Below are 144,179 nucleotides of genomic sequence, written 5' to 3'. Positions count from 1 at the left end.
GCCTCTGCCAAACACCAGTTTCTGAAATCCAGACCAGGTCCTGGGCTTTGGGTGGCTTTAGGTGGTTACACAGACAGCAGCATCATGATGCTCCTGCCATGCAAAAGGTTGTGCAACTGAGAGATTGGAGATGCAGTTGATCACTTAAGAACTTTTCTGAGTCCTGTTTTATTGCTGTTTTAATCTGAAAACAGTGAACAGATTAGGTTTTGATAGAGAAACACCCCACCACTAAGCAAGGAATTCCTTGCCTGCTGCAGTGCAGGTACCAGTCACTGCTGCTCAGCCCCAGCCAGCTGCAGTAGTTATGGCCCATCCCTGAGCCAGGGCATTGCTGCAGTGAGTGCTCCTACCCTGACCCTTTCATGGGGCAAAATATGCTTGCTTATTCTTGGTTTAAGCTGTATATAACTGGCCATACTCCAACTCAACTAAAAAGTGTATGCCGTAAGATTTAGGGTGACTGAGCTAATCAACATCACTCAGCAAGACACTGAATTTGCTCATGGACTCATGCTTTATTTCTGTTTTTTATATTGGTTTCTGCATTCACAAAATTTCCACCAGGCATTCTGTAGATTGGTGGGTAGGAGCACTTGTGTTTACTGTGGTTTAAGAGTTAGACACCAGAATACAAAGAAAGAGCCTAAGTCCAGCTAAGGCTGGACCCTTCAGAAGCTGTTTTTCATGCAGATCTAGAAAGGATAAGACACCAGGGCATGGGCTGAATTATTTATAAACATTGACATAATATTCAGCATATAAAATTCCCAAGTCAGATTTTCTATTTCAGACATTTTATTTCCTGACCATTATCAGAATGAATTTGTCTCTTTAGGTACTTATTCACATTTTTGGTCTTTTATAATGTTAAAGTACACAAAAAGGTATTTCCATTTTCATAAATATAACTTACAGATGTTGCCATATAGTAGCACTAAGTGTACTTCTTCTGTGTAATATCAAAATCATGGGGTTTCACACTCAGAGAATCAAGCATTCCTTGTGAACATAACTTCCTAGTCCTTTCATGAAAATGAAATAGTGAAAATGGTGATTGAGGAGAACAGATTCAAGATCACGTTACAAACTGTCACGTTGTATTTCCTGAACTATGTTTCATTGGATGACCTTCAGGACTATTAGCAAAGTGATTTCAAAAGTTTTCAGATTGCTTTAGTGGATATGCCATTCAACTGATGTTAACGTTTTAATATATTGAATTTATTGTGATGTAAACACCCTAGAGTTTTTCTCTCATGAAAAAAACTAAAGAACAGATAATCAAATTATGTTGGCCTGCTGCCACTTTCAGTACCATGACCATGTTATGTCAAGGCATTTGGATGATGGTAGATCTTTTTATGGAAGGTAGCTTTCTGTTTATAGTTACAGTAAAAAATGTGCATTGAGGGAGGAAGGAACAAAGTTCTGTAGCAGAATTTTAGCAGAAGCCATAGACCACTGACATTAGTGTGCCTTTGGGTATGCTGTGGCTTATCCTTGGCCAAGGGCCAAACACCCATACAGCCTTTCCCTCACTCCCCTTCCTTAGCAGAACAGGAACAAAAATAGAATGAAAAAGCCTGTGGTTTGAAATAGTCAGGGAGACCCCTTACCCATTATTTTGGTGGACAAAACAAAGTCTTCTATGAGAAATTTATTTTATTTATTGCTAATTACAGGTAAATCAGGTAGTAAATAACAAACCCTCAAAATTTAGAAAACCACCTTTCCTCCCCCTTTTTCTAGGCTCATCTCTACTTCACTAGTATTTTAATTCCCTTAAATTTTTTTCTATTTTTTATCCTTTCCTTCTGCTTTATTTTTAAGTTACATATTTTTCTTTCTTCTTACCCTACAGTTATTATATTTTTAAATAGACAGCAGTGCAAACTTACTTCAGCAATCGCTTTAGACGAAATTATTTTTTACCATTCTTATTTTCCCTCGGGCATCAAAAATACCAAAACAGAGAGAAAAGAAAAGTGTTTGTTCTGTGGAACTTTTTGTTGTTATTTCTAGAGCTGCTCTAAAAATAGAAATAATTTTAAGTGAAAAAGTATTTCTGAACAGTATTCTGCTTTTTAAATATTCAAACCCTTTTCCAAAACACCATAAAAGTGATAAAAATAGCAAATAAATTCAATGCAAAATGTAACAGATTAGTGCTGTTAAAATTCAGTGAAACCTCTCTGACATGCAGAAGTAATCTCTGTGAAACACCGCTGTGAAATACTGCTTCCAAAACTATTCTGAATGCATTTGATATCTACTGCAGAATTTAATTTGTATCCCCAAAACATTGCTAAGTTCAGCAGGATTGTTCTTATTCCACAGCAATTTCAGTTTCAATCAAGAATAGATATTTTTTAGTTTGATGAACTTATCTATGTGAGCTTGCATCACTTGATAATTGATGATATTTAAAAGGAACTTTGTAACACTATGGACAATTATCCATAGAAATGGGTTAATTTACTTCTGGAGTATCCTATCAATGGTATATTACAGTGAAAGTTTTATTATCTATAACTTTGCTTTCAAAGTTATGCCAGCTACTTCATTTTTTCCATTGCTACCCTATATCTAGAATTATTTTCTTATATTTAATGTCAAATGCTTCTTTGTTAACCAGTTTTGGGAAATATTTTGAGGTTTTTCTATCACTGCAGTGACACCTGGTGTTGAAAGCAAAGTTGTTAATAGCTCAGAGGTATAGGAGAATCCATTTCATAGCATGCATTGTTTTAAACCCACCAAAAAGTCTCCGACTTTTCAGCACCTTCTAACTTGAAAGAGAAGGAAAGGGAGAAGGGGTAGGAAAAGAAAATCAAGGGGGAAGGAAGGAAGGAAGGAAGGAAGGAAGGAAGGAAGGAAGGAAGGAAGGAAGGAAGGAAGGAAGGAAGGAAGGAAGGAAGGGAAGGAAGGAAGAGGAAGAAGGAAGAAGGAAGGAAGGAAGAAAGGAAGGAAGGAAGGAAGGAAGGAAGGAAGGAAGGAAGAAGGAAGGAAGGAAGGAAGGAAGGAAGGAAGGAAGAAGGAAGGAAGAGGAAGGAAGGAAGGAAGGAAGGAAGGAAGGAAGGAAGGAAGGAAGGAAAGGAAGGAAGGAAGGAAGGAAGGAAGGAAGGAAAAAGAAGGAAGGAAAAGGAAGGAAGGAAAAGGAAGGAAGGAAAAGGAAGGAAGGAAGGAAGGAAGGAAGGAAGGAAGGAAGGAAGGAAGGAAGGAAGGAAGGAAGGAAGGAAGGAAGGAAGATAACATTTTCACAAGTATTAAAATATATTTATCAGTTGCTGCATGGATAAGATTTCTCCCCAAGAAATGATAAAAAGAATTTGGTTTAACTTTGGCATCCCTTGGTCATGGTCCAGTATAGAAAAATAACTCTACTGCACTGAAGACTGATTCAGACATTAGCACACTTGCCAGGGTTAATTTTTCAACTTCACCATAGTAACTTCTCAAATTCACTGGATTTAGAAAAGCCCGAGGTGTCTGTGACAATAAATCAAACAGAGAAGTGGAATATTCCTGTATACATTTTTTTTCTCCTGAGAAGAAACACTGACTTAAAAAAAAAAAAAAAAAAAGGGAAATTAAAGCACTCCTTTATATGCCTGTGTATGTTGTATATACGTATGTTTCTGTTTCAGCTGAAGAAATGTAGTTCTGCAATTGAATATAGAGAAATGCTTCAATAAAGTCTAAGTGCAATATACAATCAATGGATTTAAATCCATATATACAGTTTTCTCTGTAACAGAATTCCTGTGTGCTAGCATACATAAAATATGAGCATCTCTAATAAACAGCAGCTGGAGTATATAGCAAGCTGGATCTTTGTGCGGAATATCTTTAAGGTGTTTTTGGCACAACTTCCAGGACTGTCTTGACCAACACTTTCCCAGATGTGTAGGATTATGGGATATATCTTCTGGAATCTCTCAGGAAAGCACTTTAATTCACAGCCACACCTGGGCTGGATATTGCAATCAGCTCCCATTTTCCACTTACAATTTTCCTTCCTCGTTCATTTTAATTTCTCTGTTTTCTCCCTTATCACTTAATATATTTTCCTCATTATTGGCATCTGGGCTGTGTGTTCTAACACAAACACTGAAAGACCAAATCAAGATTAAAAAAAAAAGAGCAAAAATATTCCCATTTCAGATGGAAGAGCAGATGGAGCTCTTGGCACTTCAGAGGATTCAAATTGACCCTCTGCACCAAGCTCAGGGAAGACAGACTGTCACTGCTGACTGGAAAACACTAAAGAGACCTGTTTTCCCATTGAATATACAGTAGCATTTTCTAATTCTTTAGCTCTAAGCTGTGCATGGCCATGAAAGAGCAGCTGAGGGTTTTTTGGGTTTTTTGTTAGAATAAACTCTTTCATATCTAAGGAATGCTCTTCTCTTACTCTTATGTTGAAATTATTGTCCTGAAATTTGAGATAAAAATTTGATTCTACATCTTTTTATCAAGTGCCTGAGAGAGGCTGTGATTTGATTCTACATATTTTTATCAAGTGCCTGAGAGAGATGTGTTGACACCCTGTTCTTCCCCATCCAAGGATTAAAACACTCTGAACAGAAAGGGCTAAAAACTCAGGTGGTGCAAAAGAATTCAGATCTGCACAGAGCAGTTCACAATCTGCCTGAATTCTCAAAGCTGGCCTATGAACATTCAGGGAATAATTGTTTTTCCCAGGTACTACGTACTGTGATGGTTGCCTATTGTCAGTATTAACACCCTGAGCCTTTAATGAATTTTTTGAATACTTTATGCTATTACATTGTTTATAGCAATGTTTCATTAGACTGATGCAAAATACTCAGTATAAAATATAATCATTTATTTCTAAATTATATAACTGCAATTTGAACTTTTTTTTTCCCTTGAAGAGGAGAACAGAGTTATACTTTGGTTAAATTTTTTCTGACGAAATAGGGCAGACACAAGCAGTATAAATCTTAATGTAATATATATCCACTTGAAAGGCATCAAAGTCTCAGCTAAATTTAGAAGCTGAAAAACAGATACAAATCAGATCCTTGAAAAATGCTCAGGTAACTCACATTATGACAGAGCCTGAGACTTAGAGATATCTGCTACTTTGGTGTCTTTACCTTATTTTGATCAAATTGGGTCCATTATATCAAATATGCCTGTACCTGAAGGAAACTTGCAGGAAAGATGGAGCAAGACTGTTTACAAGGGCATCTAGTGACAAGACAGGGGAGGATGGCATCAAACTGAAAGAGAATAGGTTTAGATGAGATACTAGGAAAAAATTCTTTACTGTGAGGATGTAAGACACTGGAAGAGGTTCCCCAGGGATGCCCCATCCCTTGAGGTGTTCAAGGCCATGTTGGATGGGGCTCTGAGCAACCTGGTCTAGTGGAAGATGTCCCAGACCATGGCAAGGGAGTTGGAACTAGATATCTCCATGGTTCCCTTCCAACCCAAGCCATTCTATGATTCTATGATTATTTTTGTGCAGTCGCATTCAGGAAAAAATCTGTCCAAGAAGTAAACAGGTGATTTGAAATTATTTTTTATGTGAACAGAATGGTATCTTTGGTGCTTGACCAGCCTGCCTTTGTTTCCCTAAACCAGAGGAATGAGCAGGAGAGTAAGCATTTCTACAGGTTCAGAAAAAGTAACATGTTGTCAATATTTTAGAAAGGATATTCCATAATTTGAGTTAGATCCTGAACTCGATGCAAGTTGCTGTACACAAGATATATACTTTTCTGAGGAATTTTTTTGAACAATTCTAAGGAGAAGGTAGGCTCAGAAAGATATAATAAGGCTCCTCTCCTCTATCCATGGAAGAGAGCTCTACCCAGGAGATGCCAAGAATTCTCTTTCCAGACACAGATCACAGAACTTTTCATTTTGTCCACTTTCTTTGTTTTCTGCAATGAAAGTCTAAATAATCACTGAGTTAATTTTAAACAGAACTCTGAGAAAAAGCCACCACCTCCACCCTCTCTGCCATTTTTCATTATGCCATTGTGGATGTATTGCAAAGGGGACTTAGATGTGATGGCAGAGCTTCATTTGGCAGGAGCTGCAGAGCCACATCACACAGAGCCTCCACCATGAAAGATGCAGATATAACCTAAAATGTGCTGAGATCTCTCATGATTTATTTAAATCCAAAATTAAAAGTCAGAACTGTGCAGAAATATTTCTCATCATATTTTTCTGAAACTAGGATAATAAAGAAAAATCCTTCGCTCCACAGTTTGAGCTGTCCCACTCTACCTCAATTTTTAAGTTAATTCATTTTTTTTCATGTACCCTTATTTTCTCTATAAAACTGGCAAAAACAGATTAGCTTCAAAAAACATTTCCCTTTTAAATAGTTATTTTTCATTTTTAAGGGAAAATAGAAGCATCCAAAATTATGAACATCATTCGCCACTCAAATACAGTTTTGTGCCAAGTTTTGGTAGAAAGAAAATTTTCAGCTGAGTGACAAACCAATAAATATGTAGGCTTAGAGTAGCTCTTCTGAGAAACTGAACTTCAAATAGTAACTTTATAATACTAACAAAAATGTGCTAATTTTTATGCTTATTTTTCTTACTTAGTTTGTTCCTGATGGTTAGGAAGTTGATTGTTCATTTTTCTGCTGCCATTCACACCAGCTGCTATAAAGCAGCTATAAAAATACTCCCAGTGCAGATCTTGACCGTAGATCACTGTACCTAGACCCAGCTGCAGATGGATGGAGCAGCTGGTCCAGAGAGGTGCTGTTCCTGACTCCCACACACACTTGGTCATGATGCATGAACAGCACAGTTGCTCCCCAGCCACAATTCCCATTCAGTCACAGATTTATGAAGTAATGAGCCGCCTACCAGAAAAAAACAAAACCAGCAGCTCTCCAGCACACTTTAAACAAACACCCAAGAATATTCCATAATTATAAATAACTGCAACTCAGCCATCAGATGAATTGCTGAAACTTTTTTACAAAACTTGTTAAATGGGAAGCAAATAGAGTAGAGCAAGGAAAGAAGGAAATATGCCTATGTTGTGAGATAGCAGCAGACAAATTGGTAGTTATTTTTCAGGATATTTTATCTTTTTTTTAACATCATCGTGATGGTTGATGGGGCTGTTTTGCAATGATTTAATAATATTTCATGTAGCCTGGCTATTTACTAAATAAAATGTGAACATGCCAGCTTACCCTGACTTCAGCTATAAGAGAAGAACAAAGAATGGTGTGAGATAAGATATGGATTCTGTAGTAAATGCCAATTTACTGCAAAGAGACAATAGGCAGGCTACATCTTGTGAGGGTGCAAAGCCTAGGTTTCAAAGCAATTACATTGTTTTTCACTAGCTTGGGTATAAGGGGCCATCCAGATGGAAACAGTCTCTCCAGAAAGGAGGTGGGAATTTCTTGTGAGGCGTTCCAACACAGTCCCTTTTTGTGGCATGTATGCAAAACAGACCTGTGCAATCCACAGTTTGAGATGATGGGGGTTTTGGTAAGGAGGGCATGGAGGGGGCTTGCTGTTCTAAAATTGTTTTCCTCTTGCTGTTTTGCTTCCAGTTTTAAACTATTAATTCAAGAAAAATAGTTACTGCAGCTGCCAAAGCTGTGAAGTTTTTAAGTTCTTGGGCAGAGTGTCTCCCAGATGTGTACTGATACTGCATACAGAAATCATGCTGGTGGAGGACACACTTCTCTCCCCGTGTCTAATTCTAGGGTTTCCATGTAAAAACAACCCAGGAACAGACAGAAGAAACCCAGTGCACAATCTGAGCACCAGTGCTCAGCCTTGATGTGGGCACTGCTCTTCCCAGAGGTGTGCTGTGTGCAGACACTGCTGCTTCCATCAGCCACCAAAGCCTCCAGCAGACAAGAACTACACTTGCCCATTTACTTTGATCTGATGGATGAGTGCAGAGAATCTACAGAAAATAACTGTATATTACACATTAGACAAAGACCAGAAATAAGGGCCTGAGAGTTAAAGTTTTAAATCACATGATTTGTAAAAAGATTGGTATGACAATTATGTAGCCTGCAGTACACTTTTCAGAAACCTAATATTACTTGACTTTGCTTAGTATTATTTAGTGCTGCTAAGAAATATACTCACAGCTCTAAAGAAGCCCACCTCCTGTATACTATTTGTTCCTGCAGAAGCAATACTGAGTTGTATTATTTATTTTGTTTTCTACCAATTTTTCTTGAAAAAACCACCACTGATCTTAAGGCTTAAAACCAGCACATTTGATTTTATTTGATTACCTTTGAAAGGGCAGGTTCAATCCTTTAGGTCTCTCTTCTTCAATGAGCATAAGTAATTCAATGACTGGTCCTGTATCAGCAGGGAAATGGCTACATTATCTAATAGCCCTCTTCCATCTCTAACTTGTAAGATCCTATCAATGTCAATAGTTGAAGTGTGTAACAAGGCTAATGTTTTTACAGAAAACCAATATATAATAATGGAAATAATAAAATCTAGACGGAGGAACTCTCCTATCTTAATAAGATAATATGTTGATTTTTTTTTACCAGGCAAAGATTTTCCTTTTTCTTCTCAATAGCTCTCCTCTTTGACTTTGTCCTTTTTTTTTTTTTTTTTTTTGGAGACCTCTTATATGAATGGAATCCCAGAAGAAATTAACCATAGCCATATATAAAATGATTTGCTAAGCAATGCATGACAGCAAGGGCTTGTATGCACAGAGACTGAAGGGAATTTGGGACAGAAGTCCAAACTGTGACCTTCCCAGGTACTAACATTTAGGAAATGAGAGTATGCACTACCCTAGAGAAACCTGGAATGAAGTTCTTCTCTGACCTTTGCCTTCTCACACAGAATTAATTGTCCTTGCCCCTTTCATTAACAATTTATTTCACTGAGGGCCAGCCAATGCAGTAGCAGAGGAAACATAAGGGTTTTAAAACTGGGGCTTATGGGCAGCCTGGGTTACCTGTACCTAGGCAGAAGACAGCTAATTTCATAATTAGACAGCTAATTTCATAAGGTGATTCCATTCTCCAATTTCTCACAATAGAGTTGTAACCAGCACGTTCATTTTAGAAGTAACAGTTGGAAAAGTCTGCTTCTTGTAGCACTCATGTAAAGTGCAGTCTTTGATATAAAGGAAGTCCCATCAATAATTTAACATGGTCATACAGAACTGTAAAACACAAACAAATACAGAGATCCCTTCTTTGCTTGCTGGGAAGTTTAATTTTATTTCTAACAAGCATGGTTGCTGAGCAAAAAGTCCATTTCTGAAGTCTACTTCCAATATCAAGATATGAATGAAATCTAAAATATGATCCAAAATTCCATTTGCTATCCTATGGCCTCTCTGTCTCAAGCACAGTGAAACATATCTGTCCACAAACACAACATACTTCATTTGTTTGTTTTCTGAAGTGTTAGCTCAAACTTTGTGACTTTTTCAGTAGTTTTGCAGGTTGCTCTGAGTGTTAAAATGAACCTCAGCATAATTTTCTGTGAAGTTCTTTTGGAGTTTATTTTAGAGGCATGAATTTCAGAGCCATCTATTGTAGAGGCATTTGCTCTGGAGCCATTTGCTCCACAGCTCCCACAGCGCCTGAGAAGTGTGTGTGCTGTGCTTTTTGGGGTGCAGTGTCATTTTCCACTGCCTCTGAAGAATGCCTTTTTGTGCTGTAGTGGCTCACCTGCATAATAATAGGAAATTGCTATATAATCATTAACCGATCAATATCTGGTAAAGTAAACCTGAAATAAGGAAAAACAGATGTTGTTTTCTGTGTTTAATGAAAAAGGCTTATGCATCCTCATGCTGTATTGTCTGATCTTTCTTGGGTTTGGACCTTATGTACCAGACAGAGGTATTTGCCACATAATCCATGTATTTGAATGCTGTTTACAGATTACCCAGAATACCTCTGGAAAAGCAAAACAGCAGCCCCTGGCAAATGTGCTGATGAGCATAACCTTTGAGGAAAGGGAAGCAGGACACCTGAGAGCTGCAGGTCCTAGAATGAGACTGCTCACATGCCCTGTCATCCCCTGGAGGCATGTGAAACCTTCCACCCTTAACGAGAAGCCAGAACATTTCACTTTTTCAAAATTTCACAACTAGGAGAAGAGGAATAAATATCACCCCATCACCCATGCACTTTAATTATTTCATTCTGCTGTGGGAACAAAAATGCATCATTAAAAGTTTTCCAGACAGAAACAGTTTCTGACACATCCAGAGTGAATGGCAGCTCTTCGTGGTTGAATACAATAAGTACTCAACCCGAAGTGCTGATAGTAAATGTGAAATTGTGGGATGATTTCTGCATAAATGGGGAGCACAAGCTAAAACTTCTTTCACAGAGGGCAAATCACCTTAGAGATAGCATTGACATGGCCATAAATCAAGATGCAAATATATATTTAAAGGTATTTGACCCCATTTTACAGGTATAACTCAGGTGATTTTCCTCTTAAGGTAGATTTTATAGCCTCATTGAAATAATTCTCCTATGGCAATCAAGGCTTCAACAGACCCAGTCACCTCTGGAGAGAGGGTATTGCCCCAAAGAGGCAGGAATAGCAGCAAGGATAGAGGCCGCCACACCCTGACTTCAGCACTGAGAGCGTTACTCCAGCGCAGGAGGGCACGAGGGATTCAATCCACTGCTGTGATTTCCAGCATTAAGCTGCAAAGTCATATAGATATGCTAAAATTAGTGCCTTTGCTATCAGAGCTGTATCGAAAACCACACGTCCATCCTCTCCCTTATTGTCCTATAGGAAACCAACACCTTTCCTCTCAAGGGAAGTGTATCTACATGACTTTGACCCTCCTTATGTTGAGTCAGATCAAAGGTTCATCCAGTTTAGTAACTTGACTTGCAGCGAGGAGCCATGGACACTCAGGAAAGAATAAAAGGAAGTCCCGTGTAGAGGGATCCCTGCCCTGCTATGCCCCTCTAGTTTCTGATAATCTAGATGTACTGACTTTCTTTGAATGACATACACAACTTTTTTCTGTTGTAATGCAAAGTCATAGTTTTATTTTCAGCTTTTTGTTCACTGGCTTGTTTTTAATCTGCTGACAGTCAATTTCACTCTTTTCCTTCATTGTTCTTTGTCTTACCATGGTCCACAAGTACAAGTGTGACAATTTTCCAACTATGCCAGTTGCTCTAATTAAAGATACAGCATCTCTTCCTGCAGAATTTGTTTTGCCAGTGGCTGCTTTCTAGTTCTTGTATTCTAAGATATAATTATTCAATGTATTATGAATATATATTATTAAAAAATCCATGGTTTTATACAACTTATCATATTTTCTTCCAACTGCTCTTCTGTAGATGAAGAGTCCAGGTCTAGCCTCAATTGTAATGGAAATAAGAAGGATTTACTGGTATAGCAGCTGAGACTCTTTGTCAAGCTAGTCAAGAACACTTCAACAAAATACTTATTCCTGGAAAATGTCAGTTTGTAGAAACTTAGTATTTTTCCAGGAACATTCCAGTATTGAAAAATCTTTACAAAGAGTTTTCTCTAGTCAGGTAGGTTTTCTGGCCAAACTGAAAGCAAAAAATGAGGGAATAACTGCACAACCATTAGCTGCTGAGATGTAACAAGATGGAAATGTAAATGTCATTCAATCTATCTTCAGAACCACAGTGTTTATACAAAGTTAAAGAAATGATCGGTGGATTAAGTAATTTGTAATTAATCCGGGTCAAAGAAGGAACCAGTAGGATGGTATAATGAACCAATAAATTTTCACACTTCTGGTATTACTCTAAGCGCTCTGACACAATGCACTCCATTCTCCTTCACCCCACAGCTCTTTTACCAAAACTGGCAACATAAAGAGCCCTCAAATTGCAAAGTAAAAATAAATTATTATCCATTTTCATGTAGTTCTACACAAACTGTGTTGCTGCCCAAGAAACACAAAATTGCTCTGAAATTATAGCAGAAAGGAAAATCATTCACCAGATCTGAGGAACTTGCCTTTGCCACTGAATAGTGGCTTAAGCTGCATATGGACACCAGGCTCCATCTTTGGTGAAACTTGCTCCAATATTTTGCTTTTAAAGAGAGAGGGGTAAGAACAAATCCATCATTTCTCATTTGGGAAGCTAAAGATGGAGGCATCTAAGGGTCATTTCTGGTGAAAGGCAGTTTTTGGATTGTTCTCAGATACTCAGCATGTTGCTGCTTGTTTTGCATGAAGTCAACTGCAGTGCTAGTGAGCATCAAGAATGTCATAGCCAGCATTTCATTTCTTGGCTCAGTTAACAATTGCAGAGTAGATGCTGCTGACTGTGAAAAGTAGGGAGTGAAGTATTTGTGCATGGAACACAGTCCTGAGTAGATGTTTTACTTAATTTAAAAAATCTTCAAGATTTTCCTCTTTTGCCAACTTTAATGTTGATATTATTTCCAAAGTAACAACCAAGGCTGATCCTTCCAAGTGCTCAATTTCCTCAGCAGCAGCTGAATTCCACATTAAGCTGGTGTGTGCATATAGTGCCAACCAGAGCGATGCAAAGATACTACCTAGAGTTGTACAGCAATATTAGCAGTGCTGCAGTTCCTAACAGCAAGGCAGGCTGGTAAATCTCTTTCAGCCCTGCATGTGATGTGGGAAACGCCAGAGCAATAGGTAATTTCTTTAACCCATGAGTCTGAAGGTATAGTGAAAAGGAAGTATGTTTTGAAAAAGCACACTTCTTTTCCTTTTTGGCTCCATGTAATTCTCTTTCAGATTGGAATAGCTTTCTTACCCATTCTTCTGCTAGAAAGCAAGTGAGCTTTCAGTGAGGCTGAACAAAAGTGTAAAAAAATCAGTGAAGAATCAGTGTTCTTTACTATTTAAGCACCATGTATGAATACAGCTCAGAACAAATGTACCTCTGCTGACAGGTGGAAGAGATAGACTTACTTGTGCTGATATAGCTGTATGAGAAAGGAGCTAAATTATCACTTTTCCCTACCATTCAGTATCCATGCTGGGAAGAGAGCTTATTATCTCTATGACAATTACTCTCCTGTGCATTGCAATATGGAGAGTAGTTCAGCTAAAGCATGTTGTCGCTGCTGAACTAAAAATGAAAAATTTCACAAACTCATATTCAATGTCAGCTTCTCCTTTGTTCTTCAGTTTTTGTGATCCACAAGATTAATCTCCTGGTTAAATCACTTAACAGCTACGGTACTTACAGCTTTATTGTTTTCACATTATCCAGCACATCAAAACCCAAGCCAAAACACAACCACCCAGGCCAAATCTTTGAATGGGTGTGTCTAGGAACAAGTTTTTCTTTGTTAATAAGGAAGCATTTATATAAGGTTTTGATTAGGAGTGAATACTGTATAAGCAGTGACAAAAATACAATTTTTGTAGTGATTCTTTGAGCAAAATGTTTCCTGTTCTGTGCTGTATTGTTGACTATAGCGGGGAAACGTTGTTTTTACTCTTATTTTATCTACACCATGTTTTGGTGTCCATAGTTTTTCATGTTGCAATGAGTCCACAAAAATCCAGGGTCAGGGGAAGAAAGCTCCAGAATAATGGATGTTAAAAATACACCCTGAAGAAACTTATCTTGTCAAAGATAAAAAATAAATAATACATACAATAAAAAATCCTAAACCCCTCCATAAAACAAATGAGAGAAGAAACAAACAAAAAAATGTAAGGAAAGAACTGTGTAAAACTATTTTTTATCAGAACTTTGTAAAATGTACTTATATCACTAAAAATATTTCTTCAACCTGCTGAAAAGACCCAGTTCTTCAAGACCCAGAGATTTAAGGGTTTTTTTGACGCTAATACAACTGATTTTCACTATGGCATACATAAACCACTTATAATTCCAGTCTTAATTCAATTTTCTCAATCTAATTAAAAAAAAATTGTATCTGTGTTCTGAAATCAGATGTTTCCATAGAATTAGAGGATTTGCAGAAGGCCAGGTAAATTCGACTCCCCAGATTTTCTTTGTCTCAAAAATCAGATATCTTCTCAAAGCAAGTGAACAAGCTAGTACATAAAAATTACCTTAAAGTGACTTTTTTGTTCAGTTTTTAGTTGCATTTTTCTGCCTTTTCTTTTGAATTTTGTCCTACAATCTGACTTGCATTTAAGAGATCGGCAGCCCCAGCGCTGCCTGCAGCTGCCAGAGGGAGGGAAGTCCTGGCCCAAGCCCTCTCTCTGCCCCAGACTTCTGCAGAGATCTTGCACTATTTTATGTCTGTGACTCCAGTGGTTATCTCTGAAGTGGAGCTGCCCTTCCTTTAAACAAGCTGTGAGGAGATTTACAGCGGTGGTCAGTGGCACCCTCGAGTTCTCCCCAAGGAATTGCTGCGTGCTGACATTGGCACACCCAGCCTCCTCCTCATGGGCACCTCATGGGCACCCTGCAGCTTTCCAACACCAGAGCACCAGGCAGCCTTCCTTCCCAGCCACACAGCTTTGTGTGAGTGCTCATGAGGCGCCTGCACACACCCAATGGGGACCAACCCATCTGATAAAGGTTCTGGGTGGCCCCTTGGGAAGGAAACATGGCTGGCAAGAGGTTTCTCCCAGTTCTGCAGAAGAGCGCGCTGATGCCTCCTTGCATTGCTTTTGTAAAAGAAGGTAAAACATGAAATTCGAGGCATTTCTGTGTTAGGAGAGACACAAAAGAAGCAGAAGGAATAAATGTAGCAAATGTAGCTGTAGGGGATAAAGCCATCCTCCTTCCACTAAACATGTCTGCAGAAAAACACTTGAGATAAGCTTCATTATCTTTCTATAGACACCTTGCTAACACAGGTGGGAGGCACTTGGGTAACTAGCAGATGAAGGGTTTGCTCAAGGTCAAGCAGAGTCTGTCAAAGTCACTGTCTAACCCAGTGAAAGAACATATACTGAAAGCCTCTCACAGATAAAAAAGCTCTTTTTCTCTTTTCAAAATGCAAATTTTCTCAGAGAGTGTTTTTTTCTTTTTTGTTCAGTTTTTTACCATACAAGTCACCAACAAATGTTTGATTTTTTAAATGTGATTTTTAAGACCCTGCATTTTTCATGTCTTTCCAGTGTTTTGTGTGGACAATATTGCATCCCTCTTAGCTGTAGTCGGTGCCAGTTGTGGAATCTGGAAGTACTGATTTCCAGACCCTTGCACTTAAATGTTCCATTTTATATTTCAACATTTCAGAAATACTATGGCTAAAAAAATAAAAGAAACAAATAAAGAAAGGAAAAGAAAAATAAAGAAAAGAAGAGAAAGAAAACTCCCAAAATATAGCTCCAAGTGATCTGCATAAAGCAAACAGAAATGTAGATGCTGGATTGTGTCCAGAACTCCTGGTTTCCTGCGACACTTAAAGACAAAAGTTAGGGCAGCATGCTGCAAAAAGATACCACGCTTTTCCAGCACTGATAGGCTTTCCACATCTGCAATGCCACAGCTATAGAATTCATTTTCAGGCCAAAATTATCTCTTTTGCAGGGCTGTACTGCCTGGGTTTGCAGGGCCATAAATCAAGGCTGTAGTCTGGCAATCGGGAGAGGAAAGAGATTTTAAATAAATATTTTTTAAAATAGATTTTTTTTAAAAGTAATTCCAATTAACTTTTTAATCTTTCTGATATTTTATTTGGTAGTTTGGGGTTTTTTTTCCCCCTTCCCCTATTACTTTTTTGTAGCAAGCACAGAGTTCATTCTATGAGAGCTGCTGGAGTAGGGATTATAGGGGAAGGCAAGCATGCCTTCAGAGATATTTTTAATTAATAGTTGAGGATAGTCTAGGAGCAAAGATAAACTAGAATGAAAATCTGGATTTAAATATTGCTGAACTGAGACCAGGTCGTGCAAAAAGTTCAGGTACAGAACCTTCAGAACGAAGTCAATCAAAACAGCAGAACTGAATTCAAACCTTTAACCTGGTTTAAGACAGGTCTAAAATAAGCAGGTTGATCTTACATCTCATTCTTTGATCCTTGTCTTTCTTATCCCCATATTAATGGCCAGACAATATTTCTGCTCTTTTTCCTTGATTTTAAATGTTTCTTGTGTAAAAAATTTCTCAGGAGGAGAATAAAATATGTTCCTTTTAGGTTGGGGCTCCTGCTTTTCTGAGGAATCACAGTGAAAAAGAAAATTTTTGTCAGAGTTGGAAACCTGCACATGAATGCCAGCAGGAATGCAGCTGAAGTGCTACAGCACCATCTCCTGGAAGTCAGACATCTCTGAATTTCTAGACCCGATTTAATGTACAGTCACGCAGAAAGATGAAATTTACCTTGGGGTTAATTTAATACATTTCTCTTCACAAAAATGTTTTAACAAAATATGGAGCTAATAAAAATGATTCCCATGACCTATAATATTTTTAGGTAATTTTTTATGTATAGGAGTTTGCTGCCATCAGGCAGTACTTAGTCCATAAATTCAAACATTTGAGGCAAAATCATGACAAAAGGGAGTCATTAAATTTCACAGTAAATTTGGTTAGAGATCAACTAAAAATTAATAGGTTAGAGTCTAGTAATTTATTGAGAGAAAATAAAAAAAAAAAAGTCAACCTAATTCTGCAAAAAATAGTAGAAGTATCTAATTCTGAGAAAAACCACAGAAGTAGTATTTAAAATGTTGAGAATTTACATTATCAATTTCTGCTGTCCTAGAATCAGCTTTATAACTCAGTAGTATAGTCTTCAAAAAAAAGTGATAGTCAATATTAAAGTATGTATTTTTAAAAAAATACAAATGTTATATTCTTTTGCCCTGAGGATTCCTGATGATTTTCTCCTAAATATCTACTGAAATTTTTTAGCTGATCATAGACTGTCTGGGCAAGTTTTTTCCCAAACCCAGAGGTTTTCCTCCATGTTAGGAGAGCAATTTCCCTGTCCTGCTGGGGATATGACTCCTGCTGATCCCCTGTTCTGGCCTGGAAATGTTCCCGGTGTGAATGGCCCAGAGCTGCTCCCAGTTTCTGGTCAGCGCCTCCCTGAGCTCCTGCTGGCTCTCAGGGCCAGGGCTGGTGCAGAGCAGAAGCTGCAGCCTAAGGAGCCCTGACTGAGGCAATTCACAAACAGGGTTTGCCAGGTCAGCTCTGTTTTCCAGTTCAGGTGTTTTGTGTTGGGGCTAAACCTTCTGTTACCCTGTTTTTGTCCCATATGTATTTTATCTGCAGAGGGGAGACCCCACTTTTAGAAAAGTGATGTCCAGCAATAATAACTCAGAGAGCCCTGGAAAGTGGTTTCCTTTGCTACAACTCAGTTCAGCAATACTGATAAGCACAACAGGCACTCAACAGAGCTCAGTGGGCTTCAAGACAATTTGCACCACTCATGCACCACTGCTGAGACATAGTTTGGCTTTTTTTACACTGAATTCTTCCCTCTTTTCTGCCTGCTCTCTGCAAGAAGCCGTGTCTTGTTGAGACACATCCAGAAACAGCTTATGTTTCTGCCATATTCACATTTCTGTTTTAAATTTACAGTGCGAAAAGTCTCAGCTGAGTTTGGCAGCCGGGGCAGCTCCTCCATCCCGCGGAGCTCAGCTCCTGGCAGCGGCGCCTCCGGGCTCCGCGGGGCGGCCCAGCCTCAGTGCCGGGCACCGCACATGGCACACAGCCCGGGGCCGGGTACCGCACAGGGCACAGACCCCGCAGCACCGCCGGGCACCAAGCATGGCACGGAGCCCAGTGCCAGGCACCGCACTTGGCACAGAGCATCAGAGCCGGGCACCCCACACGGCACAGAGCCCCCAGGGCCGGGCACCGCAGAGGGCACAGAGCCCGGTGCCAGGCACCACACATGGCACAAACTCACATGGCCAGGCACCGCACATGGCACAGAGCCCCAGCGCCACTGAGCACCGCACATGGCACAAAACCCAGCGCCGGGCACCGCACATGGCACAGAGCCCCCAGCACTGCCGGGCACCGCACATGGCACAGAGAACCAGAGCCGGGCACCGCACATGGCACAAACCCCGCAGCACTGCCGGGCACCGCACATGGCACAGAGAACCAGAGCTGGGCACCGCACATGGCACAGAGCCTGGTGCCAGGCACCGCACATGGCACAAAACCCCAGCGCCACTGGGCACTGCACATGGCACAGAGCCCCCAGCGCCGGGCACCGCACATGGCACAGAGAACCAGAGCCGGGCACCACACATGGCACAGACCCGCACCACTGGGCACCGCACATGGCACAGTGCCTGGTGCCAGGCACCGCACATGGCACAAACTCACATGGCCGGGCACCACACATGGCACAGAGCCCCCAGTGCTGGGCACCACACATGGCACAGAGCCCAGCTCTGGGCACTGCACATGGCACAGACCCGCACCACTGGGCACCGCACATGGCACAGACCAGCACAACGGGGCACCGCACATGGCACAAACCCGCACAACCGGGCACCACACATGGCACAGAGCCCCCAGTGCCGGGCACCACACATGGCACAAACCCGCACCACTGGGCACCGCACATGGCACAAACTCACATGGCCGGGCACCGCACATGGCACAGAGCCCCCAGCACCGGGCACCGCACATGGCACAAACCCGCAGCGGCTGCCGGAGCTGGCACAACCCGCCGGCTCCTCGGTGCCAGCGGCAGCTCGTCGGCACGGCCGCCCGTCCCCGCAGCAGAGCGAGGAACGCGGCCCCTTCCCTCTCGGAGCGCGTCCTCGCTGCCCTGGCTCGCTTCCCTGTGCCAAATGGCAACATGGCCTGGATGCATCCCCTCGGGAGCCGGGAACAGTGCCCTCAATGACGTGAGAGAGACCTCCTCAGAGTGTCTCAGGAGGAAGGGCTTCAAATTCTGCTCCTCTGGGCATCGCTGATCCCATCTACTGTCACCAAGGGAGGAGCTCAAATGGGGAACACAAAAGGGTACTGCAACAGTGCCTTCAACATGGCAAAGTAAACTCCTGTATGCACAAATCATGAAAAAAAATCACGTTTAAAGATAGCATGTAGCATTGGGCTTTTCCAAAATTATTCCTGTCATGAGTGAATCATGGCTAAACACTGAACTGATTCAGATTAAAATTAACCAAAACTATAAAAAAATAGGATTTGAAGGAATTTCAAAACCCTACTGCTGTTAGATCAGTTATACTTTCTAATTATACCATAACAATGCCTTGAAAGTATAAATATATAATACATACATATATATATATATATATATATATATATATACATATATACTAAATCTCCTAATCATCATCAACAGGTTCACTAACTTCTACTTTTCTTTCTTTTTTTTTAATTTCAGTAAGCTTCCACAGTGTCTGAACTGAATGTCTTCTGTATTGCTTCAATTCCCTTTTTGTTCAGGGTATTTTTCACTGGATGTGAAAAACAGATTGTCCTTTTGCTCTCTGCATTAGCTCTTTACATTCTTGAAGCTTTTCTTGTTCTGTCTTTCAGGTTTTTCTTCTTCAGGTTGCCCTGCCCTCCCCTCTCCTTTAGCTATATATGACAAAATTTCCTCATTACTCATACTCTTCAGACCTCTAATTCAGCTTCCAGACCCTCCAGAAGGTGCACTTAATTCTTGCAGTACAGTACTCAGAGCTGTGCTACTCAGCAACAGTTGTAGTGGTCCAAATAAGCCCTTAGCAGCAAGCAGGACACTATGGTTAGCAGTAGTTCTGCCTTGATTTTTGTAGTTTTGGTTAGGTTTTCTTTTTGGATAAAAAGATATCTCCTTCCTTTTATGTTCTTGTGGTATTTTGTCATCAAGTGTAAATTGTATTTTATTACATTGTTCAAAATTCCAAAATGGATAAAAGCACACCCTCCACTTGGAAGTCCAGTCTGTTTTGCATGTAAGCTCTTCAAAGTCAAAATGCTCTCATCCTTGAAACACAGACGGGGGTCATGTCAAATGTATTCAAGATTGACTTTGCCGTGAATGTTACGGTCCAACAACAAGACAGAAACCAAATGGGCTGAGAATTTGGTTCCATTTGGAACAATGGTAAAACACAGTTGGCCTGAGCTTCAATACATCACACCTGGCTGGGAGGACTTCTAAGCTAAAGAGTCATGCCAGCATCAGCTGTAGATTACATTTCTTTTATTATTTTTGTGAAATTCCAGGAGAAAGAATGTTGAAACACTGCATATGTTACATATCAAAACCACCTGGACATATGTTGCTTCAACTGACATTACATCATGACAACTGAAAGAGCATTGTATAAATCTCTCTAATACCCTTCACGAAGGCCATCAATAATTTTTAAGTGTTCACAACCCTGAAGTGTAAGATGGAAAAATAGTGTTGTTCCTTTGGATGTAGGTATGCATTGCACTTAACCACAGTATTTTTAATAAACTCTCCATAATGAGAAAGTACATAGTGACACCGTGATGGTCTTGATTTATACCTCAGTTACCTCTGACAATTTAAATATCTTATCTTTAAGCAACTTTACTTGCACTGCTTCTCATTCTCTACTTTCTCCCAGCTGTAAAATGGACTTACTTCAAGATACAGTTTGAAAATTGCTTCCGGATCAGAAATATATGAGAAACATGGAAACATATTGCTTTTATTTTCACATCTGTGTAATCAAGATTGCAAAGATTAAAGTCTTCTTTTAAACAAATAGTTTTATGAACTTTACAGCCCACTATTTGCCTGTTTCTGAAATAACAGAAAAGTTATTACAATGTAAATGTAAAAATCTTGCAATTTGAAACAGACTGGTAAAGGGCTTTGGGCTATTTAATAGAAGATACCAGGAAGAATATATCTGTTAGACATGTAGTGAGGAACAATATTAAAATAAAAATTACATATCATTATATTTGTAACTTATTTCCCCTTTCTTCTTTGCCTTGAAATTTAGTCTGGGAACTTGTTCCCTCACCATGCTAACCATGGGCAGACCCAAGAGCACCAACAGATCCAAAAGTCCAGGTGCCACATGTAGGCCACCACTGTGTCATCTGATCCAGGGTGGGAGAGGTTGGCCCTGCTTTATTCTGTGTGCTGCTGCAGGCTGCTGTGCCAAGCAGCAGGGACAGGTATTTCTCCTCAACAACCTAGTCTCTCTTATGGATTTAAGGGATCAGGAGATGGGAGAAAAGCAAAAGGGATGCTGGAAACAGAGCACTGCAGCTAATGAGAGGAAAGGTGATGAAAGTCATTGTGAGAGCTGAAAGAAAACATTATATAGGAGGTAGTGATAGAGTTTGGAAAGAGCCTAAATATCTCAGCTTCCATAAGGCTCCCAAGGGAGCAGAGATTTTGTAAAACCCTGATATCACCCCACCTCACTCCACTCCCAACCAGGTAACCCACACCTCCACACCTCTGTGAATGGGAAGTGTATGAGATCTGTCCCCAGAGAAATGAAGCAGCAGAATTAGATTGAGGAGGAGGAGGGCAAAGAGCCTGTTAGTCACCTTGTGGTGAAGGTGACAGTGAGGAACAGGAGTTTTTATTTATATAGGCACTAAATCCAGGTTGAATTCACAGGAAGGTCAGCTTTGAGTTACTAGCCCTGCAAATGTACTGGCTTGACCACTTAGGAAGAAAAAGTAAAACAAGGAAAGGTAAATGGGGAAACTTCACACAACCAGATGATGGGAAAAGTGGAGGAAAAAAACAACTTGCCTAAATAAATTACAAATTAGGGGTTACAGTAAATGAAGAAAAACCAGAGGAGGATAAAATTGTAAAATTCAAAGGAAGGACAACGCACACCTTCATTGGGACTGGTGAGGGTTTCAGGGAACCTGAAGAGTGTAATGACACAAAGATAACACATTATGTCAAATTAAAGATACATTAAAAATTGCATTAAGCATAGAAGAAAAACAGAAATTTGAAAAAATACAGCCACTGAAACAAGACAGAGAGCGGGTAAGGAGCAGTTGCTTTTAAAAGCTGAGATAATGCTGCCATTTTATCAGATTCAGAGAAATCCAGGGAAATCCCTATTCCTTACCTCCTCCGGATTAGAAAGCCAGAAATCTGATAGCCAGGCACAAGAAAAGTGAGGTTGTATCAGAAATTGTACTTAGATTGCACATGTATATGAGAGGAGGAACCAGATTGAGGGTGTGGTAACACTCTAAAGTTAAAGAAAATCAAAACAGCAACGATTTCTGGAGTTAAAATTCCACTTTTCCCCCTGCTCCCTATGAATAACATTTAGTAACAGCTATTCTGATCCTTTAACCAATTTTATTCTGAGATCATTAATAGCTCTGTGATGACCAAAGATTTTAAAACCCCTGTGAAACTCAAGCAAAAGAAAATATACTAATTCTCATCACAAAGGAAAACATGTCAGCAGGAGAAAAACCAGGAGAGTGAACTGCATGTTGTTCTGGAAAATCTATCATACCATGGGCATAACTCTGTGTTGCTACAGAAAAATAGTCACACAGCAAGCTGGAAAATAAAGTTTGCCATTTTTCTACCCTTTTGTTTGCAATTTCTCCACATCTTTCTCTATCATCGCATCTCCAGCATTTAGATGATGGATGAAAGACCCATGAGGACTTTTTAGAAACTGAGATTTTAAGAACCTTTTAAAGTACTCTGCTGAGTTTACTGACTGAAATAAATTTTATACCATATTTTTAGGAATAGTTCTCAGAAAATTTTCTTTAATAGATCTGTTCATTATTTTTCTATCAACAATTAAGTTACACCTGATTCACAGGTGGCTCTTCTTTAAAGGACTTTCCTTTTAAAGTATTATATATATTGAGATAATATGAAAATACAAGAGCAGCTGACTGACTATGCATTTGCTCTGAATGTAATTGAAATTAGTATAAAATATCCCATTAACTGCAATGGCTTATGTCAGACTCAGCTGCAGATTTCTTTTAGATCCCTTTTCATGTCCCCTGCCAAAAGCTATTGACCTTGATTTGTTTAGTTTGTGTCAAAAAAGGTGTCAGCATGGGGGAGTTGTGGTGTTCCCCTGGAGATGCTGGAGGGTGGAGTGCTGCTGAGCTCAGTGGAGAAGTCTGTACCAGAAATAAATGGGGCACTGATCAGCCCATTGTCCTTAAGCACAGAGGTTTAATCCAGACTGTTGGTCTGGTCTTAACTTGTGGCTCAGAGGCAGCAGCTGTAAGGGTTAGCTACCATGGAGAAATGCTGATTAGTAAAATGTGGCTAAAAACCTCTTCAGAACATCAGCTGACATTTCGACTCAAATTTCAGTTTCATCTTTGAAGTATTAAATCAGGGACCTAATTAGAAGCCCACTTTCCCATAGAAAGGTTGAGATCACTTAAACAGCAACAGATGGCAGCTAGAGAGAACTTCATTGGGAGATTGTAGATGTTTTTATCTGGGTCACAGTCTGGATTTTCAGGGAATGTGGTTTATAGCAGAATCCAGAAAGCCAGGAAGTACAATTTCCTAGAAATCAAATGGAAGAACTACAGGAAGAGAGGGTGGGCTGAGAAGTATGAGAGAAAGCAAAAACTTCATAGATATACTAGACATGGAGACTCCAAGAACAAAGAAGCTGAGGTCTGCAGAAGCCCCAGCAAAAGAAAAGGAACACATTTCTCCACAGGGAGAAAGTTGGCTGTGACCTGCTATTGCTGGCAGATGGAGCTTCAGCCTCAGCTGGCAATCTATTAGGCTTTAAAAAAAGTAGTAAACTGTCTTGGCAATGAGAGGGAAACCAACTGCATTGCTGAAGGAAGAAAAACCACATGCTCTGACAGCTTAGCAGTTCATGACCCGTGCTCACAAAAGAAACTGAATGGTGGCAGTGGTTGGTGACTCACTCCTCTGCGCAGCAGAGACATCAGTTTGTCGGTATGACCTAATGCTTATGGAGAGGCTTTGCCCAAACCAGAGCTATTGCACAAGTTTGCCAAGGCTCATTCAGCCCTCTGACACCTCCTCCACATGGCTCAGTCACTTCAGAGCTAATGCCACTGCTCTAGGAACATGCAAGGGAAAACCATAAAAACCAGCAGGGATCCTGAAGCCATGGCGAGAGAGCTGGAGCCTCAGCTGGTGTTCTTATCAATCCCATCAGAGAGGGTAAAAGCCCAAGCAAGGACAGACACATCCTGGAGATAAATATATGGCTGTACAGATGGCGAGGCTCAGAGTACTTGGGTTTCCTGAAGGGGGAGGCTGTATTCATAATAGGGTCATAAGAGGGATGAGAAGGAAATGACTGAATCGGTTTTAGATATGTGTAAAGTATTTTGCCTTATATGACGCAGGATGCACATGTTCACTCTGAGATCTGGAATCTGGAGGGAGACAGACCTGTTAAAATTCCCCAGGGTAATAACAGAAGGAGGAAAGGGCATCTTTGGAAAAAAAAAATAGAATGCAGAGAATGCAAACTAGGGTGTGTTTAAATTTATTTTACTTTTTTGATAGTTAGGTATCAAATTTAAACTAGTCATGTAGGCTAGCACTGCAATCAGACCCTTTCACGTGTCCTAGACTGCTATTTTATGATGGGAAGAACTGCCTCTGAAGGACTTTGTTTCTCTACAAGGACTCTGAATGAAACCTAGAAAATTGAGTGCCTAAGAAAGTTTAAAAATCAGAATAAAATATTATCTCTTTCACAGATCTGAGTGGAATCAAATCTCTTGTTGACTTGAATCTGCTCAAAAAGGAAAACATGACTGAAAATAAGGAAGTGCAGGTCAATTAAGGGAGAATTAGCAGCGAAGTGGTGGAATTGATACACCTCAGAAATGGAGGAGGAGAGAACACTGGAGAAACAGGACAGTGAGCTTCAAGAAGACTTTAATAACTTAGTGAACTGAACCCATTAGGAAACACAATTATAGGAAAGAGTCTAAGGGAGTTGCAGCTGGCAGTTCCTTAAATAAAACACAAAAAAGATGAATGGCAAAGTATAAGGAAGAATGGCCACTGCAGGGCTTGATTTAACTTTTTTTTTTCAGCAGCATTGGAAACAGAAGAGAAATCTTTCACTACCTCACAAGTCCCTTTCTCCCTTGTCTTTTAATTTCCCCTTAGCTGTAATGAAAAATATTTCTTAAAAGTTCCACCTCAGATTCTCCTTGAAAGAAAATGAATTAACATAAGAGTGAGATGCTTTAGCTACCTCTTTAGTATTTCAGTCTCAAGAAAGAAATTAATATAAAATACAAACTGGCCAAATTCTTAATGACAAGCATGAAAAATGACATAAATGTGAAGAGCCAATGGCAGAAAAAACAACAAAAAAAGAAAATTTCAGTACACTTGTCTCAAAAAAAAAAAGAAAAACAACAACATTAAAGCATTCCACAGTTTTTTTTAAGTAGTAAGATCTACTCTTCTGCTTAATGGAAAGCGAAGGCTAATGACATGTTGCCAATGGATTTGAAGAGATTCATGGGTTTTTGGCTTTAGTCTTCACCAGCTGTGATTAGATAGCTAACACAATTAGCATCAATGTCAAAGGGGTGTGAAGTCTCCTGGCATAAAAAAAAAAGAGCATCTTGGAGGCTATCTAAATAAGTTACCTGCTTTCAAATAATTTTATACACTCTTTAAATTCTGCTTAGAGAAGTTAGGGCACTGTCCAGGGCAATGCCAGAAAATGTAGTCATGGAGGATAGCTGGGCTCCAGAAGGCAAAGGAGATAAAACAGAATTTAATGTGTATAAAAAGGAGAAAAGGAGTCCTCAGTCATTTACAGACCAGTGGAGCTTCACTTCCACTGTACAATGACGCTGGACTAAATAAATATAAAGAAAAAGGCTATAAGTATTTGACACATAGATTAGCGAAGAAGAAACACTGTTGAATCCATTGAAAGACCTTAGATGGCAGAATAAAGGGGTATGTGGACAGGAAAGAGGAAATAACCAAGTATGACACAGTTGTGTTTCTTTAAGGCTTGACTGTCTTCTATCCCAATTCTATAAGCAGGTTAGGAACACATGGTTAAAAAAATAAATGCAACATCAAGATGGGAAGATGCATGAAGATGGGATCTACAAGGTTCTGTGGATGGCCTGGTAGTCTCTAGATAAACATTTAAATTATTTAAACATTAAATAATTTGGACAAGTTAACAGAAATACGTTTTTGAAATCTGAGGCTACAATCCTGTAATGGTAAATGTAGTAGATGGCAAGGTTAGAACTCAAAATTACTTCAATAAATTGAATATATTCTTGATGCCAAGAATGACAATGAGATTGATATGACATGCAAAAAATGGGACACAATTCAACAAGGGTGTGTGCAAAACATATCACTGTAAGCAATACACAAAAGTGAAGTACAAATACATCACTAAACCAACTGGCTGCAGGTAAAGCACTTGGGGCTACAATGAATAACACAGCACATAAACTGATGATTCAAATAAAGTGTGACTTCAGCCAGATCTCCATTCTAAATGTGTTTCTGAAAAATAGGACACTTTTGGAGAGGGTCCAGAGGTCACTGACAACTCTGATCAAGAAACTGAAACATAGAAGACCTAGCAAGGAGACTTGAGCTCATTGTATTGGGACTTTTGTTGGGTTTTTTTAAGTGCAAAGAGAAGTGAAGGAGAGACTTAAAAGTGGTTTTCAACTTCATCAAAGTTCATTGAAAAGGAGGAAGAAAGTTTTGGCATTATTTGTTTCTAATTTTATTTTCATACACACTGGAGACAGAACAAGTACTACTAAATCGCAACAGTAGAAGCTTTCACAAAGTTTTCTCACTGTAAGTAGAAGGAAATTCCAGATTGTTTTGTCAAAGACAATTACAGTATCCTCAAGGTCTCTTGACCAAGTTAAGCAAACAGGTATTATATACAGTAACAAGGGAGGGAGAGAAGGAGGAATTTTGCATTAGATTTAGGCATTTTGGGTTACGTCTTTTAGGCTTTTTCCTACTTTGAATCTATAATCTTAGAGAATAAAAATTATTCAGAGCAATATTAATCTCTTTTTGGTGCTTCAATCCTGCTGCCAGTTGCTGGAAATTGTATCCATCTTGAGAAAGATAAATGTGGAGAAGAGAATACAGCAGTCATGACACTGAGATTACAAACTGCCCTGGAAGGGTGAAAGATCTGTGATGGACATCGTTGCTACTCCTTTGGGAAACTTCATCTCACCTGCAGATGAGACTCACTGTACAGCACAAAGGTATCCCAAAGGAACTGAGCCATCCATGGCCCTAGATTTAGGGAGTTATTTTTAGGTACCTTGGGTTTAGACTACAAAGAATCTCAAATGCTTGGAAGACAAGTTATCAGACAGATTCATATTTTGGAGTATGGCATAGAATTAGTCCATTTAAAGGGTGAAAAAGGCACAAACCATTCCTTATCACTATTATAATTTTTGTTTATCTTCAGGCCATGTGCTGGTGATAAGAAGAATTTCTGTTGCTTTCTTGATTTAATAAAGGCTGATATCTTGTTCTATGTGAGGAATAAATAAACACAGATGGTGTCCTTTATGATAAAAAAATCCCAAAACAACTTGAATTTCCATTCTAATTATCATGAAACAACTTGAATTTCCATTCTAATTATCATGAAACTGTCTTATATCTCTATGGTCTTTAATACATATTTTTATTTAATACATAATCCTACAGTTCACTGTAGGATAAGTAAACTTAAACTTACTTAAACCTTACTTTTAAGCCAATTTAAATTTTTCTTATGCATGTATAGGAAGAATGAGTATTTTGTGGATATGTGCTCCAAGAAAAAGATGTCTAAAAATAAAAAGTAACAGAAAAAAACACCAAGGAGACATTTTATTTTTATAGAGAATCTATCATTTTATAAAATCCTTTCTAACACCTAGCTGACCTCATCCATTAGTATTTGTTCTCTAGCTGAGGAGGAAAACTCAAAAATAAGCCTTCAGCACCTCTGTTAGGTAGAGGATAATTTTTTTCTGATTTCACATAAAACATGGAAGTTATAAACCTTACAGGCCTACTTGGTGAATGATTATTATCAATTCTGCCTAAAGAAAATTTAACATTCAGGAACTAGTGAAAGAGAAAATCTGATCAATTGAAGTCAGGATTTTTTAACATATATTTCATTATATATTGGAAGTTTAAAGAAACTGATTTTATAAAACTTTTCAGGGGACAAAGATTCTCATATATCTGTCCTATGAAAACACATAAGGCTTAGTCTAGGGTGAGTTGGGAAATGATTGTGTTCATCCAGCTTTTACAATGTCATAAGTAAAATTCTCCAAACAATTATTGGTCATTGCAGCTGAGAATGTCTTGCTTTTGAAAGTGGTATGTTAGGAAATCTGGTTCACTTAAGTGTTGTTTCTTTCTCTAGAGGGCTGAAAAACAGACCTCAGCTACCCTTCTCCCTGGTAAAGATTTTGAGTGTGAATAATCAATGTCAGTAAAACCAAGGCAACAGAACTAGCTAAGCTGAAAATTGATTTTAAAGTTTTCTTACTCACAGGACCAGCATAATGGTAAAGACCATGGATTAGCGTGACTGAGTAAACTTTGTGCAGTTTGCTATACAAAGGGACTGGAACTGAAAGGAAAACATGAAAAAAAAAAAAGGATAACTATTACTTGGACACTTGAGAGAGTGTGTGGAATAATAGGAAAGTCAATCCATTCATTGGTGTTTCTCAGACATTCAATGACCAAAGTCAGTGTTTCTAGAAGTTTTTTCAATGCATTAAACCTGGTTTCTTTGAGCTTTCTCGTGCATCTGACCCAAAACTAAGGTAAAATTCTGAGCAAATAAGAAATTCTGGGCACCTCCACCCACAGAATCACATTCTCACAAAATCACAAAATTGTAGAAATTTTAAGGCACCTCTGGAGCTCAGCTAGTACAATTCCCTGCTCAAAGCAGGGTCAGATAAGAGCAGGTTTCCCAGGACTGCATCCTGTCAGGTGTTAGATATCACCAAGGCTGGAGATGCCACAACCTCTAGGGAACTCTATTATGGTGTTAAACAAGCCTCACATTAAAAAAAGCTTTTCCCGGATGTTTAAATACAATATCAGTATTTCAACTTGTGACATTGCCTCCTGTATTCTCACCAGACACCCCTGAGAAGAGTCTGCCAGTATCTTCTGATCAGGTATTTATACACATTGACGAGATTCTCCCTAAGCATTCTCTTCTCTGGGATGAATCAACCTTTACTCATATGTCAGGTGCTCCACTTCCTCCATCATCTTTGTGAGGAATCTGTTTCAGTATGAACATGTCTCTCTTGGTCTGGGTGAAGAGTGTAATTGTAGTCTAGAACTGAACAAAGCACTCCAAATTTTCAGAACAAAATTGAGAGGAAACGTGAGCTGCTGGTAATGCAGCTCCTGATTCAGGCCGGGACATTGTTGATTTTTGCTGTGAGGGCATATTGCTGGCTCATGGTCAGCTTGGTGTACAAGGGTGCCCCCGGGCTGCCTCTGCAGAGCTGCTTTCCTGCTGGCTGGCCCCTGGTGTGTCCTGATGCTCAGGGTCACTCCCCCGCAGCTGCAGGACTTGGCATTTCCCTTTGTTGAACTTTATCAGATTCTTGCTGGACCATTTCTTGAGCCAGCTGAGGTCTCTCATTGCAGGGCAAGCACCTGGTGTGCCAGTGTGTTAACCCTAACCCTAATCCCACTCCTCAAAGGTTTAAAATGACATGGGTACAAGTTGACACCATGACTCTATGCACAGCACCGATGGTTCTTCTTTACACAGAGACACACACACACACAAACATGCATATGATGCACTGGAATATATAAACAAGTGTGTAGGCATTGGACTGGATGAGCATTCTATCTTCCTTACAACTGAAATATTCTATTACTCTATTTTATATATAAAAATGTGTTATGTAAGGGTGTGCATATGTATATACATATATATACATACACACGCTGATAGGTATACATGAGGTGTGCTAGACAAATTCACGGGCTATGAGTAGCTTTTAGGTAGATGACTGTCATTTAGAGCACATTTTGGAACGTGTCAGTCCCATCCATAAGGCAGAGACAATGGAGAATTATGATGCTGGAAAGTGAGCCACCCCAAATCTGATCACCAGAATGCGCCAAGCGCAGCACAGGGGTGGCACATGCCAACACTCTCCTGGATCTGTCAGTTCTTCAGAAGGGTGGAGATTGTTGTACCTCCGTAATATCAGGGTTCATTGAAGCACAAACATCCTGTCTGTCATCCAGCTGAATGAAATATGCCCACCTTGGCAGCAAATCATGGAGAGGATGGCATTAAAATGCCTCTTTGCCTCCACCCAGTGCAAAACTCCTTTTAAAATTTCTCTATGCTGCAAGAACTGTGTTAACTGTTATATTTAAAATTCAGAAGTTAGTTGCATTTTGATGAGCATTTTAAATAACTTAATTAAATGGTGCCTAAAGGAAAGCTGACATTCTTAAATCGCCTTTAATAGGACATTCCAACCAATGCCAAATCTAGAAAACAAGCTGTATTTAATGTCTTTAACCAAAGGCTTTGGATGTCACAGCCACAGCAGGAAGTAAAACCTGGATTTAGAGAGAAGCAAGCTGATCTTTAGACTGAAATAGATTTAGATATGAGATTTAGGCAGAGTGGACAGAAAAAGATGTGGATGGGTAGACACAGTGCAGAGATGGAGAGATAGACACAGCAGATAGATTCTCATGAAATAGCCCTTCCGTGTTTGGTGTGCAGCTGCATAGCACCTGCCTGACATTTACAGCAGATAGCTTTTATTCATTTCATGGGATATTCATCAAAATGTGGTTGAGAGATGGAGAAAATTCCAAGTATGTGTCATCACTTTACTGGTTTGTGCAGCTGTTTCCTAAAGCACACAATGATGTTGTGTTGTTAAGGAAATACACTGTCACCCTGCTGAACAAATAAAGCATTTAGTTTTTTGAGTAACATTACAATAATGATGGGAGATAATAGACTAAAAATACTGTTTATTCAGTAAGAATGGACAAGAACTTTACTGTCCATGAAAGAATCACTTCATGTACAGAAAATAAAAATTGTGTTATTTATTTAAGCTACCTTTTTAACAGTACTGGTGAAAAATACTTCCTGACATAAGCTTCGATCAAGGATAAGAACCAGCAAACATCAGACTAGAGCTCAAACTGCAACCAGACAAGGGACTATATCTGCCACATGTAACAGCAAATAATTATGCTGGCAAATACATAAGCCTAAGATAGATGAGGGGTGGGGGAGTGGGGTGGGTGCTGTGTTGCTGTTGGGATATTGAATTAATAAATTTCTGATCATAACAAAGGCTTATGTTACTCTTTCCTGAGAATAAGCCTGTCTTGATTTTACAACTCTTTTTATAGGATGCTAAATATTTCTCAAAACCTTATGCTTTCAGAAATATTTATTTAACATATTTCTGATGAGGATGGTATGTTAGCCAAAGCACCTGAGACAGCTACACAGGACTAGGCTGTTAATTGTATGAGGCTCTTTTAAACAGGCAAATCTAGCCCAAATTCATAGCATTTTCTTCTGTCCTATTTTGTTTCTTTTGATTTTGCAACTGTTGCAGGAGAAAAAAAAAAAAGAAAAGAAAGAGAAAAGAAAAAAGAAGAAAGAAGAAGGAAAAGGGGAAAGAAAAAGAGGAAGAAAAAGAGGAAGAAAAAGAAAAAGAAAAAGAGGAAGAAAAAGAAAAAGAGGAAGAAAAAGAGGAAGAAAAAGAAAAAGAAAAAGAAGAAAAAGAAAAGAAAAAGAAAAAGAAAAAGAAAAAGAGGAAGAAAAAGAAAAAGAAAAAGAAAAAGAGGAAGAAAAAGAAAAAGAAAAAGAAAAAGAAAAAGAAAAAGAAAAAGAAAAAGAAAAAGAAAAAGAAAAAGAAAAAGAAAAAGAAAAAGAAAGATGAAAAATAAGTCTGTCATAATATTTCCTTTAGAGATGCAGGTGGGGCCAATTCTATTGTCACTGTTTCATCTGTAATCGATTTTTCATATGTTTCTTATGTTTGAGCTTATGTTTTGGGGGTCTCACTTGATTTAAGCAAACATTCACAAAAACATTCAGGGACAAGATGCAAGTATTTTGTGTTTTGCATGCAAGACTGTCTGTTGGCCTAGACTGGATCAAAATCAGACTTAATTTCAAGCAAGGCCTTTTTCATATTCATGGCCTGCTTCATCCTGAAGCTGTCACCACCCTCCCACACATGTTCCCCTCTGGGAAATGTGAACACCTCACCCAGAGAACACCTTACCCCCCTCACTGCCCCTCGGCAGCTCAGCCGTGCTCCTGCAGAGCACAGTGACAAAGCCACCCCTGGGCTGGGGAAAGCATTCCCGTGAGGACAGTCCTGGGGTACACACAACCCACCCCATGCTGTGGGACAAGTGCAAAGGCAACATTTTATGGGCCCAGGTTTACCCAGTAAACCACTGTGAGCCCCTCTCACATGTGAGGAGATGTGCAAAACCAGGAAGGACACACCACTGTGCTCTGCTAGACCTGACTGCTGGGCAAGGGACTGGAATGGTGCTGGGAGCCAGGAGATATAAAAGAGGAAAGCTTCTACAAACGAGAGTGACTGCAGGAAATAGTGTTCAATAGATTTATGGGTCTTTTTACTAATTTATTGGAAATTAGAAAGGAAAATTCTTCTGTGAACAAGCTGCTGCAGAGGGCTGGATGCTGAGCTACTGACGTAAGCCCTCAGGACAATCCCTGCCATCAGCTGCGGTGGCACACAGTTACAGAGCTGGCCCAGGCCATCTGTGGTGGCAGCTGAAGCAGGAGCTGGGATGCTCGGCTGTAATTTATGGAGAAAGCTTCAGAGCTCCCTGAGACCCCTCCCTGTTCTAATGCAACCCCAACCACCGCAACCACAAGCTTTCCTGACTTGAGCACTCAGTAGCATCCTTTCAACTAAGAGGAAAGTCGATTCAATTCATAATGCTAACTGTCTCCTGAAGCCTCCTGGAATTAAATAAGGAACTCACAAGTGTTGGAACATTTTAGGCTTTGTCCTTTAGAACAAAGTTGTTAAACTATGACCTCATGGTGCCTCTATCTTGGCCTAGATCCAATGGCAATTGAAGTCAACTCCTATTGACTTCAGTGGGCTTTGGAACAAGCCCTCTTCCACTTCAGCACAAGGCTATTTTAAATTAATCAAGACAGCCTCATTGGAATCCGTTTTGGCCTTTAAAAATGGAGTGTACTGTTGCCCTGGAACTGAAGGTCTCATCATGATGCTTGGCTGTGATATCAGGATGGAAGCAGAGATAAAAGCCCTTTTCTTGCATCAAGCTGCTCCTGCTGGAGCTGCTCTTTTCTTGTTTCTTGTTGCTAAAATAGCAGTGCTATTGTTTGCTCTATTGGTCTCATCTTTGGGGATTTGGAAATCCTTTCTAGAGGAGGCAACCTGCACACACACGTCTCCAGACCCCCCTACCAACACAGGCGCACACCAGTCATGTGTGCTCATTGCTGCCTGTACTTGTGCAGAGGTATTTTAACTTCATTGTGTGCAATTCACTGGTTACCTATTCAAAATAATTTATTTTTACTTATGTATAATCCAGGACAGATTTCCCAGAAGAATCCACTATCATATTGCTATACCCAAGCACTTTTCCAATTTCTTAAATATGCAGCAGAACAACTGAGGCACTATTTTTTGTGCTCAAGGGAAATTTTTTACTTTATGTCCCTTACTTTTCATAATGTGTTGTCCTGCCTTAAATAATCAAAAAAAAATTTGTAGTAACATAAACAGGAGACATTGATTAAAAAAAGGAGGAAAAAAAAAGGAGAAAAAATAAGAGATTTCATTTTTGCTATGCTACTAGACAGCAGTCTCCTCCACAATCTAAAAAATAAAATCAAATCAAAATGGATTTTCCAGCCATATTTCTATCACATTATGATGTATTAAGTTGTATTTCAAACTGTAATTAATGATAGATGTTGATTGTCATATGTATAAAAAAAGATCTAATTTCACAAGTAAAACATAAAACTGAAGAATGATCTCTGTCTTGATATTTCAAAATGTGAATAACTTCTTAGGTTATTATATTTTATAATATTTGTGTCATTAAAAATCAAAGAATTATAGAATATGTGGAGTTGGAAGGGACCCACAGGGATCATCAAGTCCAACTCCTGGCCCTGCACAGCACCATCCCCAAGAGTGCATCACACCACGTGCATGTGAGCGTTGTCCAAATGCTTCTTGAGCTCTGTTGGGCTGGTGCTGTGATCACTTCCCTGAGGATCCTGTTCCAGTGCCCAACCACCCTCTGGGGGAAGAACCTTTACCTGACATCCAACCTAAACCTCCCCTGACGACAATGGATTTTGTAAATGTAAATCAGAATGAGAACAATCTTCAGCATGCTGCAATTTCTACCAAAGTTAATTACAATTTTAAGCTGCCTCTGAACTGTGAGAAGGTCAGAAGACCTGTGATTCAAGACAAAAGGTTCTTATCTTGCTTGATATTAATAGAACTCATGAAAGGAAATATTACAAGCTTTCACTGAGCTTTGTGGATGTAATTCGCCACAGAAATGGAAAGTATTGTTATTAAAAAGAAAAACAGTGATTTCAGGTCCTGAGCCAAAATGAGCCAGGACATGGAAAGAGCCACATCCAAAGCCCTCTGGAGTTAATCAGAGTGTTTCCACTGCTTGCTGTGGAACTTTATTCAAATTGTGAATTTCTCATGGTGACATCTGTGCGTCCTTCAGTGATGGATGTGGTGAAACAGTGCTGGAGACGATCACAGATAGATGCCATTGCTGCAAAATGACAATTTCCTGGCTTTGTGTAGCATTTCTTCAGTTTTTCATGCCATTCTTTGGATGTCATCATTCATCTGTTTCCCATGACTCTTTTCTGTTTCCTACTTTGATTTAATTCTCTCCTTTTTTTTCCCTTTCACAAGGTAAAATAATAACATATACAATCAGATGTAAAAAATAATTCTGGAATATGACAAGTTACACCCTATAATTTCTGTTTTACTCTATAGCATTTGAAATACAATACAATACAGGTTAGGGTGAAAATAAAGTACAGTATTGCATTTGTGACTACCTGAGGAATAACACCATCAGTCCTTTCCCATGTGAGATGAAATTACAACTCATTTTCATGCCACTTCTTCATGTGTAACTTCTGATGTCATCTTACTTTAGAAATATGCAGGAAAAATGAAAGTGCAGTTATTTCCTTGCTTTCCATTTCATAGGAAAACACATTGATATGATTTTGTTCCATTGCTTTGGGACTAGGAGAGAGTTTAGGTCTCCTAAACATGTGCAAACTTATGTGAGTCCAGCTTGTGTAAGCCCTGCATGAGTACTACTGAGGTGGACTGCTGCTCCTCAGTGCATGCACTGTCCTGCAGTACAATTGTCCAGCTCATAGCTAGCCCAAAGGGACTATGAAAGTATACAAATATACAAAGTATACACCTAGAAAACAGTACATTATCAATATGTGGGGATGCTATCTCCACTTTGATCTACACAAACTGGGAGCAGGAGCAACTTGGGTTTGTGCATTCAAGTTGTGTAGGTCTGGAAAGGGTGTAGGTCTACAAGAAGATGTGTAGGTCTAGATTCCAGAAACACCATGATATTGCAGGCTTTTAAAGATGATTCCACTTCAGTAAAACAATAAGAAAACGAAGAGATTAGAGATTTAGCCTATTGACTTCCCAAATAAGTCTGACGAGGTGAACATCACTGCCTGCTACTCCTTTCCCCTCATAAGAAGCTTTGTTTTTAGCACCGCAGCTGATATCTGCTAAAACCAGCAAGTCTTGTCTCCAACCAAAGTAGTACTTCATTCTATTTTAAATCTAGTCAGCCTGGCAGAGCTGGTGTGCCAAACTGTCCCACTGTGTGGTGATCAAAAAGAAAATAAGGTTATTGAATGTGTCTGCATCACGTCTTGCCTTCTGAACAAGCAAACTTCGTTTGACACAGGCCTTTGAAACAAGGCTTTCCTTTACCATTGTTCTTTCCTAAATACCCTTTTCTCTGTCTTTTGTTTCTTGAGCTCTTTTCACTCCCAAACTTATGTTGAAACTATTTCAAAGTCAGATATTTTTCCATCTTACTGTCTTTCCTCAAAGTCTCTATAACACTGACCTCATTGCGCAGGGTGGTCTGTCCTTTCATTTTAGGCTTTTGGAAGGGCAAGCAAAAGCCTCTTGCATTTGTTAAGCAAAACATCTCCTTTGTTGACAAACAGCCACAAAATGGTGACATGGATGCCTACATCCTGGTAATCATGTGAAGTAGCAGCTAGGACAAATTCAGGCTGCCTTCTCCATGTGCTGTCTTGAGTATTTGCCTCTAGGGAGTGAGATTTTAGTAGCATTCCTATGTTATAAAACACCTTAGTAACCATAGTGACTTGCCCAAGCATAGGTCTGAGCTTTCCTGAAAATTTGGAATAGGTACTCCCTGAATCGTTACAGATAACACAAGGTCTCATGGTGGATTTAAAATCATTGAACAGCAGAGCTCAGGTGTTTTGTGAGGTCCCAATCCATCACCAGAACAATCTTCTTCCTAGGAAACATTTGTCCAATCTCTTATTAAAACTTCTGTCACAGAGAAATCTGAAAATCTTTAGCCTGTTCTTGGTTTTCACTGGTTCTGCAATTAGTGAACTTTTCTTTCACTTCACTGTCCTTTTTTGCAAGCTAAAGCCACTGTTTACCCATCCAACACAGATAGAACATGCTTCAACCATTCAACATCTTGCACTGAGAAAAGCAAAGCAGTTCAGGTAAACCCCTGCCAGAGGAATTATGAGATAATCTTTGATTTAGCCATGTAATGTACCTATTTTAAAATTACTCCATGACTATCTATAAATATCATAAATATCACAAAAATCTATAAATATCTATAAATATCATAAATATCTATAAATATCATAAATATCTATATTTTTCATCATCTGGATTTTAAATGAAATGCCCAAACAGAAGAGGGCTGATGAAATCCCTTCTACTATTCATACAGGCACATATCTTCCCTGTGCAGCCAGGAGCTGGGGTGTATTCCCCAGACATCTCATTTGCACAACTCAGATTCTGGTGGGGGATATTGCAGAACCTTTCTCAAATGCTGCATATACTTCAGTAGCCTTGAAGGCCACTAATTATAGAATCCACAGACCGAGTGACTAAAATATAAACTTTTCATTTTCATTCTGATACTCAGAACCTTGTCACTTTGAGTTAGGAAGGGACTTAGAGCACAAAATATAAGATAAAAAAAAAAAAATTGAGGTTTTATCCTAGGTCTTACTACTCCAGAAATAATATCATAATATCATTGGTGGTGGCCTTCAGATTTCGGAGATTATGCTTTCAAACAAAAGCAAATATAAGACATAAGTAAAACTTAATTTCAGCCAAAATGCATTAGGAGGTAAAACTTGCCAAAAATATGATAATGGTAACAGTAAGGGAATTTAGTTTGACCTGCATTTTTTGAACTTCATTTTCATTATAAAATATTTTGGAATATCAAACAGCCCAAACTGCTTAACTTGTGTTAAGCAAGTCTCATAGAGTCACACCATACAAAGAAAGATTATTTAGGATTTTTCAATAAGAAAACATCAAAGCATTCATCCTTCATTACGATTTTTGAAAGTAACACATCAACCCATCTATTTTTAAACTGATGAATTGCTCTAAAAACAAAGATCAGTCAGAAACAATAAACCAGAAGGGACTATAGACTACATAGATGTATTCAAAGTGAAGACATATGGCTTCTGGCACCAGTGTTCTGCAGTTATGCTGGAAGAGAGAAGAGAATGGAAAGAAGGAATATTACCCAAAATTTTTTTGTTTTGTATTAAATCAATTGTATTGATTTAAAATGTGAACGTCCTGATATGGATCTTCTGATATGTGGGCTACACCTGGATTTATGAAGTAGTGAACTGCTTTATGTGGAAAAGGTACAACTGCAAACCTGGTAGATACGAACAGCTATGAAAAGAAGAGTCGCCAAGATGGCCCCGTGTATTTTAGGTGGGTTTAAGCAAGTGTCCCCCACAGATAACTCATATGACTGTTTCTAATCACAGTTCAGAACAGGCACAAAAACTTAACTATTTGCATTTTCACTCTTAATCAAATTCACTTTCAGTTTCCCATGTATGTCTGTATCAAGTTCACTGTTTTAATTTCTCCACTGTCAGGTACTTCCCTCAGGAATTCAATTGCTGGAATACAGAGCATGTGCAACATGCTGTTTGCATTTCCCCAAGAGATTTCTAGACTCTTTTTCTCCCACAGAAATAACACTTGAAATCAAGTTTATCCTGTCAGCTCAGAAACGAAAAACAACCTCTGTAGCAGGCAGCCAGGAACATAACCCTCTAACCAGTTCCACAAAAACAAAGGTACAGAACTTCTCAGAAACAAATTTATCTCAGGAAGTTTAAGCAGCTAAAACTTATTCCTCTCAGATTGCAATTTTACAGTGACTACAGTGATACTTCCAAGGGGCTGCCAAATGTACATGTGGAAAAGTATCCCACAAGCTCTAGTGCTGGTTCTTGGGAAGAGAAAAACCTTCTGTCAGGCTTGCCTGGGCTGTGGGAAACCACCCCTATGGTTCTTCAACATCAGTGGATTGAGAGAGGGAGCATTTAAACTCAACTCATTTTTCTTAGATACCAACCTAGACACAAGTCTAAAACTTGCACAACTTGTGAGATAAGCCTCCTCTGGAGGGAACTGTTTCTTTCTGTTGGGTGTAATAGGACGCTTTGCTGTGCAGCTCTAAATCACAGACATCCAGTTTGGATGACATAATAAAAGTGAGAATCAGTGTGAGAAACTCAGTTTTGGGCTCCTTATTACAGCTTTGTGAAAGGCATGAATGAATAATTTTGCAGAATTTAGTAAATAAGCCCACCAAATGTAAATGCTAGAAATTTGCATGTATGCATGTAAAAGGAAGAGAGTAAAAGATTTTGAAGAAATAAGGCTGTCTTGTAAATCTTTCTTTTGGACACATTTTCACTGTTGCTATTTATATCCTAGCCCCTAGACTAAAGTGGGATGGAAACTTGCTTGTTATTGCAAGATTTTGTTGCATGTTTTGCCACCACTACTAGAGCCATCACTGCTGTTTGATGTAGATTCCTTCACTGTTTTTAAAAAACAGAAGTTTCTTCAAGATACTTAATGATTTGGTTGTTTCATAGAAAAAAAAGTAAAAGGAAGAGAAGATGCTGAATAATATAAAACAAATTATTTCTGTGATTACCTTTTGGGTCAATTTCTTGACTGGTGGCAGTGTTTGCTCCCAACACTGAATACAACAAAATGTTCTTAGAAAGAAAGGATGGGAAAATCGGGGTCAGAAACTTTGCAAAGGGGGAATACAAGTGTATTTCTTTGGAAAGATATCAGGTACTATCAGCAAGGCCATCAAAGACTGACACCTAAATGTCTAGTCTACAAAAGGCAGCAGTTTCCAGCCCTGTCTCCTGAGGGATTTGACCCTTTCATGAGTAGCACATTGAGAATGGTGTCTCTGGCTCCCACCAACTTCCTACTAGGATTGCTTAACCTCTAACTTAGGCAGGAAAATACTGACTGGAAAAATACCCTTGAAAGGGTGCCAGTCCCTGATTTCAGTCCACCTTCTGCCAAGGTCAAATTCCTCTCAATTTCCAAACTCTTTTCATTTAGTATTATTCCCTGTGGTTGAGAAGAATTTCCCATGGACAACTTTGGAACTGCTTCATCATTCTTTATACTAATCTAACTCTCATTAAATGTTAAGCTATAAGAAGCTAAAATTAGAGTATTACAAGGTTTGGCCCTTGAACTTGCCCAGCAGTGTCACAGACATCTTTTATGAAAAATCCTTTCTTTAGGATTTTTACTCCTGAGAAGCTGAGGGACCTCAGGAACAAAGGTTAACAACGTAATGTTAACCTTTGTTAATGTAACAATGGTTATCTGCTGCTGTGGAATGCAACAGGTGGATCTGTGATCGGTCTCATAGTGTTGTTTCTAGTTAATGGTCAATCACAGCTGGCTTAGACTCTCTGTCTCTGTCCGAGACAGAAGCTTTTGTTATCATTCTTTCTTTTTCTATTCCTAGCTATCCTTCTGATGAAATCCTTTCTTTGATTCTTTTAGTATAGTTTTAATACAATATATATCATAAAATAATAAATCAAGCCTTCTGAAACATGGAGTCAGATCCTCATCTCTTCCCTCATCCAAAGACCCCTGTGAACACAGTGGCGCAGTAGGATTATGAAAAATAACTCTCTTCAGTGACCCTGGTTGGAGTGCTGAAGGAAGGCAAGCCAGTCTGTGCTCAGCCAGGTGGCAATGCTGCTGCCATCCAGGGAAGTGTCCTGCCAGCAGTCCTGCCTTGAGCAGATTTGCATAGCAGAAGTAAACCAACCCTGATATGCACTTCTCTACACAGACAGTTTATTAAACACAGTAGAAATAGTTTTTTACACAGGCATTCTATGAAATAAAGTATGTATGTCTTTTCACATAAATGTTTTACACCTTCTTGATTTGGTGGTTTTTTTCTCCTTTCAGTTTTATTTGCATGATGGGCTTATGTGGTGGTTTGGCTTTGTATTTAATTACACTGCGGCATTTCCTTTTTTTTATTAAGTACAGCATCCTCTTGTACTATGCTGGACAATTCTCCCCTTATACTTTAAGCTTTTGTCCTTGCCCCCACATGAATCTGCTTTGCCAAGTTTTCAGCTGACATAACATTGTTCACGTCCAGGAAGTTACTGAGCTCCTACTGCTTTCCCACTTCTGTTTTGCTATGGATTAAACAGACAGCCTCTCTTCAGCTGCCTGCAAGGTCTCACTCTTTTGCTAGTTGGGACCACATTTTTCAGAAGTGACAGTTTTGGGAGCATTTTGGGAGAAAGGCTTCACTGGTACACATCAGGACTCTTGATTGCTGCCTGCTTGCCAGTCAGTATGGAACAAAATCTGTGTCTCATTATCACCATGCATAAAAGAAACAGAGTAATTTAAAACAATATCCAAAATAAATGCCAATAGTAAGTTGTGGAACTATCTGTAAACATGCTAGAGCAATTCAGATGTTAGAGAGCCGCCAGGATAATCTGTAACCCGTGCTGGCTGCAGGCAGTACAGATTCAAGACACTGAAAAGGAGCCACAAGGAAAGCACTATTCCTCAGAGTAACTGTGGTCTAGTAAATCTGATTATTTCCTTGTCTCTTGCCCATTCTCCTTTGCCCAACCTCCTCTCCTTGGAGGTTCTCCTCCAACCTCACAAATTTCTCCAGAAACCTGAAACAGAAGTGGTATCACATAGAAGAATATTTTCATTCTGCATCCTGGGGAAGTGCCTACACCCCAGATACTTCTGTTGAACTGAGTAATTTTCTGTTTCCAAAAATATGAGCTCACCTCTTTGATGCACCATATGTGGACCCGAAGAATCAGGAAACGTGCCTGACTTGTCTCTCCCATCTGGTAAGTGGATCAATGTCTCAGCACTGCATGGAGGACATGTCAAGACGTTGTTCAGTGCTTGTTGCTGCTTTTCCCACATGTTGTTTCTCAGTTGTTGCAATGAGTTAGCTGTTGTTCTGACAGAAATTAGTCACAATATCCAGAGGTTATTTATGCAATACCACTGATCCCTGATGCCAGTCTGGGAAGGCATTAGCTTCTGGAATTTCATCATCTGCACATATTGTACAATAGCTCTGGAAATTGTATTGAGACCCCAGGGGTAAATAAGTGAGGAGAAACTTAGATCAAACTGTCCTCCAAGTAGCTCTCACTGCATGCAAAGGCTTGAACAACAGTGATGTTCACAAGCTTCAGGACTGCTGAGAGCATAACTTCTGTGGGTAATCAACCCAGTTAAAGATCTCTTTTACTCTTCACTAAGTCAAGAACTAAATGCAATGTGACATCTGAATATAAGTTGTTGGGGGGGGTTTTGCCCTCCAAGATAGATCTAGTTTTTCCTGCCAATAAAAAAAGCATTTCCCTTTCTCATTAAAAAAAAAAAAAAGAGTATTCCGTTTAGTCAGTGGTAGGTTGTTTCTGGGTACCTTATACCTGGAACATTTAAGTCAGACTGATTTGGCATAAAGGAAATAAGATTAATGCAAAATATTTTGTACAAAACAAAGAATAAAATTCAACACCTTGTTGTCTCTATTATTTATTCCAAAATCCTACTTTTGGAGATTGTGCTATATCTCAGATTTTACTTTGGGGGGGGGGATTTTTATAAAACATTGGTTCTGGTGTTCATAGTGAATGAAAAAACTTGCAAACATGGATGTTTATCATTCAAAAGACAAAAAAGATGGACATAGATAATCCAGAACTTTCTTTTTCTTTATGATCATTGCCTTTACACCTCCCATGATTTTCCAGAAGCTGCCTCATAAATCAGTCACTCACACATCACATGGGAACTATTTCTGCATTATGCAGAACACAGGCTGAAGGAATCTGCTGCAGGGTCTCTCTGTCTTCATTTGGTCCTTTACAGGATGCACAGTATGCCTGCAGATGGAAGTGCAAAATAGACTTGCTGGTACAGATTTGCAGGTTAGCCAGAGCTGGCAAACCAGAAATGGCTTTCCAGGTGAAAGAATTCTAATTGTTAAAAATTGAATTTGGTCCTTTCTATATAAAAACTATATGGTACATGAGTCTTTAGCAATGCAGAGCAGAAGAGAAAAATGAATTTAGTACTTCATCTTTGAATGAGGAAATAAAACACTTGTTAGGCTGGAAAGTCTAACTGATTTTTTATTGAGCTCCCTTTGTGTACCATCAAGGTATCTTTCAGGTTAAGGCATCACCATATCAAAGCAGGTACTGAGTATTTCTCAGATGAAACACATTCTTATATCTGATTAATAAGTCATAAATCAAATCTTTTTAGGGAAATTGATAACAGTAATAGTTGTAGAGCTGTTCCTGTTAAAAAGAGCATGCTTTGTTTTACTCCTAGAATTTACTAAAGTTTAACAAGATCTGTTTCACTTAATCACTTACTACCTCTTCCTGCTTTTCCCTTTGAATATTTTTTGTCTCATCTCTGTGTAATAATTCAGTTTTCATTGGCAGCTTGCTACATATTCAAATTATTGACTACAAGATCTTTACCAGACAAAGAAAAATCCGTAGTAGCAAAGAGCACCTCTGATATTGCTTTGTGAAAAATAAATCAGGAGGCCAAGCTAAATCAAACATAATACAAGTAGAGCCCATCTTGCCTGCATTATAATTAATTTTGAATTCCTTCTGTTGCCATGACACCATGCATGAAAAGAAATAAGGCAGGCATTGTGCAGTACTCAAGAGCTTGTGAAATTTTGGGGTTTGCTTCTTATGTTTAAAATAGGAAGAAAATAGTGAAACAAAAGCCAGCAGTAACACAAGAGATGTTTTCCTCTCTGTAAGGTGGGAGAGGGGTACATGCAAGATATCTTTTGAAATTTTGCTTGTTGAAGGAAATAATAATGAATTTGAGATATTTGCTTAAATTTCCTGATTCTACTCCTGACAAATCAAGTGATTATCACATTTTCTAATCTTTGTGGACTACCTTCATTTACTATTCCTCTGTGGCCACCCCCTCCCAGCTGCTTCAGGGGCAGCAATTAGCCTGAGCACTGCACACAACCCACACACTCTTCACACAAACCTTATGTTGAGCCTTCAGTAGCTCTTCAGAGAAGTCCAGAGAGAATGAGTTCTTCAGGTGGAAAAACCTATTGAACACAAAGGACACAGAGGATACTCTAGAGAGGAATAAAGTTTTTTCTGAACCTCATGTTGTCACTGCTTTTATGGCTTTTAAAGAGATTATGATACTTTCTTGTTAACAGAAAAAGGTTTTCTTCTCCCTACCGACATGTTGAGTGCTCCTCGTATCCAGGAGCTTTGTTTGCAGTGCTTCACATGTGGTTGTTGAACACTCAGATACATAAAGCTCTACAAGACCCTTCCATTGGAGCATTGTTAGTTGTTTTATTGGCAAATCCCACCTGACACAGCCTCCTGAGCAGGACCTTGAAGAAACACCACAATCATTTCTGTGGGGCTGCTGCCCATGCCTGTTTGGAGATCACTGAGCAGAGACAATCATGCCCATTGCCAGGGAGTGCTCCATGGTGCCATGTGCTGCATGGAAAGGGCAGGCAGGTAGCTCTCAGCTGCTTTGCTGGCACTGCATAGCAGCTAGAGCTCCTCTGCAAGCTTCATATTTGAGTTGGAGTAAGGAAAGTCATAGTCGATCCAGCTGAGAGCAGTGTTACAACCTTACTGAGCCGCGCTGACAGGCTGCACATCTGAAGTTGCTGTCAAAATTTTTAAAGACCTAAAGCACTGAGCGTCCTGAAGGGTCATTAAGGTATCCTGTGATTCAAAACAAACGTTGCTGCAACCTCAAGCATTTCTCAGTTTCCTTTCCCTCACAGCCACAGCTTTTCCCTGCAGCTTCTGGCCAGACGCTGGGGCTCAGAAGGCATTTTCTCAGGTTAATGTTAAAAGCTATGAAAGAGAGATGGTTGCATCCAACAGAATTCTTTAAGTTTAAGGAGCCCTAGGTTTATGGGGTGTCTCTAGAAAGAAAAAGGATGTTGCTTGCAGGTGCTGTAGCTTTTCACATTCAGTTTATTTCCACAGCACAATGGCAGAGAAAATATTTGGGTTAATTCAGTCTTAGGGCACAGGAGAAGCTGAGTTAGAGGGTCAGCTCTCACATAAGGCACTTGTATTTTAACTGAGTCACAACAGTCCTCTGCCTCCCTTATCAAGCCTTAGTTGTAAGGAAATGTGAGTACTTGACTGCAGAACCTGCAATGCAGCACATCCTGAGATCACAAGTAAGGAAAGGATAAAAATTGCTGGTAAGGATGATTGCACTGAGCACCAATGTACATTTTAGTCACAGCATAGGTAGAGGTGACAGAGAGAAAGGTGCAATTTCTCACATTCTCTCTTCTGCTGTTCCGGATGTCTCTGCTTTCTGATTCCAGTTGTGGGAAACAGCAAGACAGCAAACCCCCTCCCCCCCAGTTTGCATCTTTCAAGAGCTATTCTTTAATACTCTGCACCTAGAAACACTACCCTGCTCCTGGGAAGGCAGGAAAAACTGCAAGGAACACTGAAAGGCTGGAGGCATCCTGCACTCTGAAGATTTTCTGTCTGTAGCCCCCTAATTGATGTTGAAGGCTGGGAAAATTTGCTCAACAAAATGCATGGATATGGTGGAAGGAAAGTGTTAGTGGTTTGGTAAGAGACACTGTGTTACCCCAATCCTCCAACTGCTCTGCTTCACCTGACAAAACTTCAAGGATCTGAAAAGGAAAAACAGATTCAGCTCAAAAACCTGCTCCAAACACATCCCTAACAGGGTGTAATTGGCATGAATTCCAGGAGTCCCTGGAATTCTGTCAGGGAGATGGTGGCAACCAGGACCGCACATTTTATCTTTTTTTTTTTAAGTTAGAGTTTGTGTTAGTATTGGCAGGATCCAGAAACAAACCTCTAGTCCACAAAAAACATGAGAAACCAACGTTTCACTTTGCTCTACTCAGACGTACTTGGTGGTTGAACAGGGGTAGGAAGGCGCATGAACTTTGGAATGTATATAAATAGAGGGGTAAAGGCAGAAGGACTCACAACTTCCTGTTGCATCTAGCCTCCCCTGCCAAACACATTGACTGCTGAATGGATGGCTGGAGTAATCGTTTGGACAGTTGCATTGTTTCTGCTGAACATCTGTATTAAAGAACACAGATACAACAGCAGGCGTGGGTAGGAAGAGAGAAAATAATTTGGCTGAGCTACAATATCCGTCCATTATAAAATATAGAGAAGATGCAGTGTTATTAGCCAAATCTTACTCTGTTTGTAACCAACTGATTTTAGTGTTCGCCCCTCTTCTCCCAGTGAAATCAATGTTTTTGAATTTGGCATTTTGAAGGAGATCTCTGGTTTGCACCTCTCATTTTACATTTGTAGACTGCAACATCTCTATATCTGCTTTTGAAAGTTCAACGCTTGGTCTTTTTCCCTGTCAGAAAAGGTTTATACACCCTCAGAGAACAGGAGCAATAATGTATGTTAATATCAGAGACTAGAACAGCCCCAGCAGTGTCAGCAGGCCCATCATAACATCGTTATTTTTAGCCCTATCTTTACAATTAGCTCTGCGGAGGCTTTGAGACACAGACTTTACAGGCTCGAGGTGGAAATCTGGCTGCCAGGGATTTCTCCTGGAGGCAGCCCACGCTGAGCTGCGCTGATCGGCGGCTGCTCCCTGCTGGCCGGCGCCAGCAGCGCTCTCTGCCCGGAAACCCTTCCAGTGCCTTCGCTAAGGCACTGGAGCAGTTTATCCCTATTCCAACTCAGGAATCCCTCTGTCGACCTGTGCCCCTCGTAGCAGTTTCAACAACATGAGTCCAGGCATGCAAACAAAAAAACGCCGCACTCGGCCCATCTGCCGAGGCAATTTTAAATGCAATTTTGCACAAGCTCATGCATTTCTGCTGTGGCTAACCCCTAAAATGACAGTGGCATTCTCAAAATGCAGTAAGACCTCAGGATGCTGGGGCAGCCCAAGTATTTCTGCCACCCACCAAAACATCATTTTGAGGGAGCAAACAGGAAAAATTAAGTGTGTGGTTATTTGTAATTGTTCTCAAGAATAACATACTGCAGCGAGATCTCAGGAATGGCTGAGCCAACATCTTTAATTTAGACTGGTATGAGGAGGTCCAACCTGCTAAATTATTACATTTCCTACAAAATTATGCAATAGAATTTCTTCTTCCTGTAGTCATATATGAGTACACAGACTAGAAGACACATTTGACATTAAAGGAGATGCTGGGTATAAAAATAAAGCACATATCAGCTAGACACACATATATAGATCCAGATTTTAGAATACTGCACTGAATTAGGACACCTACAATTTGCTTCCAGGGGCTCTCTTTATTTGGCTTACAGTGTTTATTCATTTTTGGCCTTAAAACCCAAACAAAAAAAAAAAAGGAACATGGGAATAAATTCACAGATAGCACACACAACTTGACATTGTTCTTTATGTCACACACCACAAAAGAACAGGACTCTAATATTTTAAGTGCATTTCCATTGCTTGCACGTGTGAGTTGGTTTGTATGATTTACAGCTTCTAAACATTTTGTATGTGGCACATGTGTTGAGTTATGGTCATCACACAGAGCCACCTGGAAATACAAAGTAACCTGGTTATGATTCGCACCACCAAGTTCTGCTCTGGAGTCTGAAAGCAGTTATATGCCTGGACAAGGACAGTTTAGACGTCTGTCATCAAAGCATATGGGAAAAAAACCCACACACCTGAGAAGCAGCTTAAGAGACCAAAAAAGCTAATTTGTCTAGACAACAACCTTAGTAAAAGCAGTACAGGATGGGAAAGGAGATGTCCCAAAAACTCAGATGTGTCTTTGCATCAACTACCCTCAGTTGAGGTGAGATACATATATGTCAAAACACCTCATACTTAAGTGATATTAGATACTGCAGGCTGAATCTTGGCTCCCAGAGCAGAGAATCTGGGTAGCAAAGGCTTCCTTGTACCAAACAGCCTTACCTGTCATTCTCAAAATCAATGAAAGTTTCATTGGTTTCAATATATGCCACATAAAATAACTCTTGATATAGAGGCAGTGCTGACAGGTCAAGTAGCCATGGCACAAAATCTCTTATGAGGAACTTTCCACCTGATCTTCAATTAAAAAAAAAAATAAATAAAAGAAGAAGAAAGGTGCTTTGTGGATGCACTGTGCTTACAAGTTGGTAGTGGCAATTTCCAGAACTATCCCCCATGCATGTGTGCATAGACAATACCAATTCCATTAGCACCACTGTAACTATCAGAATGCTAGAATTAGCACAAGAGTTTTGTGCTGTGCAATTCTCTTGTCCCAATCTTTCAATTCTTACAGGACAGTTAATGACATGATTTTGAGCAGAACTCTTCCATCCAATGCCCAAATACACTTCAGGAATTATTCTGGGGCTGTGGTCCCTCCTAACAGAACTTACTATGTGGATGTGGTTCAGCTCTGGCAATTGAATGGTCCTGGACACTGTTTACTAGAACATGCATGTGCTGTAAGTTGGCCACTCTAATTTTCTAATTTTAGACAGATGACTGTTACTCCACCTAATTTCTGCAGTGCTTGTCATTCTCTGATGAGACTTGCTTTGCAGAAACCAAGTCACACAGCTGAAAGGCACAGGTTAGAAAATCCTTCTATAGCAAGGGAGGCTGAACCTGGTAGAGAAATAGAGGGACTGCCCAGAAGCTAAAGGTCACTAATCTACACAGTTATTGCACATGACTGAGAAATAATCCTACTCTCCAAGAGAAACCTGCAACACCAAACATCTGTTCATTGGAAGTAACACAATGTGGGAGCAGCAGAAGCAAGTAAAAAGATCATTATTAACAATACCTGCTCCTAGAAGAAGTCAAAACACCTTGTAGCTTTTTAGACACTATTTTCTGCCCAATTAATTGAACAAAATATCTAACTAGCTCTTACCTTTATGGAGAAAAATCATTATGCTCCATGAAAATGAAATAAATTAGTAGCAGCCATTACATGGCTTTTTCTAAAGTTGTCAGGTAGAAAGCACATACATACATATTCTTTATGTACACCATTTTCTTGAAGAAATTGTGTTTGTTCTTTTTTTACAGGTATAGACAAATTGTATCCTAACAAATGAGAAATAAGCTATGGGAACTAAAGGAAAGCTTGCATCCTCAACTACAGTTTAGGCAACATGCAAAGAGCTTGTTGATGGAGTCAAGAACATGAGAACTCATTACCACTGTCAGAGAGTTAAATATGCTCAGTTATTCAGGAGATTGGGCTTTACTCTGTGGAAATCCAGAGCCCTGGGAATATGTCTCTGTCTGCTCTGGGGTGCCCTGACGCCCAGGGGAATCCTGACTTTGACCCTCATTCATGGACAAAGATTCCTAAACTCCAGAATAGACTAGAATCCACTAGAGTGTGAAGTAGATTGTAGAGAGTAGTGTAGATGTATCACTTGGGAAATTTAGGTTTTAGGATTTTTAGTATGTACTGGATGGAAGCAAGATGGAGGGTGTCATCCTGGGCTTCTTCCTCCTCCTTCATGGCTCTGGGTGGCGTTTTGTAATTGGGTGGAAAAGTCCACATTGTGGGCTGTTGGGGATCAGTTATTGGATTAAAAGGGAAAATAATCTAGGTGTTAGCTCTGAATTGGATAGTTTAGCTTTAAAAGACCTTGTAACAATAGATTGCTTGCCATTTTTGCAGTGCTTTTCCAGTGCGCTGAGCCTGGTGTGGACAGCGTGCAGAACTCTAGATAAGATAACAACAAGAACCTGAAGACTGAAAAGATCCAATGCGTCTCTCTTTCCTGACACAAAACCACTCCAGGAAGGTCTCCCCAGACAGGGAATCCCCCTGGAGAGCCCAGGCAGAGTCCCAGAAGTCAGGGAATCGGCAACAGGTACCCCAACATTACTTTTCCACACCAGCAGGTGGGAGCACAAGCTGCTTGCAGTCACCTGCACCAGACCTAAACCCATGGTGCAAGAACATACACACGCCTCAGAGTGATCCTTGGGGCAGCACGTCCACTGCCCAGAGCATCCATGGAATACAATGGGAGCTGGATCAAGGACTCACTTAAAAGATGGTCAAATTGAGATAAAAGGCAGTAAGTGACTTGGCCAATGTCTTAAGGGAAAAACCAACACTATCACCATTGAAGAGGAACTGGGCTTTGCTCCTGATCTCTCTCAGGACTGGCTTCAGCCCATCAAAGATCCAGCTATGCATCAAATTAGTCCTAGAGATATATCTGAAAAGAGAGATTCAGATTCCTTCTTCCAGCTAAGCTGGGAGATGGTGAGTCAGAAACGACAATTATGTCCAGAATTGTGGCAGGAGGTCTCCAGGCCACAGGCTGTGCTTTCTCCAAAAGCCTGAGAGGCAGAGAAGCACAGGGAAAAGTCACTATGAAGAATCACAGGAAACACATTCATTTAAAATATCTATTGAAATTACAAATTAAACTCTCCAATATGATTCAAAGTACAAAACACCACATTAAAAGGCATTCAACAGCTCCTTTATACATCACAGTGTTAGTGGCACAAAATGCACTTACATTTCAAATACATCAACAGAACTATTTTTACACTGGTCAAATACATTATTTATACATATGCATGACTCCTTCATGCTTATCCCTATACAAGTTTTAAAATACATCATAATAAAATGATCAAGAAAGGTTCAGTTATGTACCACGTACCTGTACCTAATGTTCTTGGATTTCTTGTCAGATATACACAAATCAAAGCAATAATGAAGACCACAGGGCTCTAAACACAAACAGCATGCCTTACTTAGTACAAGTGCATTAGCAATTAAGGGCTGATGCAGGCTTTTTTTGATGTCCTTAGTATCACTGTCATCAACAACTGTAATTTACTTGTTTTCCTCAGGCTTTTGGATTATGTACATGAAATGTACAAACTTTGGTCTTAAAAAAGCAAACCTGCACAAAGGTTTATGCATGCTGCACCTCACTGGAATGATAACGGCCTGCATTAAAAATATTTATTCCTATACAGTAAAAGGCCTACAGATGAAATGCACAGAACTTCATTCTAATCTTCCTGCCCATAACAATATTTTTAAAAAAAAACACTTAGTATTTTTCTCACCTATGGATATTTTTTCCTGTCAGCTCCATAAATGAGAGCTATTCCCTAATTTTGATTGTTTTCTGCATGTCAGGAGCTCAGCTGTAAACAGAGAGTTGATTCAGTCTGCTGTTATTTGGGATTTTGCCTGATTTATGCACCAGAGTATCTGAGGAAAGATCATGCTTCTTAGTATGTTGGGGAAAGTATCCTAAATTCTTGACATGCTAAAGTCAGTAGTAGGAGGCTTCAGAATGAACGCCAACATGAATAAAACTAAAATATTAACATAAAACTACAGTAATCTTTTATATATAATTGTTCATCATCCACAAACTTTTGAAGAGTCTCAAAACCAATGAATTTGTCCTCACAGCACTCCTGAGGTAAACACTGGTCCATTCACTTTACAGATGGTCAGACTGAGATAAAAGGCAGTGAGTGACTTGGTCGATGTCACAGGGGAAAAGCCAACGCTACCAGCATTGAAGATGAAGTGGGCTGTGCTCCTGATCTCCCTCAGGACTGGCTTCAACCCAACCAATGGCAAGGCTGGGGAGATGCAGAGCCTCTGGAGTGGGACTCCACACTCCCTAGATGTGACACCACATGACACCCCAGAAGAATATGCAGATGATGTACGAGTACAAACTCTATCAAACAGCATTTATGAACACACCATTTACTCAAGAGCTGGACTTGATCCTTGTGGGTCCTTTCAAATCAGAGTATTCTATGATTCTGTGTGAATAAAAACACCCTAAATAATAGCATAACCATAAAAATGCAGCAGAAATCATGCTGTCATACTTGTTTTTCTGGTGCAAATACAAAAAGTCATAGCTGTTGCAACAGATTTTCATTTGAAAGACAAAGAAACAAACATTCTCTTTCCTGTGGCAGGGAGTTTAAATGTCAGAGTTTAAAATTATGTATTTACAATTGAATTTTGGGGTATTAAATGTCACAGTATCAATATAAGCTGTAACATAAAAGCACCCTGAACTTAATACATCACCACCAAACGTTGCTACTTTGGAACCACATCAGCATTAAAAATAATAATAATAATATTAACAACCATAAAAATAAGCAAAAAAGTCCCCGAGAATACAGATGGAATGACATTTAACAAACCTGAAAAGACTGGGTAGGTATTTGGTAAATATATGTAGGCATATACTCTATTCCAACAGCTAGGATGTGAAACAAGATCTGTGTCATAAAAATCACCAGTAGCAATTCAAGTATGTTGAGATCAGAGATACACTGACACAGTTTTCTGATTGCATATAATGTTACTTGTGAGTATCAATTATAAATTATCATTTTAAAATTTCTGTATTTGCAAATGTATCTTTCTTTTTTCTTTTAAATCTGGAAATGCATTAATTCTGACATTGATTATTAACTGGCCGCACAGCACTTGGGAAAAGTCAAGTTCTGCTGTATTTTGACATAAATTCTCTAAGAAAGGCACAGAGAAAATAAAGCTTCTCATACCAGGACACTCAATACTGTTCACAGGCGAGTGAATATTTCCTGTTTACTATGATCCCAGTAGGAGAATTGGTCACCAGCCACAGCCACAATACAGCAAAACCCCTCAGTGCCCCAGCTAGAAAATTAATAACCCATTAAGTCTTTACATCCTATTGTCCAGGGTTTTTTTCTCCAGTCAAACAGGAGTACAGGGCCAGGGAGGAAAGGCCATAGTTCAAGCTAACCTCCAGGAAGTTGTCTTTTGCAGAAGGGTTTTCACTAATTCTGCGCAGTGAAGCTATGACTCAGGACAACTCAGGTGCATGGCTTGGGATCCCTCTGGGAAATGGACTGAGCTGATGCCAGAGGGAGAGAAGCACCTCCCTGCCTGCTGAACTCAGCAGTGCTCCACACACCCCTTGAAGCTGACAAACAGGGATCAAATGCACTACAACACTTCCCTACGGGTATTTTTGAACAATTCAGCAATTTTTAATAACCAAGATAGCCAAAATACTAAAGATACTCAAACAACAAAAGATCTGAACTGTGCATTGCCATAAACAATCTGAAGATATCATGACTTCAGATTTGCTGGAAACAACCTATCCTTTTTATTCACATTACAGAGGCCAAATTCATTAAAATCAAACCAAGTAAGTGAATTGCAATCTCCAGCTCCTGGAGTTAAAATCTACGGTTAGATACAATTTGAATAGCACTAAACTTGGAGGATAAGGGAGGAGAATAGTTTTATAAAAAGAAATTGGCCTTTTCAAAACTGTGCCCTACAATATTTTTATTTAACAGATACACAGTGTAAACCAAAAGCCAATAAAGAGTAATTTTTTGATGGTTGAGCTATGAAAACAATTCCCAGCCTGTGACAACAGCCAGAAGCAGATGCAGTTAAGGATCTTAAGACATTTTCAGTACAAAGTTATCCTGGCTTCACGATATTCATCCATGTCAGTACATTGCTAATGGCAGAAATAAATGATGACCAAGAGATGATGTAAAACTTCAGGCCACAAGTCATTCAAAAGAATGTTTTCCTTCGTATTACAGATATACACATTGTTTCAGGTGCTTCACATTTCATGGCACAAAGTTATTAGTCAAATTCTTGTTGGCTTTAAAATAGAGCAAAATGGTTTTCAAAAAATATTTCCAAAGAGAAACCTCAATGATGTAGTATGTTGAATAGCACACTTTACTACCCTGAAAACAGAGTACTGAATTTTGCAAAGCTATCAAGTGATTAGTTTTCAAATAAAAACTTATTTTGTCACAGTATTGTTATTAGCACAATACACCACATATCATACAATACTATCTCTGAAAACGGGCCAAGTAGTTTAAATGCAAAGCACAACTTCCACAAATATCCCAGGCATTTTCATATTAACTACAGGGATAACCATGATGTATTTTTATATTTAAAAGGAAAGACTCGTTAATAACCCAAAAGTCTGCTAAATAGTAAAGTTAGTCCTGTATTTTTTATTAATTGTCCTAAAGACAGAAGCAAGCTATTCTGAATTTCCAAAATAATTCAATAGCACAGCTATTTACACATTTGGTTTAAATAGGATTTTATATATATATATATCTATGTATCTATAAAAAGATTAAGATACCTGGATTAGAAGTTACATAGCCCTATAAGTGTAGCAGAACCCTAAACAATAGCAAAAAATAACAATTCAGAAAAACACTAGTGGTCCAGGGGTAAGCAATACCATCAATGTGTTTTTAAAAGAAACTTGATTAAATAGCGGGTTTGTGCCACCACTCAACCTTACAGCTTCATCAATGAATTTTAAAATGTAGCTTTTAATCAAACAAATTTCTTATAAGACTTTATAAAATTAGTGGAAGGCAGCAGGACTAACTTTGTCCCTCTGATCCTCCCCAAATTTCAAGAAAGGCATAGGATGGCCTATACGCACCTTACTAATTTTGTTACACTTGGAAAAAATAGGTACTAAAAAGGACATTGTGAATGCTTTAACAAAATCAGATGTTTATTAAAGTCACATGAAGTTGACTATCAGATTCAAATGATAGTCAACTCAAACATATGCAGGAGTAAGACACCAAATTTGGAAGCAAACAGATATGCAGAAGTTTGTAGGCTTTTTCAGCTTGGTTTGCTGATGTCATTCAGTACAGTCCCTAGTCCACCAGCAGGGCAGCACCAACCTTTTGCATTATTTTTAGCAGTATCACCTCTTAATTTCAGATAGCTACCCAGGTCTGTGGTCTCCCTTTAGCACCAAACTTGCCTTCTCTTACCCTCCTTGTCTGTTATCAAGTGATCTGTACAACAGTAGTAACAACAGTTCCTGGAATCAAGACTGTGTCAACAAAAAGCAGAATGGGGCAAGTAAGGCTACAGCAATATAAGTGCAAGAGGGAAACATAACAGCAACAGTAAAACCAAAACATGTTGTGATGAGTCCAATCTTCTCTCAGTCTAGGTAGGTAGAGGGTCATCATCTCCTTTATTACATTTGCACTTGCAGCAGAGAACAAATGGTGTAGCAAGTAGAAGGAAAGGGGAGGCCACCAAAAGTAGAAGACCAAATCCTGCAAAAATGCCTACCACCTGTAAGAGAAAGGGATAGCATTGTGTCAGGGATAGCATTGCCTAGATTCTGTGTCGGCTACACCACTGCATCCTCTGTGCCCATCAGAAAGACCTCAGCAAATGCCTCTGACCTTATCAGAGCCAGAACTCCCCACGTGTATACTACAGTCAGCTCCTGTGACCAGAAAACGTCAGTGAAAGTAGTGTGAATGTTCATGTCTTAATGGCTCCTGTCAGAACTGTGCCACAGAACTGTTTTATCACACAAGGTGATGCAGATGTCTATTTGACTTATTGAGTTTTCTTACATCTCAAACAACTAATGAAGCAAATCACTACTACTTTTCTTGACCAATCTTAAATGCTAAATATTGAAATCAAGGCTATAAAAAAGACTTCCACTTTCAGGTGCTCTCCTTTTTTCTGGAGAAAACTTCAAGAAGAATGAGTCAAGGTGTTGGTGGTATAATCTGGGAAGAATCCCACAGTGTACCACCAGCATGCAGTCAAGCTTGGGAATTTCAATCACAGATTACTAACACCATGGATTATAGGAGGACTTTGTATATGCAATGGCTTTTTGCACTCAGACCTGAGCTCATGCTGCTGCTTCAGGGCACATGATCTAAGTGCATCTTTTTCACTTACATTTATTGACCGCCTCCTTCCCAGCATGAGCAGAGGACCATAGACTTACATAACCAGTCAGTGTGACAAAGCAGTTAATTTCTACAGAGCTTAAATTTGGAAAATTGTTTAAGAAACATTCAAGTTGAGCTTCATCACCTGAGAAAGTTTCCCATTTGCCACAGGCAACCGTAAGAGTGATGTTGCAATGATATGCTCACAAATTATTTAAGTGAATAATTTAGATTTATTCACATGACAGTGTCTGTGAATAATTTTGAATAATGATGGCAAGAGTGGAATGCTAATGCAATAGCAAAACCTCACAGCAGAAGGCAAAATGAAATTAGAGTGCAGCACTCATTACAGATTCTTCTAGTCAGGGCTAGATACACCACTTCAATTAGCTGGCAAATATTAAATTAGCCATGGTATAGATGGGACGATGCAGTAGCTCTTTGGCTGGCCACGGATAATCGGGTGTGGATGATCTTGCACAGGGTTGTGGGGCTGTGCTGACGCGGAGCGCCCGCACCCGCGGGAGATGGCGCTGTGCGACAGCGCTCCGGGCGCGCACCCTCCGAGCGGGACCGGCACCGCGGCTGCGGCTGCCCGGCATGGGGAGCCCGGCACCCACCGAGCGGGACCGGAACCGCGGCTGCTGCTGCCCCGGCCACCGGGAGCCCCGCACCCACCGAGCGGGACCGGCACCGCGGCTGCTGCTGCCCCGCATGGGGAGCCCCGCACACACCGAGCGGGACCGGCACCGCGGCTGCCCGGCCACCGGGAGCCCCCGCTGCCTCGCCCTACCATCTTATTTCCTCCCGGCAGCAATTCCGTTTTCAGCTTCAGAGGTGGGCACGTTTCATAACCCATTCTTTTTCTTCTGGTGGTGCTGACAATGTGATGCAACTTCTAATCTTTGCATTTATTTCCCAGAAACTAAAGTTAAATTCTTATCCTTAAAAAACATGAGCTGCAACTATTGCCATGGTGCTCTTTGCAACGCAGGGTGAGTGCACTGGTCAGACAGAGCCAAGCTAGAAGCTGGCAATTCAGTGGACCAGACTGACTACTGGTAATTAATATAAAACATCTATTTACACCTACCTTCCTTTCAACCTCAATGTGCCATCAAAGAAATTATCAAGTTTCAGTTTTTTTGTTTTGCTGGTTTTGGTTTTTTAGTGTGTTTTTGCTTGTGTGTGGTGAGGGGCATTGTTTATTTTTAAGCAAAACTGCCTGCTGAGTATTACTTACTTACTTTTCCTTGGTTCTTTTTCTTCTGAAGAAATTGCTGCCCTACTAGGCATCAAGCCATTTTCTCTGGCCAAAGCAAATATTTTTTTAAACCCACAAACAACAAACCAAAGACTCACCTCAATTTGCTTTGGATAAATCTAAGAAGAGCCTTAACAACTTACTCGAAGTTAACATAAGGAAACAATTGCAGTGTTGACTTGCCTTCAGTGGGTTTAGCAGAATTACATCCTGACTAGTAGTGAATTATCACCACCTTTCTCAACAATCAACATCAAACATTCTATATATCAAACATATTTGCACAAACTGCAGTGGCTTAGAAGAAATTCCAAATATCAGATTAATCACCTCATACTACAGGTTTATCAAGTAAACTTCATGTACCCACACACCTCCTAAGCTACCATTGGCTAATCCAAGCAAAAGCCAGTCCTCAGCTCAGACACCCAGTGGTGTGGGTAAAAGGAGAAGGGTGAGATCCTTCTCCTTTTATTTCAGACTTGATGATTATTCTATAGACTTGGGGTTTATGCTCACATGGAAAAAAAATCTTCTTACTTCAAGAAAAGTACTTCATCTCAAAGGTAGCTTTTTCCAGGCACACAGTTAATTTAGGAAGAGATGACTCAGATACGCAGATGTCCCCCTATCTCTGAAGTGAATGTAGAGGCAGTGGATTGGACCAAGCCACACATTAGCATTTATACTGCATGCATCACAGTGCTGCAGAGAGCTCTTTTATTACTAGCATTCTTGCTGAGTCTAGCAACACTGAATCTAGACTACAAGAGGTATTCCCACACTCTCTGCAATTGTCAGTTTGAATCTGTGTTTGAAACTACTGATGAACCTTCAGGGTTATTTCTATCCAACCAACAGGAAAGAGTCAGATAGAGACCATAGCAAGATAATGTCTGTATTCAGGTTAATTCCACTCCAGCTCTGGATCCAGAGCTAAAACTGCCTTGCAGAAAGAGCTTCCTTGTAAATAATACTGACAGTGGCAACTTAGTTCATCCTCCATATTCAGTGAGAACAATCTGGACTGGCACTGCAAACATACCTTTTCTGGTTCTCAGGGGCATTTTGCCAAGGAGAGCCTTCTCTAGGAGAGATAATTGTTCCACTCCAAGCTACTGCCCTCTTTTTATCTGCTACAAAAATCAGTTACCATTTGGCACAGAATTTATCCTAAGGAGTTAAAATGAGGGACTATGACAGCAGTAGAATTGCAGAAAGCTTTAAAAGATCTGAGCTTTACCTGTGTCCTGTGCCAGATAACAGATGCCCTGGAGTGCCCCAGCTTGTTTCGACAAGGTCCTTTGTCATAATGTATAAGGAGAAAATCATCCTGCAAATATTAAATGAGAAGGTAGGCAATAAACAGTAGTTCTTCAAGTTACAAAACAATATAACCAGACAACTTAAACCCAAGAATCACACAGGAAGATAAAAGCAAGTGGATATGGCCATGTCCAACCTTTCCAAAGTGCTTTGTTTATAGTTAGGTGTCTTCACAAGCAGGTTTATTTGGCATGTGTTATAGATATATAATAAATTCTTCTCCCAAAGGGTCTTTAGCTGCATATTTAAATGCTAGCATGAAGTTTAGCAAGAGAATCCAAGAAGATAAGCTGATCACTGCATGCATTTTACAAACATATAGCAAGAGCAAAGGAAAAATCAGTACTTGTGCTGCAGACCTCCCAAAGCTGGCTCCTTTATCTAACTGAAGAACAGAGTGACAAAACAGATTTCTGAGATATTACATCCCTATCAATTCTGTCAGCCTCTCACAAACCAGACAAGATAGTAGGCCTAGTTCTTAGGCAACACTGCTTTTTTATCTGTGAGAGCATGTGAGAAGCCTGTGACTTCAGGATTGTTAGTAAAGTATTCAAATGGAACAACCACAAGATTTGAATAGTTGGGAGTAGCTCTCAGGAACCTAATTTCCTTTGCTATTGTTAACAAAGTTATAAAGTAAAACTGATGACATGGAAACAGATGTTGTGTATTGTATATATTCTGATCTGTGGGCATGATAGCAGGCTGATTTTAAGAAAATATAAACATATGACAGTAGCAGCTTATAGAACAATAAATTCCTGCTGTTGGGGGAACACAGTATTCTTTCTCCTATGGCAGATCTATTTCTTGTCCCACAGAATACAATGAATGGTAAACAAATAAGACTGCTAATAACCTACCACATCTAGTTTGTTAAACATCCTCAGACTGAGAGCATTGCTAGTCTTATAGTGTAATGCCTTCAAGAAAGGCAACATTGAAAAGTCAGCACTGAAAAAAAAAAGCAACACTCTTCCCCATGTTAGGTGCCATGTAAAGATTGTAAACAAATTACTGTCTTATAAGATTTTACTTTTTAATAATTATTTACTGACTCAGGCCAAATGCTAAATTCACACAGGTCAGACAAACGAAACAGAGGATACAAGTCCTATCAAATTATCAGCACCAGCTCTGGTGAGTTGTGGCCAGAAGCTAGAGTGCTATTTATTTAATTGATTAAAGAGACAGCTGGATGGCAAAGCAATGAACTTCTAAGCTTTTGAGAGCCAAGAGTGCACAGCATGTACTCACATCAAGAGATTCCAGACAGTACCAGCAAAAGGCATGTTTGCAATTCTTACACATCATTTGGGCACAGCCTTCATCTCGTTCAATGTAAACTTTACACTTTGGACAGCGTTTGATCGGAGCATCATCATCTTCCACTTTGAAAACTGAACTGTGGGAGAGAGTGAGAAATTAGTAAAATGCATGACCAGGTCAGTTTAGAAAATAATGTCTAAAAACTGTGTATGAAGGCAAGCCTGCATTTTTTGCTTAAAAAAAGAGAAATTACTAGAGATTCAGGAATTCAAGTGGTTTTATTATTCAGATATTATGCTGTGCACTATTTTTCAACTATATCTTTAGGAATATGCTTAATGACTACAGTGTCTACATAAAGTTAGGATCTTTTATTTATCATGTAAAAAACAGCTTTTTTATGTAGATATTAATAGATATTAAACAGTTTTATCCTGTAACGTACCAGATGAGCAGCAGGTAGCTCACATCTAAATATTTTGTACATCTAGATTATTTTACTTTTCTCTCCTTTCTTTCTCAGATGAAGAAACAATCCCTTGATTGCACAATAACTCCAGACCACATTCCTTTGGACTGGGGCACCAGGGACAGAGAACTTGTCTGTGCCCTCCTTGAGGACCCTGTCTAAGAGTTTCCCTCCAAATCAACAACAATAAGGTTTTGGTGCATGTTGCTCTTTCGGTTAAACTTTGTCTCTGTTGACAGACTCCTAACAAGTCACTGTTCATGAGTTAGGGCCACCACTGACTGTTCTTGCACAACTGTGCAAAACCACAGATATCCCCTGATATAATGGGCACAACACAGAGGAATGTTGAAATAGTGGAACAATTTTTATTTCCCTTGTGTAGCTTTCTACTGTATGCAGGTTTTATGCTCACTAACAACTAAAATGTACCTTAAATGACAAATCCTGCAGCTACTGCCATTGTGAGATGCAAGAATTACTGATGGAGAATCAACAATTTGCTGCAAAACTGGACTGATGATTGATTGATTTATTTGCCCAATAGCAGGATAAAAGGACACACACTAATTATTAACACTAGGGGTGACCGTACTAGAAAAAAATGCTTTGTATACATAAAATGTATATGAAACTCCTAATGCTCCTAGCAGGCACATTATGCTCCAGAACAATGAAAAAACAATTTTTACTTTTACTTGATGGAGTAAAAAAATTAAGCATGGAATAAAAACTAAAAAGCAACAAAACACTAAGCAAAAGTAGATAAAGTTTGTTACCTTGCCATGAAATTTAGCAACCTTCAGTTTTTGTCATGCACACACAAAAGCATGTGCCAAAGTTAGTGTATTTGATCAGGAACTCATCATGACAGCATCCTAGCTAGTCATCTGTTACAGCAAAGCTTGAAAGAAGACAAGGTATGAGTAACTAAGTCCAAAGCTGGACAGGGCTTTAATGATGCCTTGGAGTGCAACGCAATCTTTGAAAAAGCCCAGACACAATGGTCTTTCTTATTCAATGGCTGCAGTTTGCCACCAGAGACCACTTGAAACAGAGCTTAAGATCATATGGCAAATGTGCAGAAAAGATGATGGACAGGGAATCCTGAAAATCACTGTCTGGCATGATGTTAGCGACTCCCACACTGACCAGGAGAGCAGCAGTAACAAGATCATCCCTCAAGTGAAGCTGATGAGCTGCCTGGATGTCATATTTTTCCCACTGGGGCAAAAGGCCAAAGGCTCAAGCAGCTCTTTTGTGCTTTTCTGGGAATGCTGGCAAAGAGTGAGGCTGCCAAGAGCTGTTCAGTTTTAGAATACAGCATTAAAAGAACAGGAACAACTAAGTGAAGGAAACAGCTTTAGAACAAAACATCAGGAAAATGCCTCTTTGAGTTTTTGGCTTCTAAATACTTAATCTTTTACAATATCTTACCTTGTTTCTCCTGGAAGAAAAGAGATTGGCATGCTCTCTTGACAGCCTTGACCTGGATGCCAATTAGATTTGCAAGCAGAGCAGAACTCAATGTCACACACTTTGCACTGGACCAGCTGAGGGTCTTGTGGGCTTGATTCCTGGAGCTGGCAAACTGCCTGGCATGTAGAGGATGGACACCAAGTCCGGCAGGGATCCAAAAGCACTTCTGCAAAGGGGCATAAAAGAACCAAATTCACAGGCGGATACAAGATCAGCCTTCCATAACAATGCATTTCAGCTGAGGTTGACTGGCAGGGCATTTGAAGACACAAATTTTCAAAAGGAGCTTTTTAATTTATGTGACCCACATTGACACAAACCTGGCCTGCTTTGCAAACAGGCACCAAACCAAAGTGAGTTTCATGAGTCTCAATTAATTGCACAGTTTCATTCACTGAACTAAACTTGTTCTGAGAATGAGAGGTATTTTTTTCAGTTGTACTTGAAGTTAAATACAGCATATACTATGCAGTTAAAACCACCAGAAAGTGTTTTTACAATGCCTTGCCCAGTAGGAATCTATTTCAAGTTGACCTCTATCCTAATGTAACCACATGATTAACAAGAGCATAAGATACAGTTTCATCTCTTTCTTGGATGCTCCTTACAGATAACTCATTTCATGTTTCAAAGCCCAGTGAAGGCAGTAAAAATCTACCAATGATTGCAGTGGTTTCTAGGCTGGGTCCTGCCCCCAGCAAAACTTTACTGTCAGTTCTCTATGGTCCTGCCATTGCACATCTCCATTAGCATACAGTCAGCTTATGTTCTTAATGTGTTTGTATCGTTACACACATGCTCATTAATTCTGTACTAAATGCTAACCCAGGAGATAATCTTGCCTCTGTGAAAGAGGTCAGTATTCTTCTCCAGCCCCTACAATACTAGTAGTCAACTTAAACAGCAAAGCTCAAAATAGAAGTCACTCCCTCCCTTAGCTATTTAGGAATATAATACATAGCAATTTTCTTTCCTTAGTTTATTCCCAGAGTGCTGCAGTTCTGGGAATGATACAGGCAAGAACAGAAGCAAGAAGAAGTTTTAGGTTTTGGGGTTTTTCTTTCTGATGACCAAGCAATTAACGCACAATGATACTGCAAGAACATACGCAGAGATTCTGATTTATAGGACTGCTCTGGAAAAAACTCATTCTCACAGCCTTCAGTGGGTAGTGTTACATGTGTTACCTCTTTCAAACTGTAGCTTCTTATACCTTTGCATGATTTCTGATGCAACCATGCACTCAATCTGTTGAAAAAAGGAAAAGAAGAAAAAATTCCAATTAGGAACAGTAATAATCTGTTAAACAGAGTATTTGACCTTTGAAGAATTAATAAAAACATATGTTGTCAACAATTAAGCTGCAACATAAAAAGCAAGACAGATTTAAACATCCTGTAAGGAAAACACCCTCTTTGCAGGAAGAATGTACCTCATTTTCTTGCAGATGACCTCGCTTTGGGCAGGCAGCATCAGGGCAGCTGATTGCTGTTTCTAGACCTTCTTTGATTAGAAGTTCCACATACTGTTTTAGGCACTGTAAGAGAGCCAAACACTGAGTTAACTATTCTGCCAAGGTTAAATCCCTCAGTATTTTAACAGCTTTAGTCTGAAAATCTGAAGAACTCAAACTTTGAAAAAACAGGTACTACTGTGTCTGTTTTACAGCCATGAGCCACATTGATAGCTTTTGCCACATTTATACCTTTAAGTAGAAAACAAAGTTTATTTCCCCATCAAAATTATAGAATCATTTAGGTTGAAAAAAAACTTCTAAGACCACTTAAACCAAAATTAACCAAATAGCTTTTCATCAATTTAAAATATGCAGCAAGTTACAAAATAATAATGGGGGAAAGAACAAATCAAAGAGGACGCAGAGGCGGAAAAAACAATAAAACACCTCCATGATACAATTATATTAACCACACTCCAAAGAAATTTGTGTGACTGGAAGTCACAACGTATCTTAGTAAGCAGTAATTCCCCATAGACAGGCATCTGTCAAGCATGCTAGAACACAAAGGAAGTTGAGTATCTTGACATGTATTCTTGGAAAACAACTATCTGAACTTCATGGTTAAAGAAGTAACTTTTCCACAGAGTGGAAAAATGTGAAAATTAGGACTCCCTGAAGAACTATAGTTTCCATGGGGACCAAATAATAAATATTGGTAATACTAATATTTTTCTCCCCTGGCAACCACAGCATTTTACCCAGCTCATAACTGTAAATGTAGCCTCTGGCACAGCAGTGCACAGCACGGCTGTCAACAAAGCAGAGAAATGTATATTTTTGACCAAGGGCAAATTAAGATTAAACCTTGTCATTCTTGATGAGCAACAACTCCCCTCCACCTCCATTTTTCCTACATCAAGCTGAGAGCTAATGCTTAGGTGTCTACTGGGAAGACAGGGCAGTAATGAAGAGATGCCCTCTGCTGCTATTGTGCAGCTTCTACCAGCTTAGCACTACACAGAAAGAGCAGACAAGGCTCTGCTTCCCAGTGGATGGGGCACCCTGTGATGTTCTCACCCCGCCTGTGTGCTCAGCTGCCATAAGCAAACTGGAGACAATTAAAGAACTCTGTCCCTAACTCTGTTTGCAGATGTGTGAATAAAGAGTGAGGCTAGACTAACAGCAGAGTGAAATGAAGATATAACACCAGCTCAGCATACAGCTGTGTGGGAAGTAAGAAGGATTACACACTCTGCAGCAAACTGGCAAAACAAGGATTTCAGTTACCATTTCCAGACATTTGCTAAAGGTATGCAGCTGCTGACTAACCACCAGCCTAGGAAGGCAAAGGGCTGCATTGACAGTGCCAAGGCTGGTGTGCCTAACTTCAGGTCAGAGCACAAAACTGCTTCTTCCTTCACCCTGTGCAATCAAATGGCCCATCAACAAGCACCTTTCAGTCTAACCCTCAGGCGTTGGCTTGTAGCTGTTAAAGTTCACATTTCAAACCTCTTCTCTTTCTCTTCTGCCTCTCCATTTGTCTACTCAGCTCCTTTCAGATACCTCTATTAACAAATTATTCTAGATTTTACCTCTCGCAGCTTGATTGTGGCAAAGACTGCACTTCCTGCCCACACAATCTCTGCTGCTCTGATCCACAGCATTTCTGGTGGCAAGTTGCCACCACCTTGATAGCACGACAAATCATTTCTGTTAGAGCTCCCTTTCTCTGTGTCTCCCACACATTAGAGAAAGCAGGTCATTTTTTTTTTTTTGAGAAGAAAAACAGAGATCAGATAATTGATATTTATAAAATTTTTAATTGTGCAAAGAAATCCATGTGTGACAGCCTACACATAGTCTTTGTCTTCCTCAGTAGCGGTTTAATGAGGACAACTGTTCATTTAGTAGATGGTGACTCACAGAAGGTTTCCAAGCCTTCACTCAGAGCTCTGCAGGGCAGGTGGTGGAATACTTTAGGAGAACCCGTATCACTAAGCACAACAGGCTGAGATCTGTAACACCCAGACCCTAGGCTGTGTGCCTTGGCAAGCTGTGATTTCAGCTGTAGTGAGGTATTAGTGCTGCTATAATGACACTGCTGGCTCTTCTCTTTCCTCTCCATTTTCAGATGCCAAGTGTGGACTAAAACGAAAATGCATACATTTTTAATGCCAGCACTTAGCACTTATAGCAAGTACTTTTCAAGCTGAATGAGCTTTGCTATCATTAATCATTAATGTGGCTAATTCTCCTCCTCAACCCGTTTAGGACTATTGCCAAAGCCTACTCAATTTGCTTCCCTTTCCTCTCATTTTCCAAGAAACTACACAGTTCATTCCTGTCATGAGCAGTGTCCCTGGCCTTTCCCTTCCCCTTGATGGGGCATTGGCTGCTGCCTTCTCAAAAATCAGCACAGCCAAGTGCACTTCTCATGCTTCACTCATCTTCTGAGAAATGCCTCAAGGTTACAAAACATTGCTGGAAAATAGGTAGAGGATAAAACACGCTATCCACTCAAGACTCCCCTGAGACTTCTTGGGTGGAGAGAGAGGAACCCAAATCAGTTGCAAGAGAATTTTATGCACAGGGTAGCTGTGGCTTCTCTTGAGAGCCACAAGACATTCAACTTATGTAAGATTGGCTACAGTACCAGAAATGCAGCAGCATGCAAGCAACACAACAAAGCAGGATTAGGTATTCAATCATATACTATGAAAAATTCATTGTAAAACAATTACAAAAAAAATGACAAATTTTTGCAAATTTTCTATGCAACTTGATTCAATGCTGGAAGAAATTATTTTCACAGTCCTTCCATTAAGGCAATAAAGTACTCTATAGCATGAACAAAAAATATGGGAGTGTAGGTCACCCCAAACAACATTCAAAATGAAGTCTATTACATAACTTTTCTCTGAGAAAACAGGAGCTAAAATTAGATACCTAAGGCATGAGATTGGAGTCAGGTTACAAGAGTACATTGACGTATATAAAAGCAATATGCTGAGGAACATCTTTATTATTCTTCTAATGGATGTGTGTCAGAAGAGACCAGTTGGCTCCCCTGAGCACTACTCCTGTATTGTTCCCTGTGCATGCACACTCCTTGTGCATCCCTGCTCTGTCCTTCCATCCCTACTGTCCTTTCTGACACATGCATAACTTTTTCTGTCACCTGGTAACGCATGAATCCTACAGGCCTTTGCTGACCCCATGACAAAGGGCAGAAGCACATCCATTTTTAGGAGTTTTGGCCCAGATCCATTCCCTCACAAAGATCAACTGAGACTCCAATTCAGCAGCAGTTTACTATAAGCTGCCTATATAAATTGGCAGCACTTTTTTTTTCTGTTGCCTCAGAGACAGATGACTAATAAAGGAATGACTTTCTGAAGCTGCCAAGCACAGTGCAGTATTTAAAGCTCAGTAAGATGTGTTGCACTTCTAACCTCTATACATCAAGGATTGTGCCACACAGGAAGGTATGTGCTCTGACCACTCAAGTGCCATGGCTTTAGAGTTTCATATCTTTTTGTTTAATGTTATAAAGATCAACAGACCCTATATAGGAATCAAAATGCTTATTTTTTGCCTAATTTCAAAACCACAACACAATCTTGCTCTCCTGCATTTAGCTCTAACAAACCTGCATGGGCCACAGCAAAATTTTTGGATTTTCCTTTTCTTTTAGAAGAATTCCAGGAATAATCATGCTTACTTCTGATGTTGGTGCTTTGATTTATTTCTCCTGACATCAAATCCCAAATAAACCCCACCATAATTCCAAAAAAGGAATCTTGACTTTCACTGTTTACATGGGGGGCAACACTTATCTACCATCTATTTTGACAGAAAAAATGTGTTCACTTGGCAAATGAGGTCATTTTTCAATACAAAATGTACATAATTAAAAACATTTGGAGATGGTTTGGGAAAGTTATAACTAATTTATTTTTAAGAACATTTTGTTGCTACTATTGCAGCAAACAAGGAGCAGTTTTTCAAGATGCCACTTTTGAGTTAGGCAGACAAAAAGATTATCCTGCACTGCTTTCTTAACAGCTGATAGGTGGAATTTGTTAAAATGTAGACTTCTGACTACACTAATGCTGTGATGCACGTGCCAAATCATATGGGAAATTTTTAAATCAGTCCATGGATTTGGAAAGGTGAAAAACCCATGACAAGAGTCATGAAGTATATCATCACTACACAATTTGATTTATTTCAAATGTATTTTAGTGCTGGCACTAGGCCATAGCCATCACCACATGAAGTGTGCACTACATGCAGAATCATCACATGCTGGTATTGGAAAACAATTTTTAAAAAACCAAAACACATGCACCAATAAAACTGAAAAGGAGGAAAATAAAAACAAGAAATCTAGCATTTAACAAGTTCTAAAAAAGAAAGGGAATTAATTTTTTACAATTTATTTAGTAGCAATTAATATTAAAGTTTAGGCAAAGGCAGTGCACAAATATTAACCCTGGAGATAACCCTGCACTTTGGGCAGACAATCACTAGGAGTTTACACTGCACTTCAGAAACACAAGGAAGGGCTGAAATGCTTTCTCAACAAGGGAGATTTTTTAAAGCTCAAGCTAAAAATCTTTTCAAAGAGGATAATTATTAACATGTAGACTAAATTGTTGGTCTCAAATTCTATATCATCTGCAATCCAGGATTAGATGAACATCTAAAAATATCATACATAAATATACACACACATATAATTACATAAACTTATATTCAACCACATGAAGACTCAGGAAAAGCTGGTTGGTATTTTGTGATCCATGTTACAAGTGACATCAGGATATGTACATGCAAAGATCCCTTTGGGCATTGCATTCTAGGGTAAGAAGATTCTTCTGTATGAAGAATATGAAAGGATATTGAGTGAGAAGCACTTATTTTGTGTCTTGTAGCTGAAAATCTACAGCTTGGTCTATGGGCTGCTTTTATGCTAACAGGATACTAAGCCAAAGCTCAAAATTCATGTGATGGGGGCTACACAGATGACCAAAACTACTTCAGCATCAACTACATTTGGGAGTATTTTTATGCTCTACATACTGGGAAGTTTTCTTTACACTGCTATGAAATGAATTCTAAGAAGGTAATATATTTTCCTTCTATAAGACAGGGCAATACCAAGGTTATTCTGCTGCTCTGTGCAAACTTCCTAAGCTAATTCTGCAGTCAGTCGGGTGAATAGGTAGAATTTATACTCTTAGACAAACTGCCTGTAAATCTTTTGGGTAACATGATGTAATGTCCTATTTTAGTTCAGATTAGAACAGTGCAGTGATGTAGTGTGCAATACTCACTGGGGCAGGAGGAGACAGCATGTGTGAGAGTGAGCGAATTTCTTTCACTACAAAAGAATCTGAGTGTCTGTGTCTCAGATAAAGACTAATACTCCTGGAAAAATAGCTCCCTTCCTTTTGTCCAAATAGCAAATTCCTTCTGAATGCCATTTTCTAGAAATATTTTTCACTTAGACAAACCAGAACAATTTCAAGAAGAAAAACTCCCCTAAAACAAGCAGCCTGCATGTGGGGTGTTCTCTGAAAAAGGAAGAACGATACAACAAGGCTAGAGCCTTCCCTATTCCTGAAAGAGATTTTTGTAGCCATATATAACTATCATATGCTACCTTTTTAAATATTTCAGTGCATACTTCTTAAAGTAACAGGAATGCTTATCTGGTAATAGGACAAATAGGACAGAATCATAGCATAGCTGAGGTTGGGACATACCTTACAGATCCTATAGTTCCAACCCTTTTGCCATAGGCAGAGACACTTTCTACTAGACCAGGTTGCTCAGAGCTCTATCCAAACTGGCCTTGAACACTTCCAGAGATGGGGTGCTCACAACTTCTCTGGGTAACATGTCCAGTGCCTCACCACCATCATAGTAAAGAACTCCATCCTAGTATCTAAACCAACTCTCTCAGTTTGAAGCCATTCCCACTTGTCCAATCACTACATGCCTTTATAAATAAAGCCTCTCCAATTTTCTTGTACAGCCTCCTAGTTGGACTCCCTGTAGGAAACCCCACCATAAAGTTACCTGTCCCTGCCCTCCCTTTAATCCTGACCCATAAGCTTTTGGTCGTCTCCTTAGTCCCCAAGTCTAGCTCCACAACCTCCAACTGACATATAGTGACACCTCCACTTCATTTCTTCTGCCTGCCCTTCCAAAAGAGCCTGTATCCTTCCATTCCAACATTCCAGTCATAAGAGCAATATTATTTAATCTTAGTGTTTTACAGAAAAAGAAAACTACTTACCGAGAAATTTCCATGGTATACTTACTGCACACAAGAAAACGTGCAAGAAAAGAAAAAGAACAGTAGGTTCCTCAGAGAGGTTTTAAGCTTCTTTCAAATTTACTACATGGCCTTTTTGTGTAAAGCAGTTATAATCCTGCCTCAAATCTATTGTTGTTTAATAACAGGCTCAACTCAAAACCACTCTTGCACTGCAGCTCCAGAGTGAACAATTCTCCACAGCAGACCTACAGCCTGGGTTTTTAATATCACCCTAATCCTACTTAGCTGACAAGAGACTTACTGGAAAATATCTATGCACACTTAATCACAGAGATCTGTTGGAAGCATATGCCTGACTGTGGGAGCAATTTTTCTTGTTTACCAGATAAACTGTCAGCTATACTGACCAAATCTGCAAGCACAAGATACATTCAACTTCCCAAACCATGTAGATCTGAGACAGATGCACATTAGACGTGTTTAATGTTTGTGGTAATACTTTGAACTTAAATAATTTCCACTTCTACAGACATCTTTTCAGAAATAATTATCTACTTGCAAAGAAATCTTCACCATTAGAACTCAAATTTTTATTAACCCTAATTTATCATCTTAAGAATAAATCACAGGAAGAACAAATTCACTTATCTTGACATGCAGTACTTCAAATCTAAAAGCAGTAACAGAGAACTGTCTTACATGTTTATCCTTTATATCCTTTGTTTTGTTACAGAGACAAAAATTCTGCTACACAAGCATACCAACCCTTGACTCCAAGAGAAGCACCTGCAAGGCACTCCAGAGCTCTGCAACAGGGAAATACCTAAAGCCTCATGCTGTGAACAAGAAGGTACACACTGAGAGAGACTTTGGCCAGGACCAGGGAGAGATAACATCACAGCTGATACATGTTTTTCCCCAAGTGGCAAGCAGTTTGGAAGACCCCTGTTTGACAGGTTTCTCGCCTCTATCCTCCTGATACTTGGCCTATTTTAAAGATACTTTTTGTTTGAAATTGCCATGGGTAAATGCCTCTTTTCCCCACCATGTTGTCAATGTTTAAAGACTCCCTCAGCTGTTCTGTAGCCCTGTTATAGACTATTTTGCCAGTCTAAACACAGTCACATAATCTTCCCTGTGGATGATGGCCAAACAGGATGAGGGCTGGGAAAGATAAACACAACTCATGTGCTTCCATGTCTGAGGACAAACCATCTAAGCATTCTTCCCTGAGCTGTAAAAATTATTGTTGTCCAAGAACCCTTGTGCTCTCAGCAGCTGGTGTAATCTTTGTATGGGCACTGGCCACATCCTGGCAGGAGCAGTAACCCATTGCAAATTCTGCTGTAGTTAGATTCCTCCTGTGGACAGCAGGGTAGACTTTGCTGCATTGGTTCTACCTCTGTCCAAATGCCTTCTGACAGTACACCCAAACATCACAGCAGTCCCTGGTACCTGCTTCTTAACGAACGCAAACAACAACTCACAGACAAGATGATTATATCACCCCTTTGAGACCAGCCTCCAAATCCTCCACAGGAGACTGCACCAGCTTGAGTACAGGGAACAGCACCATTAGGCCATCAGTCAACAAATGATGAAGTAAGGCAAGAAGAAATGTATTATCAAGAAACCAGAAAGAAGAGCCTTGATGACTACTTCAGCTTGAGAAATGTCAGGACATGGCAAACAGCCTCTGAGACACAGCAATCAATGGCTGCAGAAATCACAAGCAAAACCAAGCAAACAAAACTGAAAGCACTGGAAAAACAACTGCCTTTCTCCAGCTGAGTATCTTGAAAGAGAAAGCAACAAAGACTAACAGCTGCCCAGCCTTTGAAGTGGTGGGCTTGTTTATGCTTTTTTATATACACTTTTATGGCTGTGTACTGTAAAATTTATAAAGTTGAACAATTTTTCTTCAGAGGAATCAATCACAGCAGCAGACAGCAAAAAATGGCCAAATGACACAAGGATAATACCTTGTGATACCTCTTCATCTTCAAATAGGTATTTCAAGTGGATGTACATGTAAACATTTTTCATTATGAATTTTTATCCCCCCATTACCTTGCACAAATTTTTTGTTCTCAGCTATTTAGTGCTGCAATTGCTAAAAACACACAGCAAACTTTACAAAAATTAATTTATATTCAAATGCCAACATATGGGGGATGAAAACCAAATATTCTGAAGGAAAAAAGCACCACAAAAAATTCAGTCTTATATGCTTGAGAAAAGTTTATTCTATTTCAGAACCAAAATAGCAATTCTGAGTGGGAGGAAAATACACCTGCAGCAAACAAAGGCCCTTCCCTTTTCACATGCAAAACCCTATGCAAACCAAAATGAGCTAGTTTTCCCAACAGCCTGATGAAGAGAGATAATCTAATTTAGTGACATCACACAGGAGAGGAGAGCTGAAGGCTCTGGATCAGTTTTAGTTTTCACCCAGGGTTCTGTGGTACCTACTTATTAAAGCAGGGAGTTCTGCCATCCCACCACCTACGAGACAAGTGAGAATGCAGCCAGCCATGTCAACTGCTATGCAAACACACAGTGACCTCTAACCATGAAGCTTCTATGACACATCACATGTCAAGATCAGTATCAGTTCTCTGCTAAGGTTGGGGTATATGAGCACAAGCAGCAAGCTCTAAGCTTTGGTGGTGGCAAACAGAAACATTATAGCTGCTAAGAAGGACCTGGAACTCCATAAAACCTCACAAGCCATTAGTTTTCCCCCTCCCTCCTCTCCAAGCAAGCGAGGCATTTCCTTTGGTAAGAGGTGAGGAACAGCCTGGTGTCAGCGCTGCTGTGCTGCCCTGCTAGGGTAGGCTTCTTTTGGCAAGCAAAACAAGCTACACAGGAACAGGAAGGCAGCCAAGCCCACCTGTTTCATCCACATTGCTCTTGGTGTCTGCCTTGCCCTGGGGGAAGGAAAGGCTGAGGCTGCCTCTGCCTCATTTGGAGTGAGGGATAACACTAAGTAAATCACTTTTTTCTGTCCTTCTACTCAGAGAAGCTCCATGCACTTTAGGTCAAGCATGACAATGAGAAAAAAAAAAAGGGTGCCTGATACCAGTTATAGGCAGGATAATTGCCTTGCTGATCATCAGCCTGAGAGAAAGCTCAAATACCAGAATGATTAAAATTAAGAAGATCTGTAAAACCACAATTAGGCAAATTCAGTAATCCTGTTTAAAAAGGACTAGTGATAACAGAAGCCTGTCACTATCCTACTTGGGACAGAATGCAACAAACTTAGAGGGACATCTAAAGTCCAGGTAAGATTAACCAGCTGGCTCAAGTGCTTAAGGTAGAGCTTAGGGTAAGAATCAGAGTATGAGTATCTGCAAAGCAGTGTTAGTTTCAAACACCAAAGTTGATCCACATGTGCTATCTGACCAAAAAGAAAGTACAAACATGACGCAGAAAGCAGGTCTTAATCCTAGTTTTGTTATTTTCTAACTGTTGGTGGCTCTCTCCTTCATGTACCTTATCACAGTTTCTCCTGCTATTGGAAACAAGGTAGACTACAGAGGAGTAATCAAATTTTTTCATCAAAGACAAGTTTTCTGTCATGCTTCATATGTCTTCTAGACATTTGCTTGCTTGGACTGCCTACTTGACAGACGTTGGTTTTAAATTTGAGAAAAGTAAGTAATGAATCCACTGGTACCAGAATGATCAGTAGTGCATATCATCCTGAAGGGAACTGAGTAATCTCATGTGAGGTCAAAAGGAGCTTAGCCTGTCTTGAGTAATAGTGGCATCACTGCACTTGAGTGCAGTGATAGTGGCATTATCACTGCACTTGGAACACAATGACACATCTATGTGTGTGTTTTATATATGTATAAATTATACATATTTATGTACACAGATGTACATGCAAATCCTGAACCAGAAAACAGTACTAGCAACTAACTGCTTGACTTCTATGCAAGAATATCAACTTCAAAAAAACCTGTTGCAACTTCAGCACAGATACAATTGGTAACAAATCAAAGAAACATCCTGTTCATGAAGATGCATGTTAATTTCATCACAGATTACAAAATAATCTGAGTTTCAGATAGGAATTGGATAAAATTGCTCCCTGTTTATCTCCTGAAATTCCCTTGAAAAAGCAAATGCTAAGTAGTAAGTGAAAAAATTTAGTACAGCAAATAATACAAAAAAAATAAAGAAGTGGTGTTCTCTGCTTTACTCTTTTTTCTTCTCTAAATGTAAAGCTTTCTGAAGAAAACATGTAAAACTAATGAATTCTGAGGCAAGTGACTATCTATGTAAGATTATTAGCTATGTACTGTGTGCTATTTAAGTGGGGAAAAATTTTAATAAAAAGATATTTAGGTGTTTTGACCAAACTTACACAAGCACACTTAAGATTGGTCCTGTTGTTAACATGACTCTACTTGTTTGCCCCTTGGTAATACTCAGAAAAACAAAGAAAAAGCTAACAGCGGGTTAACATGTTTTTCTCTCGGTGTTTTAGACTTATACTTCTCTGGTACCTCAAGCAATCCAACAATGGATTTGCTTGATGTACCAGAGAAAATACATTTTCATAACATTCCTAATAGATGAGATATACAAAACTTGAGAGCTCACAGCATTGTCCAGGCATTAGTGATCGCAATGATAAAAACAATAATGGAGTATTGTACTAACTGGCAAAATAATACTATGGGAAATTGTAATGCCTGGGCCTTATCAGCAGAGGAGTGGCAGTCTGCTCTATTTAATCCATGCACAGCTCTGCCAGAAAGCAAATGGAAACAGTGTCCCCATTCTATCTTTCTGAATGGAAATGCTGTGCTACTGTACAAGTGTCAGGAAGAGACAATCCTCCATGGTATCTTTACTACAGCACTTCTGTGATTTTAAGAGTCAAGACTTGCAGACAGAAATATAGGATTTAGAGACCTGTACATTGATCCAAATGCTGCCAACATAGCAGTAGTACTGCACTTGAAAGATCTCTTTGTAATACATACTCATGTTGTTTCAGCTGGCTGTGATTCAGACAGAAGGGCTAGACCTAGTGGTAAAAGCTGTAGTAAAAGTAGTCCTCACAGTTCTATGGACATTCCTTTTTCTTTTTTGCTCATATTCCTGGAAAGACCACTGTTAATGCACAAAAAAAAGAAGCCTGAAAAAAACTACATATTGGTCAAACAAGAACAAAGCGGAGATGAACTGGATCTACTGTACATAGACTCCATGCAAAATCTTAAGTCAAAAGGCTCCTCTTTGATTGTTTGGCCATTTACAAAGCACAGTTCATACACAGTGTTCCTGGTGTTTCTGGGAATCATTGCTGAAGGAACACCAGTGGAGGATTCTGCATGCATCTGTCACACTCTTCCTTAACAACTGTCAATAAGCCAAACAATCTTGCTAGACGCATGGGAGTATTTTCTTTAGCAATTTATCAACCTTCAGTGTGGCCCAAAGGCAGAGATGAAGGCCTTGGGTTTCAGGTGAAGGCCTGGGCTGTAACAGGTTTATAGCTGTTGCCTCTTGCATTTATTGGGATTGATTCTTAATACTTCCCTCACCATCATCAAGGAAAGCAAGGGTAATACTATCTATTAATTAATGAGAAAGTTTTAGGACAGAAATTTTTTCAGGGCACTGAAATGTCGCTATATAAAGCTTACTAGTGGCAAACAAGAGACAGACAAACTACAAAAATTTCTTTAAACAGGACAAAGCTGAACAAACTATTTAAGTCAATCAAATACTAGTAAAAACTGGCTTATGATTCCACGTGAACAGAGTTCAAAATGCAAACTCCATGTCATCAGTCAGATTACGATATCAGCTGCCTGGAACAGGTTATCGGTAAAGGTTACATATCTGATGTCTGTAACTGGTTATATCTGCAAAAAGCTGTAAGTCAGCAACCACATTCTAACCAAAAAAATCAGAAGATTGGGGATGACAGTAAACATTGAAAGGAGCAAGGTGAAGATAAAAAATGTATTTGGTAGCCCAATCCTTCTGCTGCCATGGAAATGTTACTGAAAACTGACATTTAAATATTATCTGCATTCAAGCACCAGGGAGAAACACAACACTCATCTGTAAGCATTTGAAGAGAAGAGTTTTCATAAAGTCTTTTATTTTATATGCTTTTGCATGCTTGCGCAACATTTCTTTCACAGTAGATCTACCTGTTCCATTGGCTGCCTCCTATATCTTCAATAACCATCAGGAAAAATGAAATCTACTATTAAAAAAAAAGTAGTATTTCCATGAAGAAAAAATGAAACAAACTAAAATCTTTGATCTTAAGTATTAAAAATATACACCAAAAAAAACTTCTCTGAGAAGGACTTTTTAAATTAATTTTTAAAAAGTCACCCAATCCCATGTCTGAGTCTATAATACCATATTATAAACCCTTGGGAAATTAAAGTCTGAGCATCATGTATCCCACAAATTCTATTCTTACTGATAATACTCAAATTTTTCCTCTGCTGAACCATCATTACAAGGTTTTTGGTGTAAAATTGCACCCATTGCAATATTTAATGAACTAAAATTTTAATTTGAATTCAGTATTAGGGATGGAAACTGACTAGGTAGTTTCCTCTGATCATAAACCAGCAATATTCATTAACTGTGATGATGTTCTCTGTCAAATAGTACACATGTTCCCCAGTGTTTTGTATTTAACTGACAAGATTCTTGTTATTCTGGGTAGGCATTTGTACAATATGGTAATGGAAGCCTGTTTTGTGACTGTAATTATGAGGCAGTGAGATTTGAATCTGTAATACATTAAATATTTTAAATACTTCTCTAGCTACAAATGTGTGCATGGCTATGCTGGTACCATTGAAAGGCATTTAAAGAACAATGCAATCATCAGGCACCATCAACATAAGATCAAAAAGAGAAAGACTGTATAACTAATTTGATAACCTTCTATGACAAGGTCACCTGCCTGGAATTAAGAATTAAGCAGTGGATGCACTTTCTCTGGATTTTAGTAAAGCTTTTCAAAGTAGTAAATATTGTCCCTCTCAGCAGCCTTCTGCACAAGCTGTCCAGCTATGAGATGAGCTGAGTGTAAAACTGGGCTCCAAAGGTTGTAGTGACTGGAACTACATTTGCTTGGTACCAGGACTGTTCCTCAGAGCTCAGCTCTAGTGCCAGTTGTGTTCAATGTTTTGGATCCAAGAATCAAATGTACCATTAGCACATTTGATGATGATACAAAACTGGAAACTGCTGCTGATACTGTTGAGGGGCAAGATGCCTTGCAGAAGGATCTAGATAAATAGGAGCAGGGAAATTATTAATGGCATGAAATTTAACAAGTTGAATTGTCAGTTTCTGCACCTGGTATGGAGTAACACCAGGCACAAGTATGAATCAGGAGGGGAGTGCCTGGAGAGCAGCCCTGCAGAAAAGCATCTGGGGTGCTGGGTGACAGCAGCTCCATGTGAGTCAGCAGGCAGGAGGGCAAAGCCCATCCTGGGATCACCAAACCCAGCCTTGCCAGCTGCTCAAAAGAGGTGGTTGTCCCACTGAGTTCAGAGTTCAGCCCCACCTTCAGCACTGGGTGGAATTCTGGGCCCCACCACTTAAGGATGTGAAGATCCTTGGATGTATCTACAGAGGACAACAAAGCTGGTGAAAGGGCTGGAAGGAGTGTCCTGTGAGGAGCAGCTGAGAACCTGAGGTTTGTCTAGTTTGGAGAGAATGAGACTGAGGGGTGACCTCATTGCTCCCTAAAGCTTCTTGAGGAAGGAAAGTAGAAAGGGAGGTGCTGAGCTCTTCTCCCTAGTATCCATCGACAAGACACATGGGAATGGTTCAAAGCTGCACCAGGCAAGGTTCAGACTGGACATAAGGAAGCACTTCTTTACAGAGAGGGTGACCAAACACTGGAACAGGCTTCCCAGCGTTTATGAGGTATTTGGACAATGCCTTTAAACACCATGCTTTAGCTTTTGATCAGCCATGAAAGTGGCCAGGCAGTTGGGCCACAGATCATGGTTGAAGTGATCCCTTTCAACTGAAAGACTATTCTCTTCCAAAGTTAAAAACAAGAAATTAAAACAAAGACCTCAGCACCCAACAAAAACCCAATCAATCACAAAACTACCACCAGTAGTCTTTGATATTCAATTAAATGTGGGCATGACTCCACCAAGGTCTCTTAATATTTCTGAAAAAAAGTGAAGATTTCATCAGCCCTCCCATTCAGTCCAACTAACTAGATGATGTTTTTTATAAGGTACATAAGGCGCACCAAAACTACCCCCAGATCCAAGCCACTGATAAAAGAGAAAGTGTGAATAACCTTGGTAAGCAGATAACTACACAGTATACTAAAATGCTGAATAATTTATTTATTTTTTATTGCAGGTAAACAAAGGTTTACTTCCTAGCTTTTGTGTCAAGTACACTGCAACAGTATTTATTTCCACCACACGATCAACACTTCAGGGTGTGTCTCTCCCAGCAGAAACACCCTATTTCTGCAGTTAAACCTATGCCATGTTTTTTTATGTCTAATAAAGAGCACAAACTCACCAGGGTACAGAAGATGCATTGGCATTGTGCTATTGTTGTCATCTGCTCCACGGGGTATTCACCAAGGCAGAGCTTACAGGACACTAATGGGTCAAGTACCAAGTCCCAGGTAGGCCTGTATCTTGCTGTAGTCATTGCAGAGCAGTCTGAAGAACAGCACAAAAAGTAAAGATACTCCATTATTTCCTTATATTGATAGTCAGTACATCTCTGCCATCAAAAATCACATTGTCAGACATTGCCTGTTGAGTTTGTTTTTTCCAACAACCACACTAATCAGCAATAGTTAACTCGACAGTGCCAGCACTTCCATTCCCTTGTATATTCCCTGCCTGATAGAATTGGCATATAGAAAGCAGAAGGAAAAATAACTCCACATACAATACACTAAACATATCAAGCAAACAGGAATACCCTTAGGACACAGGCTTTTGTCACACATTACAAACACAAAAATCCCATTTCCAATTCCTGTGATTTTCATTACTAGCTACAAGCTTTCTCTGACAAACGTTAAAATTTTCTCATGACGTTCCTTAACCTCAGCTACCCAGGCAAGACTCAAAAGGTCTTTCATAAGCCAGGCATTTATTATGCCGTTTTCCAGCACGATGATATTTCAACTCACAGAGCCAGATATTTTTGTTACCAGGAGCATGACAGATCAATCAGTTTGCTGTTAATTTTAGCAAGAACAATAAATATTTTGAGTACACTGCAAGTTTTAGCCTGCAATTTCCTCCAACCCTTTCAATATGCTGAGAGCACAACTTTGTTGTAGCAACAGAAGAAGAGGCTAAAATAACCTATATATCACCCTCAAGACAGTGATAGGATAGGATCATGCAGAGCATCTTTATCCTAGGCTTCAGGGCCCAGATGGTGTGTTGTCAGCTGACTATGCAGAAAGAAAATCTCACACGTAAGAAATGTATTCCCAAAGAGAAAAGTTAATTTATGAATTTTACATGAAGAAAAAACAAAACAAAAACCCACACACTCCCCCAAAACATCTAGGGTAACTTATGGAGTACATCAAATTTTAACAACATATTTACTAGCAATGTTTTATCACTGTGACATTGACCTCCTGAGCATAGAAAATTCACATCCCAAGCTGTTAAAAGGTTCACATTATCATGCCTTCCTCCTACGCAAAATTAGGTAGTTCCTTACCATCATTACACCAACAGTTATGTTACTCAAATCACGGTCACAGTTTTTTCAGGGTTTGTTTTCTTTTCTTTCCTCCTTTTTTCCCCTCTGCCTCCACTACTCCTTGCAAGAACTGCTAAATTTTTAACTCATGTATATGAACTTTGCAAACCTCCAGAACTGCAACAAACTAATGCTTACTAGACTACATTTAGGCAAATGTTCAAGAAAAGCGTGCTTTTTGTCCCCCAAGAAATCACGTGCAGACTTCACAAACATTTCCTTGAAGTCAAAGTCTTTGATATTCAATTAATTGTAGGCATGACTCCACCAAGGTCCCTAACATTTCTGAAAGAAAGTGAAGAGTTTGTCAGCCCTCCCATTCAGTCCAGTTCAGTAGAAGATGCTTTTTATGATGCACGTAAATACCACCTAAAGATTTTTTCCTACTGCAGTTAGCAGGGAGAAGATGGGGTGAGAGAATAAAGGTTAAGCAACCCCAATTCCAGGGCTGCTCTTTAGCACTTCCTCTGAAAGTCCACACACCAACCCCACACTGTTTCAAAGCAAAAACATGGAACAGCCCCACAGACCAGCACAAGAATAATGACTCCACCTCACAAAACACAACTGTGCTGCGCAGTCTTTTCTGAGACCTCAACTTGAAAGTCAGACATGGTGATATGAATGAAACCCCATGATTTCTAAGGCTACTAGACTGCTTCTATACTTCACCACTACTTTTTCATTTCACTCACAAATTACTAGCAAAACCAATTTCCTTCTTCCAAACTTCGGTTTATCTGACATACACAGATTCATGAAGTATTTGAGAAGTAGTGACCAAACACATCTGAACTGGCTGCAATAAGTTATTTGCTTGTCCTACCTAGTCTATTGCATATCTGATGTGTATGGTTCCAAGTAGATGAAACCAGGAAATGAACAACAAAGGACAGATTACCTTAAGGATGCACTTGCATACAGCAGGCAGACCAAAATCACAGCAAATTTTAAGTTAAGATGTACAATCTGACACAATTCAGACTAAAGCTCACTGAATGTATGGCATAGTTCAATTCAGAAAAAAAAATCTATATTTTCAGTGTGGATCAGTAAGTGACAACAAAGGGAAAATATCAAGCTTCCAGCCCCAAGGCTTAGCCTCATTTTCTAGGATATTCAGTAGAGGTTTACTGGTATCACTGTGGTAATTCCACTTTTGCAGAACAACTATACTGCAACAACACCTCACTGGCAAACATTTCTCCTCTTTGTCTTTTGCAAAGCAAGAATCAATCAAATTAAAATGCCTTTCAAGTTGGCTTTTAATAGACCAGCAGAAACCAGCTGCCCATACAGCTGGCATGTATTCCATGCTGAATTCAGCCACGGTGATAATTGAGCAAAATCTGAATTCAGCCTCAAATGGTAGCACAGCCATTCCTGCTCTCCCCTCCTCACCAAACACCTTCTTTTAATAAGGAAATTTTACATTCAGAATGGGGCAAGGAGAGGACACAATGTCACTGATGCCATTAAAGCAAGGACCAAGAAATTTGCCACCCAGCTTAAAAAGGCTTGTACAAAAAACCTCCGCACCCCACTGGATCATCTCTCCTGGGTACCCCTGTAAAGGAACACAGAATGAAGCTTTTCAATGCATGGATTAGGTCTTGTTTCATGATCATCCAGCACACTGCTGCAACTAAACAATAAGCTTCTCTGTTTACATCACACATTTTAAAAAGCTTAAAAAAAAAAAGCATAAATCGAGCCACAAACTTGTAAGAGACAAGTAGAAAAACACCTTCTACTGTTCCACAACTGTGGCCTCTTATGGCTTCAGACTGCATTCTCATGCTTTCTAGTCATGTGCAATATCTCAGGGAGAATGCTAAATAATTGCAAGAAAGACAAGGTAACTGGATTTCTAGAGGAACAAGATATTGAAAAACATCTTGGTGTGTCATTCTGTTGAATGACAGCACTAGTTACTCAAACAGCCAGTTGGAAATTCTGCCCCCATGGTTTGGCTATTTACTAGGAGGTCCCAATAAATAATGCTAGTGAAGGTACAGCTGAACAAACCCCAGCACACTAAATATGTAGTTCACTGGAGATTGTGTTGACTGCCAAACTGAGTCCAAACATAAATATTGACAGCAGATACACCAAATGAGACTTAGAGGCACAGAAAATCAGAAGAGAAGTTGGTCATCAGTTCAAACTTCCAATTCTACTGCAGTCAAGGTCAATCCCATTTATGTATTTTTGCTGACTGTGGTCAGCAAAACGGTAATACTGAATTTATAAGATATATGGTAAGATAGCACGTGATTTTCTGGGAAAGCATCCCAAAGCAAACTGGAAGTCAGAAGCATAGGAAATAGCTTTAGTAAGAGTTTGTTCAGAGCAGTCTTGTCATAAATAATTAACAACTTGACTAATGACTGTTAAATTCTTCAATCTGTGCATGTCTACACTGAAAGGGAACCTCTGCATAAAGAGAGAAAAGGGACTGAAGTCTTCTTACTGTAATAACAAAATATATATGAATGTGACTCTTAGGCACTCCTGGAGATGTGCATGGAAACGGAAGCTTTCATTATTTCTGAAGAATTAATGAATTAAGTGAACATGAACTATTTCTGAACAGCAATCCCTCGGCTTTTGGTCCACCTACACAGACTACATTTTCTAGTGAGAACAAGTGGCTGATAACATCTGAATAGAACAATTCTTTTTAGGCCTCAAAGAGTTGCAGAAAACAGTGAAGCAGAAATACTGTGAAAACCTCTATGGAAGCAGAAAATAATGCAACTTTCTTCATAAAAATCATTCAAGAAATCATAAAACAATATGATTTTTTTATTGTACACTAGTCAAGTATTTCACAGCATTGTACATTTAAACTGCAATTGCATCATCAACACTTAGGATGCATGACTGCCTATGTGAGAAGAGTGACTAGAAAATAGGGATAAATAGAAGTCATCTGCAGCACACTTGCTGGTGGGTCTTTTCCACCAAGCAAGACTCAAAATAGAGATTTCAGCAGAATCTCAATTTCAGCTTTAGGTCACGGATGAATTTAATTTCTAAATTAAGGGCCTCAGTTCCCACTCCTACCAGACAGATAGGCAATCAAGTACACTAAAGTCATCTGCCTTAAGGAGTTAACTTAATCTGAATTTATTGACATGATGAAAAGCATGAAAATAGAAATCAAAGGAAGGGACTTAAATGGGATTTAAAATTTGGTCTCAATCTTCTTGTCCGTCTTTATCAAAATAACTCCAATTAAAGTAATACAGGCTACTAGATGAAATCAGACATCTGCCATAGTACAGTTTTAATACTGTGTACAATTATTTAGAGATTTAAAAAGTACATAAAACAGACTGCATTTCCTCCTATATAAAGTCAAACACATCTGTTATATATTAAAAAACTCATACAATTGTACTAAAGTATGTTTCTGTACTATACATTTATAGCACTAATATTTATAAAAAATATAAATCTGTACAAAAACATACATATTTTTATTTACGTGGAAGAAGCCCACAGATGTCTGAAGCAGTCATCTGTAGGAAGGCTACTATAGTGGACTCTGGAACTGACACTGCCTACCACTTCTTTAAAGTCAGTATTTTTGACTTTGAGTCTTCCTCTGCAGCCACAGCTGTGGCTCATCACACACAATCCCACAGCCATGGGCTGTACCCTCAGGGCAGCAGGGACTACCCCCCCATGATCCAGGTTGGTGGCTGACGGCATTCAGCAACAGTCCTGGGGCTTGCATTATTTGCTACCCCTCCGTCAGAGCTAGAACTCAAGCCATTTTTCTTTGCTCCTAGGCTTTTCCAAAGATCTTCAGAAGGATCATATGAAAGAAGCCTACATGGCATAATTGACCACTTTGCAAATGTTTTGTGTCCGTGGCACCAGTTTTTATTACGCAACTATATCACAGATAAGGTCATTTTAAAGTCACTTTATATGGCAAATTAATTATTACATCCACCCACAAAGTAGATTTTACAATAACAATCTGGCAGGCAGACTCCATATCTCTCACTTATCAGTCACAGTTAGTTACTGGCACCTATCACTGCAGTAGCTGTGTCTCCAAGTCTTCATCTTCACTGAACTGCCTGGTAAAGCAGAATCGCTCTCCCTGATAGGTGTCAGTCACACTAACACAAGACTGATTTACATGGATGTTTAGGGATTACTAACTTCAGAGTTTTGATGCCTGCCTTCCTTCTATTCTTAAATCCTGTCAACCTGTCAAATGCCTACCTAAGTCTCCAAACTCATTCATAAATCTGATCCACAATCAGCTGCACAAGTCCAGCAGAGAGATATCAACCTTTGAATTTCACACAACCCCAGTAAAGCCACATTCTTTATTCCAGCAGTATAACAGGCTGCTGTTTATAGGTATAACTTTTTTCTACATGTATGAAACTTCAACTTAGAGTAGTGCAGAAAGTCACGTCAGCTTTGTCTATTGTGAGCTCTTCAGAGCTAGCCTTTAAGTCCCTACACAGACTAACCAACTTCAACCTCTCCAGGGTATCTTCAAGCTATTCCAAGGCCCAAGCCCAGAAGAGATAAAAGACCAGGTATAAAAAGCTTTAGAACACTGTCAGCAACTGCAGTCTCCTGGACAATAAAGCACAGGGGAAAGAAAATCTTACTTTGAGTTGAAACAATTATTCCAGGGACTTCAGTCCACTCATGAGTAGCCACTATGTTTCTTTGCTTTACCTCCCTAACTGATAAAATCCTGTATTTTAAATATTTATATATGTATCATACACACACATATACATATGTATATACGTGTACAGATATACATGTATAAATATACAAATATATAAAGATTACATTGAAACATTACAATGCCAATAAAAAAAGAAAGAATGGGTCTTTTCACTGATAAAAGGTATCTGAACAGTAACATTGAGTGCAAAACAGAATAAATCTAGTGGATTGCTTCAGGGACAAATCACTGTTAGGCCATGTTAAAAGAAGAAAAAAAAATTCACACCGATTTCTTTGCTAAATACCTGGGTAAATTTTTTCTTGTTTGTTTTCTTGAGAAATTAGAATATTATATACAGCAACCATCCCTGCCAAAACATTAGACAATGGGGTTTGATTACTGCACAGACCATGATAGATTTTAAGGATTAGAAAAAGCAATGGACAGTCTCCAGATCTATGGATAAGAGAATACTGCCTATCAAATACATGGGTGGGTAGAGAGGAAAAGATTTTATTGCAACAAATACAGAAAATAAGAGATTGTTAAAACTCCTTCAAAAGAATACTACAAATAGACATGCCATAAGCTGTCCATGCAGAAGTGCCCCAGAGAGCTAGATCCATGTACATATTCCAAAAAATACAGTCAGTGAATGTGACAGAGCCAAAGACTTTCCTGACCTTGCATTTTCCTATGTTTGTCACCAGCACTGGTGCCACTGTGGCTTCTTGTAGCACTGCCAACCAGCAGCAACCTGAAATAAACTGGGTGAGGCTCTTATTCAGATCCTGTAGGCAAGGGTGAAAACATTCCAAATTAAAAAAGAAAATAACTTCATTTCATCTGAAAGAAACTGTCGATGGGAAAAGGAAACAGAAGGGGAAGAACTGGAAGAGTCAAAGGTAAGAAAAAATAAATATAATAAAAAGAAAAATGGTGTAATAAGTAAAACAGTTGAAAACACAGGAAAGACAGGAGAAATCTCAAGAAAATAGCTGAAATAGATCAACTTCCCAGCTCATCTCAGAAGTAGTGTACTTCTATACAGAATAAAGTAACAATTGAAATGGAATCCCTCTGCAATATAACCCAAACATTCAATATTCCCGAAAGATGACATGAACAACAGGACAGGTGTGTAACTACTAAAGAACATTGCTCAGAATTCATGTGTCTAATCAATGTTTGCTATCTAAGAGATTTTAAAAGCACTGGAGCAGCAGATGACCTCAGGCAAAAGCTGGGAAGCCCTTGCACTATGCCATTTCCCAGTACTGGAGTCCTAGATACTCTGCACACCTCAGAGCCCTCTCAGCAGCCAGAGGCACAATGTTTAAGATAATTTGAAACAGTGAGGTCACGATGATATGCATTTTAAAAGCCTCCTCATCTCTGCTGGATGGGAAAACTCCATCCTACGCAATATGGGGAGAAAAACCTAGACACTGTAGAACTGGTTTTGCAACTGGATCTAAAACTGGCACAAGTGCAACACATTTTGGTCTGGAGAGAACAAGCCTGCCTGTCTCATTTGCTTGCTTTAAGAGTCATCAACCTATTAGATCCTTAGAGACTTCCATAAACTTTACTGCAGTGAACCACTGGCTTTGAATACTGGGGCCAATACCAAGGCTCCATACGTAAATTACTGTCTAGCTGTAGGTGTGTAAAATATAATATACAAAATATATACAAAGGGGAGGGAGGTCACAGGTTAAATCACTAACAGACAAATTGTTTAAGCTCTGAGTATTTTAGAGAAGGGAACATTAGCTGCACACAGAACAGGTCTTAAAGTGAGACAAGATGAGGCCAACCTAAAGCAGACTGATCTTAAAGTCCGTTGTAACCTAAGCACAGCTGCTTGAGACCAAATAGTGTCCTAGCTTGTAAAGGCCACAGTAATAAGAAGGGCACAGACAATTCCACTGCTTTCTAGGGAAGCACTTTATTATCTTCCAGAAATTCCTAGACCACCCACTCAAAATCATTTGCTTTGCTATTTCTTTCCTCCCATCCCTTATATTTCCCCACGTTTTTATTTTCTCCTCCCCAACTCTTTTCCCCTCCACCCCCTTTCTTGTTTCCTCCTATTCTTTCCCTCCTCTCTGCTTATAAGAATTGATGAATTAATGCACTCTAGGCTGTCTCCACACAAGCAATAAATCAGTACAGAGCAGTTTGAAGCTCTGACATACCACAAGCTTTTTCCTTCTCCACAGCTGACTCTCCCAGAAAAGTAAGAACCATGTTTACACAAACTCCAAATAAAACCAAGTTTGAGCTCTGTAAGAGCTTTCTTCCAGGGGGGAAAGAGAAAAGCCTCAGAGGCTTCAAGCTAGAAACCACATTTAAAGCTATGCAAAGTTATTGTGAAACTGAAAATACGAGCAAGGGGAATAGAGCCCTAGTTCTGCCTGAGACATTTGGACCACCTCTCAAAAGGAAATCAAAACTGTTCTTTTACTTGCAACTATGACAAAATGCATGCTTAAGGCATGCTGTATCTCCATTGTACTCCACAAGTCTCAGATGAGTACATGGGATTGAAAAACCCACCACAAATCCTCTCAAGGTATCACTTGCATACTAACAGTGGAGCTCAGGTTTGAACAACAGCTCCTGCACTAGCTGTTAGACAGCACATATCCAAGCACCATCCCTTCCTAGGCTAGATCTGAAATGCAAAGCAGATATGCTGCTGGCTGAAAGCAACATTCAGAGTGGGGTAAAGCATGGTTAACTTCCCTGTAGCTCTCTGTTCTTTTGACTCAGTAACAACCACAAAATTCCAGGTAGGTAGGTATTGGTAAGAGACAACATTTTTCACAGCTCTCAGTATGGACATGTTCCTGGTCTCATGTCCCACATCTACCCCTCAGAGATTAGAGTAAAGGCTTCCCTTGCTCTGAAGAGTTATCTTTCACACACAGTATTAAGAGGGAGAAGAACCAAGAGAGCACATTTAATCAATAGGAGTAGAAAGAATGCATGCCAAAACACAGGAAAAGACAAAGATTCTTCATAGAGTAAATTTTTATAGATGTGTTTTGTGCACTCATTACAATCACATGGAAAGTTACTTTTACTTTTCCAAAACTATTCTAAAACCAGCAACTCTAGTGAGACAGCTTCTGTCCCAAACCACCAGCTTGTGTCATACTGTTTCACCCTGGGAATTACATGACATGGCATACACACTCATTCACCATGCTGGTGTGACACACAGGACTAAGTATAAGGAAAAACTTAGGATGGGATTTAGACTGCCCAAGATAGTTATGCTGCTGCTTGTGCCTAAAAAGGCAGATTTTCAGATAACTCCCTGCACTACTTAATCAGAGAGAGGAAGACAGTGTTTCTAATACCAGGCACCTCAGTCAAGGGGAAAAAAACCATCCAAACAGGAAAAAAAAAAAAACCAAAAACACCACACATGTTTCTGTAAGAATTCTGTCCCCTAATAATAAATCAAATGGCTTGAGCCATGCAGTGGTCTGAACTATATATCAGTGCATATACCCGCCTCCAACACTCAAAAAACTGATACAGCTGGCTCACTACATCCTGCAGACAGGATTTAGTCTGATCAACACTAGCTGCTACTCACTGTTTTTCTTACTTAGTCCTAAATTTAAAAATAGATAAGAGAACAAAATATTTTTATCATTATTCATATAATCTGATGCATTACATGACAAAAATTACAACTATCAGCTAGGACACTTTACAACAAATCTCTGGTCTGACACACTTGATGCCTCTGGATTCAAATTTGCACAGTTCAAATCCAATTGATTATTCCCCACCATCCCCCTAGAAGTGTTGTCTTTTTATCCCCTGTTTTAATTTCCTCCTGCTCGAAGGAGCCTGCCCTCTTCCCATCATATCATCTGTAGCACAATCCAGTTCTTCACCCTCACTGTCCTACTAGGCAACTGGCTGCTCCTTTCCTCTCTGGCAAAGGGGCATTTTGCCTCTAAGCACAGGGCTACAAAATTTAATCATATTTTGTTCTATGTTAATATCTCAGCCATGCTAGCTTGACGAATAAAGTGGTGTTTGCTTCCAAGTTTCATCTCGCACATCCAGAATTCCATGTTCCAACTATGTGTCTCCATGTCTTTGTATGAGAGTCAGCACATGCCTGTGCAGAGATATGTCACTCACACGGGCCAGAAAACTTACAGACAGATGTTTAATATACAACAGTGCTTGGATAAGGGACAGATACTTCATTTCTCTCTCTAAGTGATGGTCTGGTCAAGTCATTTATCACAGGCCTTGCTGTGCTAGACCCTCAACAAACACATTCAAGGGAAAGTTCTTCTGTCAGTGTGAACCACTAGGTTTGCATGCACAAAAAAGAAACCTGATGATTAGAACACAAGATTTATAAGGAATAACTGATAACCTTTTCTGTCCCAACTTACTGCATAACTGAACAGCTCATGCAGCATAGTCACACAGACACCTCAGATGGTACCTACCACACCACATGGGCTGAGCAGAGGATGGGGGGATGAGCAGTACATTAGCTGCCTGAGTACATGTTTTCCTGCACTTGTCCCTCTGCAGAGAATCAGCATGTACCAGTACTCTCAGGGGTATAATATGTTAGCCTCAACAGCCCCAGCTCTATTTCTTCCCAGTAATATTACTGTTGCACAGGAATGCTTCCAGCTCCTCCCTCCCTATCTTAAAACAACATTTGCAGTACAATACACATTTACTGCAGAAAGCAGCAGCACTTGGCAGAGACCGTGCCTAATGCCTCTGCAACCACACAGGCAGAGATACCACACCAACGGCTGAAGTACTGAGGGCACATAGAGATAACTGAAAGCACAAGAAGGAAGAAAAAAAAGAGCACAGAAGCACCACAGTGATGGAAATGCTCCCTTCAGGGCTCCCCTTGTCTAGGTAAGAGATGCAGTACACTACAGACCTCTTGATTTTGGAAACACAATAGAGTTTCTCTGCATGTGATTTCCTCTGTACCACTTTCTACACTTGAGGACAGCTCAAAAGTCAATAGGTGGTGGTCTCTGGTTTATTACTTATAGTTTACATTTAGTTTTCTCCTTTTACTAATGAATAATTGTAGCAAATTAAGATCAAAAATTAAATTTTGGCACTTGAACTATAGTTTCCTTCCTCATTTACAACAAAATGTTAAGAACAAGCTTCCAAAGGTTCTACAGTGGCAAATCACTTTACTAAATAAATTAATCAGTAGGGAAAGATAAGAGGCAGTAGGCAGAAACTAATGCACAGAAGGTTCCACCTGAAAATGAGGAAGAATTTCTTTGCTGTGGAGGTAACTGCACAGGAACAGATTTCACAGAGAAACCTGGAGAAATTCAATAACTGTCTGAACACAAACCTGTGCCGTGCAGGATGACCCTGCTTGAGCAGGGAGGTTGGACTGGATGATCTATTGTAGTCCCCTCCAGCCTGACCCACTCTTATTTCCATCTTTGGGATTTTCAACCTTTACTGTTATGGAAGAGACTTGGCTTTTGAGTTACACAAACAGAAGAAATGTCAAAAGTTATTCTAGGAATATACCAATAGAATAAGCTATCAAAAATCATTTAAATAAAGCTTTTCTAACATCGAGTTAGCAAAATCAATTTGAATTGCAATAAAAATATAAATAAAAAAGGATGCTACCTTAGCATGGCATCTGTGTATTAGTGTAGCCTAGCACTATATAGCACTGTATTGCTATGAAGTGAAAGCTGAAGGTACTTAAGTCAATCCCTTACATCTTCAACATACTCCCATAATTCATCCTGTTAAAGAGGGAACACCTCAGGTACCAACAGTGCAGGCATTAATACCTAGTGCACCAGAGTACTTTGCTGTAGACTTGGCATGCAGTGAATGTGACAGCCTACTCAAGAGAGGAATTGCCTGCTACTGTTTTACATCATCTCCTAGCACTCCTAGACCATATTACCCCTTACCCAAATTAACACAGATGTTGCAACTGATAGCCAGTCCTGGTGTTCAGGATACACCGCAAGCTGAACATCCACTGAAGACTTTTGGGTTTTGTATCTGTACACACCACCTGCATCCTGCTCCATCTGTAACTTTTATGTGCTTATGCACATGGGCAGGAAGGATGCTGAAACACAGTCCCCACTGCACATCTTGTGGGTCACAGTGCTGACCTGCTTGCTAGCAGAAAGCACACTGGGCACACAGATGGAAAACACCTACTTACTCTTCAGTTTCCCAGCAGAGAGATCTGGTTTGCTGCATAAAGCAACTGAAATTTGCATAGGCTTATTCTGGCAAGGACAAAAGCATTTTTAGGACAGCTTAAGCTTGTGGATATTATTCTAGGGGTTTATTAAAAAAAAAGCTTTAAAAACAAAAAGTCAAACAAAGGGCTTTTTCAGTGAGGCCTAATGGTTTTTAGAAGAAGTGAAATTATCAGAATTAAGTAATCTTATTTCCTAAAGAAGGAAATAAAATAAAGCAGTGATACTTATATTTAAAGCATATACATGCACATTATTTTCCCTAAGCCACTTCATAAAATGAGCTCCTTCCACAGGTAAAAATGATCAGTCTATGTACATTTCCAAAAAGGTAACTAAAGCTTATCCCACAAAAACAAAATCCAGGAAAAGGCTAAGAGTTCTTTGAAAACATGCTTCTCCTTATGTAAAATAACTATGTCAAGCCTTTTACCTAGACATTGGTTATGTCTGCAAAAGCCCTTTTCAGGACCTTGACATATATTCATATGGGTGCAGAACAGTCCCAAACAGTTTATTAACAGAAATCAACTGCAAATTCCTCTGTGGGGAAAAGATACTCTTATGTTTGCATGGTGCACACTGCAGTGGGCCAGAGGTTATAGAAGTTTACATCAATACAAACAAGCTGTAAGACAATTCAACTAATAGTAATAGCCTTGGTACTAAATATTCTCTGCCTCAGAAAACATAAGTAGCTGAATTTAGTGAACAACCATTTTTTGCAGAGCTGTTTGGGCATCAGGAAGTATTCTGATACAGTATTTGTCTGAGCAGTTCTGATTCCTGTAGCTTCCATCCCTTTGTATGCAGCCCAAAAAAGTGGACCAATCAAGTCAAGTTCACACTGAAATAAGGAATAATAAAAAAAAAAGCTTCTTTTCTTAAAAAGTTATGATTAAAAGACTGAATTTTAAAGTGGTAGGCAAAGATACTCTACACTTCCCAGAGGTCAAGTGCACATTTCAGATAGTAGGAAACTTTCCAAGTTCAACTCATGCTTTCCCAAACCAAACAAGACACAAACCACAGAAGCCTGCCCTCTTTCCAGCTGCTGGGAAGATCACAGATGAGGTTGTTCATTATGGTCCCAACCAAGTAACATGGCACACACACCACCACCCACCTCTTCAAACATACCTCTCTATTTAAAGGGAATCCACAGTACTAAAAAATATATATTTTTTAAGTTCTTTAGTTGTTACTTTTTCCTATTTACTTTAATGGTCAAAGTGTTTTATGCTTGGGACATTGTGAAAAAACAGCCAGAGGTCTGACATACTGGTTTAAAATAGATATTTAGAGAGGAGTTGCTGAAGGGGTTCTAAACCAAACAGCATGGATTACAATCCACTGTTTAAAATTAGGTTTTGTGGTTGGTTTTTAGATATTCCTAGTAACAAACTCAATCTGACTGCTCTTTCTTGGCTGAAGTTATTGCACCTAGCAATCTAGGAGGCCAGTAATAGAAATTTCATTTTAAATATGGCTATTAATGTTCCTAAATATAGTCTACCACATGACTGACCTGTGTACCAGGCCTTAAGTCATTCTCTAGGTTTTGTTGGGGTTTGGTTTTTTTGACCAAAGACAGTAAATGCTTGACTAGGACTTTAAAATGTGTCATGTTATGGGGATTAAATAGTCTGTTAATATTAAAACTATACATTAAAAAGAAAAAGCTTTCAGGAAAGAACTAAACCTGGAACATGTTGCATGTTTAATGACAAGAGACCACCACCAAAGAACAACTGTTCTTTGAACAGAACAACTATTAAATCATCGAAGGTATCCCACCTTTATTTTCTGAAATCCTTGGGTAAATCGTACATTGTCTGAAACAGAGTATTTTGTTCTAGTTAATTGGCAAAGGCAGCCCTTGAGTTTCTTTCCAGCAGGAAACCAATTAAATAGATGTAAGGGCGAAGCAGTGCTTCTTTAAAAAAACAAACGAGAGAAGAGCACAGGAGCTGGCTGCAGCTTCTCCAAGACTTGGAATAAGCCATTCCTTCAAGAAGAGGAGACACAAAGCAGTGCATCTCCTTTATGCTGGTGAGCACAGATGGGAGCAAGAGCATCTCCACTTGAACCAAGGTACTTGGGGGCCTTCAGAACTCACTGCACTGGGAAAGGCCGGAGAAGAGGAGTGTAGGAAGAGCCTATAATGCAACAGAATAAATTCAGGGGTTTTTCAGCCACACCAAACTCTATTCTACATGGAGAATAGGGAGGACTCAACATCAGACATAGGGGATCAGCTGTAAGCCAAGGCAGTGCAACATAAACTCTAAACCCATGAAGTCTAACAGCTGAAGTCATGCAGTTGAGTTAATAGGGAGTTTGGGAATATGAATGACAAAACAACTAGGTCAGTAACTACCAGCACATTCAAAATCTATCTGTACTTGAAAAGAACAAAAAACCTCAAACCCCACTAAAGAAGGCTCATGGGAGACAGTGAAAATGAGAAGGATATGTAGACCAGGAGTCATCCAAATATTAGATTTAAAACATATTAAGCAAAAGCTGAACACATGGGGCTTCTAACCATGTGGTTGTTAGAAATTAATAAAAATAACCAACCACTTGTAAAAATAGCTAATAAAGAAGTATAAAAAATGTTGAAGGACTATAAAAGGAATGAATATGGGCACAGATAAAGAGCACTAGAGCAGGAATTCATTGTGCTGGGCAGAGACCCCTTCACCCAGGTACTAAACAGCAATACAGGCTCTCATACTTGGGCACAACACTTTAATACTGGGCAACAAACTGAGCTTTACTTCTAACCACAGATCTGAATCACCTGAGCTGGCTTGAAGAGGATGCTACAATACCTGCTAGTGACCTGAAATAACCATGAGGTCTGGGTTCTTGCAAAGACAGCAGTGGTTAGAGAGTTAGCAGATGGAAAAAGCAAAGTGGTATGTACTGCATAAGACAATATAATTATCCTGTGACACAGACAGTTTGTGCTCTCTCCTGCCTTCCCTACTAACACTCAAAATGAAATGTTTTCTTCTGTGGAGACTGGCTTTGCTGTTTGGTTAAAGAAAGCGGTGTTGAAAAGTAGCTGTTGGGCTTGGAACAGAAAGTGCTGAGGTTTGAGAGGGCTCCCAAGTGCTTGGAGAAGTTCTCTCCATACGCCCTGAGAAAACCAGCTTGCTTATGCAGCTCAGCTTATGCCTGACAGACCAGCCACCAACTGGCTTCCTCCCCAGCCCCGAGCTCAAGGCTTGACAGAAATGACAACCAGCACCTCAATTTATAACAGAAACATTAAAAGGACTGCTGAATAATATGGAAAGCTGTAAATCAGCCTTTTACCATAACAGAAAAGGAAAGGGATGAAGTGGGAAGTTTCCCTCTCTGAGATCCAGATCTCTCTAGCAGTTTCATTCCCATTGGCAGTCCTTATTCTGCAGTGTCACTTCAAGCCAACCAGCAAATTTTATAGAAAATTGAAACTGGATTGAGACATGCAAAATGCAAGCCAGAGAAAGGAGAAAAAGCCAAATTCATAACTGCTGGGGATAGGAGAAAGATTTAGTAATACTGACATGACACGAACACCAGAAAGTGTTATCAATTCTTGTTAGGATCAATACGTTACCAGGAGAATGGAAAACTGTTCAGAGAAAATTAGAGGCTCCACTGCAATGTCTGAATCTAGTGACAAGAAAATTTCTCAAGTACTGCTGTAATGGAGTTGTGTACATTGCATTAAAAAAATTAGAAAAGGTGGAAGAAAGCTTGTGAAAGCTTAGGAACTCACTGTTATGCAGCAACAAGATTCTTTTGCATAAGACGAAAAAATTGCTCCAAGGTGTGTAGTGGTTACTTAACTTTATAAAGGTCAAAATACACAATAGCAGGCAAGTGTCTTGACTTGTGCCTCTTTCTGTGCTTCATGCATTGCCAGTACATTCCAGCACATTTAATACTCTGTATTTAATACTCTGTACATCTGCAGTAGTCAGTGTCCTTTGTTTCCTTTCTCACACACTGAGCTGGAGAAAATCAACCATCCCCAACACACTAATTCTTGCAATTCCCTCTTAACAGAAAGGTGATAAATTTTACAGAACCTGGAACAAACTACAAAAAACCAATGCCACATATACATAGCATCCATACAAAAAGTAAACATTCACAGCTAGACTTATTTCTGCAAACTTCAAAAGAGGTTTACCATATACCAAATCCTAATCAGGTTTTGGTATATGGTAAGACCACAGAATGTTCCTATATTAGAAGCTAATACTCTTTTGGTTTTTTTTAAATTGCCTGCAACAACAAAATTTTAAAAATATAGGGAAAAAACCCTCCAACATTTGAAACAAAGCCTCAGAAATGCCATCTACAGCTATTTATTTCAATAGGATGCCAAGTTGTTCTGCAGCACTAGAGGGGCATTCAAAACTAAGAATTAAAAGCAATGAAGGCTGAGCAGGCCATGCCTGGTCAGAACCACTTCCATGACGATCTGAGCTAGCCACAGACCTAAACACATAAACAACCAGGCAAACAAAGAAATGCAGATGGATTAAGAATGAGCAGAGATAATTTACTTTCTAAAATGTTGCATACTGATAAATATTTCCCACCCTCAAACTCTTCTTTATTAGTGGGGAAGATTTTTTGTGATGAAGGCAAATAGTCTTAGTCTATTTGCCTACGACATTTAGTTTTTCATTGTTTCATTAATTATAATTAAAAATAAATATTTTGTGGCTGACATCACAGAATGAATTTTTCACTTCCACAATATAATTCTTTCTTTATGTCACAGGCTGAAAAAACACTTTGACTTTTGTAGACAGATATTTACATCTTTATCAAATTCTATTTTAGTTACCTGTATCCTATGTTGGACTGAGCCAAGTTGTCTCTGGCTATAAGACACAAATTAAGAATGATGATTATGATAATTCAAATTATTACTGTATCACTGGATCATGATCACACACTTGTCACTAAATTATGGTACAATGATAAAGTTTATATAGGTCTCAACTGCCATTAAGGTTACAGACAGCTACTCAGAAAACATCTTTATCTGAAGCAAAGACAAAATATTTTGATTGTTTCCTTTCACAGTGAAATGAAACATTAGAATTATTTTAAGGTTATAAACAATGGAACAGAAATTATCAACGCTAATAGAAAATCTGACAATTTCAAGCCAACACTAGATCATTAGAGAAGAATTTTGCATTTTGCTGGCAAACTCTGACTTTCCCCATCTGCTCCCTTCTCACCCTATTAGTGAGCAGGAGCAAGCTATGAAAGCATGTCTAAAGAAGATGACAAGAGCACAAGCCTCTTTAGATGCTTAGGAAAGATCATGAGCTGTCCCCCTATGCTCACTATCACACAGACAGGAGTGGCAGGGTCTTGCCTGCCAGACAAGGAAAATCAGAGGGCAAAGCTTCTCTGCTTTGTATTAATCATCTGAGCTATGTATGATATGTTCTTGTTCTTTACACAAATACCTCATGATCATCTGTATGCCACAAATATTTTCCAATACAGATCTCTGCCAGGACATGCTCCATTTCAGTAATCCCTTAGAGCCATTTCAGTGAAACTGGGTTGGAAGGCAGCAGAAAGATTCAAGAACTCAAGGCACATTTTAACCGTGTATGCTCACAAGATGTCAGAGCTGCCCTCACACTGATCAAAGGCCAGGAAAGACCATACAGGTTCACAGTTGTTTGACTTTTGCTGGAGCATAACACACTCAACTTAGGCTTCCACTTGTTTGAGAAAATGAAAAAAAGACTGACCAGTTATGCATGCTTTTTCAAGACAATGGACACAGTTCCTGAGAGTACATTAGACCTGTTTTTCCCCTCATGTTTCAGAAAATGGGATATGGTGCCTGGAGAAGTTTGAGGATCTTTAGAGGCACCTCAGCAGAAAACTAAACAAACAGCAAGGTGAGAACAGAACAAGCTGCACTGCTGAAAGAGCACAGTGGTGAATGCAGAGGCAGATGACTATGATGGGACTCTTCAGGAGAGGAATGGAGAGCTGAAAGAAGGGAGAGAGGCTGAGGGACCTTGGCTCATTTAGCTTCCCACGAGGAGAACAAGAAGAGCTGCTGTCACTCTCTGAATATCCATAATGCAGGGTAAAGTACATCACTAAATGGGAGGGGAACTATTTCAAGAAATCACTGATCCCAAGCATAGATATGTATAAACTTGCCATTTCCCACGTCTTATAAGGATTTTCTTCAAGTTTCTAAGTATCAGGAATTAATGATATGTTTCTAGCATAGTTTTCTAAAAGTAGGAAAAATGCTGATTACTTGCAAGCTGAAAGTTTATAAAAGCAACTACAGCACTGTGAGGGACAAAAAAAAAATCTTTCTGCTTCTTTGTATTTAAATTTAAAATCAGCTGGTTAAATTAAAGAACAATAAAACTGTAGATTTACTTTTTTTTAACCTCAACTTTTTTTTAAGCAAGGGATATGAAAGACAGTATCAGACATTTTGGCTTCAAAACAAATGTTATCTCTCCTCTTCTCCCCTCTCATTTAGATCTTCTGCTTATAAAAAAGACATGAAAATATAGACCTTTCCACTTAGTACTAAACAATGGAGCAGAAAAAAATTAAAATATTTAAACTAGCTATATAATTAAGAAATACTGCTTTATATTAAGATATGTTACTCAAGCATAATGTAACAGACTGTTACATTAAATCTTCAATACTTAAATATAAGCCAATGAGGATATGATTATGTTTTCACAAGGGGTTTTTCCAGTAGTCAAAACAAGTCAAGTAAGAACACTGTTACACTTTGATAAGCCAAGAATATGAGCTTCAAAGAAAAGGAGGGAAAAATATTGTACAACCTGCTAGTCCATAAATATGACTTTTTAGTACTATTTCCAGAATATCAATGTGTGCAAAAGCAGCATTGCTTGAAAAATGGAAAGCTACTAACAGCAGGTCACGAGCTCAAGCAAATAAAAAAATCTAAAAATGCCATTACTTCTACATATAGCCTTCTATTAGAGCGACCATAATGCAGAACTCGCAGCTGTAGTGATATTAGCAGGATGACCTTTTCCAAGACATAGAGAAACAGGTTTTCATTACTTAAACACAAGTTCTGCTGCCTTCTGAAGGATCTGAAACTGAATATGTGCTATGTTTTTTGTTTGACTGGAGATACATTTGCCAACTGTATCAATAATTTGCTATCGAGTACTGTATAGAACTGTAGCTATCTCAAAAAGGAAATCACTCTCTCTCTCCCTTATTTGGAGTGTGAAGTATCTGGGACATATGGAATACACAGGAAATGGAATTATTAAATCAAAAAACATATATGAGCACAACAGGCTCTGTTATAGAGATGGAGATATATTTTTATGTGTTTTATACATGTGTGTATAAATATACACACACATACATATGCTATGTAGAGATTTAAAAATGAAAGCCTAGTGAGCCCATTTTAGGTGGTACCATTAAACTGTGCTTTGAGGATTGCTATCAAACAAGTCTCTGTGACTTGGATTTTGCTAGGAAGCCAATTAGAATGCAGATTTGGTTGTTTTCCTACATTTCTTTGGTAAATGAACCAACCCTTTTCATGATAGAGCTCCATAATTACAAGCAAACTTTGACAAATTCCCTCCTCTTACACTACCCCAGGCTATGTGGCTTCCACTTTTATGGGCAACCACAAGAGCAATTTCTAAGACTATAAAACCCATCTCTCAGGCATATTTTTCCACTCCCACAGCTTCTGTTGGCATAAGAGTCCTATGAAAGTGTGGCTTCATTGAAAATTGCATCTGTCTGTGCCCCAGCCAAGTGTTATCAAGACAGTCAAGGCAAACACCTACCACAACAATCTCTCCTTTGTCAGTCACAGGGATCCCATGAGAAAGCACCAACCAGTCCACGATTTTGGCAGTGTTAGACAAGCCTGGAATACAAAAGATAAGGGTCACACTTTATTTCAAATGACCATATAAAACCAGAACTGAGAGTTCCATTTTGCCAAGCAGCTTTTAAAATTTTGTGATAGTACAATCCTAGCAGACAAAATTTTGTGGTGGACTTGGCAGTGCTGGGTTAACAGTTGGACTTGATGATCTTAGAGGTCTTTTTCAACTAAACAATTGTATGATTCTATGAATTCAGAAAACAGCAACTGGCAGGAGTCCTACTTTCACTACAAGCTATTTCCCACTTCTCAGATTTATTCAATAGTGTTGTTTCTCAGAAATAAACTATCAGCTGAGTTCCTTTCCAACAAGTACTCATAAAACTTATTTACACAAACTGAATATGTAGATTTTAAACATAAAATCTGTCTTTTGTTATCAAATATTAAAAACAATGCAGCTTGGAATAAGTTTACAGCCAAACACAAAATTCCCATTGTCCTTATTCATCTTAAGTTTTAAACAATATGCTATTTAAAAATATTTGTAATTATTGAAGTCTGCCTTAACATTTAAAACTCCTAAAAATAAGGATTGCTACATTCTCATTCTGCAACATTCTCATCCTCCACTGATTTCCATTTAGAGGGAGATGTGATATGGGAAAAATATCTACCGTACTTCTAGAAAAAACAAACAGTAATTACTGTTACCTGGGCAACCAATGTTCGAAAAAAGCTCAGATACATGTACTCCAAAATTCTAGGCTACTGATCAGTTATTCAGCCAACAGCTCTGTCACCAAAACAAGGTTCTCCCCTCACTTCTTCCACATCCTCTGCACTTCAACATTCCCCACCTACTTCTTTAAAACAAATCTTGCTTGAAAATTAGGAAAACTGACAAAAATTATTATTGTCCTCTTCCTAAATTATCTTGACATTTCAGGAGGAAAAGAAAAATTTATTTTCATTATGCTCTACCTACTTGTAAAATAAGAAAACTGTTTCCTGTACCTTGGGGTCAGAAGGTTCAGGCGATGTATTAGATTGTTAACCTGAACACCACAGATTATTACACATTTTCCAAGTGCCCTGACAGCAAGATAAATAGCTTTTACATGGATAACAAATACTGCCTAGGCATACAACCTGCCTTGGGCTGGAAACCTGGAGAGATTCACCACTTTCTCTAATGGCAGGAAGGGCAATTTACTAGTTTGAAGAGCTACAGCTGTTTACCTTTCCATGTAGCTCTTCAGACAGCCTTTCTAGTTATATTTATCACTCCTTAAATGGGAGGAGGAAAATTAATTTAAAAAGGAAAGAATTGAGTGCAACACACTTTCTTGTCAATGCAGTGTCTTGTACAGTCAGGGTACAAGTCAGGGTTAGTGCTTAAGTTGCTTTCAAACTCATTTCCTAAAGCTCTACCACAAATGTTTTTCTTCTCTTCTGCCAGCTCTCTTTCTTTTTAGCACACAACTTGTCCTGGGCCAACACTCTCAGTCATTGCATCAGTTTCATCTGACTTATGCATCTCCTAATCTCTTTCTTCCTCTGAAAACCTTGCACTTGCCAGCCCCTCACTAACCACTCCACCAGCGCTGCCTTCCTGGGCCCTCTCTCCCACTTGTATCTCACAAAGGCAGGAGGCATCCTGAGGAAACAAACAGTTCTTATCAGCAGGGTTTGTCACTCCTCCTGTTTGCTCCTGGGCAATCTCTTCCAACCACAGAAACTCAGTTTACCCTCTCTACAGAAGGACCTCACAGATTTACCTCCTACCCCAAGACTCTCTCACTCTCCCCTTATCCAAACTGGAAACTACAACCCTTCTCTCTGACATTTCCTAGGAGTTATCCAGCTGTTAGGTTAAGCTCTACACAGATGGACAAAACAATTATCTCCCCTCCTTCCCAAGAGTCTCTTCTTAAATAGTCAGCATCCTGCAAGTCTGATCCTTATATTCAACAAGAAGCTGTATGTCTAAATCCTGTAGAAAGAACATGCATGTAATGTACATAAAATGCAGCCTTTTTTCTGATCTCTTAGACAAATAAAATGGTTATCCTGGTTTATAAAATGGGATCCTTTTATCCTGAAAGATCTTCCTGCTTTTCTCAGGCTTCAACCAAATGAATCCAACCTCAAGAATTTCTGAAAGGACAATGGTCATCTCCTGCACATGCTGCTGGGCTATTTTAACTCTTTTATTGTTATTTAATTCATGTAAAGTATCCCCCCAAATGCTTTTCCCATAGTTTTAATAACCTTCTCAGTCTTCTCAGCCTTTTCTTTTGATCGTTTTTTACTGATGTTTTATCCTGCATCAGCAACTAAACAATTTATCTCACAAAAATGACCTGACTATCAACAGTCAACATTTTTTAGACATTTATCTTTGGATGATATGAAGTCTGTATTAAAATTATCTGGACAGGAATCCAGTATCTACTAATAAAAATGCAGGTGGAAAAAAAAGCAGCTGCTCACACTTCACCCTTTCCATATTACATAATTTCCAGGAATTTTTTCACCACTAATAATTATTGTGGCTCTTTGTATCCACCTGAGGGTTTTCAAAAGACCTTTTAAAGATGTAAAAACTAGGATCAGATACAGAATTTGAGTGTTATTTTCATTTGTAACACCTCTATCATGCCAGGAGAAAAATGCTTATTGTATAAATCCCATCAACCAAGAATTAAATTAGTTCTATCTTCCCTTCCTACAACAGTGCACTGATATCCAGCTTGATCCCAACACTTTTGCAGAGTTGCTGTTCTCCTCGATGCAGCCCCTCATGCTTCATGTCTGGAAAACTTTTCACCAAGAAACCCAAACAGCTACATCCTGTATACATACCTTTGGTTTTACTCATCAAAAAGAAATAAATCATTCTTTCTGGCTGCTTACTTATTATTGCAATCTGGTAAACAGCATAACTGCTGTTTATGAATGCCTTTTTTTTTTTTTTCAAGCTTCTGTCTTAGAAATGAAAATGTTAAATGGCATCTTGCCTAGGCCCAGTCCTGGAACATTGTGATTCACAGCTTATTTCCCACAGATACCTAGCTACTTGTTTATATTTTACAGCTGGCTGCTGCTCCATTCACCTGGCAGGCTTTTGCTGATGTGCTGTAATGGTTTCCAACAAGAAAACTGTATTGTACAGAGGCACAAGCTGACGGGCAGAAGAATTAAAAAACCTGTGTCAGCCTCAGCAGAGGACCAGTGGCAGATGTGGAAAGAAAGGCTGTGGGATCTACTCTATATTTGTGTGACAGCCCATGGGTCATCTGTTTCTTTGTGTCAGCCAAGAGTAGCCAGGAGGCACAAATGGCCGTGAACTCATCTCTCTGCACTCCATCCTGTCAGAGCTTATGATGCAGCTCACAGCCTGGCAGCCACAGGGTCCAAGGACAAACGCTAAAGGGCACACAGGAAAGAGGATGAGGTTTGACAGGTTATATGCACAAGAAGGAATTTTAGCTTTGGATTCTCACTTTACTTGCAGTGGTGACAACTTGTGATTATGCAAAACATATCCTCAGCAGCCTCCTTAGCTTTGTCAGGAGACAGCATTTCATGCAGTCCTACACTGTCAGTCCCAGTCACAGGGGGAAGGGAGAGAAAGATGAGATCCCTCAGCAGCACCAGCTCCCACAGCAGCCAGGGACACAACACAGTTTTCAGAGGGAAATTCTGCTGTGCAAGAACAGGCCACAAACAAATTGAAGCCCTGTGCCAAGGAGACACAGAGCTACATCCTGGAAACTTAAGCAAAATTTAAGCATACAGCTTAGAGTAGAGAGGAGCCCTTATGAACTCTGGGTAAAGCTCTCAGCTGCACAGTGCCAGCTGAAGTATGCTGTTGCTCAAGTCAGGAGATGAAATCCCCATGGATTCCCTGAAGCAGAGTAGGAAGCTACCCACCTGCCACAGTCTCTCCCCTCCTTCCCTCTGGTTCACATATCCCACACCATTTTCTCTTGGCAAGAAATATTCAGGTTATCACAGCTGAACAGTTATTTGACTGGCTGGTTCCCAGCAGTGAGGTGCTTTTCATCAGATCACATGTGGGAAGCTCTTTAAAGGCTTTTTAGAGAAAGCAGCTACATGATTTCATGAAGACAGAATAGCTCAAAGCACAGTGATAAAAGGCATTTTAATAGATCCATTCATACTAATACAGGAGATAGTGTGTGCTGAAAACAGCGAAATTTAAGACATTGCTAGCATGATAGGCCAGAAGATTTAATTGCTAGCTTTGCTTTGAACTTGACAGCTATTACTACTCTACTAACTCTTGGATGCACTTCTAAAGAAGCTTTGTCATTTTAGATTTTTTTTTTAAGAAGAGATGGCTGGATTTAATGATCAGGTTTATTATAATATATATAATAGAAAAGCACACAGAACTGAGCCTTTGTGAGAAGACAATTCCCCACCACATACTCATTTTTTTTTTACTAAAAAGCTGGAATGGAAAATGTCTTCCCTGTATTTATTTCTCCCTCCAATGAAGAACAAACAATCAAAACCTACGGTTAAAATAATGAAATCCCAATTACCTATTCATTTTACCAGATAAGCTTTTCTAAGCCTTCCAGAAGATCCCCAAATGCAGTAATATTGACTAAATATTGCATGTTTTCCTATAAAAAGGTAGAGTAGGCATATCACACCACTTCAGAAAATAATATAATTTCTTGGGAAAAAGAAATGCTTTTTCCACATGGCTAGTCTAATTTCCTAGGGAAAAACATTAAAATAATTTGACCATAATTGGGATCTGAATGAGGTGTAATAACAGTTTAAATTCTGCAACTTTCTCACAGTTGTGTGAGAAAATAAACCCATTTTTAATTCCCTCTTTAGCAAATATTTTTAAAGTTATTGTTCACTTACAAGTACTAGAGAGAAATTAAACTAAAAAAGGGTCTAAGGTTCAGTCTGACCTAGAAATCAACACAGACTTAACCTGACCTCATTTTGTCAGTCAATCACAAATGGACCAAAGAAGTTGCCTGTAATCTCAGATACATTGAAACACACAAGGTATTTGACTGAAAAAAAAAGGAAATACTCTCATTTTGAAGACCATAGATTCACATTCTTTCCCTCTTGAAACCTGACCACACAGGAGATGTGCTGGGTGAAGAGAAACACACCGGGCAACTCCTTTCAGGCTATAAAGTGGCCCCACAGCACAGGAAGAGGCACAGATGTGAGCTGAGGTACAGCTGCATTTTGCACAGGCTAAGCCAGATGGACTGACTTGGCAATGGCTCCATCACTGCGACTGGCAGCGAGCTGCACAGCCAAAATAGAGGCAAAACAGGAGGCAAGACGAAATTGATATGATGGCATTACCCCAAAGCATGTACTCCCTGGAACCCTGGAACTTTTGGGGATAGTCTCCCCATGCCTGTTGGATGAGAGCTGTTCCAAGGTGACTGTCAGTACTCTTCTATATCTTGTGCTAATTCAGACATTTCCCAAAGGCACTCTATCAGTTAAGAGAGGACTGTGGTTCTTGGATGGAAAAGGGAATTATACATGCAAATTAGCTTCAGTTTTCTGCCTCAAGTTTCCCATAGAATCTCAAAACTAAGTCAACTAACCAACACCCCTCTCCTAACACAGGAGAACACAGGGACAGAGTGAAAAGAGGGAAAAGATGCAAACAGGAATTATCTTAAAAGAAAATACAGCTCCACATACAGATTAACCAGCCCCTTCTCTGTGTGCTCATTTATGACAGGGCACACAATGTTGCAATTCACAACACCACAGTAGCCAAAGGCCCACTCAACCTGGCTGTCTTCATGGCTAGCACCAGACAACCCTCTGAGATTCTGGATTCTGGAATAACTCGCATCTTTCCCATGATACAGCACTGCTCATTCACTGGCAGGCACATCAAGCCTTCACATATTAGGAGTTCATACAATTTAAGCTGTACTGTCAGATGCCCAACATTTGGTCATTTTGGGACACACTGCCCCAAAGCCACTCTTTGCATCTGCATGCTTTGCATTTGTGGTACTTTCCTGGAATAGATGATAGCTACAAAAGTACACTGCATTGAGAGGAAAACCACTGTATTTACATTATTGTTTTCTAAGGAATTCATATCTTTTTTAATTTGACAGTTTCATTATATTCCTAACTGTTAACATCCAAAGAAAATGTCAACATTCAGATCCTCCAAATATTTTTGGAAATAATTTATGCAAAGTATCCCTATTTCAAAATATTCTTATTTCCATGTACTGAATGGTTGCTGAGTAGGAAGAAGAATATGAAGGATAAGAAACTGGAGAGGGCTTCTTGTATTATTATGAAAAGTAACTTGTTTTAAAGAAATATGGACACAGTATATTCAGGAAAAAACTCTCTGCTAAATGAGGCAATCTTTTCTGATCCCTGCAGACTTTCCAGCACTGTAGATATGTAATAGTTTTAAATGTCAGGAGCCACCTCAATTAAAAAGAAAGTCAATTTGACACTTAGACTCCTGAAGAACATAATGATGCAAATCACAGAAGGTTCTCTTACAAAGCCTTTTTGAGCATTCAATAAATGCATGAAAACATGATGTGCTTTACCTGATGCACATATTCAAAAATTAAGTGTCTGTATAAAATAGGAACACAAGTCTTTAAAATTATTCTTTATTTTCTTTTTACAGCATTTACTGTTTTCAGGTAGTGGATTTCTACATATTTTCACTGAATGAGAAAAATCAAAGTCTGACAAATGCCTGGGAACAATCTTGTTAAGTAACCTCTGATTTTCTCCCACTCAAGCACTGAAACAGCTGGACAGCAAATGCAAAGACTTTAGCTAATATGAAATACCTAAACTCAGGGCTATAGCTCCCACAAAGAGCATTTCCTACACATTTCTAGAAGATCTAATTGCTAAGGGACAGATACTAACCTTCTGCAGCCTTTCAGCAATTTCCAAGAGCTTGGATACTGTCTTTCATTTAAGCCTGCTTGTTTTAAGTTTCTTTGACTGTAAAGATTTTTTTTTCTTTTAAGAGAACGATTTCCGCTCTTTCCTATAAAGCTTCAGATACTGAAAATTCTTCATAACCAGTAGGGCTGAAAAAGTCACACATTAAGGCAATCAGGCAATCACATGGAAACTCCCTCAGTATTGAGAAAACAAATGGATTTTCACATTAGTTTAGGTGATTTTGATAGGACATCCTTATGTGCATATATTGTTTTACCCTGGAACGCTCCAGGTTATAGTTTTAGTAACATCCTGTCCAGCACAGCACAAAAACTGTTTTGTTTTGAAGGGTTTTTTGTGGCTTTTTTTTTCCCTCCAAAAATAGCACCATCTTTGCCCTTCCACAAGTTCAAGATCAGAAGTGGTTGATAGCAGAGTGAAAATACACTGTCATTTCAATGAAAAGGATGGGCTCAATGTCATGGAGTGAGAAATGAAGCCGCATGAGAAAAGATCCTAAGGCAAAAGGGAAAAAGTAGAGATCCTCACTGCCCTTGCAGCAATCCCTTCTGAAGCTGCCACGAACAGCAGTGTTGCCAGCCAGCAAAAAGGTACACCACTATTATTAGCACAATGAAGGGGCACAATGTTTTGACTCTTCCTTATACTGGCAGCTGTGGTGAATCACCTCATCCAAAAGCAACCATTCCTATTAATAAAACTTACAAGGTGTGTTGGTCTGAAGACCAATACAGCAGAATCATGGAGGACAGGAGACAAAATCAAACCAAAGAAACCCCCAAAAAATCACATGCAGACCTTTTAGAGCAAAACAGTAAACTTTCCAAAAAGAGCAGCCCCTGAAAATACATTCATCTGTAACTATAAGAAAGCTTCACAGCAGTAATTTAAATTGAAAAGCAGGGAACACAGTGAAACATTGTATTTTATTCAAATCTGTGAAGTTCACCTTTCTAAGGAGCTAGTGGAAATGTAAAGTGACTGGTTCAAATATTTAGCACTGACAGTTTGCCAAAAAGATATCACATTCTTTGGATTTATGAGTTGTCTACGAATTTGTCATACCTTGATTTTTGACTAAATATGTTACATGAACTGAAATTAGAACTACCCTGCTGCTCCCACTGAAGTGAGATTTTGAAACAATAACAAGCTAGAACAAGAGAACAGAAGACAGAGAAATGGCTTATCACACTCTAGTGACTCTACAGATGCAAAGGGGTTAAGACAGTAAAACTACTAAGAATTATTGTTTCACCCTCAACAAAAGCCCTTGGTAAAACCTTTAAGAATGGATTTTCAGACATAAATCCATGCAAACTAAATGGCCAATGCTGCTGCCCCAGTGAGACATCATGCAAGAAAGGAGATTGGTGACTTGACAATACATATTCTCAACACCACCACAGCTGATGCCCAGTGACAGCAGCAGTTTGATGGAGCCAAGCTGTTTGCTGCAACAGGCAGGAGAGGTGAAAAGCTACAGTGGAGAGAAGGATGAACTCACACTGCAGAGAATGGCTCCCTCAGAGCCACAAGGATCCAAAGTACAGAGCACAACCAAACACAGAGTGGAGCCCCTACAGCATGGAGAGGTGCTGGGGTCAGCAGCACTGCTCTGAGCAAGCTGCATGCAGCACCAATTCTTCCAGCACAACCTTTCCCAAGGCCAGGGGCTGTCACATCACATGGTAAAGAGAAAAAAAGCAAGGCTGTAGCCTTGAGATAAGCTTACATCCTGCAGGTGACTGTGAATGGATGAGCATCCACAAGCTTGGAAGATCTTTTAAGTGCTTACCATCAGAACTACGGACAGTACATATTGCACCCTTAGGAAGCAGCTGGCTTCAGTTCCTGTAGCCACTACGAGGTTCACCACCACGTTGTGCTTAACCTGTATCAGTTTCACTTCTCCGTGATTAACAGGAAGAGAGAACTGCTCTGTTTTACCTGAGGCACAAAGCTTAAGAGGTCAGCTCAGTGTTTTGGAGCAAGCCAGAGCCCAGCAGGCTCCAAGTGTGGTCCAGAGGATCAATGAGACCAAACAACAAGATGGAATACACATCAACAGCCCACTTGAGCTGGCACATGCATCCTACAGCTTTCCAGCAACAGTGAAACCTAATGAGTACTGTCATATCTTTGCTAGAAAGCTAGACACACACACACACACAACTAAGAAACAGTAACTGACACCAGCAAAACCTGGTGATTTAAAGTAGAGAGAAATCACCAGCAAACCTTTCAAAATACAAGTTGCCAATGAATATCAAGAGTACAAATAAAAAAAAACCAGGAAGCTCTAATAAAAGTTGGGGCTTAGTTTGGTTGGTTTTATTTGAATACGGTCTGCCTTTCCACAAATCTAACATACCTTTTACACCCTCAACATGTATCTTTTGGTCAGCATTTTTTCCATTAAAGAAAGAATAGACAGTGCACATCAAAAGTAAAAGTAATGCATAATTAATCTAAGAAAGTAGGTGTAGATGTCTTCTCTAGGCTCCAACTGCATGACAGGAAATGCATTATTCATGAAGGAAGATGACGGTACAACATTAATCAAGTCAGCGTGACAAGACAAACAAAGACCACAAGATGTATTCAACAGATAGCAGTGTGCAAAAGTGATCAGCTAACTGAAAGGTTCACACAGAGTCTGTTTACAGAAAACAAACACAGAGGAGAAATACAGAAATAAGACTGAACTGTTTCAGTTTGCATCCTATTAAGTCTTGTTACATTTGGGGAACAATCTTTATATGATACAGCTACAAAGAAAGTTTCTGGGTGTCTAAATGGCTGCTATTACAAAGTAAAATTAAAAAAAAAGAAGAGAGTTAAAATAATTATTTTAACAAACAGGAATTCACATAAGCAGGGCATGTATGAAGAACAAAAATAAAATCTTTTTAAAAACCAGTGACTCCTTCCTTTCTCATCATGCATTTTTTGTCATATTATAAAGCTACTTATAAAGACTAAACACTGTCTCTTCTTCATACTCAAAACTGTTGCAAAAATACTCAGTAATGAAAGAAAAGTATAATTTGAAACAGTGTCAAAAAATAGGAACACAGTGTAAGCTGATTTGTAAGCAAAGGGGGCAGTAAAACCCAGTTTCCTAGGAATATGTGTCAAAGTTGCAGGAAGAGTTCAGATTTCAACCTGTCCTTCAGCAGGCATCTTTCCATCTGCTGAGGCTACCTACTGCCAGAAAAGGTGTAGGTTTATCAGCCATGAACTACCACCCTCTCACGAATGCAACTGGAATTTCTCAAAAGGTTTAGAAATGAAGAGCAACAATGAAAGTTATACATTCAAAGAGTTGCACACAATCTCTATTTTCTCAGAAAACCAGGCTAAAAATATATATGTACTGACTGCACATAGCTTGGTGTTGAACTTGAGGTTGCTGTTACCAGACTGCAGTGGAGACAAGAGCCTGACCACACAAGTCGCAGAGCATTGCTCTCATTCTGTCGGGATGGATTATTTCTTAATAGGGAATAGAGAGATGAAGGGAAAACCATAGTAATAGAAGGAAACCCAGACTTTAAAAACATTCATTTTCCTCCTAAGAGGACAAACACTGTCTGAAGCATCAGCCCCAGAAAAATACAGCTGCTTTACAGAATGCAGCAAGACCCCTCCTGTCAGCCCAGGGAGGGGACATTTCAGCAAGGAACGGACTCTGCTCACCCATACCACCACAACCATCCTGTGTGGTCACTGCAGGGAGGCAGCCCTGACTGAAAACATTGTGTAGGAAGACAGCAGGCAACCACTTCTGATGCTTCTGTCAGACCTGCCCCCATCAGAGAAATGAAAAGTAAGAGAGATATATTTCTATACATACATTGCATAAAACATTCTATATAGCATATATTTTATATACATACACACAAAAAAGTATATATAGAAGGAAATTAATAGCTGTGAGATTATGAAACTCATACATAGATCCTCATCAGTGATCAAACATGAAGCAAATCAACCGCTGAACAACAACAGAAATAAAAAGCATAGGAAGAAGCTGATCACGTGACTGATTATCAAGAGCTAATAACAGATTTTTGCCTCAATATATTTTCCTAATTCATTTTCATATTCCTTCTATTTAATTTTCCTGGCTAAATATAAGAGTTGTCTGCAAGGACTGGATGTGTAGAACAGTATACACTTGTTATGCTCTATATGATCTATTTAGTACAGAGAAGAGTTGAGACAAAGGCTGGTCAGCTGAAACTGTCTCCAAGAACCACAGTGGAACTTTCATAGCCTGTAGTTCATACTGGAGTTTTATGGTTACAGGAAATAACCCAAACAGTCTGGAAATAGAACAGTCAGTAAAATTTCCAAGTGAAATTCAAGAATAAAGACTCCAAAACTATGGAATCTGCTTGCTCACAAGCAAAGCAGTGATCAGTGCAAAGAAAGCTGAACATTGATAAGTAATGAAAAATTACACCCGAACCTGGTAAGTTAGAACTTTATTTTCCAGACAAGCTGCAAGACCTGCCCACATTCTGAAGTATTTCAGATATCCACTGGACATTATGAGGAAGAAAATGTTTCTATTTAATAAACTTTAGTGCATTTTTTTCAATCACAAGTCATTTCCATTCAATATAAACAGGATGAAACTGTATTAAACTGTCATAGTGGTACCTGGAAGACAGCAGCAAGGTGTTTCAATGCAACAAGCTACAACTGATTTGATATTCTATGAAAGAAAAGGTGAAAATATTGCTGGAATAAGGAAGTAACAGTCATGCTAAGACTAGAACAGTCTGACAAGAGTCTGTCTTCACAGTAAATAAAAAGTTACCAGACATACTGATTCACTTTCTCCGTTCCTCTTTTTCTTCAACCTTTTAGAAAAGACACTTAATGGTATTACCACTATAAGCGGCACCATCAACAACCAACCTATTTGAAAATCCATTTTATACTATTTTTGCCAGCTCCAGAATTTGCTGACTGCATATGCAGAAAAACTGTAAGCATTTCTGATCCCAGTTGATTAGGAAATACAAAAAACATATCACTTTGCAGCAAGCAGCCAGAAGAGCAAGTCTATTTTCAACAGCTTCTTCCTCCCAGCCATCAGAAGTGAAAAACAGACATTATCATTATGATCCTTTTGTCTGATCTCCTTCAAAATGAATTTTATGAGCTTGTTTCCACAAAGCAATACAGAAAAGGAGCATGCCTTATAAAAAGAACAGCTGACCACAGCCTAAGTTAGACACAGCAGAATCACTACACCACTCAAAACGAGTGGTAGGTTAGTTTGCAATTGTTTTCCATTTCCTTTTTGTAACCCAAGATGTAAAAAGGAGCACAATGAAGAGCAAGTCTTCTAATCAATCCACAGACTAACTCAATTGCATAACTATTGATATTGAAAGATGGTGGTAAGTATAACAGGCTCCAGTTCCCCTACTACATCAGGTCTCAGAGAGAGAAAAGGTCTGTGCTTGCTGACCAGGCTGCAGGACGATCAGAGCCATTATTTTTCCCTGAATCAGCACTGGGAGGGCAAATACGAGTTTTCTGCCAGCCTATGAGAGCATTCTTGTAAATACAGCAGATACACTGAAGCCATTCATACCCACTGTATGACACTGCAGCCAAAACTCATGTTTAAGACAGCAGCTTTGTCCCTTGGCTTAACTGAAAGAAAAGTTGTCAGAAGCTATAAAAAACCCCACATGAAATCTGACAAATACTTGGAGTATAGTATTGGGGAAAAAAAAAACCAAGAAAAACAACCCACACTTAAAACCAAGGGACTTAAGCAACTATATAGACTTTTTTCCCCCTACAAATTATTGCCTTAAAATACTGAATCAGGCAAAAAAAAAACCCAGTTTGTAAGTGTTACTTCTAATAGCATCAAAGTGTAACTTTCAAAGCTGTGCTTCAAGGGCAAAAATCTACAATAACTGCAGACAACAAACACATGATTTGATCTAGCAGCTCCTAGGATATGAATCATGGTGATTTAGATATGAGGGAAATCAACCCTCTGTTTTATATAAAGGATGGCTTATTCAAAGTAGCTGTATCAAATTGAAACACCTAGTATTACTTCAATCACAAATGGTTTTCCCTCTCGAAATACACAGATTGCACAAGAGGATAATGAGACATGATGGTCAGGGAAAGGGGGGGGAGTAAAAACTAAAATCTCATCCCAGGGGCGAAGATGGCTGTGGGGAAAATCCTGTCTTTTTCAAGACACCCCTAGACAAAAGGAACTATTTTCCCCTCCTGCCACTACTCTTCTCACTTGATCTTGCTTCTCTTGGGTATTTAACAAGCTTTATATTGGGACACCTTGATACCTCACTGCCAGGAAAAAATAATCTAAGTTTTCCCACACTGTAAAGTCCCAATAAAGTATAAACTAACCATTTTCATTAAAATGCACAAATCTCCCCCTTACTGTACTACAACCCTACACACTCTTTTGCCCCTCCAATCATCCCCTCAGTAGCCTCTGATGCCTGTGAGAGAAGCACACACCAGCAGACAGGCCAGTCACCAGAAGTTTACACTACTGATGTAATCTCTCAGTAGCACTCTGCCCAAGAACGTGTAACTTCAGCTTAGCCACTCCTGGGCCAGCACTGATAAGCTGATGTGAAATGAAGCAATCCATTTCCCAATGTAAACAGTTGTTTGGGGACACAAGGGACAATATAAACAAATGGATCTATTTATAAATCATCATTTATACTTGTTATAGAACAGGAATATTATGTTCCAGGGCAGAAGTGGCAGTATTTCCAAGAACACAGTAAAAATTCAAAGAGCTGGTATCTTCTTCCATCAGCCTGCCCTGCTGACACTCCCTGTTCCAGTACTACAGAAGCAATAAACACATGATGCAGGGCCTGATCTGTTTAGGAACAAGATACCCCTGATCCAGCGGGTGGGAAGACACCTTGTTATCGCACCTATGGGTTCTTCTAGCAGCTCAAAAAAAGTCAACGGCAACATCCCTTCAGCTCCGGGAAGGAAAACCCGAGCCTTACTCCCGCTTCTTCCACCCCTGCCACACAAACGATCCGGGCTCTCCCCAGGCTGCACACTCCGTTTGTGCTGAGAGCACGGCTGGGGGCGGCACTCCACAGACCCCTGCGCTCATCATTTCCCCCTCCCCGAAGAATGGCTACCGCACTCCAGGGCACTGGGCTCTTTCCAGACGTTTTCGCTCGTTTATGGAAACCCCAAGACAGAGCACACGCGGGGCTGAGCCGCCGCTGTCATTACGCCCCCGACGCGGCGCTCCGCCGGCGGCCGCGCTTCCCGCCGGCAGCCTGGCCCCGCCGTGCCCGCCCCGCAGCCGGCAGCGCTCCGGGCACAGCGCCCTGCCGCCGGGGGCTCACGGCGGGCGGCAGCGGCAGGGATACGGAACACCGCCCCAGCCCTTCACGTAGAGGGGTCGAGGGTGCCCGTGCGCTCCGGCGCCGCCTCCCGCTGCCCCAGCGCCCCGGGAGGCGCCCCCGCTCCCGCCGCCTTACCGTGCCGCTGCAGGCCCTGCCGGCGCGGGGCGGCCCGCGGGCGGTGCGCGGCGCTGTCCCGCGCTATCCCGCGGAGCCGCGGCAGGACGACACCACCGCCCCAACCATGGTCTCCACCCCCCGCGGAGCCGGAGTGTGCGCGGCGGGCGCCGCTCCCGGTCTTTTCTCCGGCGGGGGAGGAGGAGGGTGGAGTGAGGGTGGGGTGAGGGCGGGCGGGGGCGGGCGCGCCCGCGGCGGGCGGGCGCCATTAACGGCCGCGCTCGCGCCGCCGCCCACTTTGAAGCGGCCGCGCCGCGCCAGGCACAGCGGCGCCCCCTGGTGGCCGCGGGAAGCTCTTCCCGGGCGCGGGGATCCCGGGATTTCCCGCTTGGCAGCGCCGCCGGCCCGGGCGTGCCGAGCCGAGCCGAGCCGCCGGTTGTACCATGAGGCTTTTTATCTGCTTGAAGCTATAGCATTTCGGGGTGTCTGAGCGTGATGGGCCGGGCCCAGCAGGTCCGTCAGCGGCAGAGAGAACAACGGAGCTGGTTGTGCCGAGGAGGAGGGAGGCTTGTCCTGCCTGCCGGGAAAGGAAGGAGAGGAAAGCACGGGAACCATGACGGGCACGGCTGTTCTGCGGGAGCTGTCCGAGCCTCCCTGCTGCCGGTGTGTGTGCGGAGCAAGGCCCGGTGCTCCTGCGGCAGGCAACGCAGGAGCCGCAGGGAGCTGTGAGGCGGATTCATGGGGCACAGCCCAGCAGCCGCCCCGGCGCGGCACGCACAGCGCGGCAGCCCCGGGCCCGGGCACACCGCAGCTCACTGCGGCACGGCTGCCGGGCCCCTCACAGCGCCGCAGTGCGCGGGGCAATGGCAAAGCGGGGTCAAAGCTAAGCATCCTCTCACAAAGCCAAATACTGTGGAAAGCTCGATTTGAGGTTGTCTAGAACAAGAGTTTACACCGAGCCTGAAGATGGAAGATGAGCTTGAGAAGCTGCTTGTCTTCAGTCTTCTAAATAGACTGGCTTTTCTCTCTTATTTACCATAACAGAAGATAATTTTTTTTTTTTTTGTCCTCAGATATTTATGGATAGCTGTGCCTTTCGCACATCTGAGCAGACAAGGTATTTGAACTGTCCTCTCCCAGCACAGACCAGTCCACTCAGCCTTGTAACAAGTGCCTTTCATCGCGGGGAGAATCACCACCATTGTTCTCCATTTCGGCCTCCATGCTGCCCTTGGCACCGTGCAAGCAGCCCCCCTGCTAAATACAGACGAAATGCACCCAGAATTACAGATCTCTTGTGAATGCAGCCACACATTCTGCTACTATGGCTTGTATTACAGTGAAAAAAAAATTACAGACAAACTTAGGAAAATAGAAACATTTATTGAAAGGTGCAACACACTCATGAAATACTTAGCATTAATTATTTGACACTATTAGTCCAAAATTGATCATTTGTAACATTCAAATATATAAGCATCCTTCATACTGAAAAAGGGCATCCTAAAGTGCAACTTAAGTGACAATTTTACTTGTTATCCAAGGTATAGTCACAAGTTTATCAGAAGTCATCCTTCCAAACACTTATTCTTTACACTTTTTTTACAAATAGAAACAATTGTATAATGTTAGTGGAATGCAGTGCCAGTTCCTCCCCAATTCAGCATCTTTAGCAAGTGCTTAGCTGCAATACTATGATATTATACACAAAGCTACAGTTAAGCATATCTGTGCTTATAAGACTTAAATTTAATCCTGACTTTTCAGGATCACAACATAGCTGTAATCACTAAGCCTGGGAGTAACCGTGTTGAATTCTGTTTTATTTTTCTAGTCCCCTACTGAAAGGTAGCCCCTACTACATAATGAAAGCCCAAAGTCCACTTTTGTTCCAATATGAACTGTGTTTATAATTTTTTTTAAATAAACTAGACTCATCAACTGTAGCCAAATTTTTGTTGTTTTACACAGCAATAAATTTTGCATATAAAAATGCCAATAGCTATTCATTAACTTAAATTACTCTCCAACTGTAATGTGAGATTCTTAATTTCCAATGTACACAACTCATATTTCCTTTGAAAAGGAGCATCACACAGAGGAGAAACCTTTTACTAATTATGCAGGTGATATCCCTATCATTTTAAGAAGGTAAGCACATAGAACCTTCTAACAAAAGCCATCTTAAATGTCTGTGCATTATTTACTGGATTTTGACATTTTCATCTGCTTGTTTCTCCTGCAGTTTCCTCTGTAGGCACAGAGGAAGCAAAAGAATAGCCATTTACAGGGTCAAATGCAAAGGAAAGAATGGCAGGATTTCTGACTCTGAACAGGAGTTTGTGTGCCTCATATCTGTGTGCTGTGCTACAGCTGGCATTTTTTGCAGAAGCTGCAGGGTGGTAGATTTTTTGCTACATTGATGCACTAAATCTTTCCCCATCCTGGGACTGAGACAGCAACAAAGAAAAATGCTTATTTTCTATCATTGGGGTGTAGGTACTGAGGAAGAGACTAGATTTAATATTTGGGCAGGGGAAGTCAAAGCCTGGTTACATAAATTTGCACTGCCCATAGAGCCAGGGAGAGCTCCAGCCAAGGTCAGTGAAATAGCTGCCAAAAGACTGTGGGGTTACTGTGTGTGGGCCACATTTTAAATGTCACTTAGAGTTAATACGAGAAAAAAAAAATACTGAAATGTCAGTGTCTAGGAAATGTTGTGACTGCAAAATGCAAAATACAAAGGGACAAAAGAGCACCACTGAGTATAGTTACAGTTAGGATAGTAAAAATAGAAACTGAAGGAATTATAAATGGAAACAATTTCACTGAGTATTCAGAGCACTTTCCTTTACACAGAAGTACAGCTCCTACTTAAGCATTTTCCCCCTTCAACTTTGAAGATGCATTAGGTGAATGCAAAACATTTCTTTCATGCAAAAATGCAAAAAACTTCTTTAAAAAAATCAATTAGCATTTCCAAAAAAATTGAATAAGGTGTTATTTTCTCTATGTGGTATATTTAATGCACGCTGGCTCCCAGCTGCTGCAAATATTAAAATGTGTGAGACAGTCGAGGCACTGAGTTCAGGGACAGGATGAATGAGTAGTGCCATCTCACTTCTGCTCTGTGCAGTGCCTATCCCCATGCCCTTCAGACAGAGGGAGGATGGGACTAGTTAAATTTGAAAAACTGCAATTATAAAGCCATAACAATTTCCAGAAAGCCAAGAATGAGGGCAGTATATTAGATTATTTTTCATGTTTTGAGGATTATTCTTTTAATTTTTTGTATTTTATACTGATGCTACTTGCTTTTAAAATCAAAGGTAGCTCTCACAAAACCAAATTAGTTTCATTTAAAATCTGCAGGTTTATAACCAGCAAGCTAATTTGTTGCTGAGATAAGCAACCCTTAAAACAAGGTTGCTTGATATATGAACTTTGTTGTTTGTAGTTCCATAGCTTAGCAAAATAAAAAGCTAGTATGCAGCAGAAGATACATGTTAGGTTGTTCTACATGGTATTAATTAGTTTAAGAAAGAATATTCATCAGAACTATATGCCCACACTTCAAAAATAGTTTAAAATAATAAATCAATATTTGCAGATGAAAGGAAAATTGAGATACTAATAAAATAAAAGCAATGTTTCCCTCTAAATATTTGTTAGAACAAATATTTGAAGGACGTTTCCAATGTGAAATATGATGTTGTTTATCATTAGGTAAAATGTACCTCTAGGTTTTAGGATGAATGAATACAATATTTTTTCATTACTAAAAATATGTTTTCACAGAAAATTACATGCTCCAACATTTTTGCAAATATCATGTCCTTATACAGAGGAGAGGGAGAAGATTCTGTTACAATTAAGTCTTAAAGAATAAAAACTGCCAATTTTTTCTCCCTAATTTTCTTTTAAATACGTTATTACTTAATGATTCCCAGATTCTGACCCTCTATTACTCCTGAAAAAAGCAGAAGTTGCTTCCAGAGGCCTGCCAGCTGGCCCTCCAGTGATCAACCCAGGAACTGCAATCCATCTTGCCCTGAGAAACGGGCAGAATATGTGTCCAGATAAGAATTTTGACTTTTCCGGCATTGCAGCTATTTAGAATGAATTAGAGTTTGGGATGTTTTTTTGCTTCTTATCTGGCATGCACACTCATGTAGTATTTTATAAAAACAGTTTGCCTTTTAGTCCTAGGTGCAGTGCACTACAAAGTTTATTTCAGAGATCTGTTCATGTAAAAGCTCTGAAAGTATTTGGTCATGCTCAAGAAAGTAATGGACAATGTAATCTGCATTTAAAAAGCATGTAACATATTCACATGTACAGTTATACTGAACATCAGTCTGTGTAAAATACCAGGTGTAATTAAAAGCATTAGATACAAGTATACACTCACCTATAAGATACACCTATTTTCACAGAATGCACTGCTCTAACTCAGTATACTGAGTCACCAGTCCAGTTTCATATCTGCTTTACTCCACACATACTTTCCTCCTCTTTTTAGGAACATCTTCTCATCAAATCCGCTGAATTTTATAGCTGCTTCTACACCAACATCCAGGATGGACTTGGAAGGTTCTTTTCGCCCATTTCTACAGTTTAGAAAACGCATCTGGAAAGTAAGATAGATGATAAGATGTTAGAAAGTCAATTTGTAAAAGCTTCATTTTTCTACAGACTTAAGCAAGTTGCACTGCAATTCCACCAAAGCCTATGTAAGTGCATGAAGAGGTTCACTCTAGTCCTCAGAAGGCTCGGAAACTCATGGTTAGACATGTGACAAATCTTAGAAGGAACAAAGCAACATCGTAATTCTTGAAGATTAAATGCTGTCACTTCAGTTACATGTAAACTAAGTTGGCACTCTGAAACTTAACTTTCAAGGCAAGTTCTGCATTTTTATATTAAAGAAAAAAAGCAAAGATGTCCTGCAAAACTAACATCTACACCTTAAGATTTGTGATGCAAAGATTATGTGTGCCGGCTGACGGCAACGCCTCCTTAGGTCATGCTGTATTGTAGTTCACAACATGTCTGATGGGCATAAATCACATCTGTTCCTTGTACTACATGGCAAAATTTTTTTATAGAAAGCAGAGTAAATTAACTGGTTCTCACTGTTGTATACATACATATATTAACATACAAATACCATGTATCAAAAAAATACTTACATATTCATCCAGAATAAGGTATGAATCCCTCATCTGTAATAGATCAAAAGAAAAACCTAAATTAATGTACAAATCAAAATTCCATTCCACTGAAAAAGGAGGGACAAAACAAGCAACTATTCATTCAAGGTCTGATACAAATCTTTGAAACAGTTGCTGTATCACCACTGTTTCAGTGAGCTTGGATGAAATTTATAGAAATAAATAACAGAATTGCTAGAAAAACTTTATGTATGAATAAATTAGTAATTCCTGGAATATTACCTCTCTGGTGTCTAAGTGAAATGTGGGTGCCCAACTGGGCAAAGGTATTTTAAATAATATCCAAGTTTTCTATTAACTTCTACACCAGAAGAACTTAAAGTTTTGCATGCTGGAATGATTATGTCATTTTCCAAACAAATGACATGACCATTTTAACTGAAATGTTTAATTATAACCCCACCAAACAAAGGTATTCTGCTGGCTCAAAGGTAAAAAAGCCCTCCGGTCTCCACAAAGAAATATGCCAACAGCTGAAATAAGACACGTTTGCTTAGCTAAGTGGGCATCTCCTAAATCCTCCTTAAAATTCTCTGGGCAGCTGGGGCTTGCTGCTGTATAGAACAGGAAATCTGGTCAATTTGGTGTTCATCTTTCACACAGGTTTACCAGAAATCAGAAACAGTTTTCTGGAACCAAACCTACAATGGGAAGCCTTTTTTGTATGACTTCTATTATGAAGAAAAAAAAAAAAAAAAAAGAGAGAGAAAGTAGAAACAGTTCTGGGTTCTCATCCTAACCCTTTCTCTGATGAGTGCTCCCTCTCACCAAATGCCTCAAATGCTAGCTGCACAGCCCCACTTTTAGGTCTCACATAGCAAAAGCAACCCAGTCTGCTGACTTAACCTCTACATACATTAAGAAGTAAACTGTAAATAGAGTCCTTATCTGTGGAAAGGAAAAGGAGCACAAGATGGGAGATTTAATGCATTCCTGAACTTGGTTCAACTTGCTATTTCTTCACTTAGTTCATAAACTTTTCTAACAGAGTGTCTTCTAACTCCCCTCATCCCATCTTTAGGATCTGTAGGCATTTACAAAATGGCCTGAGCCATAGGCACTAAAGTCCTGTAGTGTGGTTAATGTAAGCTGGATGGCAGCTGATCAAGTTAACTGGCAGGCTCTGCAGGAGCACAAGGAGTCTTCTCCTGATTAAAGAGCCTGAGTGTGCAATCCAAAGGAGTTCAGACAGAAAATGTTAAAAATGCAACTTTATTGTGAGAGGGATTACCCAAAAGTACTATTAGTTGGGTACTGTTCCTCAGTACCCAATACAATGCTGGTTGGGATGCTGTCTTGTTCATGTAGGTTGGTGACACCGGCACAATGGGACATCACAGTCAATCTCCATTAGGAAACTATACTTAGACTATAAAGTGTGTTTACATTAACTCTGAAATTTTCAGGATCTTGTGCCCAAGTCAGGAAGAGTATCCACAGGACTGGGAACAATGGGCTTTTCCTCTCCCTAATAACTTTGTTGTCAATGAAAAGCCTTAAAGAAAATTTTAAAAATTTAAAATCTTGGCTTCCACCATAACAAAAGCAGTTGCTGATAAAGTTGTACTGCACCTCTTCTAAGCCACTATTAACAGGGAAAGTATTAATTGCCATGAAAGTTTTTGTTCCTTTCAAATATTCTAGCAATATTTAAAAATAGAGTTACAAAGGGAAAGTTTCATTTTTACCTTCTGATTAGATTCAGGTACCAAGCAGGAGATATTTTTGTGGCGATCCAGGAATCGATCAAAGTCTTCATCACTGATAACAAATTTTTCTGCTTCTCTTAGAGCATCCTCACCACTGTTCTCCCCTTCGATAAGCAGACACTGGAATACCTGGACAAAGAAAGCGCCTGGGTAAGACTTTATGTTTTCACTTGCCTTGAGGATAAGAGATTTCAATCTCAGCAGCAATGTCTAATTTTTCTGTCAGTGGAGCCAAAATGACACAACGTGTGATAACTGAATACTCCACAAAGGGCATGGTGCAGATTTACTTTTTGTGAATTAACATTACAGAGCTCTAAATGTTATAAATTATGATTTTCCTTACTATCTGAGATTTCACTTACAGTGTTTTTGGGCCTTGTTTTTTTTTTTTTTTTTTTTCTGAGTAATTCTGTGTCTATAACAATATCCATGAGGCAAATAATGAGAAATTACTCCACACTTACTCCCATATTTATGTCACCTTATATCTAGCCATTTTCAAACTTATTTCTAGTAAAAAAAAAAAAATATGTGTACACTAACCTCTAATACTCTGTAAGAGAAAATTAATATACACTTATATCTTGCTAACAATATATTGACTTTAATGTGTCATTGTTCAGTAATTTTTCCTAATTTTCTCTACACCATAACGTATTTTCACGTTAAATGCTTTCTGTGCTAATTTTAGTATATTAAAACAACCTAGATCTAGACATACTGAAATAGTAATTTTCTGTACGTAACACAACAAAAAAAAACATTCTTGATCTACTGGGCTCCATTTAAGTGCTGAATGAGTTAGAACCTATCTCAGCACCATGCAACATTGACAAGAAGGCTCCTGACACCAGCCCAGGCTGGAGCAGCAGGTAAGACTCAGGTCAATAGAGGTTCAGACAACCCCAGGACTTCATTATTACTTTTCTTTGAACAGGAAACATGTGGTATATACTACTTTCTTACCTTCCAGCGCACAGGGTTCAGTGCCTTGATCTGCTCATTCATATCTTCTTCAACATTAAATCTGTTGATGACTGAATTTATTTTAAAAGCAACAGCATACTCTCGGCACCACTGCCTCAGTTTATGGAGATTTTCCACATGGTTCTTCTTTCCTTGACGACGGCCAATTAAAACATTGACATCCTCATCAAAACTATCGCATGAAATTGCCAGAATATCTAAATATTCACCTGAAAACAAGTTTTAAAAATTGATTAATGTCCAGTCCATCAGCTAAAAGCTGTCAAGACTCTAGTCATTTTCACTTCCTTGTCATCTGACGCAAAATGCCATGTAAATGCAGTTCTGTGGAGTCATCCCATCAACCACAAAAGCCACAGCAACAGCAGCATAGAAACACATAGTTTGTGTGTGTGTGTGTCCCCAGCAATATGGAAACAGGTGGAACATATAGAAACATTTGGTATAATGGTGTAATAATTGTTTTATTACACCATTATACCAAAAGGTTTTTGTGGTATAATGCCTACCTTTACAGGAGATAATCAACACTGTTTCACTGTGTTTACAAATCATTTACATTTGATTTGCATTTACTAAAAATTAAGCACTAAGAAACCATCTCCCACTTGCCCCCCAGCCCATCCATGGGTGAGGCTGCCCCATGGAGGCTCCCCAGCCCTGCCAGTGCAGCTGTGCCCGTGCTCCCTCCTTACCATACTTCTCGAACCATTGCCTTCTGATCAGGCTGCCATTGCTGACAATGCTGACACTTGGGAGCTCCAACTCCTGCTTGCAAAACTGGACCAGTTTGCCTACAAATTCGCCTCTGTCCTGAAGAAATGGTTCTCCTCCTGAGAAATTTATTTTCTCCATTCCTAGAGAAGGACCAAAGAAAGATGCTATGAACGACCTCTGCTGCCCATCGCCTGCTCCTGTTCAATGTTATCAGTGCCTCACGACAGCAGGACAAGGGACATCCCCAGGATAATTTTTCCACGGCACTTGGTCCTGCGGGGTCCCTCTTCCCCGGTTGCCTCCGGAGCCACCTCTCCTGCACTCACCTCCTTCCTTGAGCATCGCCAGCCCCCGCTTGGCCTCTTCCAGGGGCAGCACGAAGGAGGTCTTGGCCGTGTGGAAGCAGAAGCCGCACTTGTAGTTGCACTGCCGGGTGAAGTGGTAATTGACGCTGGTGGGCGTCGGGGCCGCGTCGTCCCCTTCCTGCTCCCGCTGCGGCCGGGGGGCCGAGTCCCGCCAGCCGGGCAGGGACAGGGATAGTGGCAGGGACAGGGACAGGGGAGCCAGGCTCCAGCACAGCGCGCCCAGGCGCCCTCGCAGCGCCGCCAGCACCGCCCGCCCGACGGACAGCAGCCGGGCCAGCAGGACCAGCTGCATGGCTCGGCTCGACTCGGCTCGGACCCGGCGAGATGCGCTGCTGCTTCGGACCCTCCTGGGCACGGTTCGACTAGACTTGATTCGGCTGGGGTCGGTTTGGCTGGTCTCGGGTCAGTTCAATCCGACCCGGCTCGGCTCGGACCCAGCGGGATGCGCTGCGGTTTCGGACCCTCCTGGGCACGGTTCGACTAGACTTGATTCGGCTGGGGTCGGTTTGGCTGGTCTCGGTTCAGTTCAATCCGACCCGGCTCGGCTCGGACCCAGCGGGATGCGCTGCGGTTTCGGACCCGCCTGGGCACGGTTCGACTGGACTTGATTAGGCTGGAGTCAGTTCGGCTGATCTCGGTTGAGTTCAATCCGACCCGGCTCGGCTCGCAGGCTGCAGAGGTGTCCGGCGCTCCGCACTTAAATGTGCGGTGACCGCCTCCCCTCCCGACCCGCCCCGCCGTGCAGGACGGCGGGGAACAGCTCGGTTTCATTTTCCCTTTTCCCAGAAGCGAAACTTGGCACCGAGACGCGGTGTTTTCCTTCTCCCGCCTGCCCCACCCGTGACTGCAGAGTCCCCACGCTCCAGAACCCGCCGGCTGCCCGGGGCTGGGAGCAGGTTGGAGCACCTCTGGGTTTCAGCAGGTCTAGCATCTGGGACCCCTCTTGGTGTGTGAGGTCTCAGTGACTTTGGCTCCTGTCGTTAAACTCGTGTAGCAGGGAGAAAACTGAACTTGTATAACTGCACTGCACTGCACTTTTGTCAGACATTCAAGAGCTCCTGTAAGTTTAAAGCTTTGCATGGAAAAGCAACCCAAGTGAGGAAGCCTGATGACTTCAGATACATGAAAAGAAAGTAATTGCAGGTTCTTTGATTCTTGGTCTCAATGATGCTCCTCAAGCAAAGCTGCTGCACCAAGTTGAGCACATGGTTAGCCTTAACAGCAGGAACAGTTGGCAGCCTGAGGTGAGACATTGGTGGCTGCCCACTCATGGTAACACCAGGAGAGACCAGGACAAAGCTGCCAGTTACCATATTCCTCAGTTCCTTGGTGGTACAACAGGTACTGCTGGAGAAGGATCTCCTCCATGGTAATACCAGTTGCTATCTTCAGTCTTCCAGTGTGTTCAGACACACCAACAGGACTGTCACAAATTTTCAGCCTCACGTTGTCTTCACTCAGCCGGTCCTCACTCTTGCATGGGCTGTTTAACATTGCCACTATTGCCAAGGTACAGAGTCATGCTCAAATCTTAACACCTTCCACCTGCATGTTGTCAATGGCCTAAAATGGAGCTTTCCTCACTTCCATTGACCAGCCCAGCCAGAACTGCTGGTGCAGCCAAGAAGTCTTGCCCTCATCTTCCCTTCTTTTTATTTCCCTTTTTTCCCCCTTCAAAAAAAGAGGTAGAACTATCTTCATCCTGTGCAATTTTCATGGGAAACAAAACCTGCTTGTGAATAAGAAGTGTTAATTTGGCTTGTCATTGCCTCTTGTCGAATTCCTGTCATCTTTCCTTCACTTTCCTGGAGGTGATCTACTGGCTGAATAATGTCTGAATCAGCAAAAACCATTCTGCACAGTTTTTATTGTTTGAACGGTTTGTATTATTGTTTCTATCAACGGTTTCTTGCTGGCACAGGTTCATACTACTAGGGCAGGTTGAGAAACTTCTTGCTGTGTCTGGCTCCAGTAATGCTCCCTCACATGCTGCAGCATGATGTGAAGTATCTCACTTCTGAGGCTTTCCAAAATGGTCTGAGAGGCTGTCAGCAGAGATTATTCCAGCAGGAGTTAACAATACGCTCTTCCAGTTCCTTGAGCTTTATGTAAGATACAAGATTAAGGATAAAAGCAGTATATTCTAATAAATAAAGAGTTTGTTGATCACAAACAGGAAAATATTATTGGAAAGGGAGGTGGACAAGACAATGCAAATTTAAACTGAAATCTGACATTGGAGTTGCTTCAATGTTTCAATTAATTTGGAGAATTCTGATATGCCCACTTTCTTCCTCACTCCATGCATCCCTTCTGTTGCATGGTAGGAATCCTATTTCATGTGTTACTTTCTCTGGCCCCAATTCAAATTCCCTTCTGTCCTCATTCATATCCCTTGTTCATGTCAAGTTAAGCCAATGCAGGTGTAGGAAATACAGTCTTTCTCTCTTCTTTGAGATGGAAGGCTCATGACTAGCACTGAGCTTGTTGCCTAGTACCTCAGCTGGCCAGAAAAATTAGGTTCAGAATACTTAATTTCCTAAGTCAGTAAAGAACCCTTGATGATTATCAATTTCTCTCGACACAAGAATTACATCTGGTACCCAAACATTCCAAAAACATGTCAGAAAAATATTGCTCTATAAATCAGAAAATGAAAACATTAGCAGTTTTGGACTGTTTTTCTTTGAAAACACAGAACGCCATTTCAAGGAACAAAACATGCAGAAAACTTCGCACCCAAGCATACTCAAGTCTTCTTGTTCTTTGCAATCCTACCAGTGCTTTCTTAGAAAAATGGAAATTATAGTTCTTTTTACTTTTTGCCTCAACTAAGTATGTTTTCAGATTACATTCTCTGCTTTACTGTAAAGCCTCTCAAAGTAAACCCAGACCAGGATGTGGCCCCTTTCTATATACAAGATCCAGCAGCTTTAAGAAGGATACTCACATTTTACATCCCAAACTGTCTTAGCTCACAGGCTCTATGGTAAGGCCTTTAAGAAAACACACATGTGCATTTTTATGCACAAGCTTTGAATCTATAAGAAATATTGCAAGCTAGAACTGTAATGAAATTTTCTGTCCTGATGCCTTCAGGAAGAACCCCAGAAAAACAAGCATAAATATTCTTTGAAATTTGTAGGAAGTATGATTCTTTGCTCTAGCTTCCTACAGAAGACATCTTACAGTGGCACGATGGAATCACAGTAATAAAAATGTTTCTGTATTCCAAATCTGTATCTAAAAACCCTTTAAAGATTAATATAATTTCTCAAAAATTATTGAATAATGTTATTAATGGTGCACTAGATAATAAATAAGTGCACAACTAGCATGGAAGAATCCAAAGGAATAAACATAGATAATGCTCTTGTGCCTAGTTGCTAGGAAAGCAAAACCTATATAATATTTATCAAATTAATGTAATTTTATATTTGAAATAAATGTATTGCTTTCTCCAGAAGGGCCATTTGGCAGTTCCAGTCAAACAGTATTTTGCTAGGCAAACCAAACTCCTGATACAAACCAGTAACATAAAAAAGGTTAAAAGAGGAGTCATATCACATCACCTGGGAGGACCAGAAACCATCCAAGGACAACAAGACAACTCATGCAAATCATGCAATGGCAGATGCAATTTTAGCCTTTGGTAAATACATTACTTCTTGCTCTAGTCTCATCTGGAAACTATCCCTTTCTCATTGCATCTGCAGCACTATAAATGCAAATCTGTCAAGGACCTTGTACTTAGAGTGACTCAGCTCTCCTTTGGATGAAGAAATCCAAGGGGAAGTTACCAAACAGAGAGCTCAAACCCACATGCAATTAAGTTATGAAAGACATATGAAACACACAATATGAATATCAATACAGATTAGGCACATTTGAAAGAAGTCCACCATGGGCCCTTAATAGTGTGGATGTGAATTCCCATTCAGGAAGTATGAAAAAGATGGATTCTGTTCTAGGAAAAAGGTCATAGACTTTTAGAATGATAGAATAACATGTTGGGAGGGACCTCAAGGATCACCAGATCCTTTCTTGACAAAAGTATGTTGAGAGAAGGATTTTTCTGTGTCCTTTCCATAACCTCCCCCAAATATCTGGCAGTGGCCACTGTCATGGGCAGAAGAGGAATCTCTCTTGGCCTGACACTATACTGCCTTCTGTGTTCTTATTGTCTTTTCCCCAGATCTTTTTCTTTACTGGAGGACCATTTATTGATATACTTTAAAGGGTTATTTTGCATTAAAAGAGCAGTTTTATTTGTGTGTATTCCATGTACCTACCCATTTTATGTGCCTCTGACTTAAGCTTTTCCTGCTTGTGTATCAGACAGCTGTTTACAGGACTGTACACTTAGATATATTCTTAAGTTACAGGCTAATCAATTTCCATGGTTTGGTTTTGGTTTTTTTTTTCTTTTTCCATTTTGTGTGGATCAAAAATTTTTGAATATTCATATGGCCTCTTCTTGTCTCTGTATCTCATCCCTATAGCTCTATGTAAGCACAGCGGACACTCAAAGATGTAAAAATGCTTCTGAGCAGTGTTTTGTACATAATTAGCACATTTGTTCTTCAACATTGCTTCATATTATACAGAGAACAAAATTATAAAGGTCCTTGTAGAGAGGCTGAAAAAGTCATACTGTCTCCACTGATTTTAAATACAACAAAGCATCTTGGGCATAAAAAGACAACTCTCTTTTCCTATATTTTTACTTGAATCCTGAAAGAGGGTACTTTAAAGTAATTAGGCAGGAGAACAGGCATCACATGCCTATTATGAATGATCTCATAAGCCTACTATAAATGAAGGAATCACCACCAGCTTGGTTCAGGAATAGTTGTAACTAGGTTATGAGATGGGAAAAGGGAAAAGAGAAAATGAAAGTAAGTTCTTTCCCTTTGTTCAGCAGAGAGGGGAAAGGCAACAGTAGCATTGGAGAAAAAACAAACAAAAAAAGCCAACAACAATAAAAAAATAAAGCTGAGAGGTCAGTGAGGGAAATGGCCAGGTTTACAAGCACTTTTGAAATGAAACTTGGCTGCAAGTCAATTGGACCTCAAGCAAACAAATGAACAGAAAAGTGGCAGGTAAGTTTCAGTACAGATAAAGGTGAGGCAGTGCAGATGCAAAAGAGTAATCGAAACCTTGTGTACCTGATGCTGAGCTCAGCAGTGGCACTTGTGCTCAGGTAGGACATCTTAGTCACTGTGGCTTCCCCTCTGAAATCAATGACTCTGTGGGAGGCAGCAGAGAAAAAAAGTCAGCTTAAAGCTTAGTGTCACCCAGAAACAAGGTAGATTGCATTACTCTCCTGGTCTGTGAAACTTTGGTAAGTGTAAACAAACCCTGACTAGTGGTCCAGTTCAGGTCTCCACATCTTAGCAGGACCTCACCATTAAAGAAGTTATCCTTGTTTCTAACTGACCTAGGGGATGAAGCAGCTGCCTTACCAAGTGATAGAGGCTGTCATTTCTGAAATGAAAAAGCTGAAGGAGAAATCTGTGTGATCTTTATAAAAAAATCCTGTATGTAATAAATAAACTGAATATTGAACTGTTATTCACCAAAACCAGTAACATTATTAGAAGGGGCACTTGTTGAAATAAAGATGTGTGTTTAAAACTTACAAAATTTTTATGCAACAGTAGGATTGCTGGGATTGGAGAGCACAGGGGTTTGTGGAGGGAGATTGTATCACATTTAGCCAACTCCATGAACAAGGGTCCACAGGAGGTGCTGAAAGATGAGGATGTACTGTTCAACATTCCTAATTCAGTGACAGTGGAAGCTGGAGGAGCACAAGGACTAGAAGGGACCATGGATAAGCAAGGCATGTACAGCATGTCATTCTGCCAGACAAAATATTGGCTGAGAAGAGCCCCTACTCTTAATCAGTGTGTATTACTATGGTCTTAAAACTATCTATTGGCTTCCTGTACAATGAACCATGTTTTACCCCGTGTCTTCTGGTATCCATACCCAGATGCCATAGCCATGTGTTTGAGTGACGTGGAATAGTGCTGGAGTTCTCAGGTATGAAACAGCCTTAAAAAGAACCAAATGAATTTTGGCACATGATGCTGGGACTGTACTGAAGAGCTTCCAAGGCTATGTTCTCAGCTGCGGCACTGGCCCAGACTTCCATCAGCTTCTTTGGGATGGGCAGTTTCCAACTAGTACAGATGATCTGCAACTGGTACTGCCTCCCAGCTGCTCCCCTCTCCCTGCAGTTACACTAAGTAAAAGGTATTTGTGCAGGCATTTGAGATGACAGGTTTCCAAGGATTTTCTTGCAGAGTCTATTAGTTCAAAAAACTTGTCAGAAGTTTAACTTTAGATATCTCTAAGTGGCAGTTCTCTAACTATTGTAAACAAGAAGTTTTCTAAAGAGACGCAGGTTCTCCAACATTTTAAGTTACATCTTCTGAAAACTCAAAACCTACATTTTAGGCAATGTTACTCATAGCAGCTGTCACAAGATTAAGTCTGTTCTATTGCTATTTGCAGTGTTCCTGGTTCCTACATCAGAACTGATGAAAGCTGAAATTGGCCATTGCAAAATTGCTTGGAAAATGACAACAGGCTTCTGAAAGTCCAGTTTACTCCCAAAATTACTTGTGCCTGTTGATCTTGATATCAAGGCACTGAATTACCAAATAATGGGGTCAAGTTACTGATATGCCTGGCAGCCCAGTGTTGCTTGGGCACTGCAACTCAACAAAGCAGTTCAGTTTGGGTTAGGACTTGTTTGTCATTTTGGGCCATTGGGGCATATTTTGCACGTCTAATTTTTTAAATTTTTTTTTTTTAGAAGATCGCCAGGATTCAGCCACGGTAACCCGGGGGAATGTGACGGATCCTGAGGCTGGGACCTTACATCCCGTGATTGCTGCCGCCCATTCCCCGCGGGAGCGAGCCCGTTCAACCCGGAGCCAGCGACGCGGGGCGGGGAAGGCAGAAGGGCGTTCCGAGGAGCTGGCCCTCGCTCGGAGGAGCTGCTCCCCGCGGACCGGCGCTTTCCCGGCCGGCCGGGCCAGTTTCGTTTCCCGCTGGCTCCTCCTCCGCCTCCGCCCGCCCCCTTCGCTGTGCCGCTGGTGCGGATCGCCGCTCCCGGCGCCCGGCTCGCTGCTCCCTGCTCCCGGCTCTCTGCTCGCTGCTCCCGGTTCCCGGCTCGCTGCTCCCGGCTCGCTGCTCCCGGCTCCCGGCGATGCTGGGGCGCTGCGCCCCGGGCTCCCCGGGCCCCCGGTCCGCGGTGCGCGCCCTGCCGCCCTCCGCCAGCGCCCTCCGCCAGCGCCTGCGCCAGGTCAGCACCGCGGGCGCGCAGCCCGCGTTTGGCGCTCCAGAGCCGTGGGGCGGGAGGGTGCCGGGGGAACGGGGGAGGGCAGGTTCTGACCAGGTGTAAGGAAGAAGTTTTTTACGGTGAGCGTGGTGAAACACTGGCATAGGTTGCCCAGAGAGGTGATGGATGTTCCACCACTTGAAACATTCCAGGCGAGGCTGGACAGGGCTCTGAGAGACCTGATCTAGTTTAGGATGATCCAGTGCACTGCATGGGGGTTGGACTAGATGGTCTTTACAGGTCCCTTCCGAGCCAACACAGGCTGTGATCTCTCCTTGCAGTGTGCAGAACGGATCCCAGAGGCTGAGGCAGTACTCGACCTGCTGGAGAAATGCCCAGAGCACCAAAAAAAGGGATCTTTTCCCGTCATAGTTTTTGAGGGCCTGGATGCCACAGGTAAGAGCAACGTGTGGTTGAAGAATCACAGGATGAGAAATTGTTGAAAGGAGCAACTGCTATGTTTTTTATTAGACATCAGGCTTTAAAATAAAATTTAAAAAATCTCGGAAACCTGTGACAGATATGGAATTAATAATTACAAATGCCAATCTGTCTCCTCTTACTTGTAAAAGATTAGTGTATGCTAATTTGCATTCAGTAGTTTATTCCTTACCTTTGCAAATGAAAGAATACAGAGTGGAATACTGAAAATTAAATTTCTTGTGTAGATGATGAAACATACTTTAACTGGAGAGTTTTCAAATAAATGAACTAAACTAGTGGTAGTCTGGGGAGCTGCCAGCAGTTTGTCTAAGAGAGAAATATTACTTACTTCTGGCTAACTTTGTTTTCTGACTTGTCAGTTAAAGAGAACTGAAAATCCTCCTATAAAGAAGGAACTGGATGACCAGCATGGCAACATTCACATAAATTGCAGCCGGGAAAAATGTTATAAATTAATAGATAGGGAAATTGCCATGAATATATAGAGAAATTGCCGTGCACCTAATACATTTAAGGAAATGAAAACTGAAAGCTGGCTAAAGGAAGGACTGGAAGGCCCAGAGATCAGGAAGAGGAATAATAATTCCTGCAACCAGACTCAGAATCATTTTCCACTGGAAACCTTATGACAAGATGCTCGGGTTACATACTCAGATGTCAGAACCTGTATTCCACATGAACAGACAGGAGTGTTTTTCAGTTTTTAAACTCAGGTGTATCTGGTAAATAATATAATTAATGTTTCCTTCTGTAAATGAAATGCAGGCAAAACCACAGTGACCCAGGCTGTTAAGGACACCCTGAATGGCATCCTGCTGCGGTCCCCACCACCCTGCATCAGCCAGTGGAGGACTGTATTTGATGATGAGAGAACACCCATTAAAAGAGCATTTTATGCTGCGGGCAACTACATTCTGGCTTCAGAGATAGCAAAAGCATCCACTCAGGCACCTGTGATCATAGACAGGTTTGTGTATTTAAGAAGCCCTCTTATATCAGTGCCATCATACAGTTGTTCTTGCAGTGTTGCAAGCAGTCAGTGATTCTCGGTGTTTCTTCAGGGGTTTTGTTTTGGGTTTTTTTGTAGTTTTTTCAGGGTTGTTTTTGGAAGCACTCTGCAGAGAGTCAGATAAATATTATATCTTTTAAAGAGTAACATTTATGATAACAGTAAAATAGGGAACTTCAATCAGTGTAATACTAATAACTAGCTTTAGGAAACATGAAAATTGTTACATCTTCAGTTAGGAATAGTGAAGGCACAGACTGTGCATCCTGAGCTAAACCAGGGTTTTGTGACAAACCAGAGGAGACTGTGGGCTGCTGGTCATGGCTGTCTCTCAGATGTGTCTCAGATATGGGTGGATTGGAATGACTGAGTGTTTGAGTGTTAGGTAAATTTACTCTTTGTGAATTTAAACACAGAGATATACTTCCTACTTTTTTGGGTTTGTGTTATTTCTGGTTTTCACTAACTGTGTAGGCAGCTTACAGTATTACTGTTCATAAAAAAGTCTAGATGTACATTGAACCCTCTAGCTTATTTCAGTAGGTGTTACTGTAACCTCCTGCTACAAAAACACAAAACACACACAGACACATATGCACACATACCTTATTTGCATGTGAGTGCTGTTTTCAACCAGCCCCAAATCCACTGAAATCTATCAAACACAGTAGTAGTAGCCTTGTAGTAGGGACAATATTGAATGCAAGTGAAATTAGTAGCATTAGTAATGCCTGTTCATTTGCATGTTTGTGAAGACTGCATGTTCTCTACCAAATCTATTGCATTAAGTGGGATGGGAATTACAAAAAAGGGGACTCGGACTAAAGGATTTTGAGATATATTGTAACTCTTCTTTGACCTGTCTCAATATTACAGGAGACTTTCTTTTGATAGGAGTATCTGAAGCAGTCTCTACATAATGTTTTAATTAATAGTTCACATTAACTCTGAATAGTGCACTGACTATTATCATTTAGAAATAATGGATAGCACAGAACTGTTATTTGGATTTCCCTTCAAAGCCATGGTGTCACCTGTCTCATCATTATTGACTTCTTGTTATAATGCCAACTGTCTTCTATATTACTGAAGAATTAATGTTTTCTTTAAAATTTCTCTCCCTCCATTTTGTGTTTTCCTGACAGATACTGGCACAGCACAGCTGCCTATGCAATTGCCACTGAAACAAGTGGGGAAGTCCAGGATCTTCCACCAGCTCAAGATGAGGTGTATCAGTGGCCTGAAGATCTGCTTAAACCTGATCTTGTGCTTCTCCTGACTGTTGATCCTGAAGAACGAGTCCGGAGACTTCAGCATCGGGGGCTGGAGAAAACAAAGGAGGAAGCTGAGTTGGAAGCTAACAGCTCGTTTCGCCAAAGGTAATTCCTTTAATGGGGAATGAGAGGCTGGAGGCAATCTTGGCCCCTGTGGGATCAATAACAAATGTGCCTCCCATGTTATTGGGACAAGAATTTCCACAAGAATTTCCTTTTGCTTTTGTTAGGTTTTTGGTGGGTTTTTTTTTTTTTGGAAAAAATGCATGGCTGTCAGGGAGGGTAAATTCTCTCACTGCTAACTGAAAGTGTTTGAAAGATGCAGATGTATAATTTAACTGTAAAGGATCTTTGAGTTAAAATACTTCTATTTTGCTTTGCTGCTTTTATTTTCGCATCTTTCTTATTGAGGTCATGAAGGAAATGGACTTAAGGGTTCCAGGACTGGGAGGCAAGAAGCTGAAACACACATTTCCCCAGGAAATTCTGGAATTGAGCTCCAGATTCAGAGAATAAAATTTAAACATCCTCTTGTAGATGTCTTTAGTTGTACAAAGTGTTCCAGGTACCAGTATAGTCAATACATTCAATGAAGCCTTCAAAGTGATTTATCTCACCATTTGCTTGGAGCTCAGTGATCTAAACTGAAGCCTTTCCATATGAGATGTGACACAGAACCTGTGGACACTTCCTGGGCTAGGAACTGGAAGCTAAATGAGATAGTCCAGAGCATCTAAAGCAGTACTGGGTATATTAATTTAAGCAACTGAATGGCTTCCTAGGTATCCTGCTTCAGGGTGTGCTGAATTGCTGTCTAGGCTCTGTCAAATGTATTGATTAGATCATTTTTGTCTAAGGTGAAAACTCAAATACCCAGTGTTCATGTAGACACCTCAGCAGAGACACCTGAATATTGATTTCCATATCTACAAGCAAGGCTGAAATCTGCCTTTAGGATTATAAATTTCTAGTGATAGTATACCTTAAAAATGTTGTAAAGTCAAAAGTGGCTTTAAAAAGCGGAGACTTTGCCTGACAAATTCAACATTGGTGAATGGAGCAGAGCAACTAATGACATCTGCCTGGACTTCTGCAAAGTGTTTGACAGTGACATGACATGTGACAGTGACAGTAACATGCAAAGTGTTTGATGTGGCATCCTCATCTTCAGATCTGAGAGACATGGATTTGCTCAATGGACCATTCAGTGAATGAAGAATTGGCTGGATGGCAGCACACACAGAGTTGTGGGCAATGGCATACTATCCACATGGGAACCAATGACAAGTGGTGTCCCCTGGGGTCGCTGCTGGGGCTGATACTATTCAGCATCTTTTTGGTGGCATGGGCAGTGGAAGTGAGTGCACCCTCAGCAGCTTTGCTGACAAGACCAAGCTGTGTGGTGCAGTGGACATACTGGAGGAAAGGGATGCCATTTAGAGGAACCTGGACAGGCCTGAGGGGTGGGCCTGTGTAAACCTCATGAAATGCCACAAAGGGAAGTACAATGTCCTACACCTGCGTTGTGGTAATCCCGAGCACACCTACAGGTTGCATGGAGAAGTGATTGAGAGTGCCCTGCAAAGAAAGACTTGAGGGTGATGGTTGATGAAAAACTCATTATGAGCTGGCAATGTGCACTCACAGCCCAGAATGCCAACCGTGCCCTGGGCTGCATCTGTGCACCATGGTCAGCAGGTTGAAGGAGGGGATTCTCCTCCTATACATTGGTCTTGTGAAACCTCACTTGGAGTGCTGAGTCCAGTTTTGGTGTCCCCAACATAAGGAGGTCATGGAACTGTTGGGGCAAGCTCAGAGGAGGGTCACAAAATTGATAAGAGAACTGGAGCACCTCCTCTACAAAGACAGCCTGAGAATGGGGAGGCTGTTCAGCCTGGAAAAGAGAAGGTTGAGTAGACACCTCATAGCAACCTTCCAGTATCTGAAGGGGCCTACAGGGAAACCAGAGAGGGACTTTTCATCAGGAACTGCAGAGGTAGAACAAGGAGTAATGGATACAGATGAAAAGAGGGGAAATTTAGGTTAGCTATTAGTAAGAAATTTTTAACTGTGATGATGCTAAGCTACTGAAACTGGTTGCCCAGAGATGCTGTTGATGCCCCAACTCTGTCAGTGTTCATAGTCAGGTTGGGTAAGGCCTTAAGCGAACTGGTCTGGTGGGAAGTTTCCCGGACCATGGTAGGGGGACTGGGACTAAATGATTTTTAAGGCCCGTTCCAGCCCCTTAACATTCTATGATTGTGATTGCCTAATTTTGACAGAAACTCTGTGTGGACACCCAGCTCATATAGTGGGACCTGCAGAGGGATGAGTTAGCTAGGGAATATACTGCCATTTAAGCATCTTTTACATTTTAATCCTGTTACTGCATATTCATGTCAGAAAGCTTTTAGTTATTTCTACCTGTTCATTTTGTCAATTTGAATATGAGAACATCCAGAATCTTCCTTGATTTTTCTTGTGACTTTTGTCCTGAATGGCATTATGGGAACATAGAGAATAATATTCACATCCCCATTCACACCCTCAAAGACACAATGTGGGAGGGTTCTGCATTATGCTTATGGCCTAAGTGAGGAGGTTTTCATCCTGTACTTTATCCTGTTATTAATCTGGTTAGTTGATCAGAGGAAGGGGTTGAATGATATGTCAACTCTGTAATCTAGTGAGTCAAAGCTGAGATCAGTCAATGAGCACAACTACACAATGCAATGGCATATAGTTCAGAGATACCTTAGCAGAAAATGGAAAAAATTAATTCAGGTGCTAGAAGCAAACTGTCCACTCTACTGCTGTACCAAACTGTATCCAGTGACAAGCTGTAAAGAAAGAAATACTTTATGCCATGTCTTGTTAATAGGGCTGGAGCTCTGGAGATCAATGTCGAGGAAACTGCATGGTTTGAGATTTACATTGTAATAGTTCCTAATGGTTTATTGCTCTTTGCTGGAGATTTCATTCTTAGCTTCATATTAGATTTTCTATCCTCTGTCTCTGCAGTGTAAGTGCTGTCTTCTGAGACTGATGACTTAATTTCATTTCATATCCCTGCATTTTGAAGTTTAATTTCTCTATTTTACTCTGTTTTGTTTTTAGAGTTGAGGAGTCATACAGAAGGATGGTGAATCCTGCATGCCAAGAGGTTGATGCCAGTCCCTCCAAAGAAGAGGTTCTCAAGACTGTTCTACAACTAATTAAGAAACACTGTGCTTTTTGAAAGCAACTTTTGTGTAGTAGCACTTAAAAGATACTTTTTACTGCCCCACTGTTTTGGTACCTGAAAATGTACAGTGATTTGTTTTGTCTCACAGAAATACTGAATACGGTTTTATTCTGTCAGCAGTAATCTGTGCAGGTTATCTGTTTTGTGGTTGCTACTCTACTTTTCTGTATAAGGCAAAATACAGAAAAGTAGTACTCAAATCATTCAGCATTCTTTGTAAAGAAACAGACATACTACAGTCATGCATGAAGTGCCTCAGAATGCTTTCTGACACCAGGACATTTTGAGACCCTATCATATTGCATCTTCTTCACCAGGAGAACCTATTCCTCAATCCATTGTGTGCCAAAATTTGCTGCACTGCATCAGGAGCATTAGATGCCCAAGGAGAGGCTAAAATATCATAAGCACTAAAACCATAAAATAATTGTAACATTTAGGAACAGAAAGTCCAGTACCCAGTGTTGAGGGTTTTTTTTGGTATAGAGGATGTGCAGCTGTTGCTATGATGGGCATCGTGGAAAAAATGTGTTGTAAATGAGTGCCAGTAAACACCAAGGGCTCTAAGTAATAAAGTCCAAGCCTGTTTATATATTCAAATGAAATATCTATGTATATGAATATTTTCAGAGGGAGCCCAGACGATGCCAGCAAATGAGAAACAGAGACCTGAAGAGAACCTGAAACTAAAAACTTATAAATGATCACTAAAATATTTTTTACAAAACTTTTTTTTATCCTATTAATATTTGTTAATGAGAACTAATATTCTTTTGAGAGAATGTGAAATGAAAAACCACAGAGATTCTGAGCAATGGGAATGATTGTAACTTTTGAGTTAAGCTTTTCTTTCTTACGTGGGTGTTCAAACAGGTTGAATGTGAACGCAGAGACTTCAGGTCTGCAAAAGCTTATTTTTATGCACATTAGTTGAACTCCTAAGTGTAAAACTAAACATATGGATAAGCCTTTGTGAGGTCAGAAATAAACCCGCAGTTCCAGAAAAAGATCTTAAAATGTAAATTTGATTTAAAACACTTTTACTTACTTTCCTGTTTTAAGCAAGTGCAATTATCAATGAATCTATCTTCTAAATAATAATATACTCAGTACTGTAGTTCCTATGTCCAGTCTGTATATACAAGGTGATAGAAAGAAAAACTTCTAAAAAATACATTTTATTCATGCACTGTTTAATGGTTTTGAGTATGCTATTAATATATTATATAAGTTATACATTCTATAAATTTATAAATTCTAGAAATGGATGCTGTTTTGTGTTGTATATTATTTGTATTTCAGCAGCCTTTGGATTTGCCATACATGCAGACAGAAAATGCATACTTGTAGATGCTCCAATTATTTTAGAAATTATAAAGTATTCAGGTACTCAGTCCTGGATAGAGGAAATTCTTATATTAAAGACACTAACGCATATGAATGATCAGAGTGCGAATATGTGCCTGTCCAAAACATTGTGTAGCCTTAGATTGTCCAGGTAAAAGATCACTCATCCTGAGAAACTCCACTTGCCCTATCTCCTTATGCACACTTGCACATGAACCAGACTTTCTGGGTTTTGATGCTGGGTTCTTAGAAGTTTAGGTTCATATTTGAAGTGGTGCAATAATTATATATATCTGCAAAAATTCACATCAGATATTATCAATTGCACATATGCAGAATATATTCATAGTCTAAATTTTTCTATAACCCAAAGCTACTGATGCAGGCTCAGAGAACACCAAAGCAAGGTAGACAAAACAAACATTCCCTTTCTCAAATCTTTGTTAGAATTAAAGGTCTGCAAGTAGCTCTGTGCCACCTGCAGTATGTTAATGTGCAGAACCAGTCCCATGCTTCCCATTTCTGTGGCATTTCTGCCAGATTTTTCTCCACAGTGCCTAAAAAGACTGCACTTTATTTATATTTAGGACAAATCACAGAATCAAAAAAAAAAAAAAAAAAGGCTCAGTACCTCAACAGTCTCACAGGAAAGAATTTATTCCAATTATCTAATCTAAATCTCCCCTCTTTTAGGTTAAAATTATTTTGCCTTTTCCTGCCACTATCTCCCCATGTGAAAAGTCGCTCTCCCTCTTGTTTATAAGACCCTTTTAGATACTGGAGGGCTGTTTTAAGGTCTCCCCAAAGCATTCCCTTCTCCAGGCTGAACAGCCCCAGCTCTCTCAGCCTGCCTTTGTAGGAGAAGTGCTCCAGACCTCTGATCTCATTTGTGGCCTCCTCTGGGCCCACAGAGATGTTCAAATGTGAGGTTTATCAATAACTTGGCACACAGGCAGGTCTGGGAGCAGGAATATACAAATTACCATCCTGCACCCAGCAAGAGCATCACCTGGATTAGAAACTGACAGAAGTTTTGCTGGGCAGTTTGATGGCCACAAGAGGTCAGGATTTTAATGTTTCATTGTTTGAAAGACCGGTAATCTCCCAGGTATTTCCACGCAGATTCAGAAGTCAGTTCCTTGGAATGTAAATGTTTTTCTGCAGCTTTGGAGGGTGCTTGCTGTGTAAGACATCCTGTATAAGGGAGGTTCAGCCATGACACAGCACTGGCCCATGGCCACCAGCCCCTGCCAGGCAGTCCTGGGTCAGCCCAGAGAGCATCCCTGCTTACCTGCAGCCAGCCCATGCTGGACACCAGGAGTTTGCTAGTAACAGAGAAGGGCTGCTCTCTGTCAGTCACCCTCAGGGCAGGAAACATGCCAAAGCCTGTTTCATTTATTACTATTACTGCATTTATTATTATTACTATTAGTTATTTAATAATTTATTGATTTTCCAGCTTTAGAATATGGTCCTGCAAAGACTCTGATGCTCTGATTCCTCAAATCTGGGGAATTCGGCCAGTAAATAACACAAACAGAAACTGAATCTCAAGCTGTGCAATTATTCTGTTCAATTCAGTGAATTCATCCCTTACTGTACAATAAATGCAATTTGTAAAATTCAGCTGTTTCTTGAAGGACAAAATATATTTTTGTTGTTGTCAGATTAAGCTTTGTATACTTTTTAGATTATTAAAAATTGAGTTTTAATGAATTGTTCAAGAAATTCTATTTTTATTATTTTATTTATTCTATATTGTGCATTTTATTTCATAAAACACACCATAGTATTTAAAGCATCTGCATTCTCATTTTCAATTTCATTTGCTTCATTTTTTTTTTGGTCTGGAGGGGAATAGATGCTAAAATAAAATGGTATTCAGTTGTCTAAACATAGACATCCACAGCAGTTAGTCTCCCTGAGGTATCTGAGATGTCTGCGTGGGGCTGCCAGATATGACACGAGACATTTGGTTGAGCTGTTGATCTGCAGAGTGGCAGCTGGAGGCCTGCAGGGATACCATATGGTGCCTAAAATGGCACTATTCACCCATTTAAACAGTGAGAGGGACAGAAAGCAGCAGTGCAGCCTCTTTGGGTTGAGTCTACATTAGCAGGTGGCCTGGAACAAGTAGGGATGATCTGTAGCACAGAGGAGCTGGCACAGGGGAGCAGTGTGTGCCCTCTGTGTATTTCAGAGGTTTATTTTAGACCAGCTCTAATCTGGTCACATTGACTGGCCTCATGTTAGCAGCTGTAGTGCAGTAAGTGCACTCATACACCAGATTTTTTTGTGCAGCTTTATCTGGATGGAGTCCAGTTGAAGATGCCAGGACTGTTTCAGCAGGTGAAGCAAAGCATGGTAAGGAGGGGTGGTCAGGAGGAAAGCTGCCACAGCACTCTCCTGGTCCAAGCTGAAGTGCTAATGTGGATGTATTGTGTACAAGAGATGTAGAAGCAACATAGATATCTGGGAAAGGTTTCCTTGGAGCCACAACAGATTTTGGGGCCAGTTTCATCAGTGTCCTAACTGAGGGCTAAGCTGGAACGTGCTACAGTTCCTTTTGGTCCATGTTCCTGGGCTGCCTGCCAGATATAACCTATGGACAGGCACAAAGAGAGAATTTTGGTGCATGTTTGATCCCATCCTGCTATAGCATGAGGTGTAGCCATGGGCTCACCCAGTGTACCAGTAGTGAGTGCTGCTGTCAGTCTGGGAGGTGAGAAAGCTACTTGCAAGCAAATACCAAACTTCAGGACTGAAATGTAAGGCAGGTGTTTAGCCATTCCCCTCCCAAAAATAAGATTGCAAGACAATTTCCCCAAAGTCAGATGCTAGGAGGTCACAGGCAGGTTCTCTCAGAAGGCATGAAATATTTACCTCCACTACAGCTACAGTTTCAAACTCATGATTTTTACCATTATTTTCTGTAGAGTTACCATGCAGTTTTATATACAAACTGATACTTTATCAAGTAGGACTTCACTAGCACCTGGAACTAGCACATGGAATCTAGAGAGGCCAGTTCTTTGCTAGATTTTCTTCACTTTACTGTGCCTTTAGCATTAGCAGCATTAGCACAGCTTCTAAAAATTTGTCTAAAACTGTGCATGCTGCTTGTGCTATCAATTCCTGCCTTCTCAGAGGCAGGAGAGTCAGGACACTCAATGGGACTTTGATGAAAGGAAAAATGCCTCTCAAAGTTCATGATAAACAAAGCCCCAAGGAGTTTTTATTTTTATTTTCCTTTTTTTCTTTTTCCTGCTTGTTCAGTCCCAGTTACCGTATTTCATTAATTCGAATAGTTGAAGAAACTTTTAAGTTGTTGCTGCAGGGGACTGCACTGACTTTGATCTTTTAAATAGAAAGCTTTGTTCAATAAAATTAAATCAGCTCTTTTGTAAAGACAAAGATCATCACCTTCTGGCTTAATTTAACTAAACAGATGTAGGGTTTATGTAAATATGCAGTCAGTGCAATTTTATGAAATAAAAGCTAGAATACCTTGCCATTAGCGTAAAAATGCATTTTGTGTTACCAGCTGGCCAGTCATGACCTTTTTTTCAGCCATAAAGACAGTGCATGTGGTGTACTCCAAAGCAGGGGAGATATGATGAAAAATGCTATGTCTGCAACCTCATTGCTTATGAAAATACCCAGACAGAAAAGCTGCACTTTAAGCATGTGGCAAGTACAGAATGAATTCCAGCAGAGTAATTTACTTTTCCTGCTGCTCTCCCCCTCACTGGAGCCAGCTACACTGGTGAAAGCTTAGTGCAGGCTGCAGAATTGCTGGGGCTTTCAGTGTTATTTCATGAAAGACGTTAGCAAGTAGGCACTGCTTTCCCTGAGAAGGCAGAAGACACAATTTTGCAGATGTTTCAGACCACATCCCACAACTGTAAATCTTCTGAGCCAGTGCTTGGGCTTTTGTTGGTGATACAAGTGCTACACCTTGAGTACTGTGCTCAAGAGACCCTCACTACAAGAAAGGCATTGAGGCACCAGAGGGTGTCCAAAGAAGAGCAACGAAGCTGGTGAAGGGTTCAGACCACAAATCCTGTGGGGAGTGGTTGAGGGAGCTGAGGGCATTTAGCCTGGAGAAAAGGAGGCTTGGTGGATATCTTCTCACTATCTACAACTACCAGAGAGGAGGTTGTAGTGAGGTGGGGGTTGGTCGTTTCTCCCAGATAATAAAGCAACAGGACAAGAGAAAATGCCTTAAAGTTGTGCAAGGAAAGGTTTAGATTTGATATCAGAAAAAAATTCTTAATGGAAATGTTTGTCCAGCATTGTAACAGGCTGCTCAGGGAAGTGGTGGCCATCCCTGGGGGTACTTAAAAATTGTGTAGATGGGGTATTTGGTGGTGGGCTTGGCAGTGCTGGGTTAACAGTTGGACTCAACGATCTTAGAGGGCTTTTCCAACCTAAACAATCCTATGATTCCATGATTCTTTGACCATTTCTGAGTAAGTCCTCCTTGACTCTGGTGTTGGTCAGACTTGGAGAAGGTTGGAGTGATGCACCAGGTAAAGGAAGGAGCCTCATCTGCTGATGGAAGCAGATTTCATACTATTGATCCTCAGACAATATTGTGCTGCTGCAGTCTCTCAAGTTTGGTCTGTATCCAGCCGCACATATTCCTTGTTCCCAGCCAGCAAATTTTTGGGGTGAATATTCCAGTTGAGGATTGCAGTTACCAGAAACTGTGTTAGGTTGGCAAAAATATCTCTGCACTAATATTTTAATTTGAAAAATCCATTCACTCTACAACAATATTTTACTAAAGTTGATTACCTAAGTGTCAAACAAGCTATACAGACATTTCTTTGTAATGTAGTTTATGTATCATATTTATGTACTATGCATGTGTATTGCCCAAACAATATGGGTTTTGCTCTGCTTTTCCAATTTCCACATGAGATTTATTTGGTAAATGGAACATAGGTTATTTTAGTAAAGGAAGAGTACTTACAGTTAGCTTTTATTTAGCAGTTCACAGCTTCTGAACTGCTGTCAGGTTGAACTGTAATGTTTAAGATCAGAAGCCTCAAAGTCGGTGTGACTCTGCTTCCCCATGGCAGTGCAGCTCAGCTCCAAGCAGCACTCCCATATGACTCTGGTAACACAGCAAAGAGTTCAGCTCTAGAGTTCATCTACTTTAGAATTACAGCTGCCTCCTCAGAGGATGCATCATCTGTGCAACAACTGCTCTCAAAGTACCATGAAAAGCCTCTCCTTTTTCTGAGTGGGAGTTTCACTGAGAAGACAGCTCTGAAATGATCTAAATGTGGGCTCTTCACAGGAAATTAGGACTTAGTTATCTGCAGCTGCAATTCAAAAGAAGCACCTATATGTAGCTTTGCCAGCCATCCCCCAAAATAGATTCACTTTCTCAAAGTTACTGACCTTAGGAAGAAATCTCTTGTTATTTTACAAACGTTTTCCTATAAATCTAATTCTGTTGGGAGAAAATATGTTATTTTTGTAAGTCTCTAGAACCACTGGATTTAGAGTGTGGATTTTCAGGACAATTTCACAATTATGAGAAGAGACAGATGTTGTTATCCTCATTTTTTCAGGGCAAAAAAAAAGAGCAGCTGTAGAATTGTCCCAGAGAATGAAGCAGAATGGTCTGCAGCCAGCTGTACACACAAATTCACCAGCCTGCCCACAGGCACTGGGGCACTGCCTTAGAAACCAAACTAAACAAGATTGCAGGGGGCTGCAGAAAGCCCCTTGAGGAGGACAAAGGCAAACAGGGAAAATATCCCAACAGAAACAAAACAACCTGGGACCTGCTCCAAGTTTACAACCCACCAGGCAGAGGGGAAGTCTGAGTTACAGGGGAACCAGCAAGTGCTGCAGTCAGCCCATGCCATTACAAAGAATTTATTACTATTATTACATTTATTATTATTGGTAATTTAATAATGTATTGATTTGCTAGCTTTAGGATATGGTCCTGCAAAGACTCTGATGCTACAGTCCTCAAAGCATCTGGGGAATTAGGCAAGTAAATTGCACAAACAGAAACTGAACCTCAAGCTTTGCAAGAATTCTGTTAAATTCTGTGAATTCAGCCCTTACTGAACAATAAATGCAATTTATTGTTCCGACAATTTGTAAAATTCAGCTCTTTCTTGAAGGATAAAACAAGATGCAAGGCTGAACTGGATGCACACCATCCTGAACTGTGCACATGTGTACCGTGTGTGGGTGTGTGTGCTCACCCATGTACTGTGGGAAGGCATAGGGAATTACATCTGTCTCTAACACATGGCTTTGTTATTTTATGGGAATTTTGTTTTAGGTGTCTCCTGCCTGGAAGTTTAATTTACATCCCTAAGAAATGGCAACTGTAGGTCAGTGGATCCCAGCCATCTCCCTGCGCTGCGTTCCCCTGTAGAGCTCACTAGTGGGGAGAGACGGTCCAAGCATAACCTAATTCATGCAAGGGATGCTCCAGTGGGTGCAATGATCTGCATAGATAGTTTGGGCTCTCTAGCCCTCAATGCCATGTAGCACACTTCTAAAACCCACTGCATGTCATCCTCAGAAAGCACCGTGATCCCTCAGTAAAGCATGACTTCTTTCTCATGCCAAAGACAAGGCTTGTGATTTCCTTATCTTTTCCCCACAGGCTTGCAAGAGCCAAAACTCTCTTATTCCCAAAGCAATTTCAGCCTGACTTTTACCAGGGAAAAGAGACAAGGGATTGCACCTTTGAAGGCAGAGTAAGGAACTGACCTGTGGTTTATGTCTTACTGGAGTGTATTGTGTCAATCTGTTGTAAACAGAAAAAGCATTTCTGTCCCTATTCCTTCAAGATAGGTGGGTGAGCCCTAGACAGGCTTTTCATTTGAAGGGTAACACCAAAGTAAGGTTGTGCTCCTGGGAAGATGTGAGCACTGAATCTGATGACAAGGTGGATCTAATAAGGGCTTTCTTCTCAGTCTTTCCACTTTGATATTTTTGGAGACCTTTAAGCTGTGCATAATTTCTGTAATGAGTTCCTTGATCAAAACTTACTCTTTGCAAGTAAAATGTAGATACCTATTCAGATTTCTGACATCATCTTTGGAAGACAAGAAAAAAAAAGATGTGTTGATTAGTTTTTAGAGATTAGTATTAATTAGTATCGATTAGTATTTAGTAATAGGTATGGGAGATGTATTCTGGAAAAAAATCAAAACTCTACAACCAAAATTGTAGCCCAAGAAACTGATCAAGAAGCTTCTGAAGCTAAACTTCTCTCATATCTCTCCTTGCCTTCACCCAAGACTATAAATGCTGAAGCAGTAAGATATCCTGCTCACAGAGGGGTACGTATCAATAAAAACACAGCAGGCTTGAAAGCTTTGCAGGAGGCTTGTTCTCACCATTGTTTCATCTCTCTCTTTGAGGGTTTGTTTTTGTTTTGTTCTTTTCCTCACAGCTGTACTTACTGAGAAAGACACAAATATATTGTAGATAGTGTTGATTCATATCCTGCAGGAAAAATTGAAGAGGTGAGTGATTTTAGCAATTCTTACTGCCAGGTTAAGGAGCAGAAAATAGCTGCAGAATTGAAGGTATTGACATAAGAAGGGGTGAGGAGATGACCAGTGGGAAGGAGGAGTTGAAAGATTTCTGTAATCAATGTCTTTGTTCTCATTCCAACTCTGCAGAGGAACAGCTTTTGCCTAAATATCAAACCTTGGTTCACTTGTTTACAGTATTGGAAATAAGCAGGAACATACTAGCACACTGCAGGAGAAAACAATCATGTCCTTTCCTTCCAGCCATGCCAGTGGTACAGACAGTTGTGATAGGGAAAGCCTGTAATCCAGTTTCAGTAAATCAAGCACAGCTGGGGCATCAGCAAGTCTGTGGTTTGCTTTAGTCCCCTGGGACTGCAGTTGTGTTAATGTTGCATGCGCAGCCTGTGGAGCTGGGCTAAGTCACAGAAGTCTGGATCTGGGTCTGAGCTCCTTCAGAGGTCACAGCTGCTTTGGCTGGGGATTTTGGGTTAGGCTCATTACAGATTATCACTCTGAGCTCTGGTATTCTTTCTCAGCGTGGAGTTAACAGGATCCACATGGTAGATTTGGAATCTAATATTCAGATGTGGAGAGCCCTGGGCACTAAGCCCCGATCTTTAACAGGAGCTGTGCACATGCTGAGACTTGGGCTAGCAGGTCCTGCATGTTGGTTAGCAGTAAAAAAAGGTCTCACTCTTATTCAGACAGTGGAAGGGGTTTAGAGCCTCAAAATATACTCA

At 40.1% G+C, this 144,179-nt stretch overlaps 3 protein-coding genes across 4 annotated transcripts; 1 reads left to right on the top strand and 2 right to left on the bottom strand.

Moving 5' to 3' along the window:
• Positions 1–54,246: 54,246 nt before the first annotated feature.
• RNF144A (ring finger protein 144A) lies at positions 54,247–112,456 on the bottom strand. 2 transcript variants are annotated; one of them, XM_064707681.1, is made up of 9 exons: positions 112,248–112,388; positions 97,676–97,758; positions 77,595–77,740; positions 62,720–62,824; positions 62,475–62,535; positions 61,246–61,453; positions 59,328–59,475; positions 57,985–58,074; positions 54,247–54,851 (listed from the first exon to the last, which is right to left on the bottom strand). In XM_064707681.1, the coding sequence occupies exons 3-9, from the start codon at positions 77,727–77,729 to the stop codon at positions 54,720–54,722; spliced, it is 879 nt and encodes a 292-aa protein (XP_064563751.1). In that variant the 5' UTR covers positions 77,730–77,740; positions 97,676–97,758; positions 112,248–112,388; the 3' UTR covers positions 54,247–54,719. The 2 variants fall into 2 exon arrangements, with proteins under 2 accessions (XP_064563751.1, XP_064563752.1); XM_064707682.1 differs by lacking the exon at positions 97,676–97,758 and having other exon boundaries at positions 54,588–54,851; positions 112,248–112,456.
• A 3,680-nt stretch (positions 112,457–116,136) lies between these two features.
• On the bottom strand, positions 116,137–121,912 carry RSAD2 (radical S-adenosyl methionine domain containing 2). The gene is made up of 6 exons (XM_064710134.1): positions 121,203–121,912; positions 120,855–121,016; positions 120,139–120,368; positions 119,149–119,298; positions 117,419–117,451; positions 116,137–116,856 (listed from the first exon to the last, which is right to left on the bottom strand). Exons 1-6 carry the CDS (start codon positions 121,531–121,533, stop codon positions 116,692–116,694), a joined length of 1,071 nt encoding a protein of 356 aa, XP_064566204.1. The 5' UTR covers positions 121,534–121,912; the 3' UTR covers positions 116,137–116,691.
• Positions 121,913–128,185: 6,273 nt separating this feature from the next.
• CMPK2 (cytidine/uridine monophosphate kinase 2) lies at positions 128,186–135,813 on the top strand. The gene is made up of 5 exons (XM_064710133.1): positions 128,186–128,559; positions 128,877–128,991; positions 129,805–130,006; positions 131,194–131,427; positions 134,440–135,813. Exons 1-5 carry the CDS (start codon positions 128,464–128,466, stop codon positions 134,558–134,560), a joined length of 768 nt encoding a protein of 255 aa, XP_064566203.1. The 5' UTR covers positions 128,186–128,463; the 3' UTR covers positions 134,561–135,813.
• Positions 135,814–144,179: the final 8,366 nt, after the last annotated feature.

The sequence above is a fragment of the Zonotrichia leucophrys genome, chromosome 3, assembly GCF_028769735.1.
Source record: "Zonotrichia leucophrys gambelii isolate GWCS_2022_RI chromosome 3, RI_Zleu_2.0, whole genome shotgun sequence".
Taxonomy (NCBI): domain Eukaryota; kingdom Metazoa; phylum Chordata; class Aves; order Passeriformes; family Passerellidae; genus Zonotrichia; species Zonotrichia leucophrys.
Note: the sequence above shows the minus strand (reverse complement) of the source record. Positions and strands in the feature narration are given on the sequence as shown.

Coding starts and splice junctions, on each gene's coding strand:
- RSAD2 (XM_064710134.1), bottom strand. CDS start 121,533: ATGCAGCTGGTCCTGCTGGCCCGGCTGCTGTCCGTCGGGCGGGCGGTG. Junction 119,299..120,138: donor TGAACCCTGTGCGCTGGAAG/GTAAGAAAGTAG, acceptor TTCTTTGTCCAG/GTATTCCAGTGTCTGCTTAT. Junction 117,452..119,148: donor TACCTGAATCTAATCAGAAG/GTAAAAATGAAA, acceptor GATCTATTACAG/ATGAGGGATTCATACCTTAT.
- RNF144A (XM_064707682.1), bottom strand. CDS start 77,729: ATGACTACAGCAAGATACAGGCCTACCTGGGACTTGGTACTTGACCCA. Junction 59,476..61,245: donor TTTCTTCCAGGAGAAACAAG/GTAAGATATTGT, acceptor TCTCTCCCACAG/TTCAGTTTTCAAAGTGGAAG. Junction 58,075..59,327: donor ACTGTCTGGAATCTCTTGAT/GTGAGTACATGC, acceptor TAATATTTGCAG/GATGATTTTCTCCTTATACA.
- CMPK2 (XM_064710133.1), top strand. CDS start 128,464: ATGCTGGGGCGCTGCGCCCCGGGCTCCCCGGGCCCCCGGTCCGCGGTG. Junction 128,992..129,804: donor TGAGGGCCTGGATGCCACAG/GTAAGAGCAACG, acceptor AATGAAATGCAG/GCAAAACCACAGTGACCCAG. Junction 130,007..131,193: donor GCACCTGTGATCATAGACAG/GTTTGTGTATTT, acceptor TTTTCCTGACAG/ATACTGGCACAGCACAGCTG.